The sequence below is a fragment of the Miniopterus natalensis genome, chromosome 11, assembly GCF_054644295.1.
Source record: "Miniopterus natalensis isolate mMinNat1 chromosome 11, mMinNat1.hap1, whole genome shotgun sequence".
Lineage (NCBI taxonomy): Eukaryota > Metazoa > Chordata > Mammalia > Chiroptera > Miniopteridae > Miniopterus > Miniopterus natalensis.
The window spans coordinates 66,296,277-66,438,896 of NC_142091.1; the positions used below are offsets into that span (position 1 = coordinate 66,296,277).

Consider the following 142,620-nt stretch of genomic DNA (forward strand, 5'->3'; position numbering starts at 1 on the left):
GCAGGCAGGGCTGCAGCTGTTGTGCAGGAGAGATGTGCTCACTCAGAAGGCAGGACAGAGAAGGGAGCCATGTCATCTGTTGGGGTGCAGACTGGCCTGGTCTACGTCTTATTCTGAGCAGTTTGTGGTTTTTGAAAGTGTTGTCAGCAACAGAATCTCATTACTCAGTGTTAATCAATCCTTGCTTTTCTTTATAATATGCATGAATAATATGTATATTATATATTTATGTGTGACTCAACAATATGTTGTTTATCACCACCACCCTCATCATCACCACGAGAACAGTGGCCATAATCACCACCATCATCACCATCACCATGACCACTACCACCACCACCATTATCACCATAATTATCACCATCACTATCACTACCATCACCATCATCACCCCCACTATCATCACCATATCACCACCATCATCACCGTCACCACCATTATCATCACCATAAGAACAACGGCCATAATCACTATCATTTCTACCACCATCGCCACCACCATCACTGTCTTTACATGTACCTTCTCCTACCTACACAGACAGCCTGAGTGGGAGGTCACATATGTTCTGGATGTTTCTTGAGTGGGGGTGTGCCTGTGTGTATGACAGGTGGCTGGTGCGGGAGTGGGTGAAGACAGGCTATTTAAAGTTTGAGGCTGAGCAGCCCTGAGGAACCAGGAAGTTGGCTGCAAACATCTGGGTCCCCCTACCCTGGCCCTCCCCTCATCCTTCAACCTCTGGAAGGCTGGGAGCTGGGCTGCCCAATAAGCATGGGGTCTGAAAGTCAGACCAGGGCTGGGACTGGCAGTGGCTGGACGATGAGGCTCTGGTCCACCTTATTCTGGCTCCCAGCAGTTTACTGTGTGACTTCAAACTACACTCTGCCTCTGTGAGCCTCAGTTTTCTTTTATATAAAATGGGAATAATCATAACCAGCCTCAATGGGCTGTGGTGAGGATTAATTCAATTTAAGTGACATCCTAGTAGCTTGCAAGTAATTGGAGCTCAGAGAGCATGAGTCCCTTGTCCCCATCTGGGGAAGGGCTGGAGCCACAGGTTGGCAGGTAGCTAAGCCATCGCCTGACCCCTGATGCTGGGCAGGGAGCAGGAGGCTTCTGGGAAGGCCTGGAGCCTATGCGACCTCCCACTCAGGCTTCTCCTGAAGGTCCTCTGACCAGCCCTGCCCCCAGCTGCAAGGAGAGCCCCCAAGAGTGGGGCATGGGCAGTGAAGGGGTAGGGAGGCCGAGAGGGCAGGAGCGGGGAGGTCTCCTGAAGGGAAAGAGAGAAAAGACAGGAAGAAAGAAAATATGGGAAGAGGAAAGCGAAAGAGGAATGAATAGGAAGGGGGAGGAGAGAAGAGAAAAGCAAGACGCTGGGAAAGGGGTAAAGGAAGAGGGGGGGGAGGGGGAGGAGGGGGGAGAGCTGGAGGGAGGGAGAGGGAGCAGGAGCGGGAAGGAGGGAGGGAGGATGCTGAGCAGGAGGCACTTGGTGTTCCTGTCAGACTAGAGGAGAGAGTCCCCAGCAAGGACCACAGGCCAGCCCTGCCCATGCTCTGTCCAGCCACCAACATGGGCATGGGGAAGGGGTGCCGGGCAGGCTGGCCTCACCAGATGCTTAACAACCTCCCTTCTCCTTCCTCCCTCCACTTACTGCCACTGTGGGATCCCACCAACCTGCCACTCTGTCCACTGGGAACAATGGGGAGCTGTAGGGAGCTGTGTCACCAGCTGCCTCTCCAAAAGGAGGTGACAGCAATGTCTCCCTGTCTTGGGCCTCAGGGCCAATTGCCAGCTCAATAAAAGCAATGGGGGAGGGCTCAGCAGCTGGTGAGAGGGCCCACCTTTTTGGTGCACCCCTTCCTCTTTCTGCACCCTCGAGGCCACTGTCCCCTACATTTGGCTGCTATGTGTTCATCACGGTGGGAGACGGGCTGGGGGAAGGGGCAGGGCAGAGAGCACTAAGGAGTCAGGGCCTATGGCTTTCAGCCTCAACTTTGTCATTGTGGCAAAGACGGCCAGCTGTCCTTCATTATCTCCCCTCTCCCTGATGAATGGCACCCCTAAATTTGGGCTAGGCATGTATCTGTCTTTAGTAAAGACCACATTTCCCAGCCTCCTTTGCAGGTAGGTGTGGCCATGTGATTAAGCTCTGGCCAATGCAATATAACTGCAACACCCTGGCCATGGCCCTTTTTGGGAAGGGCATGTTCTTTTTCTCCCCTTTTACTTTTCTGCCTTGGAATGCAGACCTGATGGCTGCAGCTAGGGCAGCCAGCTTGGGTTAGGAGGTGGAAGTCACAGTTTGAGGATGGCAGAGCAAGTTAGGAGCAACCAGGATTGTTGATGATTCCACATGGGGCAGCCTTACCAGCCCGAGATGCTCTCCTCTCTATTTACTGGAGAAAAACTTGTTTAAGCCACTGATGTGGGGGTGTTCTGTCACTTGCAGAGATATATAATCCTAATTGGTAGATATCTAACTTATGGTATGACCTTGGCCAAGTTATTTTCTGCCTTTGGGCCTCAGTTGATCCATTTGAACAAAATGAGAGTTTTGGACTTGTAGAGCATCTCCAAGGACCCTCCTGTTCTGACATTTTAAGGACAGAACCCAGGGCAGGTGTTCATTGCTGAGGTTAAAAGCCCTGCCTAGTGAACTGACTTTACAGCCTAACAAGAGACTCTGAAAAATAGAAAAGTTACCAGGAGCTGAGGGTCCATCAAGACTGAGAGAGGCTAATATAAATAAGAGTCTCAACAGGCCCAAAAGGCCCTACCTGATTGAGGCCCTGGCCCCCCAACCTCCTCTTCTGTAACCCCTTCTCTTATTGCCTATACTCCAGCCACACTGGCTTCCTTTCCAGGGTACCAAGCTTGTGCCCACCTCAGGACACTTGCACCTGCTGTTCCCTCTGCCGAGAACACTCTTCCCTCCAGACCTTTATCCAGGCCTCTGCTCATTGTCATCTCCTCAGAAAGACCCACTCGACTTTCCTGACGTTGCCACCTTCTACCCCCTGTTACAATAAAGTTGAATGTTCTCTATAGAAGCACTTACTGATAGCTAACATTTTGTTACTTTTGGTTTCTTTTTTTTTAACTTCTCCAGTAAAATGTAAATAAGCTTCCTGAGAGCAGCCACCTACCATGTTAACTGCCTGGTCACCAGGACTTGGGATAGCAGCTGGTACATAGTAAGTGCTGAGCAAATGCTTGCTGAGTAAATATAAGTGAGGATAGGAGGACAGGAATTGACAAGGGAATTGACATTTATTGAGCTCCCACTACGTGCCAGGCACTGTGCCCGAAGCGTGATAAGAATCATTTCACTCACTCTTCCTAACACTCTCAGGTAGGAGTTGTTATTCCCATTTTTCAAATCTGGAAACTGAGGTTCCAAGATCATAGGTGACTCGATCTCAGATCCCAGAGCTGTAAGCAGTGGGGCTGGGCTTTCCACCAGGTGCCCTGGGTCAAGTCCCGTGGGTTTTCATTATTCTGGCCAGGCCTGGCCACACACGTGCAGTCACCCTCAGATGTCCCAAATCCTCCTGTTCGTGCCCCCTCTACCCCCCCTTGCCAAGCAAACTCCCCCTCACCTCGCAGGCAGCCTCCTCACTGGCTTTGATCTTCCTCGGCTGCCTTCCCCTTATCTTCTGAGAGGCTGTGCTCAGAGGCCCCGGAATCACAGAGGCACCGGGAGGCGTGAACAGATACGCTTCTTTCCACTTTGAAATGTGAGGGCTGTTTGTTTCAGGAGGAAAAGGGGATGCTGTCATCCCCAAGTACATTTTCTGCCAGACTCGCTTGAGGAACTCCTGCTGCTCCCCTCACGCGATCCTCAGGCCAGCCCTGGCAGGGAGGCAGCTGTGTAGCCTTGCGCTGGTCTCCTCGCCCCTCTGAGCTTCAGTTTTCTCATCTGGAAAATGGGCGTGCCAATACCAACCTTGCAGGATGGCTGAGAGGTAAATGGGATAAAGGTGGGGCAAGGGGATTTGGTTTTAAGGTTTAAATCAAGGACGTTTCCTATAGTTAAATAGAAAATACCTTGACTTCCATCCTGGGGGTGACCTCATAGCTCTGACTACAGAGTCCTGGTGTGATAACATAGCAATAGTTCATGAAGAGCCCCCTTTATCCAGAGTCTTCTCCCTTCCTGGCCATGTGACTTTAAATAAATCCCTTCACCTGCTTGAGCCTCAGTTTCCCTGTATGTAGATTGAAGGGGTTAGACAAGGGCCTCTTCCAGTTCTGAAATTCTGAGGCTTCTTTATGAAGGGACAGCCGTGCTCCAGTCTCTAATCCAGATCTCCAGGTGATGCATCCAAGTCTGGAGGTGCCTGCAGTGGTGGGAGAGGATAGTGGGGCATATGACAGTTCTCCAAGAAATTTGGGAGGCCGGAGAAAGAGCTGTGAAGGCGACATCACGTCACTGACAAAGGTGCCAGGGAAATGTCAGAACAAAATGTGCTGGCTGCTATCTGGAAATGAAAAATCCATTCCTGGCTGCCCTGAAGCAAATCCCTCCACTTCCCAACATCCATCTCAGGCAGGGGAATTAGTCACTTCTCAGTTCTCTTCAGCACCACGGACAGCACCAGACAGCACCCCAGATTCACCTTCCAGGTTCCCTCCTACCCAGGCCTCAGTGTACCAGGCCCAGTGCCTGGCACCACGGCCGACGAAAGAACAGCCTTGCTCCCCGCATCCCTGGGGACTTACCATCTGGTTCAGGGAGAAGACTGACATGCAAGGAAAACACACACAGTGCCAGGTGTTCATTCATGCTGCAGAAGGACCCTTCCAGCCAATGTTGGACTTGACTTCCATTCACACATTTGGTTGTCATGGAGCAGCTGCTGCGTGCCTGGTTCTGCACCAGACACCAAGGAGGAAGAATACAGATGGTTGATGACCAGGCCAGCCCTTGGAAAGCTCAGGACTAGTGGGGGAGACTGGAAACCAGTCATATAAGCAAAATAGCTTGCACTAACTGGGTACTTACAACATTCCAGGAATGGCACTAGGAGCTTGACACGGTTTTCTCATCTGGATGATGGTCATGGGCTGAATACTGTGTTCAGTCCCATTTTACAGGTGGGGAAACCAGGTCAGGTGACTTGCCCAAGGTCACTTGGGGATGCAGAAGCAAGGCTGAGATTTGCACCCAGGAGGTCAGGCTCCAGAATCCTGCCGCAGACTATGAGGTAGTGGAGGGGGAAGCCCTTGGGTCAGCCTAGAAGAGGGTGATGGAGAATTCCTGGAGGAAGTGACACCTGGGATGAATTCCCCCAGGTGAGGAAGTGGGGACAGGGCAGAGAGAATAACTTGTGTGAAGCCAGATAAATGTAGCATCCCATATTGGCTCCTTGTGGCTACAGCAAAGGGTGAGGGGGGCAGGGTGGTGGTGGAAGGGGAGGCTAGAAGGGTCCCCAAGGATGGGACCTTGGGAAGTGCTGTACTAAGCTAGGCACTTTGGGCTTTATTCTGAAGCATTGCAGAGACAACGGAAGGTTTCAAGCACTGAAGGAAGATAAACAGATTTCTTTTGGAAAATGGTTGACAGCGCCTTGGGGATGGGCTAGACGTGACCATCGGCAGGTGGGTGTCTAGCCAGCGGGCTGCTGCAGAATGCCAGGTGAGCTAGGGTAAGGGGAGTCTAGGGTGAAGCAATGGAGAGGAGGGTATGACCACAAGAGCTCTGAGGAAGGCGTGACCTTGGGTTAGACCACGGTCTCTGGCCGCCCATCTCCTGGGTTCGTAGCAAGGCCAGTAGCGAGAAAGCAGCCATAGCCCGCCTACTTTAAAGCTCACGCGCTTGACTTACAAACCCCTCTTGCTCAGGACCCAGTTACTCTTACTGTACACACAATTCTGACAGAGTTGGCTAATTCCCAAATCCCCAGGAGATTAGAAGTAGAAGGTTTTACAGGATGGGAGGACTGTTCAGAGGCAGATAACCTGATAGCTGTGAGAAATGAGGCTGACGTTGGACCAAATTTTTTTTTAAAAAGCACGATAAAGTGGCATCATATGGTAGATTTCAAAAGAATCAATGCAACTTACATGAAAGGATACTCTATTAAATAAAGGTACACTTTGTTAGGGCTTGGGGTGGGGGTCCCACAGGACTTCATCTGGGAAGGCAGCTTCTCCAGGCCCCTTTTCCTGTAGCCCCACGCTTACCTGCTGGCTGAGAGGAGTCCCGGGAGTCTCTGCTCCATCAGAGGATGGGCGAGAGTCTCTCTCTCACTGAAGCATCAGACAGCCAAGATAATCAATTCAGTGCCTACACAGTCAGGGAAACCTTCCTGGAGGTGGTGGCAGTTGAGCTGGGCTTCTTATGTTGGCTGACTGCACGGGCAGACTGTGGAGGGGAGAGCGTGCCAGGTGAAGAGAATAACAAATGCATGGGGACCGAGGCGAGACTAAGTTTACCTTGTAGGTGGGGAAGACCACCCACTGAGGTTGGGCAGGTGGGCGGCCCAGAAAGTGTGTGATGGGCAACACTACAACCCAGGTTTCTTTGCTCCTAGATCAGGGTTTATCTCAGTCTAAGGCCCAACCTGCATTGCTTTCCTCTTGTCTGTCTGGGTGTCAATGGACTAGGGCCTGGGATGGAGCCACCTCTGCCATGACAACTGGGCAGGGCGCAGGATGAACACCAGCGACTTTCCCCTGCCGACCCAGTAAAGCCCAGAAACGCTGACCACAGGCCAGGCCCAACAACTCCAGCTCCTTAGATCCCAGGTCCTTTGGCTCCATCTGGTGGTAAATCTACAAAATAGCAACAGGTTGCCCCCAAGAGGCTGGGGTGCAGAGTGGCCCAGGAGGGAAGAGAGAGGTGCATGGAGAAAGGAAAGAAGTTGCCGTTTCACAGCCTGTGTGAATCACCATGCACTTTGGTAAGAGACCCCACCAAAGTAGGTCTCCTGCTCCTACCCCTTAGCAGCTCTGCACTGCCCTCCCTGAGCCTCAGTTTACTCATCTGTACTGGGTATAAATAGCCCCACCCGTAGAGTGTTACCTTTGGTGAGCTGTGATTGAAGGGCTCTGGAAATGATCTGTAACACTGCGGCAGTTAGACGGTTGTAAAACCCTGAGCTGTACACGTAACGCTTGTGCACTTTACCTAAGTTCCAGTTCAATAAAAAGTAAACATTGGGGGCAGCTGTGTTTGACATCCTTGGGCCCATCTCCTCCCAGGCCTCCCCTGCAGCTATGTGGCGACTTGGGCCTGGTGCCCCTCAACTATGGGGCCCAGGACCTCTCTCCAGCACTTTCTCATCCCCCCGCCCCCCCAAAATGCCTGCTAATGCGAGAATGAACACGTTTACCCAGCAGGCCAGGCAACCGGCCCAAAGCAGTTGACACAAGTGTGAAATTTCTTTGAAGTCTTGGGTTTTGTCTCAAAATTACATACAGATTCTGCATTCTGCTCCACGAAGTTTCTGTTTTTGTTTAAATCTAAAATTAGTGCTTTAAATTACTTCCACTGAAGAAAATGACTCTCCAGGAAGATAACTGGCTCATCCTGCAGCTTTGCAGACACCCCAGCTCAGTGCCATGGGCCTCTGAGCACTCCAGCTGGAAATCTGAAAAATGTAGGCCCCTGCCCTTTGGGTAGACTAGATCCCTGACCTTTCACCTCTGACCCGTGCACAGGCACCCTCCTTGAGCTACATCCGATTTTGGTCCCCCTGAACTGTAGTTAATCCTGGCCTGTGCCTGGGGCCACCAGGATAGACGGATTCTGTGCAGGTAGGACGGAGGCGTGGCAGTACCAGGGACCATCATTCACCTGCCTGGGAGGGAAAGCCGCCCAGCCAGGGACAAAGGCCGCCCAGAGACAGAGCACTATCCTGATGGCCTGAACCCAGCAGAACCCTGGCTATCGCAGGGTGCTCACAAATTCCCCTCATTTTGCCTAAGCTAGTAAGAGCTGAGGTCATTTGCAGCTGAAAGAGTCCTAATTAATCAACCTTCCCAGAGAAAACACTTGGAGGAACCTGCAAATACCTGGAGGCCATCATGGGGAGGAGGGTGCTGTAGGCCAGAACCAAGACTGGGCTGTAGGAGATGGAATGAGGCAGGAGGAGGGTAGGAGACGGAAGTATATATACTGAGTCAGATCCTTCCAGAGACAGCAGGGTCTGCTTTATCAGAGAGTGAGCTCCATGTCCTTGGGGGCATGTAAGTGTAAGCTGGTCACCTCCTGGTAGGAAAAAGGTAGAGGGATTAAGGCACCATATGGGGAGGGGTGGACTATTTAGCTCATAAAATTGCTGCCCTTTCTGAGATTCTGATTCCACAATACTAAGTACTGTCCAGGGATGTCACTTCCCTGCTCCAGTGACCACACCTGCCTAACGTCACCACTCCTCTCAGCTGGAGGGATTGTGGGAGCAGCAGGTGGGTGCCTGGGCCTCGTGAGACCTGTTCTCGGCAGCGGTGTGCTAATTGGCCATCCACGTGTCAGGAATCTAATGAATAGGAAAACTCAATCACGAAAACTCAATCACCCAAAGTAACCTTTGTCTCTATCTCTCCATTACTGCTGTGGTTTGTGTTCTTTGCTTGCAAACACCCCTGGAGAGGCAGTACATAAAACCTTGGCAATGCTGAGTTTAGCACAAAGAATTTCCCACCCCCTTTCTAGTGGGCCAGCTTCTTGCCCAGGAAGGTGAGTACTTCCAAAACCAGAACCAAGAAGTGGAGGCCAAGGGTTGGCATGGAAAAGTTCAGGCCCAAGTAAAATGTACTCATGGAGATCTGACTTCCCCACATCTCACCCCCAATCCTGCCCAAATTCAGTAAGAAAATGTACGGTTGGGTGTGGGGACCAGAAATGAGGATTGCAGGAGCATTAGAATAAGGGAAAGTGTCAAGTGCACACCATAGATTTCCATTAATGTCTTCTACACGTGTCATAGATGGAGCCCCTGAAAGCCACATGCAGCCTGACCCCAAGCATCTTGGCGAGCAGGTACAGCCAAGGGGCTCTTCACTGACCTGTGGTGACAGCACCCAGGACAGGCCACACTGCTCTGGCCACCCTGACACAACGACCTCACCAAACAGCTCAAAGACAAAGGGTCCCATCAGAGTGCCCAGACTGGTGCCTGCCTGACAGCTGGGCGGTGGCTTCATAACCAAGGGCACTGCATAACCCAGACACCTTCACCGCAGCCATTCCATGTTCGTACTGGTATTATTTCCGTTCTCCAGCAGAGGCCAGTAAAGTCCTGCAAGGAAGAGGCTCCTTTTTCTGATTCCTCCAGAAACCATTATGCTCCTTTGGCAGCAGGAATCTTGGAAATGAAGATCAGCTCTCCAGACTCTAAGAATAAGATTCTTTTTCCTATTTACATAACTTCTGCTGTTTCATTTCCATATTTGCAAATAACCTGAATGTAGTACTAGTTCTTGATTTCATTTTATTCATCATCTTTGACTTACTATGAACCCCAAACTCCCCCTCCCCCAAATATGCACACACGCACACACACACTTTCTCTCCCATCTCTTAATGTTTTTAGTTAAATTATTCTCTACAATGTTTTTGCCATCTCTGAACTGATGCAACCTTGTCATCATGACTTTCCACCCAACATTGCTTCTGACCAAGATACTAATTTCATAGTGAAAGAGCGACAATGGACTTGGGCCCATGGAAATCACCAGTCTTGCCGAGTACTCCATCAGCCGGAAGCAGGTGGCTTAACTGGAAAGTGGAATGGCCTTTGGAAGACGCAGTTAAATGCTCCGTAAGAGACAACATCCTGACATTGAAATTCCGTCTTACAGGGTGTAGAATATGCTTTCACTCAGCAACGATACAAGGCATTATTCCTCTCACACCCACAACAACAGGGCCAGGAATCATGGCGTGGACATGTCTTCTCTCGCTATTAGCTAATAACCACTTACAGAATTTTTGCATCTTGTCCCCACAACTTTGAACTCTGTTAATTTGGAAACCTTTGTTCCCAAGGGAGAAATGCTTCCACCGTGGAACACAGTGATGGGCCCACTCAGCTTAGCTGATGAGACTGGGGACTCCGGCTTCTCCTGCGACAAACCAACAGTCACAAGAGGAGGGTCTTCTGTCTGGGGTGATTGAGCCTGGTTATCAAATGCGGCTGCTACTCTACGATGGATGGACTGTCTAAAACCCAGAGGACCTTCTGGGGGCACCTCTTCATTTTTCCATGTTCAATAGGAAAAGTTAATGTGAAGCTACAGCAATAAAAAAAGGCTGGACCACTGAAAAAACAGACTCCTGGGGAATGAAGATTTGGGTCACCCCAACCAAGCGAGGTTTTGGTTGAAAGAAAATGGAACTCAGCATGAACAGTAGAAAGAAATTGTCAAACTCAGCTATGGCCTGGGGACCAGGAGGGAAGCGAGGAGTGTTGCAAAAATGTGTATTTTCTTCTTGCTTACTGTGTGTGTAGTATTTCATATTTGTATATGCTACTAATTTGGGGGCACTATCTCCTCCTTTCCCCTGATGACTTTATTGAAGGATTGTTGATGGTTAATTTTTACAATTTAGTCTTCAGGTTCCAGAGTAGTCAGGTGAAACTGATTCAACTTGAGGAGTAATTAATATCATCACTCACAGTGAACGCTGTGACTTTACCCCAGAGCTGGAAACAATGAATGCTAGGACCGTGTATCTCCCCTTTTGAGACATTTCCACGCCCCCTCTTCTGTGTTCTGCTCTGACACTGGGCTCAACCTAAAATTTTCATTTCTCCCTTGCCGGATGGCTCTCTGCCATTTGAGGGTGACTAGAAGGAGAGCGTAAGGCAAGAGAAGGGGAGAAGGGACTTGGTCCTACTTGCTTGTACCCATTCCTGTCAGTGTAGCCCCAGCAATGGCTCTTGACCTTGGCAGTGGCAGCTGGTTCCAGTGGACATCGGCTCCTATTTCCAGCTTCCTTCAGTAGTCCCAGAACCAGCCTCATTGCATCCGTTCAGGGTGCTAGCACCATCCATATGGGTCAGGAAGCAGGTGGGCACCCTGCAGGGAAACAAAACCGAGCGATAATTATTGCATTAAGAAGTTAATGCGAAAAAATAGGTGCTGATTCTGAAAGATTGCAAAAAAGGCATTGACGAAATTCAATTTTTATTCCTAATATAAACTCCCACTGAAATAGAAATAGGAGGACATTTCCAAACATATAAGAGGTGATTAGAAACCTACAGCAGATATCATAAACACCTGCGAAAAGCTGGCATCACTAACAACAACAAAATGCTTGCTGTCACCTCTACTCCGAATCGCCAATATTTTTTAACTTCTAACTAATGCAATAATAGAGAAAAATTAGCAAAGATTCATAAATATTTAAATGGAAGAAGCAAAATTATTTGCATGAGCTACCCTTGTCTATCAAAATCCAAAAGAATCAACTCCGAACTATTACAAACAGTGTGTGAATTTAGTAAGGTAGCTGGTCAGAATATAGCTTCATAAAAATCAATAGCTCTCCAATATAACAGCAAGGACAATTTAGAAAATGAATGTAATTGAAAAAGATCCTACTCACAATAGCAGCAAAAGCTATTAAATCCCTTGAAAGAAACCTAACAACAAATATGTAAGGTCTGTAAGAAGGAAACTATAAAACTTCATTGAAGATGGTAAACGAAGACTTGACTACAACGCAGAAATGTACACAGAAATGCACCACAGATTGAGGAGACTCGATACTGTGCCACTCAAAATATCCTGTAAATTTAATGGCATTCCATCAAAACGCCAACAGCCTCCTTCCCCAAATCCACAACCGTGGCCTAACCAGACAAAAACATCAGATGAACTACAATAGGGGAGCATTCTAGAAAACGCCTGAGTAGTGCTCCTCAAAACTGAGGTCACCAAAAAGAAGGAAAGTCTGAGAAACGGCCGTGGCCAAGATCCCAAGGAAACATGCTGACTAAATGTGATACAGGGTGCTGGGCGCAATCCTAACAGAGAAGATTTTAGGTATAAACTAAGGAAATCTGAATAAACTAGGGACTTTAGTAAATAATAATGTATCAATATTGGTTCCTTCATTGTAGCCAATGTACCAATAATGTAAGGTTAGAAATAGGGGAACTGGGTGAGGAGTATATAGGAACTCTGTGATAGCTTTGCAATTTTTCTATAAATCTAAAACCGTGTTGCTCAGTGGTTAGAGCGCTGGCCTGTGCACCAGAGGGTCGTGGTTCCATTGCCAGGGAAGGGCACCGACTTGGGTTGCAGGTTCAATCCCCACCCCAGGTCAGGGCATGTGCGGGAGGCAACTAATCGATGATGTTTCTCTCTTTCTCCCTCTCTCTCCCCCTCCCCCCTTCTCTCTCTTTCCCCCCTGCCCCCCCTTCCCTCTCCCTACCACTCTCTAAAAATCAATGGGAAAAAAATATCCTCACTCCTTTTGTGAGGATTTTTAAAAAAAGTAAAATCTACTTTAAAAATCCCAATGGAATATTTTTGAGGTGGGTTGATGGAAAGAAGAGGAAACTTTTGACTTTATTCTAAGTTTTCCCTGGACTAATAACTGAATGATAACAGGATAAAACTTTCCTTTTAAGATTTTCCTGCCAAATTAAGGTGAAGCAAAGGGGTCTCCATCTCCTCTCCTCCCTAAAAAAGAAAAAATCCAACATGAAACAAAGCAAGCCCCACAGAAACATGAGACAGAGCCCACAGGTAGCCCATAAAGCCTGTAGCATTTAGTATTTGATTCTTTTCAGGAAGTTTGCTGGTTCCTGCCACAGGAGAAAAAGTCTCTAGGAAAAAACAGAAGGTTCTGGTGTAACATCCAACAGGCCTGAGGATGTTGAAAATTGTAGTGAACGGCGTTCTGCAGTGTCGGAGGGTGTGTAAAACCTTAGCTATTAAAGAAAAGCTAAGCAAATGAAAAAAGTTGAGTCTATTATGAATTCTAGGAAAAACAAAAAGCTGTAATACAAAGGAAATTTAATTAGTGTGTCTTTGGCTCGGCAAGTCCCAATATGCACGTGGTCATTACAATAGAAACACAGAGTAGGGACACAAGCCAACCTAGAGATCTGGGCCTGTGGTGGCGGTAGGTGGGGAGACGGGGAGCATTAGGAAAAATGGAGTGTAAATGAATTAAGGGCTCTCATCTACCACATCAGGCAGTCAATAGATAATGCTAGAATGGATTAATCAAAAGCTAGCAATAGAAGCATCAAATTTAGGAACATGGACGTGATACCAGCTAAGAGCTAAAATTGCTGCCTTTAGGAAGTAGACTAAGTTGATTAAAATAAAAGGGTAAGAAAAAGTGGGGGCCATGTCCTTTCTAATATTAAGATGTACTATAAAGTTACAGGAATTTAAATAGGTTGGCACTGTACAAATAGGCTACGATCAATGATACATTAGAGAGAGACAAGAAATAGTCAAGATGATATGGAAAGTTAGCCCAGGGTACAGACGGCACCGCCAAATAATGAGAAATGGATGGATTACCCTACAATTGGTGCTGGGACAACTAGCTACCCATGAAAGAAAACAATAAAGTTAGATCCTTACTTTATACTCTGCACCAAAGTAAATTCCAGTGGATCAAAAATTTAAACAAAACTAAATTAGAAAAATGTCTAGGAGAATCTTTAAAATAATTTTCTGAAGGAGAAGGTCTTTCTAACTATGCTCACAAAAAGGAAAAACAAAATACTTAAGTTTCCATATAGCAAAATACATAAATAAATTTACAGAAAATGTCTGAATTGAGAAAATAAATTGCATTATATATATCAAACAGAGGCTTTTGTTACCCTTAATATGTAAACAGTATTTATAAATCAATAAAGGGTCCCAATTTAAAATGGACAAAGGGTATAATCAAGTGATTCGCAGAAGCACAAAAGATTAATAAACATATGAAAACATGCACATCTCGCTAACAATATCACGTAATTTAAAATAACAATGAGATATATCACTTGTACTTCAAATTACTGAAGAACATGCAAATGGGTGACACTTGGCACACGGGCATAGAGAAAGTCCTGCTCCTACAGAGCCAATGAGAAGTGACACTGGTACAGCCTTTTTGGAGGGCGAGTGGGCCCAATGTTTCAGGGTGTGAAGCTGGGCATACGCTGTGACCCTGAAGCCCTGCTTCTAGAACTTGTTCCAAGGGAGTAATGAGAGAAGCACACGAAATATACCTCTGAGGGCGTCTACGTCAGCATTTGATGACAGAAGTATACCAAGTGACCCAAATACCCACTTGTTCGCGTGTCTTCATGTTGGCCTTCCCTGGGACCCGCAAGCTCCACGTGGGGAGGGGCTCCAGTATCTGGCGTGTGGTCTCCTGTAAATGTTTTAGGGATGGAGGGATGGATGGATGGGAGAGTTGATGAAAGAAGAGAGGGAAAGAGGGAGAACACTGTTGGAGGTTATTTGGAATCACTGAGTCAGTCTCATATTCCTTAATTTCATGTACATTCTAAAGTAATTGAGGAAAACTACATCTGTCAAGCTTTTATTTTGCCAAGTCAAATCACTGGGGAAAACCCCCACAAGACTACCTCCATCTTTTACATGTGCCACTGCCACCAGTTCATGGTTCTCCCCTTCTCGAGGAGCAGGGAAAAGCTCTCCAGCAGGGCGGCTCCATGGCTTGGCGTGTGGAAATGGGCCCCTTTTACAGATTGCAAGACTGAGGCTCCGAGCAATGTGGGTGGGACCTGACTATAGTTCCCCAGCAGCCAAATGGCAGGGAGAGGACCAGGACCCACATCTCCTGACTCCTGGCCCCCAGCTGTCTCCACCACGGTGCCCGCGACCTTGCCACATGGCTGGGCTATTCCCAGGATCAAGAATATTCACCTATGGTGGGGACTTTGGAGCTCATCAAGCCTCATATCCAACCTGAGCATAAATTATCTCCAGAGGACACACACACACCCTGCCCTGGCTAACATACCTCCAGCAACAGGAAGCTCACCATTGGCAGCCCCTTTTGTTGAGAGGCAGGGTGGGGGGTGGGGGATGGGGGTGGGAGAAAGGGCTCTGTTTCTTAGGCAGTTCTTTTTTTCCTGGAGCTGAAGTCTGTTTCACTGTGGTCCCACCCAGCATTCCTGAATCTTCTCCCTCATTCGCATGGGGTCCTGCAGGTTTAGGAACGTGTGGCATTCAGGAGTCTTATCCTCGAGTTTCCTGGACTAGAAAACAGCCTCTCTATTGCCTCAATCTCCAGCTCTCCCTCCTCTCTTAGCTCTAATGGACAAGAAGAGAACAACACTAGAAACACATTCCAGCTTTTGAATGGTGATTGAATCCCACACTCCCAACCTAATTTCCAAATAAGGAGACTGAGAAACAGAGAGTGGTAGATGCCACTGGTTCCAACCCTCCACAACTGAGGTCCCCTGAAATGGAGGGAGACACCCAGACTCGGGTCTGGAAGCAGTGCTCAGATCAACACGTCCAGCTTCTCTGCCTGTGACCGAGGACCGTCTACAAGGCCAGCTCCACAGCTGGTGCTCACTTGAGAGTCAGGGGTTTCTTTTGCCTACACTCCTGGTTATGTCCACTGTTAGCAATTCTGGAGAATAGCTGTGCAATCTTCTACAAGTTACATAATTTCTTAGGTCCTAATGCTGCAAGCAAGAGAAATCACTATGGCTGATTTCAGTCACCAGCCTCCTAATATTCCCTAATATCCCCTGCAGTCCCCCACACACAGTAGTACCAGGGCTGGTCTGTGTGACCAGTAGCATATGGCAGAAGGGGTGGCCACTTTGAGATGAGGTTATAAAAGACTGCAGCTCGCTTCATGTTCTTTCTCCCCATTCACTTTCGGGGAGATCAGCTGCCGTGTCATGAGCAGCCCTACTGCTATGCCTGCAAGGATCTGAGGCCTCTTGCCAACAGGCACATGAATAGGCAACGAACTGACCCGGTTTGCCTGGAACCAACCTGGTTTTAAAGCTGAAAGTCCCGTGTCCTGGGAACACCCGCACCCCTGGGCCAGCTTGGATAGTTGGTTACCCTACATTTGGTGGAATTTGGGAGTAGATTCCCCAGCCCCAGGCAAGCCTTCAGATGACTGCACCCCGCTGACAGCTTGACAAAGCTCATGAGAGATTCTGAGCCAGAAACATCCAGCTAAGGTGCTCCCAGAATTCCTGACTCTCCGAAACTGTGAGATAATAGATGTTTATTATCTTCAGCTGCTAAGTTGGGCACTCATTTGTTTTGCAGCAACAGGTAATTAGTACATTAATTTAGGCAGACAAGGAACGTAGTGAAAGGATTTCACGCAGCTCATGACCCTCTGAAAGGCTGGAGAACCAGGTGTGGGTGCACAGAGCCAAAGCCACAACCAAGATCCTGCCGCAGAGACAGTGCAGTGAGGATGCTTGCTGCCCAGCACTGACTGTCAGGCGCTGTAGCTGGCACCACCCATCCCTCTGGTTCTGCTGCATCCAGCCACTGGCACCCCTGCCCTGAGGACTGACTGCTGCATCCACCCCTGCTCTCAGCAGAAAGGAGTGTACATGGTCCATGCCTCTGTGTGTCACCAGCTCCCAATTCAAAGTTGGGACAATGTGTCCAATTGGCTGAGCCACTGTCACATACCCGTACCTTACCTTCAGGGAGGCTGGCTGTCTTAGTCTGTGCAGGCTGCTTAAAACAAGAAAATTATTTCTCACAGTTCTGGGGGCTGGAAGTCTGAGATCAGGGTACCGGCAGATTCAGTGTCTCTGGTGAGGACCCACTTTCTGGTTCACAGCCTGCTGTCTTCTGTGTCCTTATATGGTAGAGAAGGGGCCAGGGAGCTCTCCCAGGTCTCTAATAAAGGGACTGATCCCGTTCAAGAGGCCCCCACTGGTCTCTCCTAATCACCTCCCCAAAACCCCACCTCCTAATACCATCACATTGAGGGTTAGATTTCTACAAATGAATTTGAGTGGGGAGCACAAACCTTCAGTCTACAGCACTAGGAAAGGGAGTTACTAGTGTTATCAGCTTCTCTAGTGGGCATAAGGGAGGCCACACCCTGCTCCTCCCCAAGGCTCAGAGGTGAGAAGTTCCTCTACCCTGGAAGGGATGACATCAGACAGACACAGGCAGCCAGAAAGAAGAGGCATGTCCATATCTAACTAAATAAGATGGTTTCCAAACATGCCCACCGAACATGCCTACTGAACATGCCTACTCACCTGGCCCTCAATAAGTGTCAGAAGCCACGTGGCAGCCCTGGTGCTTGTGTGAAAACAAATCAGTGCTGCTCGTCTCCCCAGCTGGGAAGATGCCAGTGGCTTCCATTGCACTTCAAATAATTCCAAAGCATGGAAAAGCACGGCTCCTCCACCATCCACTTCCCCCTCAGCCCCTCCCCTGTATCCCCTTCTGCACTATACTCTGGGCATACTGGCCTTCTGCCACCTTACACAATGAGCCCAGAGAGGTCCCGCTTCAGGGCCTTTGCTCGGCCGTGTCGCCTGCCAAGAAACTCTTCCACTCAACTCTTGGTGGGGCTGGTCCTTTAAATGTATCAGGACTCCCACTGAAATGCCACGTCCTCAGAGAGGCCTTTTTGTCCTCATGATTGGACATTGCTCTTCCACCCCAACCCTGCTATCCCCTATCTCTACCCCTTGCTGGGCACATGGTAAGCAGTCTGTAAGTGGTGGTAGCTTATGTAGAAAGAGGGGTCCATTCCCTGCCCTGCCTCAACAGGAGGAACTAATGGGGGATACTGTTGGGGGATAGGTAGGGGATAGTGGTTTGTGCTTCCTGGGGAACAAGCAGGAGAGAGGCAGGCTGCTTGTCAGTTGAGCAAAAAATAGCAATGATGATCTGACCCAGGGCATTTGATCCTAGCTGTCATCGGCAGCTGGTGAGGAATCCCTTGGTCTTAAGCCAGCCTCTCCTTCCTTCCAAGAGAGGGATCCCTCAGCTGCTGAGCAAGTGGACAAGACCAGACCAGAAGATAACTGTGCCTGGCTCAACACAAGGTCCATGGAATCCCCATCCCTTCAACAACTCTTCCAAATGTGAATTTATTGTAAACGTTTATTTCTTGCAATTAAAAAAGGGGGACGTCTTTAATAAAAGGCAGCGTAAACAAGGCTGAGTCAGTGGGATTAGAAGTGGAAAGGCAGGAATTATGAGGAAGCAACTGCCAAAGTTGTTGGGAATGGGGGTGGAATTTGGCCCTGAGCTTCCTGGCAGCCTGTGCAAAAAGGAAAACCTGATCAGTTATGGAGCTCTTCTTATTAGTGAGGGAGATGCTTGCCAGTTCCTCGAGAGAAACGCAGTTGTTTTTCAGTATGTTTTTTCCATGCACTAAATCCTGAATGAAATTTCTCCCATGAAGCTTTAGGAGTGGTCATGATGTAATAAACACCATCCTTGTTTCACAGCAAATGGGGAAGTGAATCTCCAGTGGTGAGACCATTTAACTTGCAGCTCACTGGATGTGTATATGTTCTGCTTAAGTATCATTATTATTAGATGAGAAAGACGACGTTGGCTTTTCCTTCCAAAGAGCTAAGCTTCACTCCCACAGGGAGTGAAGAATCTCAATGCCCCCACAGGGACTTGGAGGTGACTGGATTGTTAGGGGTGACTGCTTTTGCAGAGGGAGGTCATGAAGTACCTGACCTCACAAAACAAAGTTAGGGAAATATTTTATCAACCATTAGGCTGAAGGCTACATATGGAAAACAATAAAGAACCAGAAATGTTCAAGAGTAGACGACATTGAGCAATGGGGTCAGGCAAGCCTGGGTTTGAGTCTTATCCTACCTCTGGCCGTGTGGCCTCGGGCAACTGTCTTAACCTCTCTGAGCATGGTTTCCCCATCTGTAAAAACAGTGATAGTGAAAGCTGCCTTGGATTATTGAGAGTCAAAAGGTAATGTTCCCGAAAGTGTGTGCCATGTGCTCTATTTATTCAGTTCCCTTCTTCTAACCCTCCCCCACTAGTTCTCAGGGAATTTGAGAGGAGCTCCCACCGAATCCTACTTCCATGTTTCAGGCAAAACTCAGTCCACTGGGGGAAGCTGAGGCACAGCCTTACAAGACTTGCCTGGTCCAGACCACTTGTGTGTGGTGATTACATTCAGGCCTGGGCACACTTTCTGCCCACATTGACCAGAGCACCTGTACCAACCCTTGAGCTGCCTTGGGTTTCCCCTCTGAGATGGTTCCAGCAACTCTCCCAGCCTCATTCCAGATCCTTCCTGGTAGTCAGCTGCCTTGGTCTTGATTACCTGCCTATAGGGCAGCTTTTTAAGGGCAGAACGTAGGACCACTGGTCCAAACTCCTTGTGTCATACTGGAGGAAACTGGAGCCCCAGCTGGAGTCATGTGCCATGATTTACAGTGTGGAGTGGCAGGCCCCTCAGACCTGGGTCCTTGAGCCAGGCAGTGTCCCTGTGCTACCCAAGTGTGATGCCTGAAGAGCCAACACTCCAGTCTGTGATGCCCAAGGGCCCAGCCCCACTCCTCAGCTCCAGCCCAAAATATAAAAGCAGCTCTACAGAAATCCCCTCCTGGCCTCGCTCACTTACCTTCTAATTCTCTTAAAAACCTTTTTGCTTTTTGGAGGACGTGACCACACTATCTACTGGGCTTTCTAGTCATACCCACTCTCTATTCCAGCCACAGCTGACCACCTGGCAAACACCTGGGCACTTTGACTCCTCTCCTCCAGGTCTTTGCTCGTGCTGTTCACGGTGCTGGAATGCCATCCTACCACTGGTGGAAATTCCAAACCCCTCTCAAGGCCAACCTCTGATATTTTCTTGGTGAACCCTCCTCTTCAAAAGGAACAAATGGCTCCTTCGTGTCCTTCCCCCTGCCCAAGCCCTTGGCCTCCATGTAACCTTGAGAAAAGCTGGGTGTATGTTAATTACTGAGTGAATTCGAATTAGCTGTGATTCCATCTCCTGGCCAGACTGAGTCCTCCTTAAAGGACCTTGTCTAACTAAGCTTGGTACTCCCCAGGGTACTCCCCAGTACCCAATACTCTGCCTAGCATGGAGCAGACAGATGCTTGGGACAATGTAAAGTTGTATTGAATGTCATATAATTATGGCATCAATTACTGTTACTTGAGCATCTACTGTGAGCAGCTCAGTACTAGGTCCTTTAAATACACTCTCATGGCTCCTCACACAGAGCCAGCAATGTGGGTTATTAGCGTGCCCCACTTTACCGGTAAGAAAACTGAGGCTCATAGCAGGTAAATCACTTAATGTCACACAGCAAGTAACAGGCATGGGATTACAAAAAGCTGCGTTTGTGATGCCCAAGTCAAGGGAAACAGACGATGCGGTGCATGGAGTGCTTCTCACCCCTCCCCCCAGTCCCCATCAGAGTGCAAGAGCCAAGAATATGTCCTGGGCCTGACCATGGACGTCCATCTGGGGGCTCCCAGCTTGCACAGATGTTTACATGGAACTCCTTCTTCTTGGGAGGAGGCCTCGCTAGGGTGGTACCCTGAAGCCACCTGTGCCAGCTCTTACAGGGCTTCCACTGACCTTTGCGTGGGGCTGCCGCTCCTCACTGGGCAGCCCCGCCCAGGCTCCTTTCTGGGATCAAATCCTTCCCATTAACCTCTGACTTGGGGGTATGGCCCCCGTTTTAGAGCCAGCACAGCACATCCTTCCCTGGCAGGCGACGACTGACAGTTCGACCACGCGCCTTGCATACGACGCCAAGGGAAAGGGATTATTTCGGGAATGGTTGTCCGAGTTACGCCATCCCGCGGTGTCCTCCGCCCCCTCGCAGCCTTTCCAGTCGCCAAAGGAAGCCTTTCAGACTTTTAAGCACTTTGTCTTTATGAAAATCCCCCGTGTTTTCCTCTCTATCTTAAGTCTCTCTGTGATGTTGAATCCCATTTCACAGAAGGAGAAACCGAGGAACCGAGCAAGCGAGCACAGCTTAAACATCTTTTCCTGGCCAGCCAGGGATCTGCCCGTGGGGTTCTCAGAATCTCAATCCCGGTAACAAATTTCCATTTGAAGAACATGTGCAGTTCGCGACTCGAAAACCCGCAGCGCCACGTAGTTAACATTTTAAACGTACCCCCAAGCCCCTTACCCTTAGCTTTCAGCGAGACGCCTATGTTTTACTACTTTAGTTTGTGTCTCCAAACTGCTGGGCATTCAAAGGGTTAAACGGGACCGGGAGGGGGCCTGCGGTGGGCAGCGGAGCTTCGAAAGGGTTAAAAATATAAACGCATTTATTCCATTTGGTTCAAAATGGGGAGCGACGGGACCCGGAGTGCCTAGGAGCCCCCCTACGGAATGACTTTTTTAAATTCTAGAACTTTTAATTCCGACCAAAAAACAAAAAAGCGTCCCAGTTCGAAAGTTCTTTTAACCTTTTCTTTTTTCATTTATTTTTTTCTCGATTTCTCCGCAGGCTGGATTATAAAATTCGCCCTCTCGTTTTGGGTTCGAGGAGCTGGGTTCCCCCCTCGGGGCCGCGCGCCGGGCGGGGGCCGCGGGGGCTCCGGGAGTTTTCTCCAGGGCCGGGCTGGGACGCGGCTGGTGAGTCCCGGCTCCGGCCCCTGAATTGGGGGGTCCGCGTCTGCCCCAAACGCCGCTTTCTTCCGTTTTCCATGTCATTTCCTGTACTAATAAGATGGTGGTCAAAGCAGGGGAGGAGAGCAGCAGCGAGTCGCCGCCGCCGCGCCGAGGCTGGCGCTGAAACTTTGCCTCGCCGGGGACCAGCGCGCCCGCAGCGCGGCCGCTCCCGCCGCGGGGGCCGCCAGCCGGGGCCGCGCCGCCTCCGCCGAGCCGCCCGCCGGGCCGCCCGCTACGCGCGGGCCCCGCGGTTGCCGCAGCATTCCCGGGAAGGTGAGTCAGCCCCGGTAGCCAATGTGGCCATTGAAAATGGCTTCGGAAAGCGCTCGGCAGTTTGCCAGCGAGCGCGGGGGCCGCCGGTGCAGGGGCTGCGAGCGGCTGCGGGGGGTGCGGGCGGCCGGGGCGGACGCGGGCAAAGCAGGGGCCCGGGCGGCGCGGGTGCGGGCCCGGTGGGGGGGCGGCTCGCCCCGGCCCTGAGGTGAGTTAACCCTCGGCAGGTAGTTGCTACCGCCGCTGCCGCCGCCGCTGCGGGATTCGGGGGCCGCCCCTCCGCCTCCTTCCTCCCCGCTAGCTCCTCGTTCGCTCGCCTTGTTACAATGTAGCCTTTTCTCTGCGCGGACGTTCCTCCCGCTGACGGACGTGGCCGCCAACCAATGGGAGCGGCGGCCCGGGCCCAGCGTTCGGAATGAGAACGCGGCGACTCGCGCGGGGCGGGGCGCCGGAGGCTGGAGGGCTTGCAGCGGCCGCTGGCCTACTTCTAGGGGGCACTTTCGGCTGGGCGCCTGGAGCAGAGGTGCCGGGCTCCGGTCTTTCGGGATGCAGTGGGGCTTCTTCCAACGCGGCCCACGATTTCCCGCTAATCGTGGCCGAGTCGGAGGCCGTTTCTTTAGTATATTTTAAATCTTAGTTGTGGGGTAGACTCTTTGGGCAATCTCTCTGGAGTGTAACCTCCATCTCCCCCAGTCGCAATCCACAAGGTACTCTCCTATGCAGAAACTGCGGAAACTTCGGGGCCAATGACCTTTCTCCGGTCAAGGCCAGCACGCCCTAGGCAAGTCCCTGCAAGGAGAATACTAATGTCGTGGGCGCTGGACTGTGCTGGTTGAAAAGTTGTGTCTTGAAACAGGTTGGGCTATAGGGGCTTAGACCCCCCGGATGGGCTGGGACTTGGGGAAGAAAAGTGTTAAACCTCTTCTTTCATACACGCTTGCTTCATGTGGAGAAAGGCTGTGGTATATAATTTAGAGTGGCTGAAAGGAAACACACCCAGTTCTTTGTGCGCGGGGACAGGAGACAATAATGAGAGATTGCTCTTGATGCCTGGAAACCCAGTAAACGTTTGGGGTTTTGTCTGTGCTGGGGCAAAAGAATTTTTCCATGGAGCATCCTGCTGTGGCACCCAAGCTTGCCTTTGCCCACACTCCCCTAGGGGAAGGAAGGTACTGAGAGGTATGGTGGCGTCCATGGGCCAGAATGAACAGGCTGTGGTCTCTTTCCCTGGGGAGTAGGGCATGTTCTCTGCCCACCAACTCTGAAAGGTGGGCAAGCAGAGTGCTCTGTGGGCACATGTCTGAAAACCTTCCCTTCTGGGAATACAGCCCTTGCAGTTTGCTTTAGTCTAATGGAAAGGGGCTTCTCCATTGGAATCCTCCCTCCCCCTAATCGTGTCACCGTGGAGTTGGTACTGTTACCTGGCGTCTCTGAACCTTGCTTCTCCATCCCTAAAATGGGGCCAACAAAACTTGTCTGGCAAGGCAGTTATGAAATCAAATGAAATGACAGAGATCAAATGCCTAGCCCACAGGTGACACATGATTTAAGAAGTGTTCTCGCTCCCTGGAATTAGTGAGGAATACACTATCCTGGGATTATCAGAATTGTCTGCCAGGCCCCACCCAGGTCCGTCCAGGCCCAAGCTGACAGGGCCTCTAAGGAGCAGCTGGGGCAGGACCTAGTTTCCCTCCCTAGTGACATTCTCAAAGTTGCGAGGCTCCCCTCACTTGTCCCAGGAGCCCTTGATCAGTTATCACAACCATCACTTATATATTATTTTGACCTGAGTTACAAGTTCTGTCCTTTAGACCCCTTGGGTAGATGTGTTCCATAAATTTGTTCTCCGCAGTGTCAAGTAAGGCTCTGTCAGCTGACTCTTTCCTCCTGGTCCTAGATTATTGGCAAGTATGAAGGACGTGAAGACACTGGACTAGGAGTCAGGAGTCATAGCTGCTTGTTCAGCTGCCTCCTGCCCTCTTGGCTATCTCATAGTCATGACCAACACATGGGGTCCAAGGCTATGTCATAATCTTCCTCCCTAAAGTTCCTCCAGGGCTCTGATCTTGGCCAAGGCTACCACCATCCTACTAGTCCTGAAGGCAGAAAGCTTGATGCCTCTGTTCCCTCACCCTAATCCATTCCATTTCCAGATCTATGGAACTTTAGCCTGTACGTAGAATCCACTTACTTCTTTCCATCTCCTCCTCCCCAGCTTCTTAGTCAAGCCACTGCTGTCTCTCCTCAGGATAATAGCAAGATCCTCCTAACTACCCACCTGCACCCTCCCCTCCATGCCAATCTCAGCATCAACATCACAGCCAGAGTGTCTGTTCCAAAGATCACATCAGGCCTTTTATGTCCTGCTTAAGATACTGAAAAGTCTTCCCAGTGTGTTTGGGATAAAGAACAGAGTTATTACGGTGACCTAAAAGCGTCTGAGTGATCTGGCCCCTGCCCTTTCCTTGGCCTCATCTCCCACCCTCCCTTGGATCTCTGCACGCCAAGCCTTTTTCTCCCCTGCGTGTGCTGGTCCCTCCTTCTGGAATATTGAAACAGTTGTGATCTTACGAATGAGTTAAGGTTGGCAAAGGGCAAAAGGGGGTGGGAGAGTGGTGGTCCTTAAAGCTCTCCCTTAAATATTTCCAGTTTATCCAGGCACATGGTAGGATTGAATCTAAGTCCCCTTGTGTTTGGGTAGGGCCATGTGACTGGCCAGTGACTTGTGAACTATAGTGATACATGTCACTTCTGAACCAAAGCTGGTATGGACCCTCCAGAGTGCTCTTTTCCTGTGGCATGGCAACTGGCAGTAGGTGGATGGTGGCTGCTTCCGCTAGCCTGGTTCCCTGCATCACTACAGGAGTGGAGTGTCATTGATGTCCCACGACAGACATGCAACATGAGTGATAACTAAACCTTGTTGTTTTAAACCACTGAGATTTGGGAGTTGTTGGTTACTTCACCCTAACCTAACCTTGCCTGACGTAGCAACTAGAGGAATGTTCCCAACAGAGGCTTTGAACAGCACGGGTTTGAACTGCACGGGTCCACTTATATGCGGATTTTTTAACCCATGTTGTTCAAGGGTCAGCTGTACACACAGACTTGGGAAGGCTCATCCTCCGCAGCCAGGGTGACCCTTTTGTCAAATCTGAGTCTATCAACCTCTGCCTGAAACCCCTTCAGGGACTCCCTCTACTGTTAGGAGAAAGACAGAAGTCCTTTAGCTGCCTGAAGACCCTATAGGGACACTGTCTTGCATCCCTCTGTTTGTCCTGTTCTGCCTAACATGGTGCTTTTCTCATGTTGTCCTCTGTTCTGACTGCACATTCCACTCTGCTGCTTAGGCCTCCTCCTTGTTCATCTTTCAACTTCCTCACCTCTTCAGGGAAGCCCTCCCTGATTAGGTCAACCCCCCCCATCCCCATGCCAGCCTCTTATGGACCCATATACCTCTCCTTTGTAGCAGCCATCTTAGTAGCACTTTTACATTTATTGATCTATTACTGATTGCAGCCTCACTCTTTCATCAGATCATAAAGTTTGCGAGGGCAGGGCCTTGGTTGGCTTGTGCGTGCGCCTGTATTTCCAGTTTCTGTACACGAGCTGCTGGATAAATACCTTCTGATGAGTCCCTGAGCATTGACTGTGGGCTCACTTTGTGCTGGGGGTTAAGGACAGGATTAATGGGCCCTGATTCCCCGGGCATGGGCTGGTGGGTCCAGCTGGGAGGACCATTTTTCTGGGATGTGTGAGAGGAAATTGCAGGAGGGCAAGAGTGTGAGATTTAACAGAACTTCGAGGTCTCTGCTTATCTGGAGAGAATGTGATTCAGTGAAGGACCACACAGGAGGAGACCCAGGGATAACAAAGATGAAGAGAATGACGATGAAGGCAGCTACTATTTATGGGAGGGTGATTGTGAGTCAGGTGTCGTCCTAAGCATGTCATACTTTGTGCAGAGAACAGCTCCACAAGGTAGGGATTAGCATTTTCATTTCAAAGATGGGAAAATGGGGCCCCAAGAGGTGAAGTAAAGGATCCAGGGTTACACAGTAGTATGGCTAGGATTGGAACCCTGGCAGTCTGATGTCACTCCTTAGGGACGCTCTCTTAGAGTGAGGGCAGAGAACTGCAGACCTGCCAAGGAGCAGTCCCTTTGGAAATGTCACATTGGGTTAAAAGCCCTCACTGGAGAACTAGTTTCTAGGAGGTAAACCTCCCCCCAACATTGGGGTTTCAGTAAGGGGGTTCTCACTCAGAGGTGCCTGGTGGCCTTGGCGCCAGGGCTGGTCTAGAACCATCTGGTGTACCTCCACCCCTGCTGGGGTTCAGGTGTTCTTGGCCCCAGAGCCCATGTTCTCAGAGTGGGGCCCTGGAGGGGCTTCCCTGCAGCTGGCCCAGGGGCTGCACCGGAAAAGTAAGCCATACAGAAAGAAAAAAAACAATGAAGAGAAAAGAAAATGTGCTGTTATTTTTAAAAAGCCCATTTCCTATTGCAGATCTGTATCTGTTGGAAAGGCCTGTGTTCCCCAGTATAGCCACGCTCGTGGTGGTATCCCTCGGCTAAGGCTCTGTAGTGGGAGGCCTGGGGCGTCCTTCAGTCCTTCATTTATATATTGTGTGGTCGGGCACTGTGCTGGGCTTGGGGCGCAGTGTGGAACCCAGACCTTCCTCACAGAACTCAGACCAGTGTGGGAGGCGGACAGTTAACCAGGCAGTTGCAGGTTATAGCAGAAGGATACAGGGGAAAGGGCCATGGACTTGAAGTCAAGGGGTGCTTCCCTGAAGAGGGGGCCTTTCAATTGAAGGATGAGTAGGATTTGGAAAGCAATGAGGGGACAGGTGTTCCAGCATGGGGCATGGCTTGTATAAAGGCGTGGCACGTAGAGGGCTTGGAGAGGCTCTTGTAGTTCATTTGTCTGGAGAGTGCGTGTAACGGAGGAAGCGGGGGGTGGGGGCTGGAAAAGGATACTAGTAATGATAACAACACGACTAACACCAGTCCTGACCGTGCCTCAGGACCTTTGCATTGGTGGTTCCCGCTCCCTAGAATAAGGTTACCCATTATCTCCATGGCAGACTCCCTCAATTCTATAAGATTTGCGCAAATATCACCTTGTGGGCGCTTTCCTGTTAAAATTACAGCCCATACCCCCTTGCCCCACTTCCCTGCTTTTTCCCTTAGTACATAGCATATGTAACATGCCCTATGTTTTATTTATTTTGTCATTTGCTCCGTCCCTTGATTATAATGTAAGTTCCTAGAGAGCTGGGTGTGTTTTTTTTTTTCAGTTTTATTCGTTGCTGTATGAACAGTGCCTAGCACATAGTAGAGCATCAGATGTGTGTGGAGTGAGTGAATTGAGAATTTACTACATGCAAAATGCTTTACATGTATTTTCTCATTTAATCTTCTCAGCAGAGCTCTGATATTTGTACTGTTTTTCCCCCATTATTTAGCGGAAATAGGAAATTGAGGCTCAGGGAGGTGGAATAACTTGCTTGAGGTGTCCCAGTTGATAAGCGACAGAGCTGGGATTTGAACTCAAGTTGCCTGGCTCCTGAGCCCTCCGGCCTAACCCTGATGTTTTCCCCCAGCATCAGGGACCTCTGTGCTAAGGAGTTCATACTCTGTGGGGCTGCAGGTACCACAGAGGGTTTTATGAAGAGAAAGCCCCCATGGAGATCAGATCCAAGTCCCAGAGGTCAGCAGCAGCAGCAGCTTGGGTGTGAGGCTGGAGGCAGGGAGACTGATTAGGAGGCTATTGCAGTGATCAAGGTAGGAGAGGAGGAGGAGGAGGGCTTGGTGGTGGCCCTTCCAAAGGGGAAGGTTGGGGGCCCTCCACACGGGCTCAGAATGGGTGGATCAGGGCATATTCTGGGGGCCATAGGTTCCCTAGTGTGCCTAGTGGTTTCTGTTTCTGAGTAGCCAGGGTACCCACAGATAAAACCTGGCAAAGTGCCTTGTGCTGGCCTCTTGGCAGGGAGAGGGGAAGTGGGAGGGAACCAGGGGGGTGAGTGGGTGGGGGCAGTGCTGTGGCCTGAGAGGAGTGTGGGCCTCAGGTTCAGTTCTGTCCAGCCACTTGGCAGCTGGGAGACCTGGGCAAGAGGCTGCCCCTCTTGCGGTTGCCTGTTTCCTCATCTGGAAATCGGGGAGGGGGGGTGATAATAGCGCCTCCTTTCATGGGGGCCCCAGAGAAAGAAGTCCCAAGTACCAGTGTGTGGTACAGGGCCAACTCTGGGGCTTCCTCAGGTGTGAGGTCATGACCAGAGGGAGGCATGCCCCGGGGCACAGAAAGAATCTTGAATCCCATGCTGGAGACAGCAGTGCCTCCCCGGGGGGGGGGGGGGGGGGGGGGGGGGGGGGGGGGGGCGGAGGGAAAGAGACAGAGAGAGAGCCATTCACTGAGGCCTTTCTACCCAAAGGTGACCTGACCACACCTCAGGCACTTCCACACCCCCTGCGGGCTTGTGCTGAAGACCAAGCATGTCTGAGCCTCAGTTTCTGTTTCTGTAAGTGGAAGCAGTGGAAGCAGTATTATCGGTTCTGCACTACATCCTGTGGAAGAAAATGTTTTTTCCATGTTTTCAGGATGAAAGTTTAAGAGAAGCATGTATTGAGCACAAAGGCACTTGACAACAGCCCCATGAGGTCGCTTGCACATGCATTTATGGATAAGGAAACTCCAGTTCAGAGAGGTTAAGTGACTAGCTCCATATCACATAGCCATAATCTAATCTTTCCAGTCACCTCGAGAAACCCACATTTATAAAGGAAGTCTTAGGAATCACCTGCTTGTTATATAACAACTCCTAGCAGGTTCCCTGGGTGCTTTAAACACGGGATTTGATTGATCAGTTTTTGCTTTGCGTGCTGGTTTCAGGACCCTCTCCCCTTCCTGGGAATTTCATGGGTCAGAGCTGGCAGGCACATCTGGACAGACCAAGAGCCTCCAGTGCAGCGACACTGGAGGTGGAGAAGGGCAGAAGGCTGCTGGCTGTCCCACTTCTCAGCATCAGCCTTAGATGGAGGGTGGGTGCAGTGGAGCAGGAACCCTGTTTGCAAACTGAGGCACTGGGCCTCTGGAGCCTTCAGTGCCTTCTAGAGTTTTCCCTTCTACCCCCTCTCTTTCCTACCCCACCTGATCCATAACGGTACCCAGGACTCTCTTCCCACCTTCACCTTCCCCCAAATCCCCTATCATTAGCCTGAGAAGGGCAGGTCAGTTCTCACAACGCTCATTTGAGAAAACTAAGGCTCAGAGAGGGGAAGTGACTTGCTTAAGGTCATACAATGTAGGGAGTGACCAAGCGAGAATTCTGCCCCCAAATCTAGCACCCCTTCCTCTGCACTCCAGCCTTCCTCCTCCTGGATTCACAGCAGAATGGGGACCGCTGAGAGCCGTTCGCTCAGTCTCTGTGCCCCACCCTCCAAAAGGAGAGGCTGTCTGGCCACCGCTTGAATATCTGCTGTGGCAGGAGTTCACCCCCTGGGAATATTCGTGAAGGAACTTAGGGTGGGGAAGGGTGGTGACCAGTGAGCTCCTTCTCCCAGGCTCATGGTGGCTTTCAGGCGACAGTGGGACCAGCAAGGCAAGAAGATCAACTTGACTCGGGCACCGAGCAGGGCTGGTATGGGTGTCACCAAGCAAGTAAATATGGAACCGCCCCCACAATGTCAGCTTTCCCAGAATGGCTTCTTCCACTATCAAGAACTTTCCCCAAGGGATGGGGCAAGGGCCAGGAAGGGATCCTGCTGCCCGATGTCCAGGGAATAGAGATGGCTGGCTTGGAAGTCTCTGGGCCAGTTGAGGGGACTGGGGAGCAGCCCAAGGGACCCTTGGCCTCAGGAGAGAGGGAGCCTCTCATGGGGACAGCTTAACATGTGACCCAGCTGGGGTGGACTCAGCATTGTCTATGGTACAGAGAGGGTCGGCTCTGGGTAGGTGGGCGGACAGGAAGGAGACTGCAGTCTGGGGCTATCGTTGATGTCACAGCCCAGCCCTTCACTGCCCCAACCCAAACAGGGTGGCATTTTTCAGGGCGGTTCAAGATCCCCTCTCAGACCAGCTATGTTCCAGAGGGAAAGCCAGAGGGGGCTGGTATTTGGGGAGGAAGTAAAGAAGATCAGAGGTTCAAGATGTCCCAGGGAGAGGGTGGGTGAGAAAGGAGAAGCCCCTTAGCCTGGCGAAGAGGAGGGCAATAAGGTGAACTCTTCAGAGTAAATCAGCAAGCTCAGCAGCCAGGGAAGAATTTACCCCAGAGAGAAGACGTTGCGTCTTGAGGGGAGGATGACCAGAAAGGGAGCAATCCAGGGCAAAGTTTCTGGCTGGGTTACCGCCAACCTTTTATAAACATCAGTAACAGCCAAGCTTGAATGAGGCTTATAGGTGTGCATGGGCGGAAGCAGCATGCTGTACCGTGGCATGGGTGTTATTAGCCTCAGTTTACAGAGGAGAAATTGAAATCCAGAGAAGTGAAGTGACTTACCCAAGGTCACACAGCTGTGAAAGGCTGAGGCAGGATTAGAACCCAGTCTGTCTGATTCTGGAGTCTGGGGTCTTCACTACTGCTTGGGGCTACCTCACTGTAACTGCAATGGGAAGTGCTGTTAGGGGCCTATGCTGGGAGGGAGGGCGGACTGGAGGACTTGCAGGTCCAAGTGTCAGTCTCATGAAGCTGGGTGGTATGGAGAAAGTACAACGTTGACCAGCTGTGGCATCAGGCTGTGTGCTCACTTGAAAAGTGAGGATGCCTAGTGCAGGTACTGCCCATGTTAAAGGTTGGTGGGACCTTCCCATCCAATACTTGGGTCAGCAGATGGAGCGCCCCTTTGGGCCCTGAAGGTTCAAACATAAGCACATGATTTGATGGGCCCTGCATGCAGGTTCCTCTGGGAACCCCAGGTAGAGGGCCCTGCGAGTGCCACAGAGAGGGTGGTCTGCAGACCTCTGCCCATCCGTGAGCTCTGTGTTACTGGTCTGCAGCAAGATAGGTACAGACATGGAGAGCAAATTTGAGAAACTCATATTGCAACTTGACATTGACGCGTCATGTTTTATTGTAATTTACAAAAGTATCAGTTGGCAACAGATTGGAAAACTTAAAAAAAAAAAAGTGTCTTTACCACAAATAGTTTGAGCAGTTCTGGCCCAGATCCTAATTGTGATTGAAGGTAGGAAGTGCCCCATTTGCTCGGGGATGTGTAGGGAGGGAGCTAGTCATTCTGCCATGGGCAGTGGGGGAGGGGAGAGCGTAGGGTAGGCTTCCCAGAAGTGATGCTGAGCTGGACCTTGAAGGAAGAGTAGAAGTTTGCCAGGTATAGGAAGAGGGAAGGGCATTTTAGGCACTGGGAACAGTATGTGCAAAGGCAGGCAACTCAAGGATCCTGTGGTTCAGGGAATGGCAAGTGGTCTGGGGTGTTTGGAGAAGGGGTGGGGGAGACCTCCCTAGAGCGGCAAGTTTGGGCCAGACTGGGACGGCCTTGAGTGCCAGGCTAAAGAGTTGAGACCTGAAGACTGTCCTGGAAGCAGTGGAAGTGAGGTGGGAGATAAGATCACAGCTAAGTAGGTGCTTTACAGGACTGAAGGGACCATGCAGGTGTGCTTCCCTTTGGTCTGCCGTCTTCGGGAAGGTGTTTCTTGGTGCCCAGTGGAGTAAGTTGCTGGTGGACAAGGCCTTTCCTTGTCCCTGCTGAGGCAGCCAGTCCCATAGTTCAGCCTGGCTGCCCTGTGAGTCATTCCTGGCTGGATAGGCAGGCAGTTCCCGGTGTGAGTGGCAGGCTTTCCCAGGCTGTCCTGGTCAGTGGGTTGGCATCTGGTGTGGTTGGCTGGCCTTGGCAGAATCCTCTTGTCCCCATTACCCTAAGCAAGCAGTGCAGTACCCTGTCAGAGTGGGTGTGCCGGCCACCCCCTAGCAGTCCAGCATCATGCTCAGGAGTGTGACCAGGTAGAGGGAGGGCTGAGGTTTGAGGCTGAGGTTGGGGGGTTGGCCAGACACTGGGAGCCTGGTGTGTGATCGTGTGGGGTCCGTTTAGGAGGTGAGCATGGACCATGGCCTAAAGTTGCTTCCTGCATGAACCCCCTGACGGGCCAGGCTAAGGCTTGCATTTGTGGCCTGAGGAGTGAACACTAGTTCCAGGAGGTGACGAACGGTTAAAGTCCCAATCTGGGCCAGCTCAAGGGAGCAGACAGCTCATTGTCAGGGAGTCCTTGGCCCTGGCGCAACCTCCTGTCCCTAGAGGAGCTGACCTGCCCTGTCCTGGAGCTGTTGGGAACAGGCTACATTGTGCCTGGGCCTGCATGTGGCCACAAGTCCTTGGAGAGTGCCAGCCTGCCTGGGAGGGAGCTGTGGGAAGCGCCTCTCCCACCAGCCCCACCTACAACCTCCTCCTTGGGGCCCCTGTTCAGGGTGGCTCAGCCTCTCCCTCCCTGCTGCTCCCTGTCAGCTGGGCCCCACACAGCAGGCCAGGCTGGCTGGCTGCCTTTCAGGGGGAGTCCAGCTGCCTGGGATCTGTGGGATGGGTCTGAGCAGGCATTCACAGCCTGTCCCCGTTCAGGCTTTAGGGCCAGGAGTCACTGAGGTGTTTTGGTTTTCACAGTGGCCTTGGTCGTCCTTGGAGGCTTGAGTGCTTGGACCTCACTGGGTCTCTGACTTGGGCTGCTCCCAAGCAGGACTCAGGACTTGTACAGCCCTAGGCTCTCCTTGGAGTGCGGTAGGGCAGCTCTGGGGCAGCTGAACCCCACTCAGGCTTGTCCTACTGCTGCAGTTTCCCAGACCTGGTGCTTTCACTGTGAGTCCCAGGTGGGACCTCCTTGCTTCTCAGTGACCGCTCTCCTCACAGGACCTTCTGAACCTGCTCAGTGTGGCCCAGCTCACTTTATCTCCCAGATCAAATCCTCCAAGGCCATGCCCTTTGCTCCTCGAAGCCTGTCAGCTTCTTTCCGTGACTGACCTTTGCTCTTCCTCTCCTTGATTCCCCTGTCATCTGTCGCCTGCCCCTGCCCCAGTTCCCTGGGCTACCGGTGAGGCAAGGACTCACTGGCCTGGCTCCAAGGGGCCCCCTCCCCCAGTTTCAGGTAGAAACCAGACTCCTCCCTGGCACATGCCGGTGGCTCCCTGCCCTCCTGGAGCACCCTGGCCCTCGGCCCAGGACAGTGGCCAAGAAAGGCTCCACTGCCCTTTCGGACTCACTCCTGTCTCCTGCGCCCTTCTCTCTGCCTGGAGACTGCTTCCTTCCCGCTTCTTGTCTGGGACCAGCAACTGGCTCCTTTCTGGCCGAGCCCTGGGCTCCCAGACTCGCAGAAAGTCCATCTGCTTCTGGAGATCAGTTGTTGCCGCCTCCTTTTCTCAGTGCCCAGTGTCCATGGGGCAGATGGGGCCTAGCATTGTGTGGGAGTCTGAATGGCCCTCAAGGAGGCTATAGTGGATGGATCTCATTTTGTTTACACAGCATGCTGGGGAGGTGGATACTGTGAGCCCATTTTGCAGATGAGAGAGTTGAGGTTCCAGGGGGTTCAGACTTTGTCAAGGTCTTATAGGAAGTCAGGGGCACAGCTGGGACTCAGACCCACATCTCTTGGCTTTTCTCTTGACCCCATAGCTGTCTTGAAGGCAAGAACTTCATTGACCTTTGCTTGTTATATTATCAGGGGCCAGTGCCTAACTAGGGCCAGGGGTCTGCCCAGGGCTGGGCTCAGCCCCTTGGGGGTTAGGGCTCAGGGGTTGCCTGGGCTCAGTGTCACATCCAGGGGCTATCAGCCCTGTGAGCTTTCTACATACATGTTCTCCTTAATCCTGAACTCTCACCCCCAGTGTGAGTGCCTCCCAGAGACACAGCCTCTACCCTGGGAGTCAGGCTGACTGACGCAGGGCACACAGGGCTAGGGCTGGGGCTGCTGGGATGGGGCTGGGCCAGGAGTCATTGGGGGAAGGGGAGAGGGAGAGGCTGGGCAGCAGGAGACCGGCTCAGTGGTGGCCTGCACACCTCTGACTGAGTCCCGGCACGGGCCCACAGCTCCCGCCTCTCCCTCCTCGGGTCCTGAGGCTCTGTGCTGCCTTAAAGCCACTCCTGCTTCAGGGAGTCTGAGGCCCTTGCTCCTGACGAAGCTCTGAGGTTCAGAAGGGCCAGCTAACCCACCTCCTTCAAATTCTCTCTAACCCCCCCACCCCAACACACCTCCAGGGACTAGTAGCTCACAGCTTCCCAAGGCAGCTCATTATGGCTTTTCCATGTTGTTTTACTTAGGTAAGGAATACAAGTACCTTTTTACTGTAAAAAAATCAAATATTATTTAAAAAGCTAAACATTATCTTCCTTGATAACGCAGCATTCCAGCTTTCTCTGCGAGGTTAGTTATCACAGTTATCACTTTGTAGTGTATCCTTCTAGATCTTTCCCTATATGTTCCACACTGTAAGAATATGTACCATTATAGTGTGTGTGTGTTTCATTTCGTATGTGTAGTCGTTCCACAAATTGCTTTACTCACTTAACTTTGGATCTAGGAAATCTAGTCATGGTTTTACATAGCGAGCTACCATAATTTCTCTCTCTCTCTCTCTCTCTCCTTTTTACTGATACACAGTGGTTTTGGAGAGGGTCATCATGATTTATTTAGCCATCCTCTTACTGCTGGACATTTAGGTTAATTCTGATTTTATTCTCATGCACCTCCCTAGGCATATTTAGAGTAGCTACTGTTGGTTTCTGGGAGCCTGTGGCATTTAAAAAAAATTATTGAACACTATTTAAAATTTCTCCACTGAGACTTTGCACAGAACCAATCATCTCCCTGTGGGTTCCCCGCTATTCCTGGGTCTCTTCTTCAGAGCGAGAGAGAATGTCTGCTTCCCTGTCCCCACTAGTCCCCAGGAGCTGGGAATAGTGGCTGTGGCCCCTGGAGCCTTTCTCCTCCGCAGTCGGGTTTTCCTGCCTTTATTCAAAGGCACATTTGAGTGACCCTGCTCCTGGGCGGCTGTGGTAGTAAGTGGACTCTGGAGTTGGAATTCCTTGGTTCACATCCTGGTCTTTCTAGGGATGCTACTTACCTCTCTGTGCCTCAGTTTCATCCTCTGTCAGCTAGAGATGACAATAGCACCTGTGTGATGGACGCTATTGTCTTGAGCTGCTGTGTGGACCAAATGAGTCAACACGTGTAAAGTGCAAAGTGCCACGCCAGGCAAATAGCAAGATCCCAGTGATGTTATTACCATTGCTCTCTCATCTGTATTAGCTCCAGACCCCGCTCTGCGGGCAGAGGGCCTGCGCTCCTAGTGTGCAGCCTGGGATGGCTGCGGCCTTTGCAATGGCTTCATCCCACTGCCCACTGACTTCCCAGGGGAGACTGCTGCCTGGGAATGCAGCGGGCATCGGGTTTCTGCCCAGGTTGGCCCTGCAGAGTCTGGCCCGGGGCCTACGGGGAGGGAAGGAGGTCAGCCTGACCCTTTGCTTGGCAGTGGTGGCCAGGAGCCTGGTAACATAACCCCACACCTTGGGCAGATTTACCAGCTCTCAATGGGGCCTGTTGTGGCTGGGGATTTGATCTCCCTTGTCCCGCACGGTGGGCAGGAGAAGAAAGCAGCTTGGGGCCAGCCTCTCCCCTGGGAGTCCTGGGGCCTCTCTGGGCCACGCTGGCTGGGCCAGGCATGGGTTTGCCTGGGGCAAATCACTGCAGGTGATTGTATATTTAGTGCCAGGAAGGATGACCTTTTTGGTTTTTTCCTCATGACCCTACCTTTCAGGTTTTAAACCACCTTCATGCCATCTAACCAGTTTCTCACAGCCAGTTCTGAAACAGGCAGCCTGGCCAAAGCCATTTCACAGATTTGGAAACTGAGGCTCAGAGAGGTTAAGTGACTTCCCCAAAACCACATAGTTAGCTACTGATGGTGTTAGTGATGTACCCAGGCTGCCTGGCTCCTTGTTCAGCTCTTTTTCACGAGGCCACCCAGTGTGACAGTCTTGGCAGAAGGTGCCCAGCTGGTGCCCTGCTTGCCCTCTTGCCCTCTAGGCAGTAGCATGTGTGGTCAATGAGCACAGAGAGCTGGGATTATTTCCTGAGAGGCGAGAAGCACCATAGCTGGCCCTGGGCCCAGCCTTTCCCCAGCATCAGCCACAAAACTTCTCGGCAGCCAGAGGTGGCAGCGGACAGAGTGTGGCTGCTTCAGCTGAGGTCATTGACCCTGCTAGGGAGAGGACTTGCCCTCTGAGCCTGTCTTGTGGTGTAGGCAGGGGCTGTAGCAACCTCGGCGACTCTTGAGTACTCCTCCCAGAGAGGAAGGAGAGCAGCCACTGTGGGGCCCATTTTAAGACCCGAGAAAGCAAGGCTCAGAAAGGCCCAGGGGTTGGTCTGAGCTGGCAGCTGGCAGAGGGAAACTCAGACCACCTCCTCCTTCTAGACAGAGACCCTCACCATTCACACTGCTGGGTCACACCAAAGACATTGACCTTCCCTAGCTTTGAGTTGAGAGCATGGTTGTTGGTATCAGAGGGATGTGAGCTTGGGTCCTGGCTCAATTAATAACTGTTTCTATTTATTGAGCACATACTATGTGCCAGATGCTATTGTAAGTATTGACCTGAATATTTCACTAAATCCTCAGAATAACTTCAGGGGGTAGATGGCATTGAGATTTCCCATTTGCAGCTGAGGAAATTGAAGCACAGAGAGGAAGAGTGATTTCCCAAGGTCATATCATATGACGGTGAAACTGGGATTTAAATCCTGGCCCCATGGCTCCAGGGGTTGATTGTGAGCCACTCTAGTGCCTCTTAGGGCTAGGAAGGCCATAAGGATGACACACCTGTCTTATTCCTGGCATGGCGCCTGACACATGTCACGCACTCAGTATACATTTGTCAAATGAATAAATGTGAGGCTTTGGACAAGTGACCCAGCCTCTCCAAATGTCAGTTTTCTCACTGTACAGTGAGTACCTAGCCACCAGCATCGATGGGAAGGGTCCAGTGCAGTAACATTTGAAAGTGCTGAGCTCAGGGCTCGGCCATGGCAGCTGTGGTCACTCTGGGGAGACGGTGCCACTGAGCTGCTCTGAACTGTGTCCTGGGCGTGGGTGGTGCTGCTCTGAGCTGTCACACTGGCACTCAGCTGCCTGCCCCAGGGGAAAGAGGCAAATTTCTCTGCATGGGTGGCTGTGGGATGTCACCTGTGGCTGGCCTTGGGCTTCCCCTGGGCAAAGCCAGGAGCCGGAGGGGCTGAGGGTGAGCACCATGACAATATTCATGCGGGACCCTTGCATTCCTGTGGGACACTCACAGCCTGCTGGGTGGTTTCGCACAGGTATTTTCTTGTCAACTTCTGAGCCTGTCTTTTACCCAGGCTCAGGGAGGTGCAGTGACCTGCCCAGGTTCCCACAGGTGTGCAGCGGGATCCAAGTTGGCCTCACCTGCTGCCTTTGGAGAGCCCTCCCTGTTGCAGTGTATCCCCTGTGGGTTCCAAAAGTGGGGGCAGATGCCTGGGGCAGAACCAGATCGGGGAGGGGGAGGGGGCTTGACTCCCACCTCAGCTACCCCCACGTGTAGGGACTCAACCCAGATTTGCTCTCTTTGTAAAAGCTCTGACAGCAGGCTCTCTGCAGTGGGACTCAGGGGATGCAGGTCCCTCCTTAGACTCCACCACAGGTTTGCTGTGCATCCTTGAGTCAGTCCCTTCCCCTCTCTGGGCCCTGTAAAGTGAGACTGGGACTCACTGATACCTGCTTTTCTGTCCCTCCTTTAAGGGGTATGATTTGGGCCTTACGGCCTAGACAGGCATTATCTCAGCCCCTTTTAAAGAGACTGAGATATTGGGGACCCTCCACCTTGCCAGTTGGGACAACTGGGCTTGGAGTTGAGAACCAGGTTCTGGTATTCAATAGTCTTGAAACCGTGAAACACACATGTCAGGGTGTGGTGGGGCTTGCCAAGGAATCCCTCACAGATCCACTCCCCTTGCCCCACCTCGAGACCTTGAGATTTGGCAGACAACACCCAGCGTGGGCGGGGGAGAGAGGGGGCACAGCCCTTGGTGTTCACGAGATCTGGGTTTGAATACAGGCTCTGCCACTTAGCTTTGGCTACTGGCTACTATTTTCCTCACCTGTAAAATAGGGGAGGTGAAATGTTCCTCCTGAGGTTGAGGTGAAGATGAAATGCCTGCATTTCTCCCTAGCAACCTGCTGACACTTGCATGGGTCTATTGAATGTGGAGGGGCGGGGTCAGAGAAAGCTCCGGAAGCCTTGCCAACAGCCCTGGAGGCTGAGTCCAGAAATAGAAGACCCCAGAGACAGGCTCCTGATGGCCAGGCTAGGAGGCCACACTGAGCTGGCAGCCTGGGCCCCCTCCCTCCCCGGACTGTTGGCTGAATAAATTACTCGGCAGCCTTTGGGCTAATTTTACCTTCTTGGTTTTCATGAATCATTTCCCATCTGGGGGCGTGTGAGAGAAATGGAAACAGCTCTGCCAGCTGGATGCCCAGGCGCCAGCCGCAGAGAAACACCCATGGTGAGCCCCATGTGTGCTCTCAGCAGCAAGGACAGGACACCCAGGGCCCCCAGAAAGGGCCGCCTAGAGCCAGCTCCTTCCAGCTGTGTCCCTGTGCCTTTGGGCTATTATGATTTGGGGTAAATGAGCCACAGCAGGTCCTGGGGCTGGAACTTGGCTAAATTGAAAGGAATTTGGAATCAAATGCTCCTGGGGCTGGAACTTGGCTAAATCAAAAGGAATTTGGAATCAGATGGCTTTACCATGATGATCGGTAGGGTCTATTTGGATTTCAGTGATGGAGTGGTTTAGCAGAGGGACCCTGTGATCTGCTGGGGTGCTTCTTTGTGGCACAGCCACAGGAGTTTGCACGAATGTTGAATTTGCATGGTCACAGAACACCAGAGTGGGGAAGGCCCTCAGCAAATCAAAGCTAGCTGCCGCCTCATGCAGATGGGTAAACTGAGGCTCCAAGAAGGAAGCAATTTATTCAAGGTTAGTGAGTCAGTGCAAGAGGTGGTGCTAATTGTTCTTTGCTGACTTTCCCACTTTGCTCACAACAACCCCACTTGACGGTTATGATCCCCATTCTATGGACGGGTCCCTGACGGCACGGGTGCAGTAACTTCCCCAGCTGACACAGTAGGAAGTGGTGGAGCCCCAATTTGCAACCAAGTAGTCTCACTCCAGAGCCCATGTCCGACTTCTGCACAAGGCTGCTCCTGCCAGTGGGCTGCAGGGCTGCTTGTCTTGTCCCCGCCCCCTCTCCCTGCTGTGCCCGCAGTGGGTTTCCAGGGTCGCTGTGAAGTAGTCCTGGGAGCTCCCAGCTTACACCCTCTCATTTTCTTCCATTCTCCAAGGACAGTCAGCCCTCTGTATCTGCGGGTTCTGCATCTGCGGACTTAACCCACTGGGGATTGAAAATATTCAAAAAAGATATTCTATTGTTGCTGACATGTGCTATGGACATGTAGTTAGGACTGCCGTGGTTGCAGGTATAGAGTGTTTGCTGTCATGATTCCCTAAACAATACAGTACAGCAACTACTTACATAGCATTTCCATTGTATTAGGTATTATATATCTAGAGGTGATTAAGAGTGCACGGAGGATGTGCATAGGTGAGATGCAAATACTATGCCGTATTATATTAGGGACTTGAGCATCTGAGGGGTTTAGTATCCTCAGAGGCCCTGGGACTAATTCCCTCAGATACTGAGGAACAACTGCATGCATTTATTGAGCCCCTGCTGGGTGCCATGAACATTCTGGGCACTGGAGATTTGGAAGCAGCCAGAGTAGGCAAAGGCTGGGAGGCCAGCAAGGCCCCATCCCAGCACCCTCACCTCACCAGCAGCTGGGTTCTCAGAGAACAGTGTCCACACAGCATTGTGGTCTCTACTACGCAGGCTGCAAGGTCAGATGCCCAGCCCAGGCAGAGAAGTACCTGAGTGACACAGGCCAGCTGGAGATCTGGAGATTAAATGCCTCTAGCAGGGCCACCACCACCCGCTGCAGAAAACTTGCCATGTGGGACTGTCTGCCTGGTGTTCCTCATGCTTCTGATTTTCAGAAAAGCTGAACATCCATGGTTTTCCACGCAATCTTCTGTTTGTTCAAAGTTGGCAACTAAAGCAAAAATAACTGAGGGAAAACAGCCAACAGTTTGGAACCTGTGGATCCCTTCTGCCACCTCCCTACAGCCCTGTTTCTGGTTGGAACAGGTTTTCGGTCTGTGTATCCCTGACTGGCCACCTCCCCCAAGAAGTCTTTTCACTCCCTGCCAGGAAAGACCCTACCCCGCCCCCCAATTGTAGCTGTCGCCACCCTACCATGAAGTAGTGGAAAGGGCATTCGCTTTGACTTAGACTCCAGATGCCTGTTGTGCAGCCTTGTTCAAGACACTTAACCTCTCTGAGCCTCCATTTACTATCTGAAAAACAAGTAAAATAAAGCTGTACTCACTAGGCTATTGCAAGAACCAAATGCAATCAGACAGAAACTCAAGTTAAGCAGGACTAGGCCAAAATGAAATTTATGGACTCAGCAAAGTGAGGAGTCTGGGAGCATCTACAGCTTCAGGCACAGTGGGATCCAGGGGCTCACATAGTGTCATCAGGACATAGTCTGTCCATCTTAATCTGTGTTCTTCTGTCCTGGCTCCATTCGTAGGCAGCTGTCCTATGTGGTGGCACAGTGACTGGCTGCCAGCAGGTCCATACTTACTCTTTCAGCAGACTCCTCCAAGCCCCAACTGCAGCTTATGATCGGCTGGGCCCTATACCCTTCCCTGCATCTTTCACCATGACCTGCAGTGGAGTGTTTGGAGAAGAGTTCTTCCCAAGGACACCAGGGGGCTGGTGCCAGAAGGGGGAATGGATGCCCACAGGAAAAGCTACAGACACTCTACCCAGGCTGCAAGCCTCAGGAGGGCAGGGACCTAGTTCACTTGGGGTTCCCAGGACCTAGGACAGTGCCTGGCACGCTATAGCACACGGACACATCATGAATGAATGACTGAGTGTCCTCTACAGTGTGTGTGGAACACCCTGCACAGAGCCCAGCATCAGCCACATCAGGGCCCCTCTGGCCTCCTCCCTGGAAGACCAGGATGAAGGTTTCCTGTCGTTGTCAGACTCACTTCCCTGGTGGAGTGTCACAGTTCCACAGTGCCTCCTCAGTGTCAAGCCTGTCAGCTTGGCCCGAGAAGCCCCAGAACACCCGTTAGTTTGGGCAAGCTTGACAGACAGTAATTATGATAATTAGTGATCACACTACCTCGCACTCACAGGTATCATTCTCAGAACTCATCTCACTCTTTGTTTACTTCTTTATTGCCTGTGTCTGGATAATTTATGTTTGTTACTCTTTTGAGACTGAGATGCAGGCAGAGCTTCAATTTTGTCAAATGTGAAAAGGGGATATAATCCACGCTGCAGAGTTGTGGAGAGGATTAAGTGAGATGATAAAGAAGTAGAGCACCTGGCACAAGGCCCGGCACAAAGTAGGTGCTCAAGAAAGGCCAGGCTCCCTTTGAATCCTTTCAAATCAAGGTCTTCGTTTGAACCCACGTGTACAAGCCCTTCCATGAGCACGTGGGAAGATAATTCTTAGTAAATGGACACTAATGGCACACAAACAGACACATAGGCAATGCACCAGAACTTAGGGCGAAGGACTCGGCACCTTTTGTAGCAAGCAGTAAATAAGCCAGTTCCCCTTCTCCGGAGAGTGAGCTGTTGCACGATATTTATGCTGTGGTTGCCTTGACCTACTTGATTGCCTGTGTGACAAGCTACCAAGATGGCTCTGGGTCAGAGGATAGTGAGGCCTTACAGTCTGACATACTCAGAAGGGACGCTCAGAACCTGTGGCAGACCACCTCTCCCATCACATACATGTACACACACACACTCACACTCGTCCAAAGCTGGAATGGTGGCCCGGCTGCCTGGTAGCGAGTTCCCTGGTAGAGGTTCTCACGCATGCTTGATGGTCGCGTGTACTGTGGTTTCGAGCATCTTGCAGTTTAGACCAGTGCTTCTCAAACTACTGTGCATACAAGTCACCTGGGCATCTCCTTTTTGGAGGGAGCAGCCAGAGTGAGCAGAGGCTGGGGGACCGGCAAGGTCCCACCCCAGCACCCCCATGTCACTGGCAGCTGGGTCCTTAGAGGACAGAGTCTGCGACAGGTTCCCTCTGGGGAGGCGCAGGGTGAAGGTACAGACTCTGCATTTCTAATGCATTTCTAACAAGCCCCACACGATGCCAACGTTGCTGGTCTGCGGACCAGACCACGAGAAGCAGGGATTGAGGAGACTTGTGAGATCCCCGGCAAGGCTGGGCCAACAAACAGCAGTGAGAATGGCAGGGGCAGGCTGGGGGAGGAGCCTGGGGAAGTAGAGGCTGGCACTGGGGCTGTGTCCCTCCCTCTACAGGCCTTCCCCTCTGGTCTCATGGTGCAGGCAGCCGGACCTCTTTCCACGTGGTGTTTCACTGGGGTCTTACGTCCCTAAAGAGAGGCTCCAGCTCAGTGGGTCAGGAGGCGTGTAGGTGCGAGAGCGCACAGAACATGCTGGGGACTGGCTGGGGGCTGCCCAGCACTGACTGGGTGGCGCTGGGTTCCTGTCTCTCACTGCCTTCCTCTGGGAGGTCTTAGCAAGTCACTTCCCCTCTGGGCCTCAGTTTCCTCATCTAGAAAGGAGGGCCTTGGGACAGGAGGTCTGGGAGCCTCCTTTCAGCTCTAGCCTGTAGGGCAGGAGGATGTGAAAGCACACTGTACCCAGCCCTGTCCCTTAAGAGCCATAGGCATGACTTGGGGACAGATCCTCCTTCCGCATTAGCACCATAGGGGTGAGTTGCTGAGGAAACAGAGGCTGTGTCAGGTCTCCTGGCAGCAGTGCAGGGTGGCTTCTGTTAGCCTTGTATGAATCTCTATAACCAGCTTCTTCCACTCATGACATTCCCACCCTCCCACTCTGTCACCTGCGAGCGTGGCCACCCTGAGCCCCTGGGATCCTCAGCCCAGAGACTGTACAGCTTGCAGCCTCACCCTGGCCCTCCACAGGCACCTGCCCCTGCTCCCTACGCCTTATTTGGCTGTGCTTGGAATCCTGGGGCCCGTGAGTTGGCCTCGGAGAATTTGTTTGGACTTCAGGGTCCCCTTCCAGGGGGACGGCAGGTGGTTGGGAGGAGCCCCCTCTGCCCACCCTCCCTCCGTCGGCAGATGCCTTCTCTTTTCCTGCTCCACTCACTGGTCTGCTGGGGGGAGGTGGTGGGCAGCCTGGGGCTTATTTGTAAACTATTAATACTAACCTATATTTTTTTACTTTTTACTATGCAAAAAGGGTAGATAGAAGAGTATAATGAACTTCTACGTACCTATGGCCCAGCCTCAATTATGAGTAACTGCTAGGCATTAATGATCTATTTTCAAATTAGAAATGCAGGCACCTGGTATAAAGTTCAGCGAGAAGTAAGACCCTCTCCCGTTGGTCCTCAGTCCCAGGAGCAGCAGCTGTCACAGCCTCGGGCTGTAATGCTCCTGCATGAGCACATATAAATGTGCATCCTTTTTATTTCGTTGAAATGGGGCACTTTTATTTTCTATAACACATCCTTATATAGCTTACTTTGTGTCTGTCACCATCCTAAGTACATTACAAATGTTCATTCAGTTAATCCTTATGAGGTGGGTGCTGTTAATATCCCCAGGCACAGAGTGGTTAGGGAACCCCCCTGACATCACACAGCAGTAAGATGCAGCGGGCTGTGGAACTTAGGCGGCCCAGCACCGGAACCCATGCTCTCAGCCACCATTTGCTGCTGCCTCTCAAATCACACATACTGTTCTTTCCCTCAGTGTTGTTTTCACCTCCAGTTATGTCCCCCATTCAACAAATGCGTATGGCTCTGCCTTCCTGGAGTTTCCATTCTAACTGGGGAGACAGCCAGCAAATAAGAGAAATGAGAACTACACCCATTTGTTGGCAAGTAGTGGGCTGGAGAAAAAGCGAGCAAGGAGGGAGAGGCAGAAAGGTAGGGGAGCTGCAGTGTCACCTGGGCAGCCAGAGAATGGGACAGAGCGAAGGCCCGAGGAGGGAGGGGTCGGGCCCTGTGGCAGCCTGGGGAAGGGCATTGCGGGCAGAGGGAACAGCCAGTGCAAAGTGCCGAGCCGGGAATGTGCCGGGTCCGGGCGGAGCGGGGCAGCTCCGGGCTGTGTCGGGAGTGAGGGGGAGCGGCCGACAGGCCTCGGGAACGGGCAGGCTGTGTCCGGCTGGCCCCCCGCTGCAGAGCTTTGCTGTTTGCTCTGGGTGGGGTGGGGTGCGGTGCGTGGAGGCTTCTGAGCAGGGAGCCAACCGATCTGACTTAGGTCGGAACAGGTTCTCCCTGACTTCGGGGTGGGGGATGCCCAGGAGGGGCAGAGTGGAAGCAGGGAGACCAGGGGGAGGCGTGGCTCAGACCAGGGTGGTGTCCCTGAAGGAGGGGTGGAGTTTATTTCATCACTTTCTTTGAAACAGCTGCCTGTTGTGTGTGGATATGCTATCAGGTATTTAACCAGCCTCCAGACAGGCACATTGGTGGTTTCTGGTCTCTTGCTATTACAGACAGTGCTACAGTGAATACCCTTACACACGTGTCTCAGAGAAATTTCTAGAAGTGACATTGCAGGATTGAAGGTTATGTGCATTTTCAAAAGTTTCCCAGTGTTAAATTGCTCCCCACAGAGATGCCAGCTTGCACTCCCCTCAGCAAAGCAGGGGAGAGAGAGAGAGAGCTCAGGCTCAGGTTATAGGCGACACCATCGAGGTGGACACTTTACAGAACCACAGCCAGAGTTCGGGACCAGCGGGAGTGGACCCTCAGGGAGGTAGGGGCTGCGCCTCAGTAGGACAGGGTACCAGTGAGGATGGCTGTAGGTGCATGCGATGGAACCCTGTCCTGGAGGGGCTTGCATAGCAAAGAGGTGGAACAGGAAATTCAGAAGTAGGGCAGATTCCAGGGTGAGCTTATTCAGCACCCTGACTGTGTCAAAGCCCCTGTCTCTGACATGCTTTCCAACAGCAACCAAGTCTCTGATACTCTGACACCCACTGGGTGTTCAACGACTCAATTCCATTCTAGAACTAACCAGAGTTAGCAAAGAGCCTCCAGGTTGAGTGCTCAGTCCCATGAGACTGTCCCCCCTTCAGATTCCTGTCACAGGTACCAACCAACATTAATCAGGGGTGTCTACAAACCCCTCCCCAAGGTCTGCAATTTGCTAGAATTACTCACAGGACTCAGGAAAGTGCTTTATTTTCTATTACTGGTTTATTATAAAGGATACACTCAGGAATAGCCAAATGGAAGAGAGGCACAGGGCTAAGCAGAGGGGCCTGGACCTCCATGCTCTCCTGGGAGCACCACTCTCCCAGCGCCTCGCTGTGCTCACCAGCAGGCTGTTCTTAGAATCTTGTTTTGGAGGCAGCCTACAGAATGGGAGAAAATATTTGCAAATCATATAACTGATAAGGGGTTAATATCAAAATATATAAAGAACTCATACAAGTCAATAGCAAAAAACCCCACAAAACAAACAAACAAAAAACAACAAAAACAATCTGATTTAAAAATGGGCTGAAGATTTGAATGGACATTTTCCCAAAGAAGACTTGCAGTTGGCCAGCAGATACAGGAAAAGGTGCTCAACATCACTGATCATCAGGGAAATGCAAACGAGGTACCGCCTCACACCCATTAGAATGGCTCTCATCAAAAAGACAAAAAATTACTTTTTGGTGAGGATACTGTTTTGTGTGGATGTTCCTCAAAAAGTTAAAAATAGAACTACGATATGATCCAGGAGTTTCATTTCTGGGTATTTATCCAAAGGAAATAAAAACTAACTCGACAAGATATCTGCACTTATGTGTTCATTGCAGCGTTATTTATAATAGCCAAGAATTGGAAACAACCTAAGTGCCCACTGATAAATGATGGGTAAAGATGTGGTTTTATTTATATATATACTGTAATATTACTCAGCCATAAGCAAGAAGGAAATTCTGCCATTTGCAACAACATGGATGGACCTCGAGGGCATTATGCTAAGTGAAATAAGTCAGGCAGAGAAAGACAAATACCATATGATCTCACTTATATATGGAACCTAAAAAACAAAACAAACTCATAAATACAGATTACAGAGGCTGGGGGCAGGGAAAGGGTTGGAGGTAGCGGAGTGGATGGGGAGACAGAAGGTGTAAACTTCCAGTTATAAATAAGTGCTGTACAGTATGTGATGTTACCGAATGGACACTGTAGAAGAGAGTAGATCTTAAGAGTTCTGATCACAAGAAAAAAATTCTGTAACTGTGTGGTGATAGATGTTAGATTTTTTGTGGTGATCATTTTGCAATATATACAAATATCAAATCATTATGTTGTATACCTGAAATAATATAATGTTTTCATGTCAATTATAACTAAATAAAAAGTTTTGGTAGGATTCAATCTCTAGGCCCCTCCTCTCCTAGGAGGCCAGTGATTGGGGCTGAAAGTTCTGACTCTAATGACTCAGTCTTTCTGGTGACCAGCCCCATCCTGAGGGTACCTAGGTGGCCCTGTCCTAAGTCACCTCATTAGCATAAACTCTGGTGGGATACAAAGGGGCTGGCTCCTTATGGTTAACTTATATGGTTAACTCCTATATGGTTAACTTGGGAAATTCCAGGGTTTTTAGGAGCTCCATGCCAGGATGTGGGGACAAAGACCAAATATATTTCTAATTATGCCACTCCTTCCCTCTGTTCTGTGGTCCTAGCTTTGTCCTAAAGGTGGTTCCTGCCAAGTCCTCTGCAGGACGTTGCTGCCTTTTGCAACAATAGCTGCGTGCTTTCTCGTTTGACTCATGAAATAAAAGTTCTTCCTGTCCTTTGATGGGCCTAAGTAGGTCAGGTGTCATCTCAGGAGATGACAAGGTGATTACTTGAAGGCCAGGTTCATGATCTAATAATTGGGGAGGGGATGGTATTACCATAATTGGTTAGGTGGATTGGAGCCCACCCCTGGAGCCGAGGGTGGGCTCAGCTTCTCCAGAATCTTCATAGGTTCTGTGGGGGAGGTGTGGAGCCTGAACAATGTCCAGTTCTGTTAGTGGGGGGGAAAGGGTAAGTGGGATCCAGGTAAGCCCCCAGCAGTGTCCTCTGTGAGAAGCAAACACTGAAAAAAGGTGCCACCCTCAACTACCTTGACTCTCGAACCTCTATACTGCTTCTCCCAACTTCTTGTTAATCAAAGTCTTACCAGTGTTGGAGTTAACCTTTTATCTTTCAGAGGTTCTGCAGGAAGGACCAAAACCACCTTGGGAGAATGTGTTCCATTTCCCCAGCCAGCGGCCAGCTCACTGCTGATGCTCAAGGGGAACTGCCACAATCCCCCCACGTCCAGAATCAGGGCCAGAGGTTCCCCCATGGGAGTTGTTTGCCCTTAGTGTCTCTGCCAATTTATTTTTTGTGTTTATTAACATATAAGTACATATAAAAAATGCACATAATATAAAATCATGGCTCAGTATTTTTCACAAACTTAACACACCCAGGGGCTGGCATCAAGATCACTAGAGCATGACCAGCACCCTGGAACCCTCTTTTCGTTCCTGTCTAGCTACTCCCAAGGATAAGCATGAACACTTCTGCTTCTGACACTCGAGTTCTGCCTATATTTTTAACTCCTTTTAAATTGAATTTTACAGACTGTACTCTTTGGGGTCTCATTTCTTTTCTCAGCATTATGACTCAACCACACTATAGCATAGTGTTCATTCTCATTTCTGCATAGTATTCGCTAACAACCTATTTTTATTTTATTTTATCTACTGACTTTTTTAGAGAGAGAGAGAGAGAGGAAAGGAGAGAGAGAGAAACATCGATTTGCTGCCTCACTTAGTTATGCATTCATTGGTCGATTCTTGTATGTGCACTGACTAGGGATCGAACCTGCAACCTTGGTGCACTGGGATGATGCTCTTAACCAACTGAGGCCGTCCACTGACCTATTTTTAAAATGTAAAGAAGCTTAAAGAATATTGACTAGCTCCTGTTAATTAATGCTAAGCAGCAGGAAAAGTGAATGCATGTGCCCAGTTTCTTTGCTTTCGCCTAGAATGAGGGCAGCTAAGGAGTGTGTTAGCCCCGGTTACCTGCTGACCTGCGTATTTAGGAAAAGCGAGGAACGGGAGTGAGTGACTGCAGTGCACGCGGTCTGTTTTGTAGAGAAAATCTTTCAAAACGGGAATCATGAAGAAAAAAAGCAGAGGTGCTTCGTGGCAGAAATGCCAAGGCCCTTATTGATCAGTTGATTCATTCATTCATCAAATAGGCATCCGGGGCCACTTACATGCCTGGTATTCAGTCTCTAGTTCAGTTTCCTCCTTCCTCCTAACCAATTGGTTTGATCTCAGCAAGTGAGTAATGATGGAAGAACCTTAGATATCTTCTCTAGCAATTTCTAAACTAAATGAACAGAGTTTCTTTAAAGAATGTTTAAGCAACATTCTTTTTCTCATAAGTGAAAAAAAGAAAACAGAAACTCTCTTTAACATTCCCCCTCCCCCCAACTAGCCACTAGTGATCGATACCCCAGAGTGCATCCGCCAGACCTCTGCATGCAAATCCGTATAGCTATACATATACATTTTAAATGGTATTATTTTGTATCTATCATAATTTTTATTTTAAAAAAGAGACTTCATTGTTTAGAGCAGTTTTAAGTCCACTGCAAAATTAAGAAGCTAGTGAATTCCCAAATATCCTCTATCCTCACACAACTCCCCAACTATGGACATCCCACCCCAGAGCGGTACGTTTTATACAGCTGATGAACATGTATTCACACATCATAATCGCCCAGAGCCCATAGTGTACATTAAGGTTCCGTCCTGGTGGTGTACATTCTATGGGTTTGGAAAAGTGTAAAATGATATGTATCCACCGTTATAGTATCATCCAGAGTATTTTCACTGTTCTGAAAATCCTCTGTGTTCCCCTATTTATCCCTTCCAACCCCTAACAACCACTGATCTTTTGCTGTCTCCATAGTTTCACCTTTTCCAGATCATCATATAGTTGGAATCATATAGTATGTGGACTTTTTGAGTTACCTTCTTTCACTTAATAACTTTCACTTTTATTTTACAATATATTGAGCATGTGTTTCCATGTCAGTAAATATTCCAAAGCACTGTGAATTGCTGCCTAGTATTTCATTGTATACTACACATGAACTTCTCTCCTGTGTTCCAGGTTTACGTTGCTTCCTTTACACACAACTTAATTATGTCCTTAGGATAAATTCCTAGATGGGGGATTGCTCCTACCAAGGTTTTGCTCATTTTGAAGCTTTTGATATGTGTTGCCAAATTGCCCTCCAGAAAGGATAGACCAATTTATGTTCCAGCGAGTAGGGCATGTAGGGTATTCCCCCACACTCTTGCCAACTCTGACTACGTATTTTTAATCTTTGCCAATTTAATAGAGGAAAAATGATATTTATTTGTTTTAATTTATATTTGAATATTAAAGTTTTGCAGTTTTCCATAAAGCACATTGGCTATTTGTCTTTCTTCTTTTGCAAATTGCTTTTTCATATTCTTTTCCATTTTTCCTATTGGGATAAACATCTTTAAAGTACAGATTTATTAAAAGTGTTTCTCTAGTAAGGGTATTAAAATACTGCTGCGAAGGCCCTCTTTTAATGTCAAAAATTTTCACCAGTGTGCCCACCTGATGTCTGTTATACTTTCAAAATAATAAAATAAGATGAATGATAAGAACTAATATTTATAACTCCGTATTATCTTATTATATGCCAGGCCTTATGCTATGTAAAACAGCCTTATGAGATAGGTTCTTATAGCAGTCCCATTGGACAGATGGGAAAACCAATGAACCATGCAGGAGTGATTAATTAATTTTCTCGAGGTTACATAGCTTGTGAGTGGTCATGATGGTATCAGTTGATTAACAAAACACATGGTGACCTAGAACTTCTATGAATTCAATAATACTTCTTAATAAATTTACCTTTCATTCATCACAAAAGTATCTACATTTACTTGCAAACCTGTCTTATGAATAAGTTCAAGTCATATAAGTTTTCTCTCCATTCAAGAACTCCTTGTAATAATTCCATGCTCTCCCCCTTTCCCCCTTGATTTACTTTTAAGAACCATTTTGGACCTTATATTTTCCAGGAAGGGGAACTGAGGCTCAGGGCAAGGCAAGACCTTGCTCTGGGTCACCTAAAAAGTTTATGGCCCAGCCAAGACTGAGGCCTGGGGTTCAGGACACCTAGCCCAGGTCAGTGTGTGACTTGGGCCAGGTCCCTAATCCCCTGTTCCTTTGTTACCAGAAGGGACAACAGAGGATGCTGTGGTGGTACCAGAACAGACCTGCCAGATTCTCATGTTGCCAGCCTCTAGGGAAACCAAGTGGGCACAGACTCCCAGTCCTCTGGCCACACTGGCTGCTGGGCATTCCAGGACCCTGGCATGCTGCCAAGGGTGAAAACAGAGCTGCAGGCTCCTGAGCCACATTCTGCCCCCTCCTCTTGGTTTGCATCTCATTGCTGGGTTTGCAACATGCCTAATCTCTGCGTGTGCAGACTCAGAGGAGCCAGCTGAGAGGGAGCATTGCCAGCAACTTGGAGTCCTCCATGAGGCCTGCCCACCCCTTCCCCCAAGTCCCTCACTGGGCAAGCAGGGCCAGAGGAGTCTGCAGAAATGGTTTCTGGAGTTTCACCTGCACAGGCCTTACAGTGCCTGCTGAGATGGACTCAATGAAGGACTCGAGTCCATATTCTCTCTCTTCCCAAATGGAAGTTCATTTGATCCTGCCACATCCCATTTCTCCCTCCCTGTCCCCATGGTCTTCCTTAGAGACACAGAAAGGAGTTGTAATTCACATGTCATGCAAGTGAGTCTTGATCTTGGTTCTCCAGGCAACTGGACTCTTCTAAGAACCGAGAGAACTTAATTGTGCAGACAGTCAATAAATAGGTGTCAAATAGTGAGTACTCTGTAATCCATCATGTTTCCCTTTTTGCTTTAGCTGCTAGGAGGCTCAGAACTCACTGGGAAGCTAGATCACTAACTCTTAAAACAGATTCTTGGTATAACTGGCATCACTCTTTCCCCATGAGGTCTCTGGTTGTTCACCTGTCCTGCTGAGTATGTGTTTGTGTTGTAAATCATCACAATTCTTTTATGTGATGAAGGTGGGCTGTAAATGAAAAATAAGACATGAAAGGAAGTGGCCTGTAGACCTCTCTACTTTGAGATACAAATGAATGCTTTCCTCAGAAGGGGATGGTTTTCCCAGGACCATGTAAGACTTAGAAAAATGTCTGTGTGCCTTTTTTCCTGTTTCTGTCTCTGTCGCTCTCTCAGTCTTCCTTCCCCTTCCCACCTACTTTTTCCTCTCCACTTTCCTCTCTTCTACTTTTTCTCTCCATCTTTCTTCTCTCCTACTTTTCTGTCTTATATAGTCTCTCTTCCCTCAATCCCGTCTCCTCTCTCTTCCTGCCCACCCCTTGCCTCTGGGCATCTAGTTTAACGTTTCTAATATAGTGCAAATGATTGACTTAAAAAACAAATCCAATCCGGTGGAGAGAATTCAAAGCCCTCCCTCCCCCCAGATGTGCCTTATCAGCTTTTTTCAGTGGGATTGCACACTGTGCCTCACTCCCTTCAAATTCATCTCCATCTAATACAGCAATGTCTGTGATAGAACCTAACATTTTCAACATTTTCCAATTGAAATCGGAGCACAGAGGTTAGATAACCTGGTGTCTTAGTTAGCTCAGCTGCCATAACAAAATGCCACAGACTGGGTGGTTTAAAACAAGACATTTAGTTCTCACGGTTCTGGAGGCTGGAAAGTCCAAGATAAAGGGGCTGACTAATCCGGTGAAGCCTCTCTTCCCAGCTTGCAGACTGTTGCCTTTCCACTGTGCTCACCTGGTGGAGAGAGCAGCTCTGGCGTCTCATTTTATAAGGGCACCAGCTGCATTGGATTAGGGCCCCACCCTTATGTAACCTTTATCACTTCCTCCAGACCCTGTCTCCAAATGCAGGCACATTGGGGGTTAAGGCATCAACATATAAATTGAGGGGGGCGGCATTCAGTCCATAACACCTGCCCAGGGGCACATAACTAACCAGTGGGATTTGAACACAGGCAGTGCTGCCCTGGAGCCCAGGCTCCTAACCCTTAGACTTAACTGCCTCAGGATGTTTGTGTGTGAATGTTGCCGTCCAAGTGAGAGTGCTCCTCTGGGCAGGGGTGTTTAGTGATCCCTTCCAAATCAATCGGGTTTTGTCCCCACCTGGCAGCTAGACATGTGGGTTGAGGCCTGAATCCACCCCACGGTGACCCCGGTGATCCCTCGGAGGCTACAGCATGGAGGAAAACCAGACCTGTAAACTCCCGTTTGAGTTTGGGGATTCTGTTTCCAGTTTACTCAGAGGGGGCCCCAGTATCCAGTCCTGCACCAGGAATGGACTGCTCGCCCTTGGGCAAGTCACTTGACACCTTCCAGCCCTAGGTTCCTGCCCCTTATGGGTGGCTGGGTTCATCCCTGGGCTATGAGGTCGGCCAAGCACCCAGCGCGGAGCCGCCGGCGGGAGGCAGGCGAGCTGCAGACGCCCGGCCCCCACCCTGGGCCGCGCAGGTGGGGGAGAGGGTGCCCGGGCGTGGGGCGCGCGGCCGGCGAGCTGGGTGGCAGTGGTCGCTCCGGTGGCGCTGCAGGCCGCCCTGCAGCCCGAGCGGGTCGGCCGCGGAGGCCGGGAGGGCGTGCGCGTTTCGCAGACCAGCTCCGCCACCCGCCGGGCCACAGGGCCCAGCCTCCCCCGCGCTATCACCCGCACCAGACGCCCGCCCGGCGCCCCCGGCCCGCGTGGGGGGCGAGCCCTGGGGAGGGGCTGGAATTCCTCCCAGGAGGCCCCCTCCCGCCCCTCCCGGCCGCTGGCTTCCTCCCGCTCCCCGCGCGCCCCCCTCCCGGCCGCCAGCCAACTGCGTGCCCCCGGGGCCGGCAAGAAGCCACATGCCCCCGCAAGGAATGCCGGGCCTGGCGGGCGGGGGGCGGGCGCTGGGCAGGGCCGGGCTGGCAGGCAGGGAGCGCCGGGCCAGGAAGGTTGGTGAGAGGGAAAGAGCCAGCCCGCGCCCTCCCGGGTTCCCCGCGCCGGCCCGTGCGCCGCCCCGGCCCGATCGCGGCGTCTCACACTTTCCCCGCCCGACACGCGGACGGGGCTGCCGCGGGCTCTGGGGCTGCAGCCGGGCAGCTCCGCCCGGCTCAGGCAGCCCCCGCACCCCTCCGCGCGCCCCTGTCCTCGCCGGCTCCGAGGAGGGGGCAGGCCGTCATGTTTCCCCACACCCCTCTCCGCCGCCGCCGGCTTTGGGGCCCCGGTGGGGAGCAGGGGGCTGATTAGCCGAGGAGCAGGGGTGTGGCCAGCGGGGCCCTGAGTAGTGAGTCACACACGCTGCTCGCCCAGTCCCGGGGCCAGCGCGGTCCCTGCCCGAGTTGCGCGCTGCCCTGGCCCGAAGAGTGTCCAGGGGCTTGGCATGAGGACCCTGGGGTGCTGAGGGAGGGGCTGAAGCCCGGCGCAGTGGTGGAGGAGGGGGTAAGCGACGACTGGGGAGACTCCCCTAGAGAGAGCAGGGTGGAGCTTGGAGTCAGGGCCAGCCCACACCAGGACCCCCAGGCCCCGCCTGTACCTGCTCTGAGCTGGCGAAGCGGGCCTGGCCGCATTCCCTGGCAGCCCCTGGGCTAAGGGCTTCGTGGCCATCTCCCCTCGTCCACTCCCCTTGTCCCCAGCTGGACTTGATTCGACCCCTCCCCTGCTCCCCATTGCAGAGTTTTCGGAGGCTCCTGCGGGTTCCTCATACCCTTTGCCCTTTGGTGTTGGGGTCCAGGCTGTGCTACCCACCCCTGCTTCCTGGCCTGAGCTGCCCCTGGCCCCTGACCCCATGGGGCTGGTGGCTCCAGTCGTCCCCAGGACCAGCCCGGGATAGAAATGGCATTTCCTCTTGGCCAGGCTACAGCTGTTTTTGTTGTCTGTGTTCTCAAGCGCTTCCTCTGGGGATGGCAGGGAGGGTAACCAGACTCCACGAGACCCCCGATTGCCCTCTCCGCCACTCACCCCTCTTCCCCTGTCTCTTTGATCCTTTTCCTGTGCTGGTCCCGCCTCCCCGTCCCCAGAACAGAATGACTGAGAACATGAAGGAGTGCTTGGCGCAGACCAAGGCAGCTGTGGGGGACATGGTGACCGTGGTGAAGACAGAAGTCTGCTCACCTCTCCGTGACCAGGAGTATGGCCAGCCCTGGTGAGGCCCCTGTGTTCAGACAGGAGAGGGAGAAGGGGGGGGCTGGGCTGGGTTGGTCTGGTTGGTGGGAGACCCCGTGGAGAGTTCCCATTCCCTGCCTACCTTATCCTACTCCAGGCAGCTCTTGGGACCAGAGGTGATCACAGGCTTTAGAAAAAAACAAGCAGTGGCCCAAGAAGGCCTAGGCCCAGGTCTCAGGACTCCTCCCTTTCTACTACCCATTGCACGGGCAGGCTGTCTGGGGCTCCTCCACCTGCCCTGCACCTATGGCCTCCTGGCGAGGTCCTCAGCTTCTCTGTCCACCAGCCTCTCCCTCACTGATGGCTTCTTTGCTTTCTTTAATGGCCCCTGTCCTGGCCAGCTCTAGGAGACCAGATCCCTCGGCCATGGAAGTGGAGCCCAAGAAACTGAAGGGGAAGCGTGACCTCATCATGCCCAAAAGTTTCCAGCAAGTGGACTTCTGGTGTAAGTGGAGCTTGGGGCTATTTCCTGGGCTACTCCTCCCTTCACCCCCAACCCCTGACCCCATCTCGCTTAGGGAATTTGCAGGGAAAATACTAATGATAAGCCCTCATCTATTATGTAGCAGACACAGGTTTATGCCTCAGTTAATCCTCTCCATTAGCCATTGAGGTGGCTATTATTGGTCCCATTTTCCAGGTGAAGAGACTGAGCCTTAGTGAGGATTAAGAAACCTGCCTCAGGTCCCACAGCCCACAGATGCACAGTTGCAATTCAAACTGACTCCAGAACATGCTCTTTCTTCTACTTTTTCAAACTTGAAACAAAGGGAGCTACTGGCTTCCTTAGTGTTGGCAGGCATGTCCTTGAGCCCCCAGGGAAGGCACTGAGTTATTGCTACTGAAGACTCAGGGGCCCATGGCTGGCCGGGGTGGAGCGAGGGCTGGGGCTCCGGAGTGCCATACTGTGCTCTCTGCTGCCCTGTGCTGTTCTCAGGGTGGGCTTCCCAGCAGCCCCTCAGCCTTCTCCGTGGGGGTCCTACCTCCCCCAACACCTGAGTTTCTCCTCTTTCCATCCCTCCAGTCTGCGAGTCATGCCAGGAGTACTTTGTGGATGAATGCCCGAAACATGGTCCCCCCGTGTTTGTGTCCGACACGCCGGTGCCTGTGGGCATCCCAGACCGGGCCGCCCTCACCATCCCACAGGGCATGGAGGTGGTCAAGGACGCCAGTGGGGAGAGTGATGTGCGCTGCATAAATGAGGTTATCCCCAAAGGCCACATCTTCGGTCCCTATGAGGGGCAGATCTCCACCCAGGACAAATCAGCTGGCTTCTTCTCCTGGCTGGTGAGTGTCCCCTGGGCAGTGCCCTGCGAGAGGGTGCCCACGAACATGGAAGGGAACCAGCAGGGGGAGCCATCTGCTGGCCCAGCCTGGCTCAAGAGCTTTACTGCCATCATTCTGGACTTGTGGATGGTGAATCTTGCTTCCCTCTAGCACTAGCTAAGTGGCTGCAACCCTTAGTGGCTGAGCGCCATGCTGAGGAGCTCATCTGGCAGTAGTCAGCAGAGTCAGTGGTGGGGCGATTTCCCTGTGAATCCTCCTTGTGTGTGTCTTGTGGGCCATTCAGTGGCATTTATGAAGGGTCTGCCCACGCCTTCTTCTGGAGCTGGTGACTTGGAGGTAGGGACGGTGGGATGCAAAGCATGACATTCAGCTAAAAAAGCATTGGGCTAGTTGCTGGAGGTAAAGCCTTCAATAAGACAGACATGGTTCCTGCCCCCAGGGAGTGGACAGTCTGGTGGGGAGAGCAGCCATTGAATAAGTTCGTGCACATGTGATCATTGCTACAGAAGGGGGAATATAGGACACTCTGGGAACAGCGGACGACCACAGTTTTCGTAGTGTTGCGGAGTTTGAGGCCTGGAGCTCGAGTTCTTATGTCAGCCAGCTTTGCTATTTACTATCTAATGTGACCTTGGACGAGTCATTTAACTTCTCTGCGCCTGTTCTGTAGCAGGATAATCATAGCTGGTGGTGAAAATTAAATAAGTCAATACTGCAAAGTTCTTAGAGCTGTGCTTGCCCTTAGTAAGTACTCAGCAAATATCAGCCATTATTACTATTGTTTGCCTATGTGAGGGGTTTGTGCAAGATTTCCTTTAGCCTGAGACTTGGAACATGAGTAACAGTAGTAGAAGGGGATGGAAAAATGCTCCGTGGAGACCGATCAGCCGAGAGAGGAATTCCGAGAAGTCCCATATAATGACAGCAATGAGCCTGGGAGGCAGAGTGGCAAGAAAGAGAGAGGGAGTCAGGGGCCAGATCCTGCTACTCTCATAGGCCAGCGTCAGTGCATCGTCCCTCCTGTGGGCCAAGGGGAGCCACTGAAGCATTTCAGGCAGAGGTGTGACTCAGAGAATTGGGATTCTAAGTGGGAGGCCGAGGTGGGGATAAGGAAAGATGGTGGTTTAAGTGTAGGTGCTAAGGGTGGGCACATTGGAGAGATTTAGGAGGGAGAATCCCCAAGATTTATTGATAGATGGGATGTGGAAGTGAGAAAGAGGGGTTTTCAAAGATATAAGGAGGAAGAATTATCCAAGACAACTTTTGGGAGTCAAACTTGAACAGAGATGAGGGAATGGGGACAGCAGAGAAAGGCAGGCTAGGGGATAGAAAGATGATTCATTATGCATTAAATAAACACTTCTCGATGGTCTCCTTTGTGCCAGGGGCTGGGCTGGCCCTGGGATACAATGGTGGGCCTAATCAGACATCAGTCCTGCCCTCATAGAGTTTACTGCAGTGAAGAGGGAGTGGATCGAAAAATAAGAAAAATAAATAGAAAATTATGACTGTGAAAGGTAATGGAGACAGTGTCTAAGATAAAAATGAACAGCCAAGAAAACTGATGTGGCCAGAGGTCAGGGAAGGCTTCCTGATAGTTGAGCTGTGATTGAAGGAAGAGAATACCCACCGGGTGAAGATTGGTGAGAGACATCCAGATGGCTGAAACAGCATGTGCAAAGGCCCTGTGGCAGGAGCGAGCACGGCATGTTTGAGCCACAGAAAGAAGGTCAGTGTGCCTGGAGTGCAGCCAACACAGGGCCTGGAGGAGGAGATGAAGGCTTGGCCATATAGGGCCCAGTGGTCCAAATTGGGACTTTTGTTCTTTACTTTAAAGACAGTGGGAAATTATACTGTTTTGAAAGGGTGACTTCGGCCACAGCAGGGAGAACTGATGGGGGGTGGGGGCATTGGTCAAGAATGGATGCCCGCATCCTAGTTAGAGGGCTGTGGTCATTCTCTAAGTCGACAATGGTAGAGGTTTGTGCTAGGGTCGAAACAGAGACATGGAGACTAGTGAAGTGGTTTGTGACCTGTTTCAGAGATGAAAGAGATTTGACTTGGAAAGAGACTAACTGGCCTAAGTAAGGGAGAGAGAATGGTCAAGAACACCACGTGCAGTGTTCCTCTCCCAACAGGTCAGGAATGGTGCCTTTCTCTGAAAAATGGGCATTGCCAGAAGGGGGACTGGGATGAGGGAAAGATCCTGGTTTTGGTTTTGGACTTGCTGAGGTGGAGTAACATCAAGATATCCTAATGGTGATGTTAGCTAGGCAGTTAGATATGTGGGTTTGGAGCTTGGAAAGGTTTGGAGATGCGACTTTTTTTTTTCTTTTTTAAAAATATATATTGATTTCAGAGAGAGGAAGGTAGAGGGAGAGAGAGATAGAACCATCAATGGTGAGAGAGTCATTGATCAGCTGCCTCCTGCACGCTCCCTACTAGGGATCGACCCCGCAACCCGGGCCTGTGCCCTGACCGGGAATCGAACTGCGATCTAGATCCTAGGTCGATGCTCAACTGCTGAGCCACACCCGTCTGGACTGGAGATGTCACTTCTTAAGTCACCTGAGCAGAGGTGGTCAGAGAGGCCAGGAGAACCGGCTTCTTCCCTACCCAGTAATACAGAGGCAGCGTGTTACTGGTGTTGATAGTGCTGCAGAGGGCTCCAGGGGCGGGGAGAGGGGAATTGATTTTGGCAGGACAGATTGGAGATGGGTCTTGAAGAATGAGTAGTTCATCAGAGGAGGCTGTTGGCTTCTCAGCCTTCAGGAAAATCTCAGGGGAGAAAATCTAGGGCCATGCCTGGGGAAGGGCTGTTAGGATCCCCTTCTCTCCCCATCAGAGTCAGAGTCTGCATCTGGGGACAGCCCAGCCAGGCCAGCTGGGGTCTGTAAAGCAGGCAGCTTCTCCAGGTGTTTGGCCTGGTGTGGGTCTGAGGCCTGGGAAAAAAGTGAGACTAGGAAGCCCTGGGGTTTACAGCCTGGTCACAGACCAGCTCCAGTGGTCAGGAGTGGGCGTGGCCCATGGTGCAGGGACGGGACCAGAGGCCAGCAGGCTGTTCCCCTGCAGGTTCCTTCCTAGGACCAGGAGCTGTAGCATGTGGGTGGGTGAGGGGAAAGAGGAGCTGGAGATCACATGTGAAGGCTTTGACCTTCATGACCCAGAGAAGTGAGAGATCTTAAAGGCCTGGAGAGAATAGATGTGCAAAATGGCTCAAGAAAGCAGGGCCCGTGTGTGTGTGTGTGTGTGTGTGTGTGTGTGTGTGTGTGTGTGTGTGTGTGTGTCTCAGACGATGGGTTGAGTCAGGATCTGGAAGCCTCGCATTCTAAATCTGCATTCATTTGTCAAATACTGTTCCAAAGCCAAAGCTATACTTGATGTCCTTTCCTGACCTTCTGCTGCCTTCAAAAACTCTGGCCCCCATCCAACACCACACATTTCCTTCCACAGCTCCTCAGTGTATATTCTCTACTCCAGTAGAAATGATTGTGGTGCTAATAGTAGCGTAGCCAGTAATGTTCACTGAGCACTTACTCTGTGTCTGGGCCTGTGCTCGGCACCTTATAGCAAGATCTCATTTGATCTTAGCGATGCCCCTGTGAAGTAGATATTATTCTACCCATTGCACAGCTGAGAAAACTGAGGCCTGGAGAGGGGGAGCCATTTTTCACAAAGCTGAACAGCTAGTGAGTCACTGAGCTGGGAGAGTGTGACTCCAGAACCTGCTCTCTCATTCTGCCTCCTGGTCCTTTTCGCCTCTCTTCCTCATCTGACCTGTCCCACCTCCTGGCCTTGGGTGACTCTATCCTGTTCATCTTTCCTGTGCAGCACAAGCACCCTTTCTGTCTCCTCTCAACCACTGGGAACGCTGGTCCCAGTGCATGCAGTGTGGTGAAGGGACACAGCCTGGGTTTAGATGGACCAAATGGCCATTTCCACCTTGTACCTCTCCTTCGTGGCCTGGCCTCCTTGGAAGGAGCTTTGTACTCACTTCTGGCTGTTTAGAAAAGAAATGCCCCTCCTCCTGCTTTCTCATCTCATTGGGAATTATAAACTCCATCAATCATTGCCAAGGTCACCAGGCCACCCTCAGAAACGGCAGGCCAGAGACTATGCTCAGGCACCAGGTGCTGAGGAGGGCCTCGCAGCCCTGTGGTCTGGGCACGGGGCAGGAGAAAGAGGCGGCGGCACAGGGTTTCTGTTTCAGCTTTTTCCTTGGACCCGGTCTTGTTCCAGAAGGGAGTTAGGGCGGCCTAGCAGGATACATAAAATATAACGTGATAGGATATGAAAACCGGGAGAGAGAGAAGAAAGAAAAACAAGGGTGGAGACCCTAGATGGAGCCAGGAATGAGGCTAATAATGTAGACCGTAGTGACCTCTGGATGTGCTTGCAGTACGTGGGGTCCACATCTGGCCGCCACTGGGAAAGGCGAGCCTGGGCAGCTTCCAGCGCATTCTGTCCCTAACCTGAGAAGTCCCAGGTAGCTCCCGAGGAGATCAACCCTTCTGGGTACTGACACTGGACAAGAGACTTCCCAGGGACCCTCAGAAGGAGGACACTGGGTGGTGGGTTTGCTCGCCTGCTGTCAGTCAGCCTCTCCACCCTCCAGATCCTACTGTCCCCGGGGGACGCAGACATGAAATGGTGTTGCGTGTTTTCCATTTCAGCTTCTATTGTAAAATGGGGATTTATTTTAAAACCTGAAACTGGATGTGCAGAAGTTCATGGCAGGCCCTCCCGAACATAGTCCGAAAGCCTCTAAGTAACGGGGATAGATGGAAGTATAGACAGACTTTCTCGAGGCCACTAGATGTCAGCGCCAATGGGCAGGTTTTACCAAGTGTGGGGAGCTCAGAGGAGGGAAAGAGAAAGGCTTGTCCAGGAAGCAAAGGACATTTGAGACAGGTTGTGCATGTATGTATGCACCAGCCTGAGCAAGTGCTTTTCATGGTTGTTGGTTAATGTCTATGAACTCTTTATTTTGAAATTTTCCAACCCTGTAGAAGAGTTATAATAGTAGAATGAATTACCCACACACCCTGTATCTAGATTCACCTATTGCTGTCATTTTATAACAAATGTGCACTCGCGCTCTCTCTTTCTCTCTCTCTCTCTCTCTCTCTCTATATATATATATATACCTGTAGGCACATGCACACAGACACATTCTTTTTTGTTCATTTTCTTCCAAACTGTTTGAGATGCTCAGGCCTTATGGGCTATACAATTTCTGTCACCACTACTCAATTCTGCTGTTATAGGGTGAAAGCAGCCATAGACAGTACATGAATGAATGTCCCAATAAAACTTTATTTAGGAACAATTAAAAGTTTGAATTTTATACAAATCTGAAAATCATATCAATGAAATTATATGAAAAAAATTTTTTTCATTTATTAAAAAAAAAATGCTTAGCTCACAGGCTGTATAAAAACAGATGGGGCCTGGATTTGACCTGCAGGCAGTAGTTTGCGCCCCGTGCCCCGTATAGCCACAATATAATTACTACACTCGGGAAATTTAACCGTGGATGCAATATTGTCTCAACTGCAATCCATATTCATATTTCCCAGTTTCCCCCCTTACCCAGGATGCCCTCAAGCGTCACACATTGCATTTAGTTTTCATGTCTCATTAGTCTCCTTTATTCTAGAACAGTTACCCCAGCACTGTGTTTTCTCTTTTGGGATATCGACACTTTGGAAGAGTTGAGGCCAGTTGTTTGCAGAATGTTCTACAGTTTCGATTGCCTGATTGTTTCCTCATGATCAATTCCAATTATAGATTTTTGGCACGAATGGCATTGTGTCTTTGTCACTGTAGATATCAGGAGGCACATGATGCCAGTTTGCTTGTCTTTCACTGAATGGCTTTAGCAGTGATTAATGATTCTTGCTTGTATCGATTATTATTCATGGTTTAAAATGATTTTTAACTATTCCTTCTACATTTATTGCTTGACAATCTTCTGTTTTAAAAAAAGTGCTTAAATTCTCCCCCACCCCATCCCCCACTTAAAATTTCTTTTGAGTATCAATGTGGACTCATGGATCCTGTTTCTCTTCAATGTGTCCTAGTCTCTTACTATCATTATTCTTTTTGGTGTTTAAATTGCACCAGAACTGTCCAGCGGGAGCTTGTTCGCACTGGCTTCTTGTTCTTATCTTAGCACTTCCTCCCTTTCTGGTGCAGAAAGGTGTTCTAGCCATCTCTGAGGGGCCCTGCTTCATGTTAGTGGGGGATGGTGTTTAGAAACCAGGATCTCCAGTGATAGGCATACACATTGTTACTGGGATTTCCTTGCTTCTAGGCCTGAACTAGATTTTGAGGGATGAGTTGAAATGAGTGGCCTACGAAGTCAGGAATTGAGGGAACACGAATCGCAAGCAGTGGGCACAGCATGTACAAAGGCCCAGGGGCACACTGCAATGCTGACGTTGGGGATAGGAATAGGGTATGGGTATAGCAGAAATAGAGTGTACTTAGAAGGGAAAGTGGAAGGAGATGCTAGAAAAAAGTTACTTTCCCCCTGTTCTAAGAAGTTATGGATCTTAAGATACTCTTGATTCAATGTCAGCTCTCTCCAGGAATAAAAATATGTACCTTGATCCTAAGAGTCCTCTTAACCCCAGAAACATTTAATAAGCTCGGCTTGTATAACTATTTTATAAATGCTGGTAGTTTAGTTTGGGGATCACAAACAAAACCAAAGATTCCCCTGAAAATGTAATATGCTAGCAAACCAGTCCTGGCTAGAACTGAGTTGTGATTCTCAAAATCTTTCTTTTGGAACCAAAGTAAAGCATGAAGAGCTATTCTGAACTGTCAGCAATTCCCACCCAAACCGGCTCCTAACTCGGCCTTCTTGTCTCCTGAACATTTCTACAGTAGCGCTGTTGCTCACTTGTGTTGTGCTCAAGTGACTTTTTTTTTTTTTTAAATATATCTTTATTGATTTCAGAGAGAGGAAGGGAGAGGAAGAGAGAGAGAGAGAAACATCAATGATGAGAGAGTCATTGATCGGCTGCCTCCTGCCCATCCCCAGCCTGGGGATGGAGCCTGTAACCCTGCATGTGCCCCGACCGGGAATCGAACCCCTGTCTCTAGGATCCTAGGTCGATGCTCAACCGCTGAGCCACACCCGGCCGGGCTCAGGTGACTTTTAATGTTTGCGGGGGTCCCAACATTATGTTAATTGTATTCTAATGTTATTTAAAAAGGAATAAACCTAAAGCTAGATAAAAACATTTCTTATAGCGTTTAAACAACTATAAAACCAAGACAGATTTACAAATATAAAATGAACAAGAACTACACAAACCAGTAGAATTCAAATTTACAAAGTCAATCTAACGTGTTGGATGATGTTTTCCTGGAACTAAGTTGCTGTTTACAAGATGGATGTGGCAGTGACGACTGAGACAGATTCTTTGGCCTTTGGCATGCCTGTGCTCGTGTGTGCCATGTGACATCTTCATTTTCTTTGTTCGTCTCTATTTGAAACACTGGGAAATCATTTGTTAGTGCACCTGCCATGATGTTTCTTGGTCTTTTCTTTGCCCAAATGCATCGTGTGCATCTTAAGTTTGCATGTGCTCTTTCTTCCCAGGCTAATGTTAAGCAGTAAAAACTGGAGTTGTACAGTCAGCTGTTACTGTGTAACAAGCTACCTCCAAATTCAGTGGCATAGAACAGGGGTCAGCCAACTTTTTCTGTCAAGGGCCAGATAGTAAATACTTTAGGCTTTGGGGACCATACAGTGCATTGTCACAACTACACAATTCTGCCATGGTAGAGTGCAGCCATAGGTGTGGCGGGGTCTAGCAAAAATTTATTGATGGATACTGAAATTGGAATTCCAAATAATTTTTACACTGCAAAATCGTCTTCTTTCTATTTATTTTTAGCCACTGGAAATGTACAAACTATTCGTAGCTGGTGGGCCATACAAAAACAGGTGGCGGGCTGGATTTAGCCTGCAGGCCATAGTTTGCTGAGCCCAGTGTAGAATAACAATTATTCTTGCCCATGTGTGTGCTGGTTGACTGTGGTTCTCCTGATTTAGCTGGGCATGGCTGGGCTGCTCGGCCTCCAGCTTCAGTCCAGGGAGTGTGGCTCCTCCCTGTGGAGCCAGGTGTGCTCCACGTGTGCTTGTTCTGGACCCAGACTGAAGGGGTAGCGGCTCCCTGGGAAAGCACTTCTCCTGGCGAAGGCAAAGGTCCCAGAGGGCAAGCCCATCCTCACAAGCACATTTCAAGGCTTTGCTTACATCATGTGTGTTAACATCCCATTGGACAAACAAATCACCTTGCTAAATCCAAGTTCAAGGAGCAAAGAAGTATTACAGGCCACCTGTAAGACAGTCTACTGCAGAGTCATCAGGCCAAGAGTGACAGGGAGGGGCGAGAACTGGGGCCAAGAGTTCAGTCTACCACAGGTGCCCACTCAGTCATAGCACAGTACTTTTGTGTGGATGGAAATCCCATGGTTATTCCCTTATGCTGATTTTTTTAAATGAAAACATTGAATTAACAATTCTTAGAATCTTCGGATCTTGAGACTATATCTAAAAACCCTAGGTTGAGAAACACTAATTTCTAATAAACTTCCTTACTTTAATAATAGGGAATTTGGGGTGTTCTGGTGTTTGGAAATTCCTCCAGAAAAGGTCTTGTCTGATCTACACTCCTGAGCCTAATTTAGCACCCCTAAACCCCGGTGGGTCCTCAGCAAATGCTAGGTAGGGTTGTTGCGTGATGACTACAACACAATAGCTGCCATTTATTGGGCACTAAAAGATTTGTGTGTCTTAACTCTGCATCCTCACAACCATACTGAGTTAGATATTATTATCCCCCTTTTACAGATTGAGAAACTGGGGCTTAAAGGTCCAGGTTACTTGTCCAGGGCTACCCAACTAATCATGGGGCCAGGACTTCAAACCAAAGCTCAAGCTTCCAATCTCCAGCCCCAGATATGAATATCTCAGTGAACTTGATCTTCCCCACTAATGTGGGAACCTCCTGTTTCTCTAGAGAATACTTTTCAAGCTGATGGCATGAGACTGCTTCCTTTTTCTTATCTGATTGCTGCTGATGAATATTTGGCAGATTTTATTTTTTTAACAGGTTTATCAAGATATAAGTCACATACCATACAATTCACCTGTCCAGAGTGTGTAATTCAATGGTCTTTAGTATATTCACAGATATGTGCAACCATCACCACTAATTTTAGAACATTTTCATCACCTCAAGAAGAAATGCTGTCTTTTAGCTGTCACCCCACCTCTTCTCCCTGCTTTCTCCTAGCCCTAGGCAACTACTAATCTACTTTCTGTGCTGGACATTTCATATGAATGAGATCATACAGTATGTATCTTTTGTGACTGGCTTCTGTCACTTTGTTGAATGTTTTCAAGGTTCATCAGTGTTGTAGCATGTTTCATTTTTTATGGCTGAATAATATTCCATTGCGTGGACATACCACATGTTGCTTATTCATTCATCTGTTGATGGACAGTTGGGTTGTTTTCACCTTTTGACTATAATGAATAATGCTGCTATAAACACTTGTGTACAGGTTTCTTTGTGGGCATATGTTTTCATTTCTCTTGGGTAGATACATACCTAGGAGCAGAATTGCTGGGTCATACAGTAACTCTGTGTTTAATCTTTTGAGGAACTGCCAGACTATTTTCCAGAGTAGCTGGACCATTTTACATTCCCACCAATAATATATGAGGGCTCTGATTTCTCCACATCCTTGCTGAAATTTGTGGTTATCTGACTTTCTTTATTCTAGTCATCCTGGTGGGTGTGAAGTGGCTTTGTAGAGGTTTGGTTTATTTCTCTGCTTTTTACCTATCTTTTGCTCATTTCACTGAGGGAGGCAAATGAAGAGCCGCCCATAATGGATGTGCAGGTCGTTTACTAAAAAAATCTGTGGAGTACTTTTCACACCAGCCTGTCAACTGCTTCACTCGGCAGTGTTAATCTGGAAGACCCTTCAAATCTAGAGCATGATATTGAAAATTTATTTCTATTTAATTTCTCTCCAGCCACAAGCCCATTTGAATTTGCAGAATGGGCAGAATCTCCTGGCTCTCTCCCCTACCCTTGCCCCAGGACCCTGCATGTAAAGGCATGACTAAGAGACAGGTTTCGTTCTTGCCCCAGGGCTCATTTCACCTGCTCCACCAGCAGCCAGATTCATTATGAAGAGTGAAGCCAAGTGTGTTCGGCTTAGGGGGTGGTTTGTCCTGAGGCTGGTTCGTAGGCAGGGTGCCTTTTACAAGCAGAGCACCGGGACTTGGGAAGGGAAGAGCTACCTGAGTTGGTCACAGGGCTCTGGAATCAGACATTCCAGCCACTTTTGGGAAATGTGTCTGAGCAAGTCACCTTTTCTCTCTGAGCTCTAATTTTCTTTTCTTTCTTTTTTTTAAAAAACATATCTTTATTGATTTCAGAGAGAGGAAGGAAGAGGGAGATGATGATGATAGATAGATAGATAGATAGATAGATAGATAGATAGATAGATAGATAGATGATAGATAGATAGATAGATAGATGATAGATAGATAGATAGATAGATAGATAGATAGATAGATAGATAGATGATAGATAGATGATAGATGGATAGATGGATAGATGGATGGATGGATGGATAGATAGATAGATAGATAGATAGATAGATAGATAGATAGATACATCAATGATGAGAGAGCCATTGATCGGCTGCCTCCTGCACACCCCCGACTGGGGACCGAGCCCGCAACCAGGGCGTGTGCCCCGACTTGGAATCGAACCCCAATTTCCTGGATCCTAGGTCAATGCTCAACTGCTGAGCCACGCCCGGCCGGGATGAGCTCTAATTTTCAAATCCATAAAGTGAGGTTGCACAATCTAACAGAACAAAGAGAGTTGTGAGTATTAATGCCTGTTGCACGCCTAGTCAGTAGCAGGTGCTGAGCAGATCACAGTAGCTTTATTATCTTCAGTTAGCTTCACATGGGTTTCGGGAAAGGCGGGGGTTGTGAGTGAAATTACAGAATGTGAAACCTGGGTGTAGAATTTGGGATTGCAGGTAAACATGCCTCATTTACCAGGTCTCCAGGGCTTTGTTGAAATTTGATAAAAGATAGTTTTAGAATGATAAAAGAAAGTACTAATTCCATTATCAGTTAAACGGGGAAAAGAAGGGTTAGATCATGGTTTTTGAGTCACCTAGGAAGTTTACTTATATATCAGTATTCATAAAATGCTCTGCACATTTGAAGGGACCCCCTTCCCTTGCCAAAGCCTGTCCATGGACACTAGTTAGGAACCCAGGCCTGAATCATCTCAGAGGCCTCCTTCCAGCTTAAGTGTTCTTCACTCTGTTTCTGGGTGTAGCAGATGCCAGAGTTCAAGTTCGCATTCAGGGCAGCCTCTTTATCTCTCTGCTCTCCTGTTTGCCAGATTGGGAAGTAGCTGGAGAACAGAGGTGATGCTGTCTCCCTCCTGGGGTTCTGGGAGCATCTGAGATGTGATATGTGAAAGCACTTTGTCAATGGTGGATGGCCTCATAAATCATTTTTGTAAGCACTCTTCTCTAAGACGAGGTGTAGGGCCGAAAAACAGAATGTTTTATGGATTTGATGGATTCCTGGAAATTTGCAAGCAAATCAGGTTTTTGAACATCCAGTCTCTGCAGCATCCAGTTATGTCATCATTTAGGGGAGGCCAACAGTGAATCCTCGATTGTGGCAGACATTCTGTGGCAAAGTAGAATATTCCTTCCTATTAAATGCATGTTCACATAGCAAATTTGCTCGAACCAGGGGAAACGATGGGAGCTCATAGGGGATTCCAGGACATTTCTGGTTGATTCTGGCAAGGTCACTCGGGGGAGCTTGTGGGTAGCGTCCCTCATTCGGCAGAGTGCTTGAGAGCATGGGCTATACTGGCAGAGAACCGAGTTTGAACTCCAGCTTCCCCATGCATTTCCTTTGTGGTCTCAGGCAAGTTACCCAACAACCCTGAACCTCAGTTTCCTAATCTGTAAAATGGGGATAATAGTAGCTACTTCATAGAGTTGTGGGAATTCATGAGACAGAGTACTTGTCACCGTGAAATTGCTCCATGAATGTCAGCTGTTGATGTTTTATTATTGATTCCTTTATTAATTATTACCATGGTCAGAAAGAGCATTCTGGTGTATGTGGACCATGTTTGACCCAGGGGGCCAAAACTCATGCTTTTTTCATATTATTTGCTGAGGATCTGTCCACATACCATCTTAGTTTTAGACAGACTTTTAGAGGTCATTTAGGACAGATTTGCACTGAGTGGAGAAATCCTTCCTTCAGCCTCCTGGACAGAGGGTCATCCAGCTACTGCTTAAATTCTCCTAGTAACAAGGAGCTCACCACCTCACAACATCTGCATCTTCTAAGTACACGCTGGTCCTGGTCCTGCCTCCCCAGTGTGGAAGGGATGGGGTGCGGGGCGGGGAGAGAGAAAGAGAGAGCTGAATTTTACTGTTGCTGGCCCAAGCTCGGGTTCCAGCCCTGCAGCGGTGAGGGCACTGTAGCAGGAAGTTTCTGTGTGGTAGCAGATGAGGCCAGGCCCGGGGCCCTGGTTTGGGGAGGAGCCCAAGAAGATGAGAACCCCCTCCAGAATGGCCCATTCTAGACTCTCTTTTTGTCTTCCAGATTGTGGACAAGAACAACCGCTACAAGTCCATAGACGGGTCAGACGAGACTAAAGCCAACTGGATGAGGTGAGTCCTGCTCTCTGCTGATTTCCCGGGAGCCTTGCCTAAGCTCTGGACAGAGGCCAAGGGAGCGTGCTGGGCCTGTGGGGTCTCCAGTGGTGGAGGCCCCTGAAGCCCCGGGACTGCTGTTCGCAGGGTTTAAGAGGTGTCTAGCTCTAGGCAGCCCTCTAGCTCCCCCAGTCTTCCATCAGGGAGCTCTGGAGGAGGCCTGTGGCCAGAGCGGCAGGTTACAGGGACCCGTAGAGACTGCACACTTCTCAGCATGTCTGGAGTACCCAGGCCCCTGGCTCCCAGCAGCATTCCCACACGGGCAGTGGACTGTCCCTCCACCCAGGACTGTGCCACCTGTCACAGGGCAGATCCTGCTGGAGTGGTGCCAGACTCACCCCAGGGCAGCCACAGCAGTTGTTTAAATGGCCCCATGGAGGAGGAGGATTCCCGCACAGTCTAGCTCAATTTTTGATGGTACTTGTAGCCCAGGCATGAGTATTCCCAAGAGTGGCCTTACTGCAGTCCAGTGTTTGGGAAAGAAGTTTGTGCCAGAAGGATCCTTCATGGCCAGCCAGGGAGAGCAGGAGACTGGCCAGGGTTGCCCAGAGGCAGCTAAGCTGAGCTTGGAAATCTGAAGGTTCCCCTTTCCGTTCTAGGCTGCTGGTCTGTGCTGTGTGCCAGGGCCCCGCAGGTGGGCTCTGTGGGTGGGTGTGGGAGGTCTAACTTGCCTTGTTGCCTTTTTGGTGGCCTCTCTCTGGGACTTGGGAGTGTTGACGGGGGTTTGGATCTGGGTTAGGAGGGAACGGAGGCCTTGGATGGCATCTGTGCAGTTCTGTGACTCGTGGAGACTGGAGCCTGAGAGACTGTGCTTGGAGGGAGGGCAGTTAGGGACTTCCTAAGAGGAAGTTTGCTGTATTTAAACTATGAGACTTTCTAAGCAAATGAGGAGAAATCGGTTTGAAGTGGGGAGGCTGTGACATTGTCTCCTGTCCCCTTTGTGGTTTCACTGCCTCCCTGTGCTCCCACCTGAGAGCCTCAGCCATACCCTGAAAGTGGCTCCAGGAAGGCGATCCACACTCCTAAATGCCTTCTCCTTCCAGAGCTCTGGGTGCAGGTCAGCTCAGCACATGCAATTTACCACCTGTTGCTGAGCACCTACTGGGAGTCAGAGCCCATACGGGGCGCCCTGCCCTTCCAACCCTCCCAGGACTCACGTCTTCCAACACTGAAATTGCTTTTTCTGAAACAGTTGTTGAGTGGAGGCCCAGACCATGTGCTGCAAGGGCCCAGATGAAAGAGGAGGGGCCTTTGAACTGAGCCTTCAAAGGGGCCAGGATCTTGTTTGAAGGCACTGTGAGCAGAGACACAGAAGTGGGGGCAACGTGGCCGGTGGGCCATCAGGTGGCTGCACACTCAGGCCCCTGGCCTGTGCTCCTGTTCCTATTGCTGTAGTCTGGCTTCGGCAGGCGAAGGAGTGTGGGTCTGAGAGCTGTCTGGTGTCAGGCCTTCCTGCAGTCACTTTCAGAAACTTTGGCCTGTAGAGCTGATTCCAGAAGTTCCACTTTTCTACCCATCTTTGACCTTCCAGCTGGGGAATAAGGCTTTACCACAATTCCAAAGAAGGGGGTTCCTCGTCTGAGCTAAGCAGGCAACCATCCATCATCCCAGAGAGCCTGATTTACTTGGGCTGGGACTGAGCCCAGGGCATTGGTGTTTTTTAAAGCTCCCTATAGTAATTTTAATGCGCCGCTAGTGTTGAGAACCACTACCCTGTACCAATCTTAATGCCTCAGGAGTAAACTGAGGCCCAGAGCAAGGCAAGGCCATGTGGTCAGTGGCTGAACCTGGACTTCTGGGCTAGTGTTCTTTCTGCTTGTGCATAGAAGCTTCCTGAGCCTTGTATGGGGCGGGTTCTGCTACCACTATCTTGCCTGCATGGGATCTGTCCCATTCCTGCTCCAGGCTTCATTCTGATCTAAGATGACACCAAGGTAGTCACAGCTGTAGGGCCCTCATCTCACTGAAGGCTCCAGGAGTGGGTGGGGCTGGGTATGTGTCCCACTGCCGTGGAGATGCCCCTCTAGCGGTGGTTGGAGTGGAGAGCCAGCTCATCCTGGGAACACTCCTCCCCCCCTTAGTGTGCAGCTGCCATCTGTACAGCTCCTTCTCATTTGCAGACTGTCACTTGTACTGTCAGAGCCTAAGGTCTTCAGAGAATCTAATGGAGGCAGTCAGTTTCTTCAGATAAGTAGTGGGCCGGAAAGAGAATGGGCACCCACATAACGAGCACTGCCTCTATGACAGCCCTGTGCTAGGTACTCTACATTCATGAAATCAGTGGTCCACGCCCAGGGGTTGTTTGGCCGCCTGGGGTATTTGGCAGTCCCTTCACGCATGTTTGGCTGTCACAATTCTAGGGGTAGGTGCTACTGAGTTCTCTTGGGCAGAAGCCAAGGATGCCGATTAACCTCCTATACTGCCCAGGGAGCCCCTCCCCGACTAACAAAGAATTTGTCAGCCCCAAATACCAACAGTGGTGAGATTGAGACACCCCTGTATTCAATCCTTTTGGTGGCCCTAGGAGGTGGCACTAGGATCACCACCCTTGTTTTACAGACACAGGTTTGCAGAGGAGACTCAGCCTCTAGTCCCAGGTCTGTCCGAGTACAAGGCCCAGGCCTCGGCCTTCCTCTCCTAGTGAGAGGTGAAGGGTCTTTGTGCTCTTCGCCTCTTGTTGAAGTTTTGGCAGCAGTCAGAGAAGTGAATCAGGTCCCAGGTTTCCCTCCATATCCTGAGTTCCTGTCTTGGGTGGGTCTTTGGGCACTAGTTAAAGGGTAGACAGAACCACACTGTGGAGACTGAGTTCCAGAGCCAGAGCAGGTGCCAGGCCAGAAGGGCGAAGGGCCACACTGTCCCCTTGCCCAGGGCCCCTGGTTGCTCAATGTAGATGAAAGTCGAGGTCACTCCTGGTTTCCATCAAAATGGAACTCGTCATCTGGTGGGCACTCATGAGCTCCTCATGTTGTACCCATGAGCTGCTAGAGAGCCACAGCAGCCTACACCCAAAAGGAGCAGCTGCCAGCCAGCACTCCAGTTGGAGGGCAGCCTCCACACAGCCAGAGGTGGGGATGTGGTGGGGACTTGGAAGCAGGGGATGGAGAAGAGAGCCACGGGACAGAATAAGTTCTCTGTGACTATACCCTAATTCTGGGCATCACCAGCAAGGCCATATGCCATGGAAGGCCACTGTGAATAGTCTCCCTGTTTAATTATTCTTCCTCCAAGACATTTATAGGGGCCATGGAGGAATCCTCACCCAGTAGGCATCCTTTGTTCCTGTTCAGGACTTTAAAGCTCTTTTACATCCCTGTGCCTCCCCCCCTTAGGAAGATCCCCCTAGGTTGACGTGGTTGTTATTCCCTTTCCGGGTGGGGACAGTGGGCTGGGAGCAGCTGAGTGAACTGCCCTGGCCCGCACAGCTAGTCAGAGGTAAGGCAGGGCCTGGAACCGGCGGCGGGCTCAGCCCAGTGCCCCCACTCGTGTGCGCCGCTGCGTGGCTTCCTGCCTCAGGAGTAGGAGGAGGGTGTAGTGGTGGTGAGCTGGTGAGGGCGCCCAGGTGCCTCCTGGCTCCCCAGCTGGGGGCCGGCATTAGGAAGGAGGAGGACCACCCACGTTGACGGTCATTTACCCAATTGTGCTTTGTGGGATATTCAACCCAAGGAATGTGGCACCCCTGGCCGATCGTAAGCGGAAGCCCAAGTTCTCCAAGGAGGAGCTGGACATTCTGGTCACCGAGGTGACCCACCACGAAGCTGTTCTCTTTGGGAGGGAGACCATGCGGCTGTCCCATGCCGACAGGGACAAGATTTGGGAAGGCATAGCTCGGAAAATCACCTCTGTGAGCCAGGTCCCCCGCTCCGTCAAGGACATTAAGCACAGATGGGATGACATGAAACGGAGGACCAAGGACAAGCTGGCCTTCATGCAGCAGTCCCTGTCGGGCCCCGGGGCCGGGGGCCGGGCCCCCACCATTGTGCTCACTGCCCACGAGAGGGCCATCGAGTCGGCGCTGCTCTCGGCCCGTTCTGGGCACAGCTTCCCCAGGGCAGAACTGGATGGCACCGACAGCCCTTCGACCAGCTGTGAGTACCACTGTCCCCCTCCCCAGGCTCCTTCTGCTCGCTCCCTCACCGCCTCCTTGGTGGTCCCCATTCACTTGCCTGCTCCATCTCTCTTTTGTCCCTCTCTGTCTCACCCATCTTTCCATTCTTCCCTGCCTGTCCCACTCTGTCTTCTCCACCCCTTTCCGTTCATTCAATCTAGAATATTTCCTGAACACTGCGCCGGGAGTTGTGTATAAAATCCACACCGGCCCTGCTCTTGGGAGTTCCTAGACTCGTGGGAATAGACAAACTTTAAGTAAATAATCGCACAAAGAAATTGGTAATGAGGGAATGAGGGACCAGTACGAGGAGTCCTGAGGACTGACTTCACGGGCACGTGACCTGTGCCACCACTTGTGACCTGGGCTCCATGCTGAGTTAAATACTCAGCTGCTACTTTCCTGACACTCATAATAGTTTTTGAGCACAGCATCCTGCATTTTCATGTTGCATTTGGCCCTGCAAATGATGTAGCAGCCTTGTCTGAGAACGGGCTCTCCACCAGGGACTGGGGAAGGCTCCCAGGAGAGGCAGCTGAACTGAGATGCAGAGGGTGAGTAAGAGTTAACCAGGCCAGTGACTGCGTGGGGCGCAGAGGAGGGGAGGGGAGGGGAGCGCCTCACAGGCAGAGAACAGCATGTACAAGGCCCCGCATCAGGAAGGCGCTTGGCACGTTCCAGGAACAGAGAGGAGCCAGGGAAGCCCAATGGAGCAGGCGAGGGGGAGGGGGAGGGGGCATGAGAGGAAGCCAGCCAAGTCTTCAGGGCCCAGGCCACAGAAAGATCAATTCTCTCTCTCTCTGTCCATTCCTAACGTCTTTATTTCTGTGTTATTTTCTGCCTTCTCTCACGTCTCTCTGCACTCTGTGTCTTGCTGCCTGCCCTGAGCTCTCTCTGTGCTCAGTGTGTCCCCTCCCTATCCATACCACCCTCATGTCCTCCTCTTCTCCCTCAGCACTTGTTTCCCTCTCTCCCTTGTGTCTCAGGACAGACTTTGACTCCAGGGGCTGGGGTGCTGCCAGGGGCTGAGGTGCAGATCTCCTGGCCCAGCCCTATGTGTTTCTAGCTGGGGCTCACCAGAATGGGGAGCACTTGAGGCCCTTCTGTGCTAGAGGTGCACCCCCTTGGGTTCTGGTGCTACACATGCCCCCACCTCCACCCTCAACTCCAGTCCCAACTGGAGGTCATCCGGCCTCTGAGAGATGGAGCAGGGCAGGAGGGCTCCAGAGAAGCCAGCTGCTGGCTAGCCCATGGGAAGGTGGTTTACAAAGACCCGGCCTTTCCTTCCCAGGCCCCTTGCTATTGGGATCTGCTAATTTCCTGTTTGGCTGGGGCTCCTGACAGGTGGCCATTCAGACTTGGGTTTTTAGAACTGAGAAGGAATGTGGAGACCATCTAGTCTAACTTCCTCGTTACCCAGATGAGGAGGCATCTAAGTTCCAGAAACAGAGGGGTCCCCAGGACCGAGACTCAAACCCGGGCCTGCCAACTCCCTGTATATCAGTATGCTGCTAAGTTTCAGGATAATTCCACCCAATTATGAGAAAAAGATGGGGGCCCAGCACCCCGTGAAGTTTGTTTCCTAAATCCTGCCCCATTCATGGCTCTATCTCCCCGAGAGCAGAGGTAATGAGGTTACCAAATGTGCCCTGGGCTGGGCTGGGCAGGGGGCCCGGGACCCTCCACTGCAGGCTGGGCCAGCCCTCCCTTCCTTCCCCGCCAGTCCACCAGCTGTTACAGTGCTTGGCCAGGGGCTCGGAATGAGGCCCTGGAAGGGAGGGAGCAGCATCACCTCAGCCCTGCCTGTTTCTTCCAACTCCACTGTGCCAGAATGGGTGGCCCTGATTCCAGAGGGATGGCCGCTGGCCCACCAAGAGAGATGAAGGGCACTAGGCTTTTAGTGGGCCTCATGCTGGCCCACAAGAGGCCCCAGGGCCCTGGGGAGGCATCCAGCTAGGGGCAAGATGAATCTGCTTGCCTTCCCATCACCTCCCCTGGGTATAGTTCTGAATTGAGCCCCTCAGGTGCAGGTAGGGTCAGCCTGTATATTTTTATTCCTGCCTTGGGAATCAGCTTATAACCTGATCACAAGAGAGCTGAGACCGGTGTGAGACCGGTGTGGACCTCTCCGTGTGACTGGTGTCTCTCTGATGGTCTGTGTGTGCCATCGGACACTCTTGGGTAGGAGGGATATATCTGTCCAGGTAGCCTGCCTTGAGAGGCCAAAGGGGACATCAGGGCTGGTGGTAGATGTCCTGCTCGGCACTTTCTGGGTTTGTCTGTTCTGGGTCTCCATCCCTTGCCTCCCTTCTCCAGCTTGTCAATATTCCCCTCCCCTGTCGTGTGACTTAAAGTTGCAGATTCCAGCAAGGCCACAAGGTGGCCCCAAACAACTCAGAAATGGCCTCATGGAGGCTGGGACTCAGAGTGGCATCATAGGACCTTTTGGCAAGTGTCCCTCTGTCATCTTTGCCAAGTGCCTTTGCGTCTGTTCTCTGTGTAGTCTTCTTAACAACTCTGCTAGTTAGGCAGGTGGTTGGGGCGGTAAACAGAGGAGTGGTTATCTTTGCTTTGCAGAAACTAAGTTACAGAGAGATGAAGAGGGAGATTGGTTTGACATGCTGTCACTAATGCTGGGGTCTCCAAGTCCCCTGACCTGGGCTCTGTCACACTAGCCTGTCACTATTCCTGTGAAAGGAAGGAGACCTGGGCACTGCTTATGCTCATACCTCCCCTGGGGGCCTGGCCTGCATACTGCAGGAACTTGGGGAGCAGGTATTTCTCCATGGGTGGGTGGGCAGTGGGCATGTGCTGAGCTAGGCTGAGTGGTGACGGGAGGGAGATGCGAGGGTAATTGGGAGGGGGTGGGATCCAAGCCCAGGGCTGCCCCCTTCTCCCTGTTGTAATTGTTTGCCCTTCTTTGTTTCTATTCCCCAAGATGATGAAGATGAGGAGGTACCCGGGCCCTCGAGGCAGGCTATGCGGGTGTCCCTGCAGCGGTCACTGGAAGAAGAGGCCCGCCTGGCCAGGCCCACCCTGCTCCGCTCCTCCTCCTCCTCCGACCAATCCGAGACAGTGGGCCCTAAACTAGAGACCCTGCCCAGGCCCTCACCCCAGGCCCAGGCCTCCTGCAGGACCCCTCGGCCACACCCCAGCCCGCCCAGCATGGGCCTGGACTGGCAGCTCCTCCACGCCCACGCCCAGCAGACTGAGATGTTCCAGCAGTTCTGCCAGGACCTGGTAACCGTACACCGGGACATGGCAAACAGCATGCATGTCATCAGCCGGGCCATGGCCGAGCTGACCAGCCGTGTCGGTCAGATGTGCCAGACGCTGACGGAGATCCGGGATAGCGTTCAGGCATCTCAGCGGGGGCCAGATGAAGCAGCCCCCACAGGCTCTACGCTCCAGGCCGAGGCTCCCCCACCAGAGCCCCCACAGGCTCCCCCAGCACCAGCCCCTGCACGGACTACCAGGTCTCGGAAGAGAAAGCACAATTTCTAACCTGGCCAATCTGCACTAAGAGGAAGAGAAATGGAGGAGGGGTGTCCGGCCTTGAGACAGGAGCCGGTCTCTTATGTCCAGGTCTGATGACCCCTGTAGGATTTTGGGGGGACTATCATCTCACCAAGTTCAGGTCGGCTGCCCTGTGCTCTAACAGAGCATGTATTCAGCCCTACTCTCTCATCTTTGGCAGATGCTCAAGATGCAGGAAAAGCTCCCTGCTTGATGCTTGCTTGGCCTGGAGAGTCAGCCTCCTCTTGGTCTGCACCCCGTGGCAGCAGGCCTTGTAGGGAAGGTGGGAGCAAGCATGGGAGCATCTGAACGGAACCCTGCTTTCCATCCTCAGGGCTGCCACATCAGCCTCCCAGGCCCTGAATCTGCTGCTTTCAGAGGGGGTGAGGCCTGAGGATGGGCGAGTGGGGCCCAGCCCTTCCAGGAGGGGCCTGTCCTCCCCTCCCCCAGGGCTCTGACCCTGGCAGGCGGTGCCCCTGCCTTGGCCTTCCGCTTGCACTCCTGTGTGCGTGTGCTCAGCTGCTGTGCTTGCCTGTGGTGGAGTGGGGAGGACAGTGGGATGACGCCAGGAAGGCGAAGACTACCTGGTGTTCTTGGGGAGAGCACTGGATGCTTTTCCCCGCACCTGCAGGCACGTGATCTCAGTGGGTTCTCAGGACAGCCGAGAGGCAACCAAGTCGGGTATTATCCTCATGATTGCTATCATCATCCGCATTTCATAGATGACAAATGACACAGTAGTTGCGGGGAGAGAGGCAGGACTAGAAGCCAGGTCTGGATTTTTCCAGCTCTGTCGGAGGCCAAATCTGGATGGGAGGGGCGCTGCTTTTTGCCCACCCTGCCTCAGCTCTCCCAGGTGTGAGTGGGAGGCAGCAGCAGTATTTAGGAGGTGAGTGCACCCACCTCACCCTGGCATGAAGGCCAGTGGCTGGGGGGAAGCAGGGCCCAAGTCTCGGGATCCAGAAGGAAACCTCTCTTCTGGCTTCTGAAGGAGCCCAAAGCCCAGAAGAGCTCCTGTCCCTTCCAGGTTACAGCATGCCTTGCCTCTGCTTGCTTGGGCTGCATATGCATTAGCTACACATATCTGTAGCTTCATGTTTCGTTTCGGAGTCTGGGGAGAGAGCCGGGTTCTTAGAGTTAGGGAGGGATGTGGGGGTGGCAGGTGCAAGCTCAGCTCTGACATGGGTGCACCTCAGCTCTGTGTCCTCTTTGCTCCTTGGCCCAAGACTGACCCTGGCAGAAACTCTCATACCCCAGCCCTCCACCCTCCCACGCCTGTCCCCTAGAGCCATAGTGGGGCTGGGAGGACTGCTATACCCAGTGCCTGCCTGGCCATTCCTGGAGTGCTGCTTCTAAACCTAGACCAAGCTTTGCCCCTTGTAGGGGGAATGGAGGGTAACTGCACCATCCCCGTGGCCTTGGCTCCATCTCCCCATTCTCTGGTTCTTTGGGGCTTCCTGCTTCCCCAAACTGAACACTCCCCCGTCTGACAGCCCAGTGGCCTGATTATTGCCTGGCATTGCCCTGCCCTCCGATGCTGGAATCAAAGATTGCCTTCCCAAGTATTTTTGTTAAGATGGCAATAAAAAGAAATTGATCTAAAATTTTGAACACACCCAGTCTCCAGGATCTTTCTTTGGTGTGTATTCTTTCTTCGCTTCCTGTGAAAACCTCAAGGCCTCCAAAGCAAGGGTTAGATGACCGAAGGAAAGCGTGCTGGCAAGAGGCGCCCAGGTGCTCCTGGCATTTCCTGGACCCCATTGCTCTCAGATGCCCCATATTCACAACCACATGGGGCCCTTGGAGGAAAGGAAAGGAACTGAAGGGCTGAAGGAGGCAAAGCATCCACATATGAAATCATTCAGCTATATTTAATTTCTCTGCCCATCAAAAGTGAGATGTTGCTAAATGAATTTTACTACTTGTTCCCCAAAAGTAAATTAGTGGCCCTGAAAAAAAAAATCACCATTTCTGGCAGGAGACTCCAGAAGGGTCAGGGGCTATCCATTTGTCATGTACTTCAGGGACCACCCTGAGGCATAAGCTTTTTTAGATACCTCCCCACTGATCCGGGTATCTTTCTGTCACAGGCAAGGCCCTGCCCATGTAGATCTGAGGCTTCTCAAAGGAGCGGAAGTGGTTTCCTCTGGCTCCTCTTGGGGGTCTCCTCAGCAGGGAGGGCGCCTCCTGACAGGTGCATTGCGTTGGCTTAGTGCCAGTCACACAGAGCGATCCTCCCAAGCAGGAAATCCCCAGGTCCTGATTAAAGATACTTCCCCTTTCTGGAAGATTCCATTGGAATCTAGGTCATCCTTTGCCATTCTTGGCCAAAATGCATGGCCATGAAATCAAGACAATCCAATATTCAGGAGATGCAAAGATGCTGTGAAACCAGGCCTAGGGTCTTTTCCACCAAGGTCAAGGTACTAAACAGTGACCGATGGGCCTCTCCCTCTGGTGCTGAGAGGGAAGGGGTCAAGTTGGAAGCAAAGGGGACAGAGAGATGAAAAGACTGGTCAACTTTGGATGGAAAAGATTTGTTTCTTTTTCTTAGCTTCAGTGGGGATTGTGGGGCTAGCAGGTCAAAACAGGAAGGTGAAATGGGGCCAGTGGATGGAAATGAATGGCCAGCCAATTTCAACTTGAGGTAGGAAAGGCCCTTCAAAGAGTCTGAGGCCTCTAGACATGCCAGGGGCCAGCTATGGGTGGCCATCTGATGGGTGGATGCATGATCCAAAGACCCTCCCAGCCCAGAGACCTAAACGCATGTGGGAACAGAGCCCAACATCTCCTTGGTCAGTCTTTTCCCATTTCTGCCTCCATGACCAGTGCAGCTTCCTTGCCACCAGAGACATACCCATTGAGCAGGGGTGTTTGAGCCTGGCCTTCATCTGTTCCTTCCAACACAATGGATGCCCGGTGGGTTATTTTCTCTCTTGAGTTAGAACTGGTAGTCATTTCCTGACCCAGCTAGAAAATATGGTGCACTTGATAAGACTCAGTGGGTGAGGTCTTAGAAATGTGGTCTTAGTGCCCATCTATCCTGTACCCAAAGAGGTCAGAATAAAAACAATCCATTCTCATCATGAAAGGTTCGGTCCAGAACACCCCCCCCCCCCATCACTACCACCCACCCCTTGATTGCTCCTAAGGTCCTCAACTCTGGCTTTGATTTGAAAGGCTATCAAGTGAGCACTGATATTTGCAGAGCAGTCTGTTACGCATTCTCCACCCCCTTCTGACATACCCTGTGCCTTCTCTCCAACAAGGTAGTGATCTGGAGACTCAACAAATAGATTTTCACAGCCTGGAAGCCTTCTGTTCCAGGAAGGGCTCGTGCTCACCCGTGGCCATGGAATGGGACAGGCATGGTTCTCCATAAAGGAATTGTCATGTGGGGGCGGACAGAAGGGTTCTGGGAGCGGATCAAGCCATTAGGTGTTACTGTGAAAAACTTAAAAGGGCGGACCTGACCGAGGTACAGTAATCGATGTTGAGACTTAGCTGGCTCCACGTAGCTTGACCTTGGAAATCATATAGCGTAAACATCTCAGGGGGATGGGTTATTACGATTCACTAAGAGGTGTCATATATGTCGTATTTCAAATGCCGAGTTTCAAAACAACCAAATGCAATGAGATACTGAACAAATTCTGATCTGTCTTTGAAGCTACATTGTGATTGATACAAAGATTTATTGTTCTCTTCTAGATTGATTCTTGGTGGGTAGAAAAACACCAGGAGGTGGAAAGGGAGATTGACTTGATGTCTAAATGTTCTGACTTCAGAAGTTGCTCTTTAAAAGAAATCCCTGGTAGTAAGGGGTTCCTCATCTCTTTTAAAGTTGAGTGCCAGGGAAAAATAATTCCAGTCTTTAGAGCTTGATGGCTATTTAGAAACTGAAAAAGGAGAAGACTGTATTCTTTCCTTGTGTTTTCTTTCCTGTGAAGAAAAAGATGAATGAACGGTTTCCATTCCGTATCTGGGAGTAGGAAAGTTTGGGTCCACCTCAGTCCTGTTCTATGCTAGCCACGAGGCTGATTAATTTTTGATGTCAAATCCAAGATTCATGTTAAGTCGGAGACTGGAAAATATTTTGCACATTCAGAAGCCATCTCAGATATGGAGAAAAGGCAGACTCCTGCAGTTGGAGAGCTGAGATTGGGGAGCATGAATTTGGAAAGAGCTCTCCTTTCCCTGAATTCTTAGTTAATAACGACATGGCTGGGCATCACAGAGGTCACAGTATTGTCTTCACAGTTCAGGGCGACCCACACTCCTGTCGGATGTTGACAAGAACACAGGTGCGTTAGGCTAAGATCCTGGACAAAAGCAAGTTCTGGGATCTAGGCGCCGTCAATCTTGCGCGCTCCACACCCTCCCAGTGGAGCTCACGACTCGCTTCTCAAATGCGTGAAGCAGCCAAAGCTAGTGTCCTTGTCCCGTCCTCCTGGGGTCTGTGCTACATCCTGTTGCCACAGTGGATTGGCCCCTGGGCTCGAGCGTTCCCCCTCATAAGGTCACGCGTCCTCCAGCAGAGCAGAGCGCCCAGGGGCCTGTCCCGACGGGAAAGGGCAGGATGCACTTAAAGGGCGCTACGCCTGGGGCGCTGCGAATGTCCATCCCCTATGCTGGCCACCATGACTGCCACCACTGCCACCCCACTGGAGCTGGCATTTGTGTACATCGTCTCTTTTTTTAGGGGGTGGGAGTGGGAGTAACAAGAATAATTGCTTACTAAGGAAAACTGGGAAAGGACAGAAAATTACAAAGTAGATCCACCTATAATGGATAATCACTGTTAAAACTTTGGGATGTTTCCTTCAGGGTGGTTTACTGAGGCTTGTTTTCAAAGCCTCCTGGAACCACTGAATAAATAGTTTTCAGGACGGCTGTTGCCTCTGCGTTATATCAGGCCACTCCCCGTGTCATGAAAGATGCTTTGAAAACGTTTCTCTCTCGATGAGCAACATTCCATTGCACGAGGCCACCTGGTTTATTAGATCATTTCTCCAGTGGCAGACATTAGCTGGTTTTGCTTTTGCACTGTTAGAAACTATACAGAGGCAGTGTGGTGGTACGCAGTTGGCCTATGTGGTCCATATGTTATTGTTCCTTTTTTAAATTTTTCAAAAATTGTGGCAAAATACACATAAGATAAAATCTACCCTTTTAACTGTGCTTGAGTGTACAGTTCATTGGCATTAAGGACAGTCACACTGTTGCGCAGCCATCACCACCATCCATCTCCAGAGCTCTCTTCACCTTCCCCATCTGAAACTTTATACCCATTAAATACTAAGTCCCCATTACCTGTCCACCCCCCCACTCCCTGGCCCCTGGCAACCACCATTCTACATTCTGTCTTTATGAATTTGACTACTCATATGAGTGGAATCCTACAGTATTTGTTTTGTGACTGGCTTATTTCACTTAGCGTGTGTCATCAAGGCTCACTCATGTAGCCTATGTCAGAATCTCCTTCCTTTTTATGGCTGAATAATATTTCGTTTGTATATATACCATATCCTGTTTATCTAATTCATCCATTAATGGACACGTGGGTGGCTTCCACATTTGACTATTGTGAGTAATGCTGCTGTGAACATGGGAGCACAGATACTGGTTCGAGTCTATATTTCCAATTGTTTCCCGAAGGGTTGTGCCAGTTTCTTCACCACCATTAGTATAGAGACCCTTTTCTTGCCACTTTTACCAATACAGATATCACCATTTAAAAAGAATCTGTGCCAGTGAGACAATGTACTACTTTGCGTCTCTTATTACTGATGCTGATGTTTTGCATATGTTCATTTTCCATTTGGATTTTTTCTGTGAATTATTGTTTTCCTAGATTGCTCCAAATGTAATTCTTTAGACTATGCCAATTGGACAGACTTTGGTTTCTTCCCTGGCTTTTGAGATAACTCGTCATAACCTAAGGAAAAGGAGTTTATTTTTTACTACAAATTTCTTAGATGCTGTAGCACAGAACCCTAAAACTCCAAATAATTTCCTCTTCCCCTTTTGGTCTGTGCACCTCCACTTCTCTGCAGATGTTGTGTCAGCTCACCTTCTCGAGGTGAGTGAAATTCAGGTTGATTGTTAGAACTGTCACTTCAGGGATAACGGGTGAGGGCCATAGATTCTGAGGGTTTGACAGAGCTTTAAAGGTAATCTGGGCATTGCTGGGTGGGTGCTTTACGTGCCCACACGGGAACCATGAGCTCTCGTGGAATAGACCTCAAAGCTCCATCTCCCATTTATTAGCTATGTGACCTTAGGCAAGTCACTTAGCCTCTCTGAGCCTCAGTTTCCTTACCTTAAAATAAGTTTGATTAACCAGTGGTTAACCTTTCCTTGCCTTCCTCTTCTGTCCTCATTGGACCCCCTATTTTTAAAGATTTTGATCTTTAGCATTTATTAATTGATCTCTTGGGCACCCTCGTCACCTGGGTTATTTCTGCTAGGTTTTGTGAAGTACTGAAAACGGTTCAAGGACCCCTCCCTTACCACCATCAGAGACCTGCAGGTGTTGGGGGACCCCTGCAGTTAAAAGTTAGTGGAAAGTAGATGATCTGTCAGTTTTCCTATCACCTTTCTATCTGGCACTGAATCTTATTTTTAGCAGAACCTGGGAGGTAGGCGGGTAAATGTCATTTCCAGTCTCAGAAAACAGAGATTCTTAAAGGTTCAGAGCCTTGCTCAAGGTCACACAGTGATGTTGAGACAAAGGACGGACTCCAGCTGGGGTTCCTTTCCTTGGAAGGGCAGCTGCCCTGTAGACTTTTGCATAAGTCCACATGCTGATGGCTTTTTAACCACTGTCACTGGCCCAACACCATGTCCAGAACCAGCAGGCACTCACCAAGGAGTGGCCCATGCATTCTCATTTGTCCCCCTCGCCCCCAGGTACGTGGTCATCTCCCGGGAGGAGAGGGAGCAGAACCTGCTGGCGTTCCAGCACAGCGAGCACATCTACTTCAGGGCGTGCAGGGACATCCGGCCCGGGGAGCGGCTGCGGGTCTGGTACAGCGAGGACTATATGAAGCGCCTACATAGCATGTCCCAAGAGACCATCCATCGCAATCTGGCCAGAGGTGAGTGCCCACCCTCTAGGTGAGGGCCATGCCTGCCGCCACCGTGCCCCATGGGAGGCCAGGAATGCTTCTCTAGAAGCGTCCTAAGAAAACCGATGGGAAATTTAGTACGCCAGCAAAGGGGAGACCCAGAGGGCGAACAGATGGTCCAGGTCTGAGCAGCAGCTCTGGGCAGGGTCGTGGGCACCACTTACCCTCCATGAGAAACCGTCTCAGAAACCCTATTACATATAAATGTATTATTATACATTTCAGTGTATCAGGGAGAGAGGCAAGTCCCTAAAGCCAAGTACATAAATTTTAATCAAAATTGATCCTATTTCCCCCCCTCAAATTGATAGAAAGATGTTGTAAACTGCCACTGATGCGGTAACAGGTAACAGGTAACATTTACTAAGGACTTAATATGTGCTCAGCAGGTGTTCTATGGTGTCCCATGAAATCATGACATCAGTAGCACCCACTTGTACCCATGCTGAGAGAATTAGCTGGATAATACACATTTGGAACAATGTCTACCTTGACTGTTGTAAGCCCTCAATTGTAGACTTTTAATACTAACGATTCATGTGGATTATTATTCCCATCTTACAAATGTAGATAAATACAGCGACTCACCCAGGGTTGTATGGCTGGGAAGGGCAGAGATGGGCTTCTAACTCATATGTGTCGGAGTCCAAGGTCTAAGCTCTAACCTATAATGTTCTGTGGTCTCCCAGACAAAACTAGTTATTTCCCTGCTTCCTCCTGGTCTCATTCCTAGAAGTCCTAATGCTCTGTTGTAAAAGAACAGTATCTATTAGAACAAGAAGGTTGGAGGGAGGTAACCTTAGGTGTGTATGGTGACCTGGTGGGTGAGATGTCCATCTAGGCTCCATTTAAATGAGTCATTTAAAAATGGCTTAAAATACTTCCAGTCGCTAGCCCTTTGCCTCTTTACTCCACCCTCAGCCTGGCCAGGGCAAACTGGTGAATCCAAGGCTTTCTTTCCATGGGACCTTCCTTACACTAAAACCATACATTCAAAGACCCAGAGTCCATTTGGTCCCAGGAACCAAGGCTACCCCAGACCCCACTATATCATATCTCTGACCAACCTACTTGGAAATACAAGCTTCATTTGGAGTATGAGTGGAGAAGATGAGAGGGGGGTGAGAGTGGCCCACTGAAATTAAGCTATCTTTAAAAACAAAACACCAAAGCAGATTGTGGACATTGAGTGCACAGCGGCTGCCTGACTTGGTAAAAGGTATCTGGTGATTGGATGGGCAGTGAGAAGAGGCCCAGTAGACACACTCATCTCTTGTCTTCTTCGGATCTGGGGGTTGGGCACATGCTGGTTTCACCTGGGAAGGCATGTTTCCATGATGAGATCGCCATGGTTTCCATTTGACCTCTGGAAGTGCCTCATGTAAAAGCATCTGATACATTGTAGGTGCTCAATCTTTGTTGAATGGATAAAAGAAGAAACAAATGAAGACAGCCAAGAAGTCTCCAAAAGAATCATACCACCAGAAGAAGAGAAAATCAAGAAAAGTCATATTTGAGGACACAGGTTCCATCCTTTGGCATAATCTTCTTGAATTCTGGATTTGTAATGTCCCTTTTTCCCCAGTGTCTTCTCCAAAGCACTTCAAGCTGCTTCATACTCAGAGAGCCCTAAGTCCCAGAGGGAATGCTCAGAGAAGGGAGTGAGCTTTTAGGAGTGGCTCAAAGGAGCATGGCAGACTTGACATGAGCTACACCTAGACATGTGAAGACATGGGAGGAAGGAGTGTCTATTCTGACCAGGCTGAGAAGTAGGAAACAGGAAGGAAGCCGAAAGCCCCCATGGGGCAGGGCTAGGGCAGTAGGCAGGCTCGGTCCTAAAGTCCTCGGGAGCAGTTGTGGAGCTCAGTAGCCTTTAGACGTAGTGTCTCTGCAGCCTGTAGCTTTGGCAGACACTGGTAATCGGTAGTGGTGTCTTAGATCTGCATGCCAGTCCTGCTCAGGAAGGGGCACCCCCCCATGCTCAATCACTTAAGGTCTTGCATGGAAGGAGGCTTCTTCGTAATTGGAGGCTGGAGCCCTGATAAAGGCCAGAACATGAAATATTAGTCCTTATCAAGTAAGGACATTAGTTGGTGCCAAGAACTGCTTCCTGAAGAGAATATAAATTATTTCTTTGTGGTTACCTTTTAAGAATAGGAGTATCTAATGCATGTATTCAAAGAATTTATGGTATTTGATCTACTTTGAGTCACTGATTTACTTGAAGTTTTCTCCATGTTTTGTGGAGGCTTTAGTATCAATTGCATAATGCTTACAGGTCTTTTTTGACCCATGAGTTTTCTAGAAGCTTTGAGTACAAAGAGGTCTGCTGCTCATCCTAGGACATCTGAATGACCGTGTCTCTTTGCAGAGTAGCTTGAGGAATCCCTGGTGATGAGTAGTCTTGACCTCCAGGCATCCTCAGCTATTTGCTGCCTGATTGGTCCACAAGAAAGTGAAAGGGTGGTCTGTCTTTTAGAGATTCTGAATGGGCAGATGTCATATCTAATCTGTACAAACATGTTGCATTTTTAAAAGTTCTCTTCACCTCCACCCTTTCCACCCCTTGGCTGTTATAGAAATGCAGCCTGCCTGAGTTTCAGGAGCCATGAAGATGAGATCATGCCCTAAGCATTCACATGAGGACAGAAAAGGGGCATCCTAAATAGGTTACTTGCTTTTGTGCTGTAACCTGTAGGAAATCTGGAGTGACACATGGGCCAGGGCACAGCACCCCATGTCTGTTATGGGAAGCCAAGGCCTGATCACAGCATGGACCATCTGATTTGCACATAGAGGTCCCTTGGCCTTTCCTCGGAGGCCTATATCAAATGCAGCTATCAGAAGCCTAATTACAACATATAAATGGATTAAGTTTTGCTCAGTCACATCTCCGAGTACCTGCCCCTGATCTAGGAAGCCTTTAAGGTTTCCTAGCTGCACAGGCTGCTATAAGGACCTCCTGAGGACTCCCCCCTTAACACCTGTCCCCCCACGCAGTGCTCGCACTTCTGTAGCAATTTATGAAACTATGCCAGCCAGTGTAAAGATATGGCTAAAATAATTCATTCTTGGGGAGCTCACCAAGGTTTTTTAAGTCATTTACACGATAGAAAGAAATAGAAAAGGAAGCATCCTTTGCATTGTCAGGTAAGGAAGCAGCTGTATTTTGAGAATGCCTTGGGGTCGGTGTGGCCGTGTTGTTCTACCTTGCTGGAGGCTGCCGGCTTGGAGCTGTAGCCACCGACGGTGTCCCATCTTGCATTGTCTTCCTGCCTTACTCATCATACTTTCTCACACACTCCTAGTTTTCTGATAACTGGGAGAAATAGAAAGGACACTTGCTCTAGGAGGACTTCACCCTAAGTGGGTTGTCCTCAGAGTGTGAGGGAGGAGGAAGGAGTGGGACTCAGTATTTCGTGTGTACCTTTTACCAAGTCGAAGCAGCCATCTTCTAATTGCTCGGGTTGGACCAGAAGCCTGGGGGGGTGGGGATCCACCCATCCGCACTTAGCTCTCAGGAACGTCACCGCCCATTCATTTGATGGAGCAGGGTGTCATCTTCTAGGGCGATAGGATGGCAAGTGCCTTAGAAAGAACTTCCAATTACCCTCCCCCATAGCATTCTCTCAACTGATAAATGCAGAGCTTGTATGTGTAAGGCTCCGCTGAAACGGTCTCTTTAAAAAGAGTTCTCTGCTTTTTTGGGTCCTGTGATCCCATGACCTACCGAGGGATCGGCCTCTCCCTTTTTGTCACACCTGCCCCATGAGGCCAGGCCCACAGGGATGTGTCAAGCGACTTCCTAGCCGGAGGCCTGCTTTGTTTTCTGCCTGTTTCTCCACTGGGGGCTTTTCCCCCCTTCCTCACACCCTGGTTTTCCTTCCTAGGAGAGAAGCGGTTGCAGAGGGAGAAGTCTGAGCAGGCTCTGGATGACCCAGAGGACCTGAGGGGTCCCATTCACCTCCCTGTGTTGAGACAGGGCAAAAGTCCCTACAAGCGAGGCTTTGATGAGGGGGACGTGCACCCCCAGACCAAGAAGAAGAAAATTGACCTCATTTTCAAGGATGTGCTGGAGGCCTCACTGGAATCTGCGAAGGTGGAAGCCCATCAGCTGGCCCTGAGCACCTCGCTGGTCATCAGGAAAGTCCCCAAATACCAGGGCGATGCCTACAGTCGCTGTGCAATGACCATGTCGCATGGCTTGCAGAATGTCAGCCGGACCCAGGGGGAAGGGGACTGGAAGACCCCCCAAGGGGCTTCTACGGAGCCAGGCCCCTTGGAGGATGAAGAAGAGGAGCCTTCATCATTCAAGGCCGACAGCCCTGCCGAGGCCTCCCTTGCATCCGACCCTCACGAGCTTCCCACCACCTCCTTTTGCCCTAATTGTATTCGCCTAAAGAAGAAAGTTCGGGAACTGCAGGCAGAACTAGACATGCTTAAGTCTGGGAAGCTTCCTGAGCCCCCGGTACTGCCAGCACAGGTACTGGAGCTCCCAGAGTTCTCAGACCCTGCAGGTAAGTGGGTGTGGATGAGATGTTGACAGTGGGCAGTGTGAGGGGGCCTGGTGCTCCCTGCTGGAGCCACCTTCGGGGAAACCTGAGGCGGGTGACTCGGAGGTGAGCTCTGGCCACAGCCAGCGCCTTCAGGTGCGGGCCTCTGACAGGTCGCTTTGCAGCTCTGGTGGGTACTTCATGTCTTGCCCTGTAATCTCCTCGTCAATAAAGGACATTCCGCTGCAGAGGTGTGTGTGCTGTGTTCTTGACCCGTTGCCTTTCTCTGGTGGTCCTAGTGGTGGCTGACCCCCAAAGCCCAGCTTCTAAACTCAGTCTTTCTCTCTGCCCAGTCCTAAGTGGGGCGTCCTGTCAGGGAAGGCTCCCAGCCTTCCCAGACTCGGTCCAGGAACACAGCCTCATTCCCCTCTTCCCGACTTGCTGTTCTGCCACACGGTCCCGTCCCGCTCCCTGGGGTCTTAGTGGGACCTGGGCCTGGGCATTCGGCTGCATGCTTCTGCCCTCTTCTGTGGCTTCCTGGATGTCTTCGAGCTGGTTGACAACGAGGAGGGATTTTCAGTACACATCTGCAGCTAGAGTGTTTACACAGCACTTTCTATTTTAACCACATCTCTTAGCTCAGAATGAGGTGTTTCAGATATTCAAAGCATGCATCTGATCTAAACTGTGTTCTGGTCCTGAAATAACCTGGGGCCATGCCAAAGCTGCCCCCATTTAGGGTAGCACGCCACCCCTGACATTAGTGGTGGGACAAAGGGGTCCCATGTCCTCGCTCTCTGACATGCTTCTTCCTCTCCTGGTCCTGCTGGTCAGTTGATACCAAACATTGAAGTTCCTTGAGCGCCCACTAGTGGAGGGTGAGGGCAGGAAGCCTGGAGCACGGTGGCCACTATGCTGTGGATAATCCACAAAGCAGGAAAGCCACACGTGGGTAACAAGAGTGCTTGTAAATAAATTCTAGGCTGGGGCTGAGTCTGTCGTAGGAATTGACTTCTGTTTCACATAGTGTGGCACCTACCTTTTGGGCAGTGTTTCCTGTTTATTTTAGAAAAGTCTATGTTTTTTCCCCCAGGTGTAAACGTTTCTTTCCCATTTGTCTTACAGCCTCAGAGAGCATGGTCTCTGGCCCTGCCATCATGGAAGACGACGACCAGGAGGTCGATTCAGCAGACGAATCCGTCTCCAACGATATGATGACTGCCACCGATGAGCCCTCCAAGATGTCGTCTGCCACCGGGCGCCGAATCCGGCGCTTTAAGCAGGAGTGGCTGAAGAAGTTCTGGTTCCTGCGGTACTCCCCGACCCTCAACGAGATGTGGTGCCACGTCTGCCGCCAGTACACGGTGCAGTCCTCCCGCACCTCGGCCTTCATCATTGGCTCCAAGCAGTTCAAGATCCACACCATCAAACTGCACAGCCAGAGCAACCTGCACAAGAAGTGCCTGCAGCTCTACAAGCTCCGCATGCACCCCGAGAAGACGGAGGAGATGTGTCGCAACATGACCCTGCTCTTCAACACCGCCTACCACCTGGCCCTCGAGGGCAGGCCCTACCTGGACTTCCGGCCCCTGGCTGAGCTGCTGAGGAAGTGCGAGCTCAAGGTCGTGGACCAGTACATGAATGAGGGAGACTGCCAGATCCTCATTCACCACATCGCCCGGGCGCTGCGGGAAGACCTGGTGGAGCGCATCCGCCAGTCGCCTTGCCTCAGCATCATCCTGGACGGGCAGAGCGAGGACCTGCTGGCCGACACGGTGGCCGTCTACGTCCAGTACACCAGCAGCGATGGGCCCCCGGCCACGGAGTTCCTGTCCCTGCAGGAACTGGGCTTCTCTAGCACAGAGAGCTATCTCCAGGCACTTGACCGAGCCTTTTCTGCCTTGGGCATCCGGTTGCAGGATGAGAAGCCAACCGTTGGCCTGGGTGTAGACGGGGCCAACATCACAGCCAGCCTGCGTGCCAGCATGTTCATGACGATCCGCAAGACCCTGCCCTGGCTGCTGTGCCTGCCCTTCATGGTGCACCGGCCCCACCTGGAAGTCCTGGATGCCATCAGTGGGAAGGAGCTCCCCTGCCTGGAGGAGCTGGAGAACAACCTGAAGCAGCTGCTGAGCTTCTACCGGTACTCGCCGCGGCTCATGTGCGAGCTGCGGTCCACGGCCTCTACCCTGTGTGAGGAGACGGAGTTCCTGGGGGACATCCGGGCTGTGAGGTGGATCATCGGGGAGCAGAACGTCCTCAACGCCCTCATCAAGGACTACCTGGAGGTGGTGGCCCACCTCAAGGATGTCAGCAGCCAGACCCAACGGGCGGACGCCTCGGCCATCGCGCTGGCCCTGCTGCAGTTCCTCATGGACTACCAGTCCATCAAGCTCATCTACTTCCTTCTGGACGTGATCGCCGTGCTCTCCCGCCTGGCCTACGTCTTCCAGGGCCAGTACCTCCTGGTGTCGCAGGTGGATGACAAGATCGAGGAGGCCATCCAGGAGATCAGCCGACTGGCCGATTGCCCAGGGGAATACCTGCAGGAGTTCGAGGAGAATTTCCGTGAGAGCTTCAACGGGATCGCAGTGAAGAACCTCAGGGTGGCTGAAGCCAAGTTCCAGTCCATCAGGGAGAAGATCTGCCAGAAGACCCAGGTGATCCTGGCTCAGAGGTTCGATTCCCGCAGCCGGATCTTTGTGAAGGCCTGCCAGGTGTTCGACCTAGCTGCCTGGCCCAGGAACAGCGAGGAGCTCATGAACTATGGCAAGGAGGATATGGTTCAGATATTTGATCACCTGGAATCTATCCCAACCTTTTCCCGAGATGTCTGTCGGGAAGGGCTGGATCCCCGGGGGAGTCTGTTGATGGAGTGGCGAGAACTCAAGGCTGATTACTATACCAAAAATGGCTTCAAAGACCTGATCGGCCACATTTGCAAATACAAACAGAGGTTTCCGCTCTTGAACAAGATCATCCAGGTCCTCAAGGTCCTCCCCACTTCCACCGCTTGCTGCGAGAAGGGCCGGAATGCCCTGCAGCGAGTTCGCAAAAACCACCGCTCCCGCCTCACTCTGGAGCAGCTTAGCGACCTGTTGACAATCGCGGTGAACGGCCCGCCCATTGCCAACTTTGACGCCAAGCGAGCCCTGGACAGCTGGTTTGAGGAGAAGTCCGGCAACAGTTACTCTCTGTCCGCCGAGGTCCTCAGCAGGATGTCTGCGCTGGAACAGAAGCCGGTGCTGCAGACCGTGGACCACGGGGCAGAGTTCTACCCGGACATCTAGGGAGCTGGCGTCTCAGAGGTCACTAAGCTGTTGAATATTTTTTTAATCTATACTCATAAGCTTTGATATATTATATAAATATATATTATATTATATATATATAAACCCACACTGAAATTTTTTAAAAACCAAGGTGACACATCCACCAGAAGCTACTGGGAGCTTTCGGAAAGAATTCAGAAACTGACTCTTGTCTACAAAATCTGGCAGCTGCAACATCCGTGGCGACTCATTTTCACTCAGAAGCATGTGCTGGGGCCACACGTGTTCCCACCTAACGGTCAACCAACAGCATAAGCTAAAATGACGGGTCTCTGTCATAGCCTTTAGGTAGCTCGTTTTGTTTATGTTTTCGTTTGGGGGGTGAGAGGCTTGGGTTGGGGTCTATGTCTTGCCTTTCCTTTCCTTGTCTGGTTTTATGATGGGGGTTTCTCGGCCTCTCTGTTGACGTGCTGGTCCAGCTGAATCCGACCTCTAATTTTGGATGGGGGGTGGTTGTTGTGTATCTGGATCAGGTGTTCTGACTTTCTCTCCCACCTGACTTCAGCTTGGGAGATTTTTACTCATTTCCTGACGAGCGTTTCTTCACTGTCTTAGCAACGTGTGTTGGTCAAACTGTGACACCCTCTACTCCCCACCTCAGTCATCAGTCCCCTCCCTGGGTTGTTGATTCCCTCCTTCCAGCCCCCCCCCCCCCCCCCCGGGTCCTTATTACCTGTAATACTGAAGGCAAAATTGCCTCACAGCCAAGCTTGAAATCCTGGGGAAGGGAAAGGGGGTGAGCAATTTGTTTTCACATGGTGTGGGATAAAATAATCCGATTCCGTTCAGATCCAGGGCTGTTGGAAAATGAAGAGCCAAGAAATCTAGACCCCAGAGGGCAGCGATTTATTGGCTAAAAACAAGTAAAATGAAAAATATGTATTCAATTTACATAAATTATTTATACTCTGTCTTTATAATCATAAAATATATTGGGGGGATTTTTTTTCCCCTTTAATAATCAAGAAATGCCTGCTGTCGTTCAGTGGCAGGAGATGTCAATGCAAGTTGTGCCCTGGATTATGCAAATGAGAGTCTCTAGAGATTCAGTCCTATTTCTGCAACAGGCTGATAAGCAGCCCCACAGCCTGGCAGGAAGGTAGTGGGAAACTGGGGGATGCATCTATGCCTGTGAACGCTTCCATTTTTGAACAGGGTAGAGATGTCCTAGAAGAAATTAATAAGCACGGGGTAAGACAGGACTCTCAAGGCATCAGCCTACACACACACACACACACACACACACACACACACACACACACACACACAACCACGATATAAGCTTTAGAAATAGCCACTTGCCTACTCCCTGGGGCAAGTAGTGGTTTAAGCTAGAGGAGTCAGATCAATGCTCTTTCATTCATTTAACTACCAGTATACCTCGCAAGGGAGTTTTTTAAAAAATGTGCGTGAGCTGTTAGAAACTTCTGTTCATGTTTCCACACCTGACTTATGCATATTTGATATGCAGAGATCCTGTATCGTGGGTGCAGGTCATATTTGGGGCAGGGAGGAAGATCCGAATTGTCTGTGGTCAGTTAGGGAGCCACCCCTCTTGGATGGCAGAGGGTGTGCAAAGGAACGTGTGATCTGGCCCTAGGCAAGGCCCCAGGGTCTCCAACCTGCTCAGCTCAGACATTATAAAACTGTGGTGGCTTCCTTCCTTCTTGGTTTATCTTGTCTCTGAGGCGTCATGCCACCGTAGAGAACCATAGTGGAACTGTCATCAACACTGAACATGTCACTCCCCCTTCCTGTCTGCCAGTCCCTTCACCCCCCCCACAGGTCCCTTCCCCCACCCCCATGGTCTTGGTGCTAAGATAACTTTAGAATCATTGCTGCTAGTTGATAGCTTTTCATTATATAAATATATTATATATATTATATATTATTTTTGAAACTTTTTTTGTTTGTTTCAACAGTGATGTAGCATGTTAAAACATAAAACAAAACCTGGTTTTCTCCGACTATCCCACTGCCAGGCCTCATATGCTGCCTTCTTCAACAAATCAATGCACCCCTGCCTGGTGACATTCAACCCTCCCTTCCCCAGTCGCACTTACTCCCCCACCCTCCTCTGAACAAGGAGAGAGAAGGAACTAGCAAGGAAAGACTCAGAGCTCTTTCTGATGCTTTCAGATCCCCAGCCTCATTCCACTTCCCCACTTTAAGCTGATGTTTTCCCCCACCCCAGTCTTCCCATCAGGGTCAGTAACTGTGGTCAAACGGGCTGCTAGTGCAAAGCACAAGGTTCCACCTTTCCCTCCCCAGCTTCCTCTCCACCACACACACAGACCAAGATGGGCTGAAGGCAGAGGTGGCTGGCAAGGTGGGCCTCGGTGGGGGCAGAAACACAGGTGGGGCAGAAGCATAGGTGGGGATCGTTCTTCTAGCCAACAGATGCCTTATACCGTCTCTTCCCCCACCTCCACTCCTGCCCACCTGCTGCGTTGGGACCCTCTGTGGAGAGTCATCCCCCTAAACCACTCATTTGCACACCAGGAAGAGAGTATCTGCTTGAGCATCTAGTCGGGGCTGGGAACGTGTCCTCTCGAGAGACCATGGTCAAACTTAGCTCAGTATTTATCCAGAGGGAAAAATCCTTTGGGCCAATGCCAGTGTTAGCCCTGTACCTTCTGAGAGAGCTGGGAGCCAGTGACCTGCCTCTGGGCTAGAAGCCTGGGCTGCTGCTAGCAGCATGTGGCTGCAGGTGGCCACCTGCCGAGCCAAGGTCCAAAACAGAGGCTGAGCTCTCTGGAGAGTCTTGAAGTATGGCAAGGCTCTCAATCTCTGGGTGCCCATGACCTTTGCTGAATTCAGCTAGGCCATGTCAGACACTGAAGGCCACTTTGCCTTGGGACAGGCAGTAACCAGGGAATAATTGGGTGACACACCACTGCAATTTACACGGGCTTTTCTCAGCCTGGATGCTCGCAGGAGGCTCCGTGCTTCTGTCCTATTGAGTGGGGCATGTGATTATCCGTGACTCTGTCACAGGCATTTCCCACTCTCTGATTCTTGAGAAGGACTTTTGGGTTGATGGAACCCTCAGGGCCTAGTCCAGGAAAGCACATGCTTGGCCAGCCTGACCTCCCTTTGATGGGTATCAAACACAGTGGCGGGGAGGTCCTTGCATCCCAAATGTGGTGGCTTCAGACAAGACAGAGCCCTTTAACTCAGCCCCTGGCTTAGGAACGGCAGCTATTGGCTTAGAATAAAATGTTTGTGTCTCTGTGGTTGAGACTTGTCCTAATTGGGCTGGCTAATTAGTGACTTCCTTTGGCTTCTGAAGGGGATGGGAAGTGAAATCAGGTGTGGGGACCAACTGTGCCAAGCAGATACATCACAGAGCCTGGGAACCAGAGGCCTTTGTGATTAAAATGGTGTGCTTCTCCTCAATGGAGGAAAACAGACTCACTGCCATCTAGTACCTGTGAAGCCTGAGGACAGCCCAGTCCTGTCTACAGCTCTTGCTGTGTCAAAATCCCTAAGTTTCGACTGCCAGGTTGAATATGAGTTCGGCATCTAAATATCAGCTTTTTTTTTAATGACTGCTGGGAACATCCTGTAGTGCTGGGCAGATTCTTATTTCCTCATCCTTCCTTGAGAATGAAAACAGGTTCTGGCTCCAGGGTCTCTAGATAGTGGGGTTCAGAATCCAGGGCAGTTGGGGGTCTTGGCCCCAGCCCCTCCTACATGTTTCCATGTTGAGTTGTCTTGCCTAGCCCTTCTCTTTGACTTGCTTCTGTTGACCCTTTAATTTGGAGGAAGGACCTTGTAATTATTTAAGGTAATGTTTCAATATTTTCCATGTGTTCGGAAGTGATACCAGGAAGGAGAAAATGGGGGAAAGCATGTAGAATGCAGAAATGATCATGGAGAGAGTGAAATGGACTACAGACTTGGCCCATCCTGGGCTGGGGGGCTAGTCATTTTAGCTGTTTCCTGGAGCCTCATGGGTTCCAGGAGATGGCCTCGGGGTTGGAATAAAAATTCCCTTCTAGATTCCTCCCCCTTCATTTTTCCTCCCACCCCTCTAGGAACAGGAATTCTGTATCTAGAGCTGGTTTTGGCTTATGGTCTGAGTTGATTTCCAAGTAGAATTCATGCTTTTTCTTGGTCCTAGCCCCGTTTGAGCAGAAAGCTCCAGTCCCACTGGAACTCACACGCCCTCCCTTCTTCAAGGAGCAGGCCCAGCCAGGCCAGCCTGGGGCAGCCCAAGCAGGGAGGCCAGGCCTGCGTAACTGTAACCGTAAGGGAGAAAGGTGTGTTCTGAGGGCAGGTGAGCTGGGGACAGTTCCAGATACTGGCCTCCTCGAGGTGGTGCTGGGTCTTGGGTTCTAGTGTGGTGTTGAGGAAGGAAGATTATGTCAAGAGACAGGCAGGGCCCTTTTTCTGCTTGGAGGAAGGCCCCTCTCTGCTCTCTGTTCTGGGTGCTGAATGGGTGGAGCTTTGATATTTTATGGAGCCTTTGAGGTGATCTTTGTGTGTTAGCCAGAGGGAGAAAAAGTGCCCTTTGGGGAGGAAAATGGTACGGCCCACCTCTTCCATCTGGCTCTCCGCCAACCCCAATCCCTTCAAGTGGTATCGCCCTGGAAATACCTATGCAATCAGTCTCCCTAGGAGAGTGCATGGAAGCAGGGGTATGTGCAGTGTATAATACAAATGCTTCAGCATATATATTGTATATATGGACATATACAGTACGTATACACAGAGTAAGAGATTGAATCACGTCTATATATCTATAAATAATATCCTATATATTTATACATTTTTATGTTTAAATAGATATAAAAATAGAGTCTATAGAGAGCTGGGAGAGCAACGGGAAAGCCTGTGTTGTGCGAAGAGGGAGGAGGCAGAGCCTTTGCAGGGTGTGATGAGGGAGCTAAGCAGGCAGGATTGCTGGGAATGGGGCCTCCTGCCCGAGTGGTGGAGAGGAGAGTAACTGGGTCCCGGCCCTCTCCGTGCACTTTCTCTCCTTTACCGCAGGCTTGGTCTGAGGTTGGAAGGAGATACTCACCCCCTGAGCTCCAGCGGAAGTGCCCCTACATCCCCCTGCAAGCCTGTGGTTGGTGCTCACTGCTGCTTGGCAGTAGGATGTGATCACTGACCCATGGTGTAGGGACCACTGCACAATTTTCCCCAGATACCCTCCCCCTAGGAATGAGCAGCATTGGTGGCCATCGGAAAGGTGCAAATTGGACCAAGAGTGGTCCAGGAAAGATGCTGCCCCTCCCCTTTCATATGCTTCTACTGCCCCCTAGAGGCCAAACCTCTGAAGTACAGCCGCCCTGGCCTCCCTCACCCACTCCATCACTGTCTGCCAAGGTAGTGGAGAAGTGAAGCGGGCAGCGTGGGCATCGCCAACCAGTACTGCCCATCATCCAGAGGCGTTCTGGCCGGGGCAGGGGCATCAGCTAACTGGGAAGGGTGGGAGAGACATATCCGCACACTCATAATTCAGTAGCAATTCAAGTTCAGAAGCAGGGCTTTGGCCCAGCCCACTTTGCACAGCTGCTGCTGCTGGCTGCACTCAGGACAACGCTCTTCCCTCTCCGGCACGGAGGCCCATCCACCCCTCACCCCACCGCCACCGTAACGGGCAGGTTTAGTTCACATACACTGTTCTGATTCTGGGACTCGAGGCCGAGGCTGAGCCGGACGCCCCAAGACGGACGGAGGGCTCGTGCAGCCCTGACGGAATCAGAAGCCCATTTCGCTTCCAGGTTTCCCTCCGTAGTTCCTTTCCCCTGGGGGTGGGGGAGGAGGGGCTGATGAGGTTGCAGATGAAGGGAGACCAGGGACAGCTGCGCCCTCTGTTCTCCAGACCAGCCTCTGCCTTTTGGTTCTCCCTCTCTGAGCCCCCTCTGCCCCGTCCTGCCCTGTCTGCCCCACCGTCTACCAACGGACCTCAGTCTCCAGCAGACCCGCCCCTATGCCTGCAGTCCGGAGCGGGTCTGCTCTGCCAGTGCCCACCTCCTCTCCCTCCAAGTCCACGTGGGTCTCCTCGAGCCACGGCTAGCTGCCAACCGGGTCTCGGAGCACCCTCCAAGGGCCTGGCTCAAGCCTTCCGCCCGCTGCGGTGGATCAGACCCATGGGCAGGGGATGGGCACCCCCGGGTAGCAATCCCACAATGCACTGTACCTCAGAGAGCAGCCACAGGGCATCAAGGGCACCGGGCCCTCCGTCCAGGGACAGCCGGTGACAGTACTGCTCACAAAAAGACAAGGGCCAGGCTGCCCTCGGCATCCCTCAGCCTTCACTTCGTCTCTCCGGAAGAGCCAGCAGTCTGATTCCTTCTTTTTCAGCCCCTGTCTCTCCCTCACCCCCACGCTGCTGAACCATTTCATTTCAATCATAAAGGAAAAATATAGTGGGGTGGGGGGGATACCTAGGAGTCTATTATCACATACATATTAATATGTTAATACTTTCTTTCTTAAAAAAGAAAAAAACCTTGATGTTATTATTTTGCAGACTACGCTTTATAGTACCTGTGTGACGGGGCCTAGAACACTGGATACAAATAGAGCTATGTTGGTTTATCATAATATGTACGCAGAACTTTCCTTTTGTCATATTATCCTCGTAATGTAAGAAGATTGTTAATAAAAGCATTTAAATTTACTCACCAAGGTCGAATGTCTGCCTCCTTGCCCTCCTTGCCTCTACCCCAGGCCTGTGCTCAGGCTGACTCCGAGCGGGTCCCCTCTCAAGGCCTCTGGCGTCAGATTAGGAGCCTGCCAGCTGGGGGTTGGAAGGAACTAGAAGAGGCCTTAAGCCCCTTGCTGCTGCTCTCACTTCCATCATTTGAGCCTACTTCCAGCAGATCACCTACATGTCTCATCTACTGGTCAGGCCAAAAGGAGGTGTCACTGACACCATTAAAAATAAATCTCCCTAGCCCCGACTGCACTTGTCCCGCACGAATTTCTGAGGAAACGGGTCTGCTGCAGGGGAAAGGTTCCCATCCTCCCCCCACTGCCTCGCTGCTGATTCTACTTGCCGGCCGGTCCCTGGGGAGGGGTCTTTCCCCAGGAGTTTGCTAATGGTGCTGGTATGGGTGGGTGGTAAGTGATATTTTACTCAAGTTGTTTTAGAAAGATGGGCATAAATGTAATGAAGACGCAGATAGGGGGTTTTATTTTTTCTTCCCAGGCGCTGATCTCCGCCCCCACGCCTGCTTCCTGGCTCCCCCTTGTCATTTTCCTTCTAGTCTCTGCCTTCTTAGCGCCTGCCACCTCCCTCCCCGCATGTGTCCCTCGAAGCCCCTGGAGGCCCCCACAGTTGGTCAGAGGCTTCCTCTTGCGAAAGCCACCCCTCAGTCCCCATGGAATGTTCTGGCTCTCTTCTTTCCCCAGAGGAGGAGCATGGCTGACGGTGTCTACCCAGCCCAGGTGCAGCAGGGTCAGCCGCCCCACTGCTGGCCGCCTGGACTTGACCCGCGTTTGCAGCTCTATCCGGGCTGTGCTGCCGATTTCATCACCGGGAAGCGAGGAAAGGAAAGACCCTCCATCTGTACTTGGGTGGTTGGTCTCCCCAAAGCATGTGGAGATGTGGTAAGGGGATGCGGTGGAGTCCATGCTCTTCCCTCCCTCCTCCCCAGCTGCTCCCTGCTTCCCTGTCCAAGGTTCAAAGAGACTCAGGAGAGGGGCAAGCTGCCCGAAGCCCCCAAGGGCTGCTATGTGACAATTTCTAGAGTAGTTTTTTGAAAAACACAGATCCAGTCACGGCACCCTCTCTGCTTAAAACCTATTCCCGCAGCCGACCTGGATGCCTCTGCCTCAATGGAGGTCATCTTTTCCTTCTCAGCCGAGATGGGGATCCTCAGGCACCTTTTTGTGCATCAACAGCTCATCTCATCTGGCTCTGGAGGGAAAAGGGATTGCATAGAGGTTTTGCTGGTTGGCTTGTTTGTTGTTTGTTTGTTTATTTGTTTTTGGCTGGAAAAACAATTTTCTCCTTGTTTGTCCCTGGTTTGTATCCCTGGGTTTCTGAAATAAGATTTCTGCAATCACTTGCCAATGGGCTGCCCTGAAGCACCAAGAAAGAGCCTTGGGGACCTGGGGAGGGAAACCATGCTCCAACCTGGGCCGCTTTGACAGGCAACCACACCTGGCCTAGGACGAGCCACCGCAGGGCCCTCATCACATGGAGGCCACCACTACACCTGTTTCCATGGCAATGTCTGGCTTCCAGCCTGCAAGACTGGCTTTCTCCCATCTCCTCCCAGGCAGGCACCTGCCTCCATCTCTGGCTGGGGAAGCTGCTGATGGTCCCATCACCAACCATCTGTGCTGACCCGCCTGCAGGAGACAGAGGGGAGCTCAGGAGTAGTTCTCTAACACTCACACCAAGAAAATGCCCAACCCCTTAAATCCATCCACAGCTACATCCTGTGGCTCTGTCCTTGCCAGGCATCTGCCCAGGAGGGAGACAGAACAGATGCTAGGGATCTGAGCTCCTGCAATGGTGGTGCTTCCAATTGGCTCTAGAAAAACAGAAACTCTTGGGTGGAAAATTACCACCAGCTCCATAAGCAATTAAGGAAATGAGAAGAAACAGACTCAGAGCCTCAGGTGACTTGCATATTATCTGGAGGAGTGGGTGGCTGTCAGGACTTCAGAAGATGCTAGGGAGGATTACCAACATGGGGAGGGAGGGCAGGTGCACATATACATGGGTTTATGTTTTATGCACAAGATTGGAGGCCAACATACGTGTGAAAAGTACATTGTTGCCAGTCTAGATCACAGAATCACAAAATATTAACTCTTACATCTAGAAGGGACTTTAGTGATCATTTGGTCCAAGTTCATTTTACAGATGTGGAAACTGACACCCAGAAGCAAGTAACTTGCTCAGGGCCATGAAGGTGGCCTGCGACCAAGCCATGCTGGGTTGCAGGTTCTCAGCTGCTAAATGCAATGCTCTAGACTTGTTTATGTGCAGGCGCAGAGTGTATTTAAGGAAATTCAGTGGAGAGGCTTGTGTAAAGTGGCTAATGAAGTCTACTTTCCTCTCCCAGCAGAGTGTATTTAAGGAAAATCAGTGGAGACACTTGTGTAAAGTGGCTAATGAAGTCTACTTTCCTCCCCCAGTTCTCTTGTATATAAATCCAGGCTCTCAAATATTAGTTTTGGGCTCTGATGGGCCGTATGCATAGTTAGTTACCTATGAAACATAGTTTATATAGTATTTGTCTATGCAGAGTAAAACCCACTCCTATTTTATTATGAAAATAAAAATCCTGTTTGTCATTAAAATATCATATGTATGTAATATAAAATAAGGAATTATATGCACAGACTTGGAAAGTGAAGACATCTCATGGCTTCCTTTATGGAGCCTTTTTAAGAATCTTTGGTTTTAATTCCACGTGACCTGGCTAATTTCCTACTGATTTTAAAATTCAGGCCTGCCCCTTATTTAATGCCAGAGCCTCTTTCTCCAGACACCAGGGCTGCAGTGGCCACCAGAACGGCCTAGGTGACAGGACTCCAGGAGTCCCCCTGTCCTTGCCCACCACTGGGTGCGGGGGTACCACTGGTTGCTGCACCGACTCTGCCAGGATTTTTGTTTTGGGGATATTAGAGAAAGAGGAGTCTTAATTTCTAACTGAATTTTTACCTCAACAATGGAGTCAAAGCTCCCAGAACAGCATCCCTACTTGTATGTAGCCCCTTTGATTCAATTGTCAAGCAAGACCATCAAGGTGCACACACACACACACACACACACACACACACACACACACAGCAATCTATGATCCAGCAATTCTATTCACTCCTAGGTAGATATCTCAGAGAAACCTGTACACGTGCACAAGAAGACATGCACAAGAATGTTCACAGTGGTCCTGTAACAGGAAAGAGAGAGAGAGAGAAAAGGAAACATTTAAATGTACATCAGTGACAGAATGGGATTGTTGTATATCCATACAATGGAATATTATACAGCAACAAAAATGAAATGAACTAGAGCTACATATGTCTGCATGGATAAAGCTCAAAATTTTAATGGGGAGCAAAGTAGTGCAATAAAATTTAAATGAAGTTTTAAAACACACAAATATTCTATGATGTTCAGGGTTTGCATGTACATGCAGTGAAGGGATAAAGAAATGCTTGGGGTGAGAAATCTCAAATTCAGGTGGTAGTCTCCTCAGTAAAGAACTGAGAAAGTTTCTATTGTACTTGTCAAGTTTTATAAAGCTTAGCAGTGGTTTATGAGTGTTTATCAAATTATTGTTTCTGGCCTGGCCGGGCGTGGCTCAGCGGTTGAGCATCAACCAAGGATCCAGGAAGATCTCAGTTCGATTCCCGGTCAGGGAACATGCCCCAGTTGTGGGCTCGATCCCCAGTGGGGGGCACGCAGGAGGCAGCCGATCAATGACTCTCTCATCATTGATGTTTCTCTCTTTCTCTCTCCCTTCCTCTCTCTGAAGTCAATATATATATATTTTAAAAAGTAAAAACGTGTTTTTTTTTAAAAAATTATCGTTTCTGCATTTTATATGTCTAAAATATTGAGTGAAAAGACGAAAACACCAGGCAGCTAACCCAATTGGAAATTATTTATTTACCACTGAAAGGTTTTTGCTCCAAAGTGTGACATCAGACATATGACTACAATGCCTCATGCGTGTTTTTGTGCTTCAGTTCATAATTACAAACAAATACACACTTAGCATTGACAACAGGAAACACAGCGGCAGAAACAAATCACAAGGGCTAGATTTCTGTGTTTTGTGGTCCTCACCTCAATTTGGCTTAGGCACTAGCCACCTGCCACCCAGGACTCTTTGTATCCCAAAGGAATGACTCATAAAGAACTGATCTCCCATCCTGCTCTTTACATGGTGTCATTTGGGGTGATTTTTCACTCAACCTCCACCAAGAGTCATGTCAGATTGAAATGAACAGACATGTGCAAGGTCTTGATCAATCGGCACTCAACAAATAGATATTGATTTAAGAAGTGGAGTCACAGATTAATGAGAGTGGACTCCCAATTCTTTATCCCCATTGCTGTATCTATGAAAGAACCAGATCTCCTTGTGGGAAACAGCCCAGTCTGAGATGGTTTCTTACTTTATTTTCACCTCTGCTTCATGCCCCTCTTAGAAAACACTCCCTGGCAAAGTACAAGGTGTTCCTTTCGAAAAAAATCAGATGTGCTCACACAGACCCAATTACTCTTATTTGGTGGGTAGTAAACTGCAGATGTATCTGGTACAAGGTAAGCACTGAAGTTTTGGATCTGGCAGTCTGATACCTCTGACTAATATAAAATTCACCAAGACCAAATTTGGGCAGAAAAGCACAGTGATTATATTCTCTTCTATCATTAATGACATTTACACAGAGAGCTATGAATTGTCATTAGGTGAATGGTAATAATCGATGCCATGAATTTCTAGGCCAACTGAGATTTCTGATGCCTTTACCATTGAGAAACGACCTGGGACTCTGATTTTTATGCCATTTGCAGTGTCCTTTTCTCTCTACTCCCCTATCTATCCTTTACTCATTAATTCATTCAACAAATACTTTTCTGCAGGCCCATGAGCCAGCTTTATCCTAGGTGTCAGAACACACCAGTGAACACAACAGAAAAAGCTCCCTGGAAATCCTCTTATTTTTGTACATGCCTGGTAAGAGAGATGACAGCTGATACCTAAGATGTTCTGTGGTGGCATTTGACTCTTATCAGGGGCAACCTAGTTTATAGATTCTGGAAAACTAAACCTCTGGGATCCAAAGAAATGAATGCCTCATGGTGGAATGACCATGGGTAGAGGTGCTATTTTTAGGATCAGAGACCCTACCCAACCCACCTCAAGCATCCTTTGGTGTGACTACAAGGCAGGTATATAGATTTATAAAGAAATAGAACCATGTTTGCTAATTCTAAGCCTAGAATCCAGACTTTTCTAGACCGAAGTAGCAGATATTACCAAGAAGAGAGTACTGGTCAGCTTACATAGGGAATGTTTTGTTCTATTTTAGCCATGCCAACCAAATAAGGGAAACCAGAGTGACTGGAGGCGGGGGGGAGGGGGGGGGGTCAGGGTCTAAAAACATGTATAGGAAATCACTCACAAATGTGTTGCCTAAAAAAAAATTGGTAGGAGGTGGTCAACCTCAGTGATCAAGATTTCCAATCTGAAAGATTTCCCTTTTAAACAAGGATTTGATATTTTTTCTGTTTCTTTAGACGGTGGATAGAAGTTGTTTCTAATGCTTTTCTACTTCTGTACAGAAAGGAAAAATGATAACGAAGGGGGATAGGTCCCTGCTCAGAGTTTCAGGGGGAGACCAAGAATGACTTGACTTATTGAGGTTGAAGGATAGCCCTGACCCTAGGGGTTCCTGGATCTAGGAATTCTCTTTTAGATCAGGACCAGGATGACATCTGAAGACCCAGAGTTTGGATGTCAGTACTAAGGCGTCCAAACGCAGAATTCAGGGTACTGGAAATGCTTACAATGGAATTGGCTCTCTCCAGGCATTGTCAGCTGCCAACTTAAAGCTTAAAGATGATCTGCTGGTGGCCCCAGAGTTCGTTTTTAGCTGGGGAGCACGTGCAGCTTTGAGCACACTTTCATCTATCAATCACATCGTTCTCACCAATAGAGCTGCCGTGTCCTCAGTGCTGCGTATCAGATGGCCAACAACAGAATCCAGGAGTCTTGGCTCACAGGCAAACATATCCACTCCACAAGGCTCATCATTTAATTACCGGACAGCTCTTTGAAATAATAAGGTAGGAATCTGAAACCTGGCTGCTGGTTATTTACTTATTTTAAAGGGATCAGTCCTGCAAACTAAAGCTGGAGGCACATTTGTAAAAGTCTTTGTTTCCTATTCAGAGTTATCTTCCTTCCCCGCCTCCCCGGAGCCAGATGTAGTGAACTAAATTAACATGAGCCCCAAGTGTGGGATTCTTCCTGAAGTGGCTGGACCGCCAGGAGGGGTAGGTCTGTCTCAGAGGGTCACTTTGGTGATGCTGGTGGATGTGACAACGAGGACCTGATGACTAATAGGGGGATCCCACCTGTACTCTGCCAAGGAAGGCCCCCCTCAAATATAATATAAACTGATTCTGAGATAAAACAATAAAGTTAATCAATAAAAAGTACAAATGCAATCCAAGAGCAGGATCTGAAAAGTACAAAAGAAAATATGAAGAATCAGAATAATTAAATGAAGTACCCAGAGTCTTCCAAATTTCACACTGATGGTTGAGATATCCCGCATTGGAACCGGCTGCCCCAGGGTGTTAAGGACTGTGAAAACTTGTCTGGAATGTTGCAGAAGGGATTTCTCCAAGCCCAGTGCTCCAACCTCTGCAACCAAGCCGCTGAGTGCTTGCTGAAAAGGAAGGCTCCTGAGATCTGCCAGGAACACTGGTTTGGAAAGTCTACAGGTGGGCCCGGGAGTCTGCTGGTGATTTCTCCACACACTAAGGTTTGAGAGCTGCTTGGGTTGGGAGTGTGACTTCATGCTGCCTGAGATTTCACCCCACCCTGACAATCTCTAATTCTATGAGTTGATCCAGGATACTTTTATTTTCTTCATCATTTTTAAAATGCTCATTTTTAAAAAACCAAATTCTTTGTATCCATTATTCCCCCAATTCAGCTTTCTCTGCATCTGGACTGGCGCCCCCACCCGCAAATCCTACACATGGGCTGAAACTGACAAGTGCCTCATCAATGACACAGATGAGCAAAACGCATTCCTCAGTGTGACCCAGATGTCCACACGCTGCCCTGCCCTGCCCTGCTCACTGTTTAGAAACGGTGGTGTGATGACAAGGAAATAGGGTCTTGGTCTTTGCAAACACGCCTGTCATAATGAGGACGTGGCACAAAGAGGAGGTGGCAGAGGACAGCTGGGACCGAAGGGGCAGGGCTGTGCAGGAGAAGGGAGGTGGCCCAGGAAGGCAGCTACAGGTGTAGCTGGTGCCACATGGCGATCTGCCGGCGCGGGTTTTTGAGCATCTCCTCCCAGTGGCTGCGCTCCGAGCCCACGGCGTGCAAGCCCAGGCTACAGCGGCCCAGCGCGCAGCTCTGCCCCTCCTCCTCCTGGCCCAGCACCTCCAGCTCCACGCTCGAGGCCTGCAGCAGGTCGTCGGGCAGCTCGAACATGATCATCTCATTCCACACGGGGTTGATCTTGTGCTTGGCTCGTTTCGTCTGCTTCTTCTTCAGCTTCCGAGCCTGGTGCTTTAAGGTCACCTTGACAGAGACATCTGGGGAGGGACAGAGGGGGAAAGAGTCAGGGAGAATCTCAAGAGTGAGATTCGGGGATGTGGCGAGGCCCAGGGTAATGCTCTGTCTTAGGGATGGAGAGAAAGGAGAAAGAGTCTCTGGCTCAAGATCTGCATTGAGACTCCCTCTCTATGCAACCCCCCCACCCCAGCCCCAGCCATGGGTCGGGTATTAATTCAACAATTACTAAATGCCCACCATATGGCAGACACTGGTCTAGACATGGGGATATAGCAAATGTTCCTGCCTTACAGAATGTATACTCAAGTATGGAAAGCAGACAGTGGCATAATATGTAAGGCTGGTCATTGGGGGGCCCATGATTGTGTCACCATAGAGGACAGCCAGGGAGCCACCCTTTGCCATAAGCCTTCCCAAGTGCCTGTATGTCCCACATCAAGCCAGGCCCAGACAATGGCTCAGACATCCTGCAGTTTGATTTTAAATTCAGTCCAAAAAAACTAAACCACCCGGTGTCCTCATGCCCTTGGTTCTCTATCCAAGTATTTTTGTCTATTAGGAGCTAGTAGGTCACCTGCTGCTCGGATGAGTTCTTGTGCTCTGTTCTTTCCTAAGTTTTACTTGAGGACCCAAACTGCATGTGGAGGGTGAAGGGAGGCTGGCTTGGCCCCAGGGGCACTGCACCAATAGAGCCACCCCCTAGGAAATCCGCCCTCCCCGCCCCCAGGGAAACAGGCCACCAGCTGAGCTTTCACGTTAAGCTTTCATTAGTCAAGGTTCCCATTGCAAATGTGAGGATATTTGTTCCTCTGCATTTATTGTTATCACCACCCCCTGGTGGTTAGTTTGTTATTTCAGCGGATATTTGAGAGACAAAGTGTGCTGTCATTGTCCTGACAGACGCTATAAAAAAGAACCGAGGCAGAAAACTGTCTGGAAGGGATACTGAGCAAAGCGCACCGAATTCCGACCTTTGGCTCAGGAATCAGTGAGCAAGGTCAACGCTTCGGATTCATTCACCCAAGAGCTTCTGCTCAGAGATTCTGAACGCAGTGGCAATTCTTTTCTTGTACCCTGCTATAAATATCTATTTATTTATATGCTGCACAAGGTACCATATGGTAACCAGTGATGCTTTCCTGCTCTGACAAGAGAACCTACTTGGCCCCTGGACTAGGGCCTGGGGTGCGATATCCAAAAGGAGAAACCAAGGTTTCCAGAATATTGAAGGGATGTTTATTTGGGTATATGGGGCACAGATGCCCTAAGCTTTAGGCCACCTCAGCCCAGGAACCCACATACCTTCTGCCATCACCCACACTCAGCTGGTATGGGGGTGGCCTGCTGGCAAAGGCTGAGAAGAGGATACGGGCTACGGGTGAGAAGCACAGGGATGGCTGGCTGGCTGAGACAGGAGAAGGGAACCTAGGTTGCTCGACACTTGCCCGGGAGGTGGGCCCAGCTAGCTCTGGGTGACAAGGTCTGGGCCAAGTTCCCTTTATAGCCCAGACACTCCACTCCACGGCTACAGCCTGACCACTGGCTTCCTGTAACCCAGGGGGGAGACTGGTTCTTCTCACGGTGGATCACCAAGGTTGGGAGTCCCGGGTAGGCATGAGCTCATATCTGAGCCTTTATGGATGGGATTGGCCAAGAAGTAAATGGATATGAACTTAAAGAAGTGAGTGTGTCCTTTAAAAATTAATTTGTGAGCTTGGGATGAGGGACACAGCTAAGGCTGACTCCACAAATGTACTCATATCCCACCTCCCTGCTCACCTGTCCCCATTGTCTTCCAGGTGAGACCTCCCTCTACACACATCCCCAGAGGCCAGAGGGGTCCTGGTTCTCTCCTCTCACCCCTCACTCACCTTTCCCCAGGAGCTCCTTGGGCTGGTTGGAGTGGAGGTTCTTGGCCTTAATCAGCACCACCAGGAGGCGGTTGGCAGCCGGGAGGTAGCTGATGGAGAGAAGGACCTCTCCAGTTCCTGCTGAAGGCTCCTGAAACAGAAGAGAGAGTGTCAGAGATGGCTTGTTAGGGGTGGCTTCTGACCCATCAACTAAAGCTAAGGCTAGGGTCTCACTATTTGTATCCAACAGGCATCCTAGAAACCATTTACTCATCAGCACTGGTTTCTCCACCCCTGCAAAAGGGAGGGGTGCAGAGAAGGATTATATGTGGCATCTGTTTCAATAAGAGTTTGTTTCATTTGCCACAAAAATGTGATTTTCCAAATACCTTATATTTAAACAGAACATATAAAACAGATCAAAGAAATGCCACTCAGGAGGAGCAGGGGCAGAGGGCCAGGATTCCCTCTCACCCTTCACCTGCCCCTGCCCAAGCTCCCAGGACATCTTTACAGAATGCTAGGGTTCTAGGGAACACAGTTGGAGAACCACCGCATTGACCCATCAGGTTCCTGGGGCAGTGGGGAGTTGTGATTCATTTCTCTGTTTGAAAAGATAATTCCTTCCAGCCCCTCCAGAGCTGAGAGAGTCAATAATGCCATGTACTAATGCTGAGCAGGGCCCTGCTTAGTCAACAGAATGGCCAACCATGTCAACAAAAAGCCAGGCATACGATGTCAGGTAATACACACGAGACGGCCAGCAATAACTGCACTTGACAGGAGGTGCAGAGGCCTCCGAAAGCATCCAAAATGTCCATCCCTATCTGCAGCTTTACAGAGTGCCTCCACTGAAAGTCCTACAAGAATTTGTTAGGAATTTTAACAAATCCATTGAGGGGACGAAAGTGACCAAAAGAGCCCCTACAGGAGGTGCCTGTCACAGTCCAAAGGTAGTGCTAAGACCATAGACTCTAGAACCAGACTATCTAGGTCTGAGTTCCAATCCTCCCATTTACTAGCTATAACCTCCCTTTCCTCATCTGTAAAATGGGAATAATAACATCAACCAACGGGGTTGTAGAAGTTGAGCTGATATTTAATGGCTTAGAACAGTGTAGGACACTAAGAACTGCGGAACTATTTACTTTATCACCATTGGTTATTAAGGAAGGCCGATCAGTACCTCTTGAGATTAAGTGGGTACACTGTTTCTGGATGAATGGGAGCCAGTCTGGGCTTCAAGAGTGAGGCTGGATGGAGGAATCAGCTAGCCCTCTGCCTGAGTTGTGCCTTCCACCCAGGAAAAATGTCTTTGATGTGACCCTGACAATTCAACTAGCCATAAGTGACCAGTCAGATGATGAAATGAATTGGGAGCTGCCAGGACCTTTGGCACTGGCATGAATAATAGCAGCTAACATTAAACACTTACTACATGCCGGGTGTAACTGCATGAGCTATCGCACTAGGCTGTTAGCTCCACAAAGCCATCCCCAGCTCCCAGCACTCAGTTGACACACAATAAATATTTGTGAGATATAAGGGTGAGACATCCCACTTAATCTTGGAAACAACACTAAGAGCAATACTGATTTTGCTCCCATTTTAAGCATAAGACCCTGATGCTCAGAAAGGGCACGTCACTGCTTGAGGTCATGTAGCTGGCAAATAGCAAAGCTGAGCCTTGAACAGGGGGTCTGATCTGAGAGCAAAGCCCATGTCCTAAGCCCATTGCTCTCCAGCATCCGCCCCTCGGCTCTGCTGCTTTAAGTGCCTGCTGACAGAAACGGAGGCACACACGGGAGATACTGCAGGTTCGGTTCCAGAGCATTGCAATAAAGCGAGCTGTAATCTTTTTGCAGGTGGAGGGCCTTGCCTCCAATTTGTAAAAAATGCAACATCTGTGGAGTACAATAAAGCGAAGCCTCAGTAAACTGAGGTTTGCCCGTAACCCTTGTTCTTTCTCCACCCTCTCCCTGGTTTTGCCTACCCCCCCCCCCAACTTCTTGAGTGCCCAATGAATCATCATTCAAGCTGCCCTTGGGGTGGGTCGCTATATGGTCCCCAGTGACTCACACCACTTTTGGCTGAGTGTCTTTTGGTGAGAAGTGGGGCACCGCTGGCACCTTTGTTAAGTCATTCTGGGCTGCAGAGACTGAAGGCTTCACCCACCTGCTCCCATGGTGGGACAGGAGCTCTCTCCTGCCACATACACTGAGTGCCACCTCCTACCTCTGACTCCAGGCTGCCCTCTGAGATTGCTCACGTCTGTGGGAAACAGGTCAGTGGTCCTGTGAGAGTATATCTGTGTAACAGTGACAGCTACAACGTGTGTGATGATTATGAGAGTGGATGAGCCATAAAGGCAGGGCTTTGTCCAACTAATTCTGTGTCCCTAGCTCCTGGAATGGTGCCTGGCACATGGCAGAAATCCGGCAAGGTATTTGTGGAATGAATGATTTTTACTCTTCCAAGGGGGAGGGCAGAAGCAGCTTTGGGGCCTGAGACTTCTGCCTATATAGGCTAGAGCTCAGCCCTTTTGGGGTGGCACCAAAGTCTCCAGAGCCCTTGGGGCACCCCTCCATCTCTGGAAAAAGCTGTTTTCCGGGATGAACAGATCAAAGCATTGGAGTCTTCTTCCAGGGGGCCCCCAGCTAGGACTTCACACAAATCCCCAACCTTGCACTGATTAGAGAGTGTGCTTCGGAACAGCCTACTTCCAGCCGAGCGCAGCTGTCAATGTTTAATCGATTTTCTGAGTCTTGGAAAAAGAGAAAAATAAGGCAAGAACGAAATGACAGCAAAAAGGGGAGCAGGTGGGAGTGAAAGCATACTCCCCGCTCCTGCAGTGTCCATCGGGAAAGGCGCCTGCTGCTAGTGCCTCACAGTCAGGCGCTTCCATGGCATGGGGGCGAGGGGACAGCCTGAGATTTACAGCCAGACTGCCTGGCCTCAAGGCAGAGCTTGCCATGTCCCAGATGGCGACCCTGCATGGGCCATTGAACTACTCCAAGTCTCAGTCCCCTTGTCTGTAAATGGGGAGTCACAGCAGCACCTGGGACTCATCTCCTCTGCAGTGCCTGGCACATAGTAGGAGCATAGGAATTAGAAATGAATTTAAATGAGGGTAATACTGCCAGCACCAGAGTCAATACATTCATAACATGATGGCAGGCTAGAAGCAAAGCTAGACCCCAGGAATCCCAAAACCAGGGCTGTGGGTCTGCTCCAGCCCTCCACCCTGTTCAAGACTCCAGGCTTCCTTACACACACACGCACGCACGCACGCACGTGCACACACACACACCTGAGCTGGGAAGTTCCCTAAAGCTATTCCATGAGCACTGGCCCAGATCTGCCATCCATGCTCCACTAACAGGTTTGAGCTGTCCTGGGGAGAGATAACCCCACCTTAACTGAAGTCTTCAGCTCCCCCCACTGGGCAGCCCCCAGAGGTACGGACACCCCATCCAGGCCCAGGCGAAGCTCCCCGGCCACACTGTGGCGAGAGAAGCGGTCACAGGTCCTCAGGGTCAGTGTCAGGGTCGCGGTGGGGAGCTCCTCCTCTGCCAGGGGGAGCACCAGGCCTTCCTCCCAGGTGATACGCAGCTCCCGCTTCTTTAGGGCCGTTTGAGCCTCCACAGAGCCTGTCTTGTTGGTCACGCTGCCTTGGACATAGCAGTCACAGCCTCCGTCATGGTCACTGGTCACAGCTGCAGCCAAGGACAAAGCAACACATACATGGAACCGAGGTAGGAGAGAAGCCCTGCTTTGAGTAGCAGAATCTGGCTTAAAGGTCATGACCTCGGGTGTGTGGAGAAAGCCCAAGGCTGACCCCTTGGTGTTGTAGAATCACCTTTCAGAAAGACATTGAGAGCTGGCTCTCTCACGTGAGGGGGCCAATGTCAGCATGTGCTAGTCTTCCTCGGAGAACAGGGACAAGGCTTGGTGTTTCCCAGAGCCCCTCCCACCTCACAACTCTGAGATTCTCCAAGGTGCCTGAGCCCAGGAACTGCTGATGACTTGTTGGTGTTGCTACTGACACAGTAATGGTTTGTTCTGTGCTTTTCACGTTAACCACATCACCACCTGTGATCTAAATCCTGAATGTTGTTTCATATTCTGAACCTTGGTGCTTTCAATGCTTCACAATGAGGACATCTGCACTTGTGGTGCTTTTAGGACTGGTTCCTAAATGATAACGTGAGACATGGCAGCTGATGCTCCCCAGGAAGAGGAGAATCGAGGCCATGTGTCCTGACAGAAAGAACTCTCCATGAGCTTCAAGGAAATTGGGTGCAGTCCTGGCTCTGACACCAATTGTTGGAGTGATCTTAGAGACCTGATGTTGCTAGATCTCAGTTTCCTAATCTGCAAAATGGGACCACTGTGAAGACCAAATATAATAAAGTATATAAAAATGCTAAAAAGTCTTTTAAAAATAAAAAGGAGAGACACTCCCTCAAAAAAATTAAATAAAATACAAAAGTCCAATTTATCCTGCCCCAGCTTCCAGGAGCCATGGAGTAGCCCATTGTTAGCCCTGATTCCTTCACAAAGTCCTCCCTTTGTTTGCTGATGGTAATGTGAATTGTCAGGGCAGAGAGACCAGGGACAGCCTGACCCCTCGGGAAGACCACCTGGTCCTAGGAATGCTGACTATTCAGAACGCACTCTGTGTCCAATGTCAAATGCACCCATGGCAGAGATGGCTAGCTGTTCATCAAAACCCCATTTCCTCTTCTAGCTGGGCACCTGCTGGACCACATTTCCCAGCCTCCTTTGCAGTCAGTGGCCATGTGACTGAGTTCTAGCCAATGAGATGTGAGCAGGAGTGATGCATATCAAGTGCAGGTAGTTTTTAAGGAATGGTTGTGCCCTCTCCCTGTCCTCCCCCTCCTTCCACCTGCTGGAAACAGGTGACAAAGAGGCCCAAGAGGATTATGGAGCCACAGATGGAAGGAGCCTGGTCCCTGAGTCACCATTTGGAGGAAAGATATCCGCCCACCAAGGATTGTTATATGAGAGAGAAAAAAACCCCTATATGTCTGAGCATCACATGTTTCAGGGCTATTTGCTACAGAGTGCTCATCTAGCACCAGTCCCCAGCTATGGGTGCTCCCGTCCCTCCTGCACAGCTCCTCTGTGGCAGACAGACACACAGAAATCCCTGAGAGTCAACTGAGAGCTTACCTTCCAGGTGAGTCACAAACAGCTCCGCCTTCTGCTGGTCATACTGCAGGCAGTAGTGGAGCTTGGGGGCTTGGTTCCAGCTGGCAGCCTTCTCTGGGTTCCAGGTCTCCATGACACAGACATCCTCCACCACACCTGTTAAGAAGGTAAAGGCGTTCCTGCCACCCATGCTGGAGTCCTGTTTTCTGGATCACACCTTTCCCAGCTCTGCCACCTGTGCCACCAACCTGAACCCAAAGCTCCCGAGGCAGGTGCAAAATCATGGTGGCAGCACCTGCGCTCCTGGGCCTTGCATTTCAGGAGTCAATCACAGCCCGGTGGTCAAGACATGGGCTTTGGTGTAAGACACAAGCTGGTATGTAACAGTTATGTGACCTTGAACAAGTTACCCGATTTCTTCAAACCTCAGTTTCCTCATCTTTACAATGGGAATGATCACAGCTCCTTCTTCCTAGTGTTACTGTGAGTATTAAATAAAATAAAGTGGGGAAAGTACTTAGCCCAAGGCCTGGCCACGGAGAGCTTACAGTAAGAAAAACTGTCATAGCCTGTGTGGTTCTGGTCACCCTGTTTCAGGCAAACCATCCCCAACCCATGCCCAGCTCCACCCTCCCACAGAGTCTAATCCCTGCTCCCCAGCATTTCATGCCGTTAGGAAATGAGTCAGGAGGAGGTGCTGGGACAAGGTCAGGGAAGATGGGTTGATTTTCGTGCATGTTCAATAAATGCTTGCTGAATGAAGGAGTGACCTGATCTTTAATTCAGAAGTTCCTAAAACCAGAACTACTTCTCACTCTGCCCCTCCCTTGAACAAACATCTGGACGACTCTCATTATTCAAATATAAGAATGAAAGGATCTAGCAGCTGCAGCAGACTCCACTTTAAGCAAATTGGAATTTGAAACATTTTAATTTTCGGGGGCAGATATAGAAAGGAGTGTTTAATTTCTAAAATGGCCCATTATTGGGTCCCTGCAGGTAGTAAAAAATGCCCCTGGGCATCTCACCAGGGGACAGATTGGCCAGGATGAGAGTGATGTGTAAAGCAAGATGCACACGGGACCCGTGTGGCTTCCAAGGGCACCACAGGGACAACCACAGCAAGGTCAGGGTCAGCAGGGGCTTGTTGGGCACCCAGAGCTCTCAGCCCTCAGACCACCTCACCCTTCAAAATCAAAACCAAACCAAAGCCAGTACCACATGGAGAAGCAGGAGTGGATTCAGCTTCAAGAATTGGGACTTTGAGCTGTACACCTGAAACAATACAAAATAAAATTGAAAACAAAATTGGGACTTTGAACTCTACAAGGAGCTGATGAGGATCGTCCTGAGTGGGAGTAGACACGTCCAGCATGTCACGGGCAGTGTCTGCGGGATCTGGCCCCCTCCTCCCCTGCGCTGCCGCACCTCTGGTCCATGCTCGCCGAGCCAATCAACTCTCCATAGACTTCTGTGGAATCAGAACTCGGCTGCTGCCTTATGGACAAGGGAAGGAATGAGGAAACAGGAGAAAGAGATGATCTAATGTGTTCTGAAGCCTACAGAGTTCCAGGCTGTGATTTGCTCTCCTGCTCTCCTTGGTGGCCAACCTGTCTAATCCTGGCTTCATCTGAGCTTTGAGAAACCTGGAGCTCCCAAGAAAAGCACCCACAAGGGTCCTCAAGCAAGTGGTTTCCCATCCAACCTTAAGCTCTCTTCAGTAGGCGTATTTTAAATCTATTTAAAATGTTCACTGGCAAATCTGGAGGCTTAAAGCCAACCAGGATTCATTCATGCCGTAGGTACTGCGTGCATTTGTTCTGGAAGAAATGCCAGGCTAATCACTGTGGCTCTGAGCCAGGTTGGAGGGGCACTTGTTCACTGGCCAGCGTGGGTACGGCTGGAGTCATGCCAGGACATGTGTTAGGAGCGGGGTCAATGTCAAAGCTGGTTCTGCTGCTTCTGCTTCCACTGTCTCCATCTCCAACCACACAAAACAGAACCCCAAACCACACAATCCACTCTCCCAGCTGTAGATTTCACCTCCTTATAAAGGCTTGTGTGCTATTTGGGTTAAAGATGATCTCTGTTTGCATGTCTGCCCCAGTGCCCAGCACAACTCTGTCCACCTAAAGGAGATGCATTCTTGATGTTGATGCTGATGAGCAGAATAGAAGCAATAATAACAATATATTTTGATGACCTCCTAGTGCCAGGCCCTGAGCTAAGCACTTTATATGCATTATTTTATTTACACTTTACAACTTTACCAAGTGGGTAATAGTATGAACCCAATTTATAGATGAGGAAACTGAGGCCCAAAGAAGTTAGCAACATGACTGAGGCCACACAAGTACATAAAAGGGCAGAGAGTTTAACCCATGACTCTGAACACATGGAAAGGGAGTCTCCATTTCCCAGGGAAAAGCTGGGGAGAAGCAATGTGGCAATATGTCAGCAGGAACAAAGGACTATAATCCTGAGGCCCTGTGCCCACCTGTTTGTCCAGTGTCAAATGTCACTGACTCTGAGCTGGCCATGCCCAGCACCTACACAAACACTGACCAACCCCGATGTAGCTCATGAATGAGTGAGGGGCAGGAGAGCCTACCATTCTGAGGAAGGACGAACAGCTCCTCTGTGACCTGCCTCTTGAGGCGGCTGTCATTTGGGGCCTGAGGGCTGGCAGACGCAGCAGGCTCCTCTGTGGTCCTCAGAGTGTAGTCTGCGTAGTTGATGACCTCTGGGGCCGTCACAGCTGGCCTGGGTCCATAGATGTCTGGGAACTTGAGGAGGGCTCGGGGCTGGACGGGCTCTGTGGACTTTTTAATGTTGAACTGCAAACAAAGCACTCTGGTCAGTCTTCTGGAGAACCTCCTGCCTGGTTTCCACCCACAGAAGGGAGGAGCAATGACCTGACTTTTCATGGGAGGCAGAGGGAGGGCTGGGGTCCCTTCTGCTCTGAGGAGTGTGACCTAGGAAGGCAAAACATCATCTCTAAAGTCACCTGAAACTACAACATTATGAATCCAGCCACGGCCCGCTGAGATGTTGGCCCTATTCACCCATCCCTCTCTCTGCCCGCCCCCCCTCTGCCCGCCCCCTCCCTCCATCCGCCCCTCTCTCCCTCTACCCCTCCCTCCATCCATCCCTTTCTCCACCCACCCCTTCCTCCATCCATCCTACGGGTGGGTCCCCAGGTGTTATCTGGTCCTGCCTCAGGTGGCCCTCCCTCTGATGCTGTCTGTGCCACTTGCCTCTTTGGTTTAGCTGGTTTGAATTGGGGTTTTGTAACTTGCATCCAAGAGCACCCCAAACTGATGCACTGCATTTTTAACAAGCAACGCAGGAGGTCATGACCCTGGTGTAGAGAAATTCTGCCTGGGGGTCAGATACCATCCCCTCAACCCCAACCCACTCTGCATCCAGCCAAGGGCATCCTCACTTGCTGCTTGTCCCTGCCCTGCCTTGGCAAGGTCCTCCGCAGTAATGACTGCCCTCGGCGGAGCGGGATTTATAGCCCTTGACCAGGCTGAGAGCAGTGTGATGACTGCTACACGAGCCTCTCCAAGCAGTGAGAGCAGCAGCTGATTACTGACCTCGTTCTCTTGTACAGTTTTATTTATTGCCTTTCAAAACCCGGTTCTTCTACATCATTCAAACGTATCTATGTTTTCCACTTAAATAGATTAAACTTCAGTGCCCAGGGAACAGAAAAGAGGGTTGGGAGTTGAGGGAGGGCACCTAGGGAAGGATTATGGGTGGAAAGTAAGAACTCCTGGGAGGAAGGAAGCCGACAGGGGAGCAGACCCCAGTGCAGGGACCTGTGCTCCAGCTTCACACAGCAATGTAGCAGTGGCAGGGTTTGGGAGGTGGGGATTCTCTAAATGTCCCATGAACCCAGGGAAGAGGCCTGGACACATAGATGCGGAATGGGTCAGGGAAGGCCTCCAGGCACTCAGCCATTAGGGAATGTCCAGCTGTGCTCGGCATTGCAGGTACAGAGACGGGAGACAACACCCTGGGACAGTGCATCAGACCCTCCAGTGTCTCCTTGGATTCACTTTGTCTCACGTGTCCCTGGGGCCTTGGACCACTTCCTCCCCGCCACGGTGGCCAGCTCTGCATGGACTCCAACTTGCTTTAAGAGGGCACAGCCTCATTGTCACACCCTGCCCCTACCCTGGGGCTTCTCAGTGGCTGCTGAGGTGTGAGGCATGCAGGGACTCTGTGTCCACTCCAGGGCCACCCAGATGTGTTAAGAGTTAAAACTCCATTGAAGGGTGGGGCTTGACCACTTCAAGCTGGAAGCCAAATACTGAACTCTTCCCTTCCTCCTCACTACCCCTCCCAAGAGTGACTTCAGTGGCTTTGGAAGATGACACCTGGAGATCCAGCAGTTGCCCTTGACACCAACTGGTGGCCGCTCAGTAACATGCCCTGGGCCTTATTCGTGTCCCCCTCCTCCCATCCCTCCCACATCCCTGGAGAGAGGCCTCTGGCAGGCTCAGCTTTCCCGTAATCCAGGCTAAGACAAATGGTATGGGGTCGGGGAGGGCAAACCTTCATTTAATGAACAAATATTTATTGAGCCCTACTACAGGCCAGGTCCTCTGCTAAATGTTAGGAACACAGATGTGACAAGATAGATGCTGTCTTCCCCTATGAGGCTGATGTTGGGAAAAGAGAAATTAATTATGTAATTAATGATCTGTAAACAAACACTTAACTTTACCCGAGATGTTAGGCGAATCCTTTAGTGACATGATTAATTTTTTCACCTAAGGACTGTTTATTGATTTGGGTTTTCACACTGAGGCTCCAACTTAAAGCATCACAGCACCCAGGAACTCCCAGAAAGGGGAGGCAGGCTTAGCTCGAAAAGGGGACAGATGGCTTTGGAGCTTATACTTGAACTTTAAAAAAAGAGATGGGAGAGATGGACATAGAGTATTTAAACGATGCCAATCACAGGCCACTGTGGCTAAGCCCCTCAGAGGGGAGCTGGGCCAGGAAGAGGCACCTGCTGCCTCTGTCACTCTGGGCTCTAATACTAGTCAGTACACATATTAACATGTGTACAAGAGTTTGAAATATGGCCTGGTGGTCAGTGTGTAAGCTGTAAAACAAGATAGCTTGGCTGGAGTCCCATTACTCGCTACCTAATCTTGGTTCTGATTAATCTCTCTGTGCCCCGTTTCTACATGTATAAAATGGGGATGCTCACTCCAGGGAACAGGAAGTGTTCTGGAGCAGTTGGGAATCTTTCTTGAAATTTCCAGTTCTGTCTTAAAATTCATGAGACTTTTTGTATTTGACTCCATATGATTGTTTTAGTATGAAAAGTTTCCCTTGTTTATTTTGTGACTTGGGATATTCACAGGACACTGGCTGACACCACAGTCCCTCTGCTCATCCCCTTCTCCCCTACTGTCTCCCTGTGTTGGCCAATGTGCTGTAAGTCAAGCTAGAAGTTAATGGAGAGAAACAGTCATTTGCTTCCGGGGAAAGACCAACTCCTAGAAGCTGAGTCTGAGTGGGAACAGCCCTCTGTCCAAGTTTTCCTTACAACAATATAGCTAACTCTTCTGGAGAGAATTTGGGGTGCAGTCATAGGAGCTCTTAACCACCCCAAAGACTTGATTCCCTTCTGCCCTTTCCCTCTGTGGATCACCCTCGCACACACCAACAACTGCTTGAATCCTCACAGCCAGCAGGTCACTTGTTAACAGCCTTGTATCAGTCAGGGAGGGCCAATGCTATGTAACAAACAACCCCCAAACCTCAGTGCCTGAATGCAATAAAAGCTGATTTCTCACAGCCTGAAAAGAGTCTGCTGGATTTTCTCCAAACTCAGAGTCCCGGCCTCTTCTGCCTTGTGGTTCTGCCCACCTATGCCCTGCAGGGTTCAGATATGAACTCATCAAATCCTTGTAATAACCTTGTTAGGAAGTGCTACTATGATCAGTCCCATTTTACAGATGAGGATCCACGGCCAGCCTGTGAGCAGTAGAGGCTCGATTCAAAGCCAGGCTGACTCACTCCAGAGCCCTATGTTGACCCACTCTGCTGTGCCTCCAGCCCCTTAACCCATCACCTCACATTTCTAGTCATATTTTACTGCTCATCCATGTTTTTGTGCCACTTAAACTAATGCCTGGGCCACGACCCCTTACCCTGCCCCTACAGGCCCTTCAGACAGAGGAACAGGCTTGTAAGCGCTGGTTCCCACATTTTATGTCCTAAGTTTCATGTGGGAAATGTAATATTCAGATTCCAGAGCAGCCCCCCAAGGGATTTGACTCAGAGGTCTTAGGTGGGGCCTGAGGAATCTGCATGTCTAAGAAGTCTGCCGTGACCATGACGTGGGTGCTTCCTGAGACTAACATGGAAATGCCTGGTTTGGGGAAGGCCCCAAAAGTCCAGGTGGGGTAGATATAGAAATGTCCTCTTGCATGGTGAGCTGCTCACAGGCACAACCTCCGCATCTCTCAGTCAGGTCCTCTCAGTTCCCCACAAACATTTGTCTGGTAGATCTTCAGCTCCTGGGGAGCTGCTGGGACCATGATCTCTACTTCTTAGCTGTTTATCTGCCAATCCACAGGGTCAGGTCCCAGGGGAGAGCATATTTCAAGCTGCAAAGTTGAAATTCACTTTGAAGAAGCAGCTTATCTTCTGGTCCAGGCTCCAAGCAGTGTTTCCATGGCAACCTAGCCACAGCATCATCTTTTGTTATCCCCTCCAACACCTCCTCTTCTGTTTATTATAAATCTGTATCCCAGTCCTTTCTCAAATTTCCTTCCCTGGGGACTCACCTCCTGCTAGACTCCCCTTTGTGGTTATTTTAAAATCTAAAAGGGGTAGTTTGTGGTTGACCAACCACACTCCCTGCCCCCTAGCTGGTACCTGTTGGTGGGTTAGCCCTGCTGTCAGTCTGGCAAATGCGCCTCTCCCAACCAGGCAGGAATGAGACACAGCGGGGGATAACAGCCAGGCCCGGTGCACACCCTGTCTCTGCCGATAGTCATTCATCCAGTCTTTTGTTCAGCATTTATTAAACCTCTAAGATACTGGTCAGCTGCAAAAACAACACTGTCCAATCATTTTCCTCATGGAGTGAGAATGGTCAGTGAAGTAGGGAGCAAGAAACCAGTAGATTCAAAAAGGCAATTTTAGGTAGAAGTGCTATCAAGACAGAGACAGATGGCAATGGGTGGGTGGAAGGGAGAGTTGTGTCTACTAAGAATTCGAGGACTTCTTAACCCAAAATTTGCAGCAAAAATCATATCTAGAATTAATCATCTTACCCATAGGTCTCCATTTAAACCTTACAACCTCATGAGGGAAGGGTTACTGTTACCCCACTGTATAGGGGACACTGAGGCACAGAGGACATGCGTCTGAAGTCACATAGTTAACTAGACACAGAACTGGGATTTGAACCCAGGCGTGTGACTGTGGGGCCTACAGGCTTTCCAGCTCATCCATGCACTTCCCTGCCTGAGTCAGACCAAGGAACCAAAAATTCGGTGATCTATTGTCTTTCTAAGGTCTTGGGGAGATCAAAGGAAAAGCCTGCTGGGGCTGAGGGAAGATGTCCCACCTCCACCCTCCTACCCCAGCCATCCACTCACTCATTCCATCAGTCTCCACCTGACACTGAGAACCTTTGATGTGATGGAAGCCACAAAAGACACTGGCCGCTGCCCTCACACCATATATGGGTGGGAAGGAGTGGGCAGTGGGGGGATTAGTATAATCATCTCTATGATGGAGGCCAGGAAAATACAAGATGGAGTATTTAGGAACACAAGAAACTTTCCTGGGGAGGGTGCAGGGTGGGGTGCGTGTGTTGGGGAGAGGCAATTTTGAGGAAGATTTAGAGGCTCTGACTTTTGGTAGGGTGTCCCCCCAAAGCCCAGGCAGCAGTGTGACAGGAGGAGAGGTGGGAGAAGGGCATTCCGGGCCACAGCAGCGACTTGAAAGTTTGTGGTGAGTGCAGGGAACAGCAGCGGGAACAACTACAGCTAAAAGCCCTTGAGGAGAGGAGGGACAATGAGTGTTGCCATTATCCCAACATTTTCGAAGGAAACAGAATTAAACAGAGCAAAACTCTGAAGGACAGAAAATGACAAAATGACATGATCCCGCCTAGAGATCGACTTCTTCGTAGGTGATCCTGCGTGGACTTCATCAGTGACATCACGAGGCCCGGGAGGGCGATGTGGCCACCATCTCTTGGCCACGTGCTGCGGACCAGAGGCTCTTGGAAGTGCTACAGACTTTATAGTACTTAATCCTCACATGACCCCATAAGTAAGTGCCTAGTATTTTCTTATTCTATACCTCAATAGAAATAAATAAAAATAACTCAATTCTTTTCTCTACAGAGGAGGAAATTAAGGCTCAGAGAGTCTGAAACTTGTCCAAGATCCCACAGCTAATGAATGACAGCTCTGGGCTCAGAACCCAAGTTCATCCCAAAGCTAGTGCTGCTACTACACACTACATCACATGGCTCCCTGGAGGCTACGTTTTGGATACCAACCTAAACAGGTAAAAATGGAATTGTCCAGGTCAGTGGTTTTGATTTGCTGGCAGGTGCCCCATCATTAGATTGATGACCCCTTCTTACCACATCCTGTTGTCTGGGTTTCTTAACGAACTGCCGGGATGTTTGGGCATCAGCTTCGTTACAGCGCTCAGTTCTAAATCTGGGCTTGACATTTTTTGTACAGAAAATGTGTTTCATCTGTGACATGAGCCAAGACGTCAACATTATGCTGTAACTTCATTAATGGTTGTCATAAGCATTATTTCAAAGTTGGGATTTTTTAGGTCACAGAAAACCCCTTTGATCGGTGATCAGGGCTGAAACACAGCCTCCCCACCCCCCATCCTTATTCCCCCATCTCCAGCCACCTTGGCAGGCTGTTGGCAATGGACTTGACTCTGAGTAGAGCCTCCCAGGCAGACTTGAACTTCCAAATTTTCCACTTGCTCCCCCGCTCCCACTGTATTGGTTTACGAGGCCCTTAAAAGTCTTTCTGTTAAACTGAACCCATAAATCTCAGCCCTGCATCAACAACAACTGTCAGGTGGGAACACACATGTTTAATACTGATTTCTGTGGTCTTAACCAACAGTGTCCTTTTCAATACTTTAAACATTTTTTCTCAGTTTCTCATTTGTGGGGGGCTACGTTTTTAATGTAAAAAAGTCATTTGGTACCAAAGGCCGAAATATCTGGTCATAAGCCAGTCTCCTTGACATTGAATTCAGGATCTTCTGGATCAGCTACAGGATTTTTTGATTCTCTGATGTCAGCTAATTGATGGAACCATTGACAAAGGCAACAATTTTTAAACGTGGTGCTATGCCAATATTTAAAAATGATAGCTAAAGTACTGATGCTTAATACTTTTTTACCCACTTAAAAAATCGGTTGGAGCACATTCAAGGTTATTCTTATAATGATACTTCTTGCATTTGGATAAGCTTTTCTTAGTGGGAGAGGAAGGCGGTGAATTCTGTAGAACCCTTTGAGCATGTGAATTCCATCCTTCATTTGGAAAACAAGTCCAGAGAACCGCTAACCAAAGACATCCATCCACTTACCTGCAGACACTTGGAAGGAAAGCACATTCATTTCTAACCTGGCAGTTTAAAAAACAGCCAAGCTGTAACGTGTGACTTAAAAACAGGACAATGACTATTTTATTGGATTCTTCTTATGCTTTGGTTTTAAGCCCAAATCCTCCAATTAAGCAATCCATCAGATTTCTAGCCAAACAGAAACTGGCACACACTTGTTGCTAACTATGTATTCACCCACCCTACAGACCACGGAAGATACATAATAAGGCCCTGCCCTCAGGAAGTTTCCCATCCAGTGATGGACACCATCCCACAAACCAGAAATATTAAGTTCTTGGGCTACAACCCTCCTACCTTATGCCCATGGCAGATATGACTAATCGATAAATGCATTCTTTCCTGCTATGCTCAGATCCAGCCTGTCCAGCTTAGGGCCCCAGGAAGCCACTACCAATTAATAAGAATTGATAAGCAAGATAAAAGCTATATGCCCTTCCTGATGCATACTTTTAAAAGGATAAATAAATACAGAGGGTAGCCTTAAAAGGCCAAATGTCTGGACTGTGTGCTACAGAAGACCTAGGAAGGAGCTCCTCATCGTCAATGAGATCAGAGAAGGCTTCCTGGAGGAGGGGGTTCAGCCCTACATTCAAAGATAACTATGGATAGGAGAGGAGGAGGTACCTCAAATGAGAGAATGACAAAGGTATGGGTACAAGGAGCACACTCGTGGCATTGTGAGTCTGGCAAACCAGTCCAAGAGAAGGGTTGGAGAAATGGATTTACAAAGGAATGGTGAGGCCAAGCCATGAATGGCTTCGAATGCCTAGCAAACAATTTTGAATTCTCTTATAAACAGTGGAGAGATTGACACTCATAAACGACATGAGCAGAACAGTATTTTCAGTAAATCAAACTGGCGGGTGTGTGCAGGAGGGACTGCAGCGGAGAAAACGAGGTGAGGCCAGCCAGGGGCATGGTGGGAGTGACCCAGGTGAGGGGAAGCGGGGACCAGGCCGGGAAATTGCTGTCAGGACAGAGAGGGGAAAGCAGCAATGCCAGCTCAAGAAGATCTGACAGTGCTGGGGGGTGAGCGGAGTGCAGGGAGAGGCAGGAATAAGAGAGCGCTCGCCCCGGCTGGCTTGGCTCAGTGCTCAGAGCACAGGCCCTCGGACCACGGGGTCCAGGGTTCGATTCCCGGTCAAGGGCACATACCGTTGTTGCAAGTTCTATCCCTGGCCCCAAAGTGAGGGAGACAACCAGTCGTGTCTCTCTCACATTGACGTATCTCTCTCTCTCTCCCTCCTCACTCCCTTCCAGTTGCTCTAAAGGTCAATGAAAAAAATATCCTCAGGTGAAGATTAAAAAGAGAAAGAGCTGCATCACAAAAAGGTACCATTATCACCTCTCAGGTCTCCTTTTCTGAAAAAGCATAATCCCTGAGCATCACTGGATGTCCACAGCCACAGCAATGTCTGGGTAACAGACTGGGCCGTCGTGTGACTTCAGTGAGTGGCCAGCAAGGAGATTTCAAGGGACGGCCACTAAGGGGCTGCTTCTAACATTCTCCTCCCAGTTGTCATTTCCGAGGACTCAACACGGATGAGTACCATCCGCAGAAGTAGCGGTCCCTTCTTTTAAACTATGAGCAAACCTACTGTATCTCCCCTCTGCATCACGAGTCAACATTCCAACAGCTCACAAACATTGTCACAAAAAGCGATCTGATCACAGAAGGTCAGTAATATCGGAGTATTTGGTTCCAAGCTACCGTGTCAAATATTTTTCCTCGGCTCATTTCAAGCTCTTTGAAATGAGAATAATAATTGAACCTTCTTATCAGCAGGCGTCTGTTTGGCCAGCGCACATCAAAGCTTCAAGATGCGCAGAGCACCACACTGGAGGCTGGGTCACACGGGAAAACAAAAGCAGTTTTGAAACCATGGAGCCTCTGCAAACAAAGGGCTTCATCACTGTTGGCCCTGCCCTTTGCCAGTGTGTACGTTCTCTCCGATGCACAGGCTCTCCCCTTCTCATTATTTATTGTTAGGGTTCATAATAGTAGCTAACATTGGTTGAGTACCCCACCCATAAGCATTTTGGAGGAGCTGATGGCACATTCAAAGTGGGTTATTGAGGAAAGTTTCATAAAGCAGAGGTTTAAGTAAAACCACAGGAATGGAGAGTAGCCTGGGGCCAGGAGTAGCTGGAACCTGTTCACATCCCCAGACCTGGCCAAATAGGGGTAGGTTTGGGCAGGTGTCAGGGGATGGGGAGGGGGACATGAGAGTGGTTCTGCTGCAAAGGGACCAGGCGCTGCCCTCTCTGGATTATCTGATTTAATCCCCACTACAATTCAGTTAACAATGACACAGTTAACAGATGACCACACTGAGGAGCAGAAAGGTTAAGTCACTAGCTCCCTGTCACACAGCAAGCAAGAGGCCAACTGACACTGGAACCCAAAGCCCAAGTGCTTCATCTCCTCCACTCATCTAGTGTGGAAAGTCAAATTATTTTAGAGTAGTTGTTTTAATGACAACTTAATTATTAATACTATTTCTTATCCAATAACCATTTCACATACTGCTGCAATTAGTGCAGCCTCCCAAAGGCCACCTGCAAGAGTCACAGGGCCTGGTTTCTTTCCAGCAGTGGGAGCACCAGTCACCCCTTCTCCTCTGTTCCCACGGAGGCCAAGGCCTCTGATGTGCCTCCACTGGGGACAATCTGTGCACTGTGGACCTTGCCTGGATTTCAGGCTGCGGCCCAGGGAACTGAAAACACACCAGCTCCTGCTTTAGTCTCATATTTTCCTAGAATAAAGAATTCCAGAAACACTGGGTGGCACATGACTGCTCACTTAACCAGCTGATGACTCATCTTAATACCAACTTCAAGTCCATCAACTACTCATTCACTCAACTCTGCTCCCTCACCCGACCACCACCTGCCTCTGTTCTGGTACTTCGATTGGGGGGCATATAGTCCTCGGGGTGCCCACAGCCACGGCCCCTTCTTCCCACTGGCAGATCGAGCCCTCTGCAGCTGCTCTTCCACTCGAAAGAGCCTCAGACCAGAGCTCTCGCTCTCTCCCCGTCCTTCACTTTGCAACTTTCCCGGTTCCATTCCGTGGTCCATCATTTCAACACCATCTTTTGAGAGTCTAAGGCCCCTTTGCCTCCCATCCCTTCCCTGATGCCAAGTGGTAAAACCTCAACATTGGGTGGATCCCGTTACACTGCGGTCCCGCACCCAATAGCCTGCACTGCGGGAGTCACTCAGTGGCGATGGTTCTATGAAGAAGTCGTGGTCGCCGATCTCAAATAGGCTCTTAGTCCTACCCAGCTATCTCACTCTTTCCTTCACTCCTCCCTCAAGCCCACATTTGCTTTACAAGGAATTACCTATACATATATAATGGGTACATGCTCACAACTTTTTTGCTGGAAAGAGTCTCCAAAAATGTTGAAGATCAGAGCATTAATCATTTATTACTTCTTGGGAGGCCCACTGTCCTCCCTTACACACCTACCATAGTGGTAGGTTTATATTCATTTGTACGACTGTGTGAAAATATCTCTCCTCCTAAAATATGAGCTGCAGCAGGGTGGAGATATTGTCTGCCTGGTCACTGTGTTGTTCTAAGTGCTAACTCAGTGCCTCGCACATAGTAGGTGATCAAGAAATAAGTTTTGCATAAATGAATATTCCAGAAGGGGCATGTCCGTGCTCTCTTTCCCACACTAACAGAAACTTTTCATTTTTCATGTCTGGAATACTTTTAATGGACTCTCTTTCCTACACAGTGAACATACAGTCAAGTCACTGCTTTGGCAAAGGGTAAATAAGAAAGTGATTCAGAGGTGCCTAAAATACACTCTGATTACCAGCCAGGTGTGGAGTGTCAGTGCTTCCAAAAGTGTATTTATCATTACCACAGAGAACCTATTGCGATCATCTCTGTTTTACTGATGAGAAACGTGGGGTTCAGAATGGTCAGGGTCACTAAATTGGAAGGTGGGCAGGCTGAATTCAAATTCAGGTCTGAGGTCTAAGTCTAATTGCTTCCTATTACATTTCAGTAGCTTGATCATAAAATGAACATTTTTATATTAAGAGGCAATTTCCTCTTTTGAGTGGTCTCACAAAACAAGATTGCTATTTCCTAGAACTATCTGGTAGGTATCCAAAACCAAATTCAGGTCTGTGGTGCCCTGGCTGCGAACGGGTTACCTAATTTCATGCTCGCGCCTTTCCTTCCTGGCTTTGTCTCTGCGTGTTGTGTTTTGTTTTGAGGCTGTCGAGCAAAGGGCAACAGTCGTGTTGCCTTTGAAAGAATCCACTCCATTTCCATAGTCAGAGATGGGCTCATCGGATGGCGCAATTGCAAGGAATGTGCCCCAAAGCCCTCCAGATCCTGCTGATATTTTCCTATGGAGGTTCGTCTCCTGACATGTCATCGCTGCCTTCTCTGTGTGTGTCTCTGAGAGCCTTGCCCTCTCTTCTACGTGAAGCGACTTGCCAGAAATGAGGGCCCATGTGAAGATGCTTGGGGTGCACTGTGAGAAGGGGGGGGCTGACACACAGAATGAGCTACGAGCTAATGAAGTTATTCTACACCTGCAGCTCTTTCCACCACTCTTCTAGTCCCCCGCCAAATGGCTTTCCAGCCTTCCTTTCATCTTCAAATGCCATCCTCTCCGAAACATTATTCTTCATTCTACTTGAAAAGCGAAGTCTTCACTATCCTGCTTCAATAACCTACCTCTCGCCTGGCCGATGTGGCTCAGCGGTTAAGCATTGACCTAGGATCCAGAAGATCCTGGTTTGATTCCCGGTCAGAGCACATGCCCGGGTTGTGGGTTCAACCCCCAGCAGAGGGTGTGCAGGAGGCAGCCGATCAATGACTCTCATCATTGATGTTTCTATCCCTCTCTCTCCCTCTCCCTTCCTCTCTCTGAAATCAATAAAGACATATTTAAAAAAATAATAATAACCTACCTCTCCCTCATTATGCCATTCTTAGTAGCAAGTCCCAAAGTGTGTGGGTTACAATGCTTTTCCAAGTCAGACGTGGTCTTTGGGTATTATCTCGCTGGCCCTGCGGCTGAAGAGGTTTTCAACCCTCCAGTGTCAGATGGGAGACTCAAAAAGACAGCAACCAAGAGCAAGGGAAGCCGCCAAGCCCTCAAGCTTGTCCCGATTCCTCGCTGAGCCACTGAGGCAGGCACAGAGATTCTTCATCGAGCTCAGCGCCTCCGCCAGCCTCCCGTCCTTGTGACTTTTATTCTGGCTGCAGAGACAGCAGCCCCACGAATCCCCCGCTCCCCGCTCGTCTACCATCCATTCCCTGCCTCCTGCAGTCACTCGGCATTTCCCCTTCTCTCGCTACCTGCCAAGCTCAGTTTTCCTGGGCAGGAAAAGTATGTCTTGGACTTCATATGTGCAGGGCAGGGGGGTCAATAGAGCATGTCAAAATACCCCAGGGTCTAGGTCAGATGCACTAAAACGCAATTCTGCAGAATTCCCACAGGACGCCCCTTCCCTTTTCTTATGCATATTCATATATACGACCACCCCTCATTATCTGACTCTCATCTGTTCATGGAAACGTACTGGCCAGTGAATTTCAGACAGCAGTCACTTGTATCCTATTATTTCATGTGCACTTTACCTTGATTTTGAAAAGAGCTTTGAAAAAAACAGTAACTTTAATATCCTGAGTACATAGGTCAGCGCCCCTCACATGTGTGCACATTATGTGCCGCTGAGTAGGCTCCGACTCCTGGCAGCCCTGGGAATGAGAGATGGCCACACTGTCCTGTCCTCGCAGCCCTGCTCAGCTCCTGTACACTCACGATTACGGCTTCTTTTACGGAATCAGTCTATCTCATATTTGCTTTCCTCTTTTCCTGTTGCCTTCAATTTTTCCCAGCATTATTGTCTTTTCCTAAGACTCCTGCCTTCTCATGATGTGCCTAAAGCATTAAGACCCCGCATATAGGCATTAATGAATGTTTCATACATGAATGAATGAACTTGTCCATAATCTACAATGCCCTGCTTGCTCGGCCCCTGCCCACCTCCTCAGCGTCATCATAACCAGGCTTCCCCTTGCTCTCTGCTCCTCAGGAGCACTGGCCTCTCCCTAGACCCTCTTAAGTGCTAGGCTTTATCCTGGCACAGGACCTTTGCACGGGCTCATTCCTCTCTCTGGAGTTCCTCAACTCTACCCCATTGACCTGGTTAACTTCCCCTCCTACTCCAGCTCTCAGCTTTTCATGTTTTCCTTTAAAAATCTGTAAACATTATTTCGTACGGAATTGGTTATGGGGGCCCTTTGTATGCACATACATGTTGACTGCGACATATACAGGATCCCTTAGTCCTTAAAACCTGTCTCTGTGAAGTTATTCTCTATCCTCCAAGCAGTGTTTCCCAGTTTGTTAGCAAGAAATAAGCTCCTGGGGTAGTGAACACAGTTACACTACGGTAGAAGTGGGAGATGAACTGTTACTAGTTATTGGGAGATTGTGGGTCAAATAGTGTAGACAGAGCAGGGACCGTCTCTGTTTACTGTGATTTTTCCTGCTGGCCCCAGATTCTGGATGGTCAGTCACTCTTCATTTGACTCCTTTGTCTCCTGTGTCTGCTGCTTCCCCACCCACCCTCTCCCTTTCCTTCTGGTGTTGCCTTAAGCCCCCTCTGACTTCTCTTTCAGGTATTTCTTCCATCATGGTCCGCCTGCCTCCCTAGTCCTTCCTGCACCACAGGTCTTGATGGTAACCTGGGTCAGTATCTGAAAGTCTGAACATTTCTAAGGATGCAGCAATGCTTTCTGCTGGAGTTAACAAAAGGTGCTGGTGTGTGCTCATCTCCCTGAAATAATCTATGCTAATTTCTTGATGAAAAATTCATACTGTCTTCCATGCTGCTAAGCAACCAGCCCAAACATGTCTACTGTGTAAGTCTCTCTGGAGGGCCTTGTGTTACATCCAGCGCCTGAAGCCTGGTGGACATAAGAGGCAGCAATGCAGTCGAAGCTTTGGGAAAGGTTTCTGAAGCTCATGAGAATAAAACTAATACAGTTAAACTGCTTAAAACAGTGCCGGGAACATGTAAAGAACTCTATGAATTTTAGCTATACTATCACTATTATTTACTACTCTATGGAAATGGGTCTATATTTCGTTTGTTTATATGAACAGGAGATCAGCTGAGAAATGAATCCTTTTAAAGGGTAAGACTCCATGGAGGTCAGACCTCACAGCAGCCCAGAGTCAAATCAGTTCTAGGAGTGGTGTTAGCAATTCATGAAACCTCCTGTGATAACTGAGGTACAGGGGAGACCACAGCAGAGCAGCCAACCAGAACTAGAGGAAGTTCTCCTTTGGGCTGAAGGTGGGATGCCCATCCTCAGGGTTTCCCACGCCCCCCGGGCCTCCTCCATCACGGTAGCCCTGGGACACGCTTCCTGGCAATTGCTGGCCTCACTGTCTGTCTCCCCAGTTATCAGAAAGAACATGTGCCTGTCTTTTCATCACTGTATCCCAGTGCCTAGCATTAACCTTTAATGAATGAACTTATTTAGCTAATGAAAAGAGGCATCTGGGCTCGGATCCATCACTCTGATAAGACAGGTGATCTGAATGTTGCTCCAGTGGTCTAAGGCAGCAGAGAACAGGCAGGAGAGTTGATAGGGCCACATTGATAGTCTTGAGGCCCCACCCCAAGGGGGAGGTGGCCACTGGAGTAGCAGCAGAAAGTAGACCAGGCCAGGGAGGTAGTGAGTGTGTAACTAACCACAAACAGGAGGGTCTTGTCTCCTGATTATGGCCCAAAAGTCCTCCTGGAAGTAAAAATACTGGTTGCTACTAAATTAATGTTCACAAATATTATGTCACAATATGACAAATTTTAACAAAAACTATACTGAGCGTAACTCCTTAGAGAAAAGGGCATAAATCATAGATGTAGAGCTGGGCGAATTTTCTTTCACAAAGCGCACACACCAGTGTGACCAGTGCACAGGTCAAAAGGCAGGGAAATAAACAAAAGCTTGGAAGCACTCTCCCAACCTGTCATTACTTGTCCCCAACAATAGCACATAAATACACTGGCTTAATTTATGTGCCAGTGGAAACTTAAATTAAGTTTCTATTTCTTCTGGAAATGGAAACTTAACAATATGCACCCTTTTGTGTCTTCCCTCTCTTATTTGGTGTGTGTCACAATATGATGATGCTTTAACTCAAATACACTGAAGAGTTATTGTGTGCCCAGCATCACACTAGATAGTGTCAGGGATACAAGAAAAATGAAAGACAGACTCTCTGATTTGGGGGGGGAAAGACTCCAATATACATAGTATATTGTTTAATACAAATTTACACTTATTTATATTATTTCACAAAAACCTGGAATCAATCTATTAGTGTTTGCTACTGTCGGAATGTTTATGCCCCCCCCCCCCCCCCCCCCCCGCAAATTCACAAGTTGAAACCTAACCTCCACGTGCTGGTATTAGGAGGTGAGGCCATTAGGAGGTAATAAGGTCATGAGGGTGGAGCCCTCGGAAATGGGATTAGTGCCCTCATAAAAGCAGCCCAAGAGAGCTCCCTCGCCCCTTCCACCTTGTGAGGTAACAGCAAAAAGTCCAGAAAGCGGACTGTCACTGACACTAAATCTGCTGGAGCTTTGACCTTGGACCTCCAAGCCTCCAGAAAAATGGAGTTCTGCTGTTTATAAGTCACCCAGTCTGTGGTCTTTTGTTATAGCAGCTCAGACAGACTAAGACAGTATTCTATCAAAAGCCACTTTGGTCTTCTGTACTCTGCTACAAGGAGGGTAGGACTTCGCAGTTTGGTAGTAAGTGGCAGTGAGGGGTGGTGGAGGTTGATAGAAGAGGACTGGGACCACTGCTAAGGGCCCAAGCAGCCTGAATAAAGCCTGTGACCACGTGTTAGCTTCAATGTGATAGTACCAGGGTCACCCTGGGGACCTCTGCAACACATTCGAGAAGATTCACTTAGGGGTACAATGAGGGAAGCACCATATTGGGAGAAACTAAAGCTTTCTGGAAACAGGACCCCAACTCCTGCTAAGTGATGGGGTGTCAAGGGTGGTGAGCAGTGGGAAGTGGGCAGTTCTCCCTGCTCACTCTTTATGACTTAGGTTAGCCAGAAAGAGGGCTTCCTCTGACAGGACCCAGAAATGCGGTGAGTGCAGACAAGAGTGAAAAGGAAATTCAGGGAGAAGGAACCAATGAGTCTGGCTGCTTCTCACTGACAGACTCCAAAGCAGGAGCGAAGGGAAGATGACCCCCCCCCACACTCACACTCACACACACACACATACACACTCACACACAATCTCCTGCCTCTCTGCTCGGTGTCCTTGCTCAAGCTGACCCATCACATCACTGCATAATAACCAAGTTTCCAAAGCTGGCCTGATGACAGCAAGGGAGCTCCCAGGTGATCCTGCCAGACCATGAGTGGGTGTCACAGTGAGACCGAATTCCTGTGTCCCCAACAGACTGCACATGCGTGGGGGTGAGGGATTGCCTAAGGAGGCAGAAGAAAGGGTTCAGAATGAGTATTTCAGCAAAGCCAAGAGGAACTGTTGAAGCTGGCTGAAGCCTGAAAGGCGATGCATGACCGAGGGCTTCCACGGTCTCCCACGTCCTCAGCAGAGAATTCTGGACCTTTTTTGTTCCCTGCATTCCTCCAGCTGACTGGAGAAGCCTGTGGACACTTCCTCCGAATGTCTGAAAAAGCTGAAAGTAAAAGGCCTGAGACTACAGAGGAACATCTAATGGCATCCATCTGTGAAAGTTATATGCGCGCCTCGTTAGTCCTTCACTAAGCAATAGGATCTAGCAGATTTAAAAAGTGCCACGGTTTAGAATTGGAGAGGAGCGTAACGATACTGTGAAGTCCCTGAAGCAGTGCAGTGTGCTCTGAGCCGTCTGTGATCTCCCCTGGGGGCAAAGTCACGGACACTGTTAATGCTCCTGCGCTGGCTATGTTGTTTATATTCCTACATACAACAACTGCTAACTTTCAGTTAGAGGTTAGTGAAAACAACGAGGTAAGTTTTTCCTCTCCAAGGCCATGAGCCCTTTAAATTCTATCTATAGACCTCTTGGGGGGCGTGGAGGTTGGCGGGAGAAGGTCTATGGACCTCAGGTTAAGGAAGGACAAACTTCAACTTCATCCAACCATTCAGGGTCAGAAACCAGATTTCGAGGTATGGCCTGCAAATCCAAGGAGACTTTCCAGCAAGCACAACCAGTGACTGTGGGCACATGGGCAGTCACTCTGTATCCCACAGACATCCCAGTCCTCAGTGACTGCAGGTCCCTAGAATCCTGTTCCCAGCCCCATGCCCTCTCTTCAAAGACCATCTTCAGAGCCTTCCCAACTCTTCCCCCTCTTGTCAACATGTGCCATGCCCACCACCCTGCTGTCACCCTAACACCACCTCCTTCACTTTCTTTGAAATGTCAACCATTGTCTTTTCTGTTTACTCTATCTGGGTCATGGTTGACTCAGTCTGAGCACAATGCCAGGCAAACCAACACTGAAGCCTCAGCTCCACCACATTCACACCTGAAGATTCAGCTCCAGGTTGCCCAAATCCTTGCCACGTGTGGTGGAACCGGGTGAGGGAATGTGGATGGATGGGTCTCATGCACCCACCAACATTTCTTGTGCCCCTGCTGAGCTAGCACCGGGTAGCAAAGGCGGGTGCCTGCATGCACATGTGGAGAATCACTCAGGCAATATCCCACAGGGGTGGCCACTGGGATGCCTTATTTGTTAATAGTTTCCTATTGGGACCTACTGGGTTCCAGGTACTGAGTGGGTGCTGGAAATAATACAGTAAGCAGATGTGAAAGATCGCATTCAATCATCACAAGTGCTATAAAAGAATTTGGAGGGGCATATGGAATAGGGTAATGGGGGGGTGCTATGCTACATGTGGCAGTAGATAAAATCCTCCCTGAGAAGGTGAAATGTAAACGGAAAGAGACCTAAGGGTTAAGATGGAGCCATCTGTGTGAAAAGCCAGAGGGAAACCAGAGGGTTGGTGTTTTTAAGAGGGATCACAAATCCAGAGAGGCTGAGACTGTCAATGAGAGGAGGAACTGGCATGAGCTTGGCTGGAGAGGTAGCTGCCAGATCAAACTAAGGGAGTAGAGTGGAATGTTAATAGACAGACTCCAGAATCTGGCTCTAAAACTTCTCTAGCTGTGTGACCTTGGGGAGTCACTTATGCTCTCTGAGCCCTAGCTTCCTCATCTTTAAGTTGGGATCAACATATATGTCCTCCATCGAGTTGCTAAATGCATTGAGTGTAAAGCTCTTGGAACAGTGCCTAGTGCACAGTACGTGCCTGTAAGGGTTTGCTATGACTTGTCCCACACTCAGTGAGCAGCTGTGAAGGACTTAAGCTGAGCGAGGAGCGATCTGTTTGTCTTTAACAGATTATTGGCCATTGTGTGGGTCATCAGTAAGACTAAGAGTTGGAAGGGATCCCAGGGCTCATTCACAGCAACTTCCCCAGTGGTTCTCTCCAAGAAGGGGAGGGGATAGCCCCTGAAGAGCCACCACTGGGAAAGGCAGAAGAATGGCTGTCCCTTAAGTGCACTGGGCTGGAGAGGAGGTCGAGAGGCAGCAGGCACAACTTCTGGAACACACATCAACCAATACTCTGCCCTTCCCCAGTAGGGAGCCCACTGCTGTCATTTCCAGATGATTTCTGGTCGCACATCCCGCTGCCCAGCTGGCTTCTGTTCCTGCCAGCGTCAATGTCACTTTTGTTGGATTGCAAATGCCTCAAGGGCAGCAGCCATTTCCTTTTACTCCCCCTATACAGTGAATGACACAGGCCCCACGAAACCACTACTCAGAGCTTTTGAATAATTGATTGAAAAAGGAAAATGGAATCATAGCATTTCAGCACCACTCCTGGACTCCAGGGTCTATAAGAAATGCAGGGGGCCTTGGGAAGTCCTTAAGTCATGCCCCTGCCCAGGGCCAGCCTTCCTCAGACACTCCAGCCAGACTCCTCTTCCGGTTCCCCAGAGGACATTTTGCTCTCCCCACCTTGGGAATGCATCCTGGGGTTCACAGTCTATGCAGGGAGCTTCTTCCAAGCCTCTCCCCAGAGCCCTTCTGCTGCACAGTTCAATGGGGACACCACTTATTTCCTGCCCAAAGGGGCCCTGGAAACAAGCCAATGAGTGGGATAAAAGCCCTCCAGTCTCCAGGGACATCTTCAGATCCATGGGGGGGACGGCACAGCAAGCCCCTCTGGCTGAGCTGGAGCTGAGGGCTGCTGAGAAAGGGCCAGGCCCCTCAGTCCCTCCGCATTCCCCTGCCTCTCAAGACCCCAGGCACTCCCTCTGCACCCCCCACCTGTACAGCAGCCCCTCCCCTCTGGTTTTTGGTGAATTTACTCTCCTCAGCTCTGTCAGTGCCTTCCCTACACCAGCCCATGATCCCTCCTTCCCCCACCTTCTCTTCCCTTCCACTGTGCCCTCCCTCCTCCCCCCAATTCTGCAAGCTTCTCATTCTCCACGTTTCCTCTGTGTCCCCCATCCTCACAATCCCTTCCCCACCTTCTTCACAGCCCCCTCCCATATGCTCCTCGGTGCACATTTTCCACCCCCAGCCTCCCCCCCCTCCCCGCTCCCCTCCCAGACCCTCACTTTCCACTCCCAGCCCTCATTCCTATCCAGGTCCCCTTTCCCATTCCCCCCATCCCCTCGGCCTTAGCCATCGCTGTCCCCATTCCTCTCCTGTCCCCAAAGTCTCTCATCGCCTAATACAGCCCCCTCCCCGACCCTACCCCGCCTTTCCCGGCCCCTCGGCGAGGTCCTCGACCACGTCCGCGGTCCCCCCTCCCTGCCACTCTCTGTGGCGCAAACTGAACCGCGACGGCTCCCCCACCCCGCGTCCCCCCGCAGCCGCAGCCGCAGCCGCAGAGACCCTTCCTCCCCCGGGGAGGCCAAGGCGCCGCCCGCTCACCTGTTGGGCCGCCCGGAGTACGCCGGGTCTCGCCTTCTCCGGGTCGGGGTCCCGGTCCCGCTGCCGCAGCCCCCTCTTGGGGTGCATGTGGCGACACAGGCAGGTGACCCCGCACAGCGCGAGGATGCTGGTGGCCGTGCCCAGCGTGGCGCCCAGCGCGATCACGGGCACCGACAGCACCATGGTGCCCGCTCCCCGCGCGGGGCTCGGTCCCGCCGCCGCGCACCTCCCCAGGCTCGGCCGCCTCGCGCCGCCTGGCAGCTCCCGGCTCCGCGCGCGCCAAACGCTCTCCCGCCGCCGGAGGGCGGGGAGGGCGCGCGGCTAAGAAGACGTCAGGGGAGGGGCCGGCCGAGCCGCCCGCGCCCGCGCCCGCACCCTGCCCGCCAGCACGTGACCCGACCCCCACCCCGGCGGGAGCCAGTGCCTTTCAGGTGGCGGGAACCTCAGGCCCGTCTCAGGCCTTCCCTCGCGCTTTTATGTAGGAGGACACTTGCGCCTAGAGGGGCAGCAGGTCACTGCTGCGGGCGGCAAACCAGGGCTCGAACCCGTGTCTCGGGCTCTTTCCTGGTAGGTAGGGGTCGCTTTCCCAGACGGCTAACCCTTGGTTCGCGCTGTCTGGCGGAGGCGGCTGTTACACTGGTTCCTCCAGGAGCTTTGCAAACAAGCGAGCAAAGCTGGAGCTCTCGCGTCCCGGGAACTTGAACTTGCCAGATGCTCGCCCCGGGAAGAGGGGCGGGCGGGCGGCGGGGTAGAGGGAGCTGGTTGGGTGCCAGGTCGAGGCTGTACCCGCGTCCTGGCGGAGAGACTGCGACGGTTCTGTGCACACCTGCGTCTCCTGCAGCGTTGACCCCGTAGTTCCTTTATTACCTACTAAGATTGGCGGGTATTCTCAAGTCCATGTACTGAGGAGGAAGCCAGGGTAAGAGGGGATGTGGGGCAGCCTGGAAAATGCAGTCACCCGGCACCCAAGCTCAGGCTGGCAGGTTCAAGCCCAGGCCTCACACTTAGAGAAAGGACTTGTCTTAGAGGGACAAAGAGTATCAAAGGCCGCAGGCAGGAGTCCCGGCTTGACTTGGGGGAGGGGAGGGAAAGAAAGAAGCATGCCCGGAGGAAAAGGAGATTGCAGGCAGGCCGAGAATTGTCTCTTTGTTTTGGAGCATTGACAAGGCATTGTCTCTTTGTTGTGGTGGTTTTGTTGTTAATTCTCGCCTGAGGATATTTCTTCCATTGCTTTTCAGAGAGTAGGAGGGAGGGAGGGAGGGAGGGAGGGAGGGAGAGAGAGAGAGAAACCTCGATGTGATGCACACACCCGGAGTGAACCTGCAACCAAGGCACATGTTCTTGACGGAGAATCAAACCTGAGACTCTCCGGTGGGCAGGGCACTCTAACCCCTGTTCGCAGCAGCCAGGGCAAGGAGGGTTGTCTCAGGTCAGACGCAGTGATGTTCGGTGTTTTCATAAGGCCGAGTGATTAATTCAGGTATTTGCAGTGAGTCAGCTGTGCTCCAGGTGTGCTGGGCAAGTGTGAGGTGATTCCATCCTCAACAGGTTTTTCAGTTTCCCACGAAGTCGATGACTGCCAAATCTATGATAGCTCCAGGCAGACCTTTTCTGCTGAGCTGCAGAAGTGACCACCACCTGGTACCTACCTCCCAGGGCTTCAGTTCTCTGCCCCTGCCTAGTAAACCACTGCCAGGGTTAGGGTTAGGTGTCCTGACCTCCACACAGTTAAAAATCTTCATATAACTTTTGACTCCCCCCAAATTTAACTGCTTACTAACAGCCTACTGTTTACTAGAAGCCTTATCATTCACATAATCAATCAATGAACACATATTTGGTATGTTATATGTGTTATGTACTACATCTCTACAATAAAGTTAGCTAGAGAAAACAAAATGTTATTAAGAAAATCATGAGAAAATACATTTATGGAAAAAAAATACACATTTACGTGGACCCACGCAGTTCAAACTCATGTTGTTCAAGGGTCCACTGTATTTTGTTTCTTCTCATGGTTTTGTGGGCTGACTGGGCTAAGCTGAGCGGTCTTCCTGCTCAACATGATGTCTTCTTGGACTGTGGTCCACTGGGCTGGAATGTCCAAGATGCTGTATCACATGGTTCTCCCCCACGTGGCTGGAGCTTCTCACAGCATGGCATCCAGGTTCCAACTGGAAGGAAGCAGAAGCTGCCAGTTCTCTTGAGGCTTGTGTTCAAAAGTTCTAGAACATCGTTTCTTCTGAGAAAGCAATAGTCTCCCTCTAATCCTTTCCTTATACTGCATCTAAAAAGGATGTTTGTGAAATACAAAGCTGACACTGTCACTCACATGCATATAGCCATCAGAGATTCCCCAGAGATAAACCCAAGAGCCTCCAGTTAGATCCAGTGCTCTTTATGATATGGTCCCTGCCAATCCCTTCAGACTCCCCTCTGCACACTTCCCAACATGCCCTTAAACCCCAGCCACTCCCAGGGATTAGAGTTTCATTCAGAGAGTATCTTCAGAGCTACCCATGGGTGCATACAGCAGGTACTCAGTAAAGGCTGAAAGAGTGAATCACTCATACGATCATCTCATGCTTGTGCTTGTTGTATGCCAGACACATGTTCCTACTGAGCTCCATTTGCTGCCAGCTGGGGAGCCAAAGCGCCTCAGTCCCTAGTGGTAGATTTAGCATTCTCTCTCATAAGAGCTTCCCCAGGAGGTTTTCTTGGCTCCGGGCCTTGCAATGCAAAATCTTCTTGGGGGATAAGAGCTTTAATTAATGCTGTCGGTCCAGATCTCCCATGCCTGAGCTGCTCCCCTGGGAGACCTCAGTGCCATGGAGCAGGATCTGGGCTGGGGTAAGGGGAAGAATGAAGAACACTTAATATCAGACATTGTCTGATGGGGATCAGACACCTGTCATGTGGTCTGTTGTTACTATGGTTACTGGGATGACAGCGACTGCAGTGCTCTTCATCTTTCACAAGAAGAGGGACCCCAGCCCAAGAAGAATAGCTTGCCTTTTGCCTCTTTCATACACGGTGAACCCATGGCAGGGCTGGGGTAGACCTCAGGAGATTTGATACCCAGTTATGTCATCAGGACTCTAGGTCACCTTGGCTACATCTCATCAAAGATGTGACTTTTGCTTCTTGGTTATTGATATCCAGGCAGGAGCCTTTAATGACAACTCTCGAAGGAAAGGCATTAGGAGGTTCTTTGAAAAATGAGATTGGCTTTATTGAGAAAGGTGGCTGACAGAGCCAGCGAGTGGAACAGTTGACACAGTCTAAGGATGAGACCTGAAAATAATTGGAAATGCTGGGGCTGCCAGGCTGCCAAGGGCAGACAGAGCCGAAAGCTGGGGGGACCCTCTGGAAGGCTGAAGATCTCTGAAGTTTCCCCAGATTCTGATAAAATGTCACCATTTTTATTTTGATCAACATTTTACCTGTTGGATGATTAAATAATCTGAGTAACCACTCTGCATTTCTAAGGGTTTAAAAGGCTTTTATCTGGGGAAAGTGTTTCAGGTATACAAGGTTCTCTTACTTAGCAAATATTTATGGTATCTGCATGTCACGCAAGGCGGGAAGGAGGAAAATACACAACTAGAACTGAATTTTAACATTGGGAGGATTTCAGAGATCATTTTGTGGGATCCTTTCATTTTACCAATAGGGAAACTGAGGCCCAGAGAGATTGTGGCTTGCCAAAGGATAGAAGGAGTGAATGATAGAGCTGGGAAAGTCCTGCAGGTTAGAGTAGATTGTGTTCCGATGCAGTAACCACCTCAGAATCTCAGAGATTAATTCAGTAAAAGTAAATCTTGCTTCTATTATAATTTAAGGAGGGTCAGGTGACTCATGTGGGCATCTCATCTCCAGTCAGTGACTCAGGAAGCTGGGCTTTTGCTGTCTTGTGTCCCCTCTGCTTCCCGCCATGCAAATGAAGATGAGTGAGCACTTTGAAGACCACTTGTGATGTCACAGAGGCCATGGCTGGAAACAGAGTCCATCATTTTCACCCCATTGCATTGATCGGAATTTGGTAACAAAACAAATCTAACTAAAGGGACTGGAAAATATAGAGAAACAGGAGCAAAAGCAGTCTCCGCCACAGAAACCAAAGCTCAGGACTTCTTGTCTAGTGCATGCTTCTCTAACCCATTCATTAAGTCAACAAGTTTTTATAGTTTCTACCATGTATGAGGCACTGCGCTGAGTGGTGGAGCAAATATAGTGAGCAAAGCAGGCATGACCCCTCTCATGCAGTTTACATTCCCACGGAGAAGATGGACAGCAATCATTCATCCCATGCATACATGTGAAATTACAGCTGTGATACGAGCCAAGAACAGGTTCAGGGTTGGGATTTGACTAGTTCTGACATCAAGGAAGTCTTCCCAGAGGAGGCAGCAATTGAACTGATGTCTAAAAGAGTAATGTTAACTCAGCAAAGAGGAAAGGATGAGTGTTCCAGGCCAAGAAACAGGATGTGCAGGGACCCTGTGGTGGGGAACCGCACTGTGGGCCCGGGCAGCAGTGTGCTGGTCAACCAGCTCTCTGCAGGAAAGGGGGGGATTGATTTTAAGCATTTGTTGATTTCTCTGGTGTAAATAAATTGATACCACAGCCAATTTCCAGCTACCAACAAGTTCCTGAATATTTACCAGTTGACTCTGTGAGCCGGTAGAAGCCAGCTCCAGCACACAAGTGGGAGAAACTCTGTTGAGATAAGCCTGAAAGGAGAGGCAGGGGCCAGATGACAGGGCCTGTAGGCCATCATGGAAGGCCATTGGATGTTTTCAGACAGGGGTGCATGATATGACCAGATTTGTGTTTTGGAAAGACCCCCACCCCCCACCCCCCACCCCGGCTGCAGTATTGAGATAAGATTGAAGAGGGACAGAGTGGACTCTGGTGGACTGGAGAGGAGGCCAGAGCTGGCATCCAGGAGCAGGACGCCACGCATCTCTGAAACATGTGTGAAGAACTGAAATTGTTAATGGCATGAGGAGAGGGCAGGTGTGTTGGGCGGGTCACTTGCTTTCTCTGCTGACCTCCACTTCCAGCTCTGTGCTGTGACTCTCTCATTTGATGACTCTCTCACTTGCTGCCACCTAGAGGATATAGGGGGAAATGGACCCTCCCCTCCAGCTCTTTACTTCAGGCATCACCTTCTTTCTCCGTGAGGCCTTCTCTGCTCACCTTACGTAAAAAGACCAGCCCTCTGCCCTTCACCCCATCACTCTCTGGTCCCTGTTCTTGCCTTTTAACATTACTTAATAGTCTGTATAACTTCCATTACCTGTCTTGTTGGTGGCCTGAGTCTCCCTTTTGGAATCCAGACCCTAGGAAGGCAGGAATATGGGGCAATATGATTAATATGGAGCAATATGATTAATATTGAGGTGGTCATGTTAGGAAAAAAATAATGTTAATGGTTAACAAATGTTAGCTTTGGTTATCTGGGTCCTGAGGGCAAACATTGGAACCCAGAGCTTGTCTAAGACCCTCCCTATAGTGAGCCTCATGTTAAATGTATTGCTAGGGGTGTGTGTATGTGCATGTGTGTGTGTGTCTCCCCAATTTAGTGGTTCTCAAGTGGGAACAAATTTGCCCTCTGGGGGACATTTGGCAATATCTGTAGATATTTTTGGAGGTCACAATTGGGAGAGGGGGAGTTGCTACTAGCACCCAACTGGTAAAGGATGGAGATGCTGCTAAAGACCCGACAATGCACAGGACAGCCTCCATTCGCCAAAAAAAAAATATCCATCCCCAGATGTCAATAGTGCTGAGGTTAAGAACCTCTGTCCTAGTTCGAATATAAGCCCCATAGGGGCAGGGCTGCTGCTTCTGTTCACTGCTGTGTCCCGACCATAGCAGGGTGCTTGGGCCACAATAAATAATGAATGAATGAATGAATCAATGAATGAATCAATGAATGAATGAATGAATGACAGTCAAGGTTCTCACAGGGTAGAGATGTCTGTGGAACTGGCTGAACACATGGTTTGGCTGCAGACCTTTTCTGCTTCCTGAGGAGTCACCAAACCCTGCAGAAAAGGTCCCAGGGCTGGGAGGGTAGGGGCGGTGGGCTAGGGTGAGCACGGGAAGGCAGGGTCTCTCGGGGGCAGGATCGGGAATGGCAGGTTCAGGCAGTCTGCAGCAGGCACACCATTCCAGCAACGCCGTCAGAGAGCTCATGCAGCAGCCCTCAGGTGTGGGATTCCCCTCCGTGTCTCCTGGAGCAGGGCCCACGGGAGCCCTCTTCACTGCAGGCACCTGGGAGACCTCAGCCAGTTATTTTGTCATCAGCAATTCTGAGCCATCCTGACGGGGGCTGGAGGTGTTGCTGGGGTTGCTTTGCAAAGCACTTAGGGCAAATCCTCTGGGGTCTGCTGAGTCCAGCAATTACGCTGGTTCTTTATGTTTAAAAAAAGTGATTACTTTCTGCCCTAGAAAGTGTACCTTCCAGCATGTCTGAAATTTTGAGATGAGAATCCACATCAGCAAATTCCAGCAACCTCCTAACTCTGGCCCAGCGTCCCTTTAATGGAACCAAGCAGGCAGAGGATTGGTCCTCCCAGCCCAACATCTCTTCTTTCTAATCCCCCCTCCTCCATGGAGCAGTGAAACCCAGTACACTGTGCGGGTGCAGAGTGGAGACTCCAGGTGCTGTCCTAGGAAACCACACTTTCATCAGCTTCCTCACAAGTCCACATCGCAGCCAGTGGGGGCCTTGCAAGTGGAGCCCAGAGCGTCATCCCGCCAAGTATGTCTGAGGGATTTTCATGCTGGTGGTGGGGTCTCACTTGAGCTTTTCCAGGGGTGCAGGTCTGAGCTGGTACCTCCAGGCTTTGGAAAGTGCAACATAAGCTTTGAGACCAAGATATGCATGTATTTAAAAAATGTTTAAAGCACTAAATTTCATTTTACTTGACTTTAACAGAAAAAAAAGAAATTGAGGCCACACTCAATGATTAATTTCTGAACTTCAGACAAATGCTCTTCTCTATAAGATATTAATTTTAAAAAGTTTTTAAGAAGAAAAATGAGACTGGAAAAATTGGAGTCATTATGTTTTGTTTTTTAATTGCATGTTTTAATTTGAAGCAGAATAGGTTAATGTCCTTCTAAGAGAGGAGGAAATTAGCACCATTAATAATGTCCCCATATTCCTTCCCCACCTCTGAATATTATAATTATTTATTTTGTCCAAGTTTATAGAAAGCATTGACGTTCTGTTCTGAGTCCAGAAAACCTTTTGTGATAGTTACTCACCAAGCACACAGCTGGACTGCACTCCCAGCCTCCTTTGCGATCGGATAGACCTGTGCTCTGGACGATGGCCCATGAGCAGAAGTGCTGTGTGACACTTTTTGGCCTGGCCTGTGAAAACCACAGTGAGTGATCTTTCCTCTCCTTCCCACCCATTGGCTGGATGCACGAGAACCCAGCACCCCTGGGCACCCATGCTGAACACTGTGGGGCCACAGGATGGCAGATTCCTGGAGCCCTGAATCAGCAATGAGAGGAGAGCTGCCACCAGTCAGGAAACAACTATTTTGGAATTTATGTGATCCCAGAAATAAACTTCTATCATGTTTGACCCCTTGTATATCTTGGGTGTGTTTGTTAAGGTACTTAACATGACCTTAACTAGTACCTTTGTTCTACAATTAAATGGACACAATAATCACTACAGTTTTTCCAACTGTGAGGTTTTTTAAAATTTTGATTGGTTGGTTTTATCCACAAGTAGATTCTTTCAGAAAAACCCATAATAATAATAATTAATGGCTAAAATTTCTGAGCTC

General features: G+C 50.1%; 2 protein-coding genes across 8 annotated transcripts; one reads left to right on the forward strand and one right to left on the reverse strand.

The window, feature by feature from the left end:
- The first annotated feature begins 21,793 nt into the window (after positions 1 to 21,793).
- PRDM11 (PR/SET domain 11) lies at positions 21,794 to 97,529 on the forward strand. Of its 7 annotated transcripts, none has more exons than XM_087821824.1 (8): positions 21,794 to 21,853; positions 54,083 to 54,202; positions 54,564 to 54,667; positions 55,247 to 55,509; positions 68,210 to 68,277; positions 82,853 to 83,040; positions 86,961 to 87,587; positions 88,689 to 97,529. In XM_087821824.1, exons 2-8 carry the CDS (start codon positions 54,084 to 54,086, stop codon positions 90,851 to 90,853), a joined length of 3,534 nt encoding a protein of 1,177 aa, XP_087677950.1. In that variant the 5' UTR covers positions 21,794 to 21,853; position 54,083; the 3' UTR covers positions 90,854 to 97,529. The 7 variants fall into 7 exon arrangements, with proteins under 7 accessions (XP_087677950.1, XP_087677949.1, XP_016053156.1 ...); XM_087821823.1 differs by having other exon boundaries at positions 21,796 to 21,853; positions 54,078 to 54,202; XM_016197670.2 differs by lacking the exon at positions 21,794 to 21,853 and having other exon boundaries at positions 53,544 to 54,202.
- A 3,934-nt stretch (positions 97,530 to 101,463) lies between these two features.
- SYT13 (synaptotagmin 13) lies at positions 101,464 to 134,986 on the reverse strand. Its single transcript, XM_087821829.1, has 6 exons — positions 134,804 to 134,986; positions 114,778 to 115,003; positions 112,188 to 112,322; positions 110,406 to 110,707; positions 107,013 to 107,142; positions 101,464 to 105,161 (listed from the first exon to the last, which is right to left on the reverse strand). Exons 1-6 carry the CDS (start codon positions 134,984 to 134,986, stop codon positions 104,857 to 104,859), a joined length of 1,281 nt encoding a protein of 426 aa, XP_087677955.1. The 3' UTR covers positions 101,464 to 104,856.
- Between the last annotated feature and the right edge of the window lie 7,634 nt (positions 134,987 to 142,620).

Coding starts and splice junctions, on each gene's coding strand:
- PRDM11 (XM_016197670.2), top strand. CDS start 53,961: ATGGCAGGGAGGGTAACCAGACTCCACGAGACCCCCGATTGCCCTCTC. Junction 54,668..55,246: donor CCAGCAAGTGGACTTCTGGT/GTAAGTGGAGCT, acceptor CCATCCCTCCAG/TCTGCGAGTCATGCCAGGAG. Junction 83,041..86,960: donor CCATCGCAATCTGGCCAGAG/GTGAGTGCCCAC, acceptor TTTCCTTCCTAG/GAGAGAAGCGGTTGCAGAGG.
- SYT13 (XM_087821829.1), bottom strand. CDS start 134,986: ATGGTGCTGTCGGTGCCCGTGATCGCGCTGGGCGCCACGCTGGGCACG. Junction 110,708..112,187: donor GTTTGTGACTCACCTGGAAG/GTAAGCTCTCAG, acceptor CCTTGGCTGCAG/CTGTGACCAGTGACCATGAC. Junction 105,162..107,012: donor CAAGGAGCTCCTGGGGAAAG/GTGAGTGAGGGG, acceptor GTCCCTCCCCAG/ATGTCTCTGTCAAGGTGACC.